At 41.9% G+C, this 141,296-nt stretch overlaps 2 protein-coding genes across 2 annotated transcripts; both read right to left on the bottom strand.

The window, feature by feature from the left end:
* Positions 1-21,159: 21,159 nt before the first annotated feature.
* Positions 21,160-27,581, bottom strand: LOC120051420. Its single transcript, XM_038998277.1, has 10 exons — positions 27,187-27,581; positions 25,687-25,977; positions 23,316-23,585; positions 22,854-22,952; positions 22,741-22,761; positions 22,631-22,651; positions 22,295-22,327; positions 22,174-22,209; positions 21,740-21,793; positions 21,160-21,624 (listed from the first exon to the last, which is right to left on the bottom strand). The coding sequence occupies exons 1-9, from the start codon at positions 27,242-27,244 to the stop codon at positions 21,744-21,746; spliced, it is 879 nt and encodes a 292-aa protein (XP_038854205.1). The 5' UTR covers positions 27,245-27,581; the 3' UTR covers positions 21,160-21,624; positions 21,740-21,743.
* A 14,705-nt stretch (positions 27,582-42,286) lies between these two features.
* On the bottom strand, positions 42,287-133,948 carry LOC120050827. Its single transcript, XM_038997356.1, has 15 exons — positions 133,792-133,948; positions 123,039-123,326; positions 122,203-122,469; positions 121,586-121,852; positions 57,907-58,173; positions 57,290-57,556; positions 56,672-56,938; positions 56,095-56,163; positions 53,723-53,749; positions 53,536-53,592; positions 48,353-48,385; positions 48,069-48,113; positions 43,047-43,130; positions 42,739-42,822; positions 42,287-42,598 (listed from the first exon to the last, which is right to left on the bottom strand). The coding sequence occupies exons 1-14, from the start codon at positions 133,946-133,948 to the stop codon at positions 42,743-42,745; spliced, it is 2,175 nt and encodes a 724-aa protein (XP_038853284.1). The 3' UTR covers positions 42,287-42,598; positions 42,739-42,742.
* Between the last annotated feature and the right edge of the window lie 7,348 nt (positions 133,949-141,296).

Below are 141,296 nucleotides of genomic sequence, written 5' to 3'. Positions count from 1 at the left end.
GAGCAGGATTTGAGCTATCTCCCTGGATCCGACTGTAAGACAGAGAGACAGAATTAATCCACATCCGTCCCACTGCAACACAGCAGGCGTTCCTCCCTAGAGGGACAGAACCAGTCAATGATGGAGCACAGGAACTAAGAAGTAGATGATCGCTGTCCTCCAGACCGTATTAAAAAGGATGTTAAAAACGTCAGGAAGAAAAGAAATAGGCCCAGAAGAAAGAAGGGGAGATGGAAAGGAGAGGAGGATGCCAGCCCAAAAAGCTGGAGGGTCTTACATTTCCTGCAGCTGAGAGGTTTGGAGAAATGATTAAATTAACGCTAGCTTGGTTTTTCCCCCCCGCTGCCGCTAATTACCTGGCCTGCACAGTCCATTTGAATTTCTAATTTCCTATAATGAGAGCGTCACATTTGAAATGGATTGGAAATCGTAACACAGGCAGAATAAACAAGCTTTTAGACTTTGTTCTCCATGGTTACCTCCATGGAGAAAAAACCTCAGCTGTATCTTAAAGATCCTCTAGTAGCGTGTAGCGTTTATCTGGAGAGACACTGGTGGGAGCGATGAATAGGATCTCGGTACGAGTTGTTCATCTTAACTACACAGACGTCATCCCTGCTGGCCCAAACATTTTCCAATGTGCTCGCCAAAGCTCTTGGTTAAGCAGGCCTTTCATCGAAAAAACTGAGCCACAGCACAGCTCTGCTTCCAAAGGTGGAAGGCGAGCTTCTGTTGGTTGTTTCCTGGCTAAACGTAGCTTTAGCCGGCTGGCAATGGCAGCGGAACCATGGCAAAGGGGAGCTGCACCAAAACAATGGAGCTCTTGTGGAGCTCTGATCAGCGGCAGTAGGGAAAACAGGGTTCACTTCTCCCGGACTGGAAGCATTTGTCTTTCTGGGGCTGTTCATTATTGCAGTGCTGGTCTCGTTCTCCCACCAAGAGGCCTTGCATGCGAGCGGGGCTTCTCTCTGTGACTAGCAAGGAGCGGAGAAAAACAACAAGGCAATCTACTGTAGTTGCTCAGCAGATTGTGCACCATTGTGGATCATCACGGACAATGTATTCACCCCGAGTGGCTATTAACAAACATGTCTGATGTATTTCATGTAATTGATATGGTAATAGACATGCAATATGTTATTACAGCCATTATAACTGATTTGACAAGGATTAGACGGTTTTGAAAGTGTGTCTTCTGTTCACATTATCATATTTTGCTTCCTGAGTTTCTTGGAACTATCACTGTGGTTTCCTGGTAGTAACCTTCATTAGATTTTATGAGGGGAGATGAAATTAGATTTCTGGATTTTGCCAGGGGATAACAGGTCTATTGGCAAGGGACCCATCTGAAAGGTAGCAACTGATTTGATAGAAATGGGTTTCAAAGAAAAGGGGTGTATTCTGTGTGAGATACTGCCATTATGTTTGGCAGACTTCTAAAGTCTATGAATACAAAACACACATTTCCAACATTTTGATAAGCAGAACAATTTGGACAAGTTATCAAATGGAATTAGACAGGCCTGCTTACTAGTATTATTAGGAAAAGTTGAGAAATTGTTGTTTAACTATTGTTTTGACCATTTATAAAACGAGGGTGTCAAATGAAATACATTAGCCCTGTCTAGCCACCTAGCTATTCTGGGAAAGTATTTAGTTAGCTAATGTTAGCTAGTAGATAGAGTTTAGTGTTGATGTGTGCAGAGGGTCCCTGGTTCGCGCCCGGGTCGGGGCGAGGGACGGACTAAAGTTAAACTGTTACATACAGCGGACTCACTTCACATAATTCATGTCATGCCGGGGTATTATTTTCTTGACTCATCCATCATGAAGTCAGACACCCTCGAAGTCAGACACTATCATTTAACAGAGCAGAGGTGAATTTTTAAATACAAATTACAACCCCCAAAAATTGTGTGTGCATGAAAGTGTGTAGATATATGTGAATGCACTCCTTAGCACCCCCACCCCTCTCCCCCCGCACAGTTGTGAGCTATACTTTTAATTAAGCTTTTTTTTTTTACACACAACAAACTCATGTCGGGAAAAGAAAAAGTTAACTAACCTACGCCTGTTCTGATAAAAACCTTAGGGCATTTAGCCTCGGGGGATGCCTTGCTTGACCAGACCCTCCTTCCTTGCTCCTGGCCTGCCCTGCCTCTTCCACTAATCCATTTGTTTTTTATGGACAGAAAAGAGCAGAAGCTCTGTGCTGTCCGATCAGGCCCATTGTCTATTGAGAGGCAGCAGGTATCCTCGTGGTTAGAGCGTTGGGCCAGTAACCGATAGATTGCTGGATCGAATCCCCGAGTCAACAAGGTAAAATCTGTCGTTCTGAACAAGGCCGTTAACCCACTGTTCCCCGGTAGGCCGTAATTATGAATATGAATTTGTTCTTAACTGACTTGCCTAGCCAAATAAAGGTTACATTTAAAATAAATAAATAAAAATATATAATTGCGCGTACGCTGATTTGACCGTTCTAGGCTACACTTAACTTTCTCACTCACAGCCGCTGTTGATGGGAGAATGGCGGTAGCACGTCGCACTCGAGAGTAGGCTACTCTAAAATAAAACGCTCTACTTTCGCAACCAACTGCCATTTCCACAAACCCATTACATTTTCGTAGTAATAGCAGTGATACCGTTGTAGTGAGGGTGTTTTCGTTGTATTTACAACTCGCTGTGAGTCACCTGTGTCACCTGAGTCGTCCAAGCTCCCGGCAGGAATCCTCTGAGGCTCGCAGCTGGGTTTACTAAGGACCGAACCTGTGAAGAGAGGGAAAGAGAGATGGATAATCAACAGCTGGACAGGACGCAAGTCATGGAAGCAGCTGACCACATACAGAGAATGGAGAATAAAAACAGAAATTCAAGAAGGCCTAAGTAATAACATCACATGGATAGAATAGAATATAGCCTTTTCTATGGAAAATTGCCTATCATATCACCTCACAAGTAGGCTTTACATAAAGACAAGTAATCCCACATCATAAAAATAATCACACTGTATTGATGTAGGCTAGCGCATGGTATTGCTTAGCCTACTAATTGTTAATTATAGGCTGTATAGTAGGCCTATCTGAGGATAAATATGATACAAGAACCAGAAAAATGCAATCTACAAGGGCCATTAGAAAGCAAAAAGTTCCCTTGACAAAATGTCACCACAATGACAATGTATGATTATATGATAATGGGATAACTTTACTTTAGACGTTTGAAAAGACAGCAATGTGCTTCTAGCTGAAAGCAAATCGGTATGTTATTGATGCTACATTGTTAAAATAAGGATTGCGTGGAGTCAAACAGGTAATTTATTCAGATGTGTTCCTTCCTTGCCCCTGTAAATGGAAAACACACAATACAAATCGACACACACACACCCACAAAAACACGTGAGTGACACACTATTTAGGTGACTGTGTGAGGGAGTAGCGAGATGGGATGGATCACTGTATTCAAATGGAGGCTCAAAATGGCACTGAGCCAGAGGTGCAGACAGCAGGCAGGTAAACCAGCCCCCGGGGGCCACTCACACTACACACTCTACTCACACGTAGACACCACACACACATACACTGGTGCTCATTTCTCATAGATGAAGGAAATGTTGATAGCATAGTGGCTACTGCTCGGGGGGATGGGAGGAGGAACACTCACCTCTTTTGTATGATACAGGAGTTTTCTTATTAGTTATGCTATAATGATGATATATATAGCCCACTGGTGAAATTCACCATGCTGGATTACGCTGTCAGTGAGGCAAATCCACATGTATCAGTCACGGGTTAACGATGTTGCACTCTGCTGATTCAACACAAGACATCATGTTACGTATTCCAGGTGAATGGGTTTTAACCGTGTTGTTGTAGAGGCTTTAAGTAATCAGTGTTTTCTCAAGGGACATATTTTTGTTGATTTAGAGAAGCACCTCTGGAGCCTATGACCTGTGTGCTAGTAGGTGGTTCTTATTAAGAGTGTTCTGAAATCGAAATCACCATCCTCCACCAGCCGAAGTGTTTGTGAAGAGGGCAGCTGAATCTCGAGGAGGAGGGCCAGCTTTTACGCTCTGTTTCTCTGCGCGCGTGCGTCGGCGAATGTGTGTAGCTGTGTGTGTGTGTGTGTGTGTGTGTGTGTGTGTGTGTGTGTGTGTGTGCACGTGCATGTTTCCATTGCCTTAATGATCGGCTATGAAAAGCCAACTGAAAATTATTCATGATTATTATTTGACCATGCTTGTCACTTATGAACATTTTTGAACATCTTGGCATAGTTCTGTTATAATCTCCACCCGGCACAGCCAGAAGAGGACTGGCCACCCCTCATAGCCTGGTTCCTCTCTAGGTTTCTTCCTAGGTTTTGGCCTTTCTAGGGAGTTTTTCCTAGCCACCGTGCTTCTACAACTGCATTACTAGCTGTTTGGGGTTTTAGGCTGGGTTTCTGTACAGCACTTCGAGATATTAGCTGCTGTACGAAGGGCTATATAAAATAAACTTGATTGATAACCCTCCCCGGACAGTAGTGCCCGTCACCAGCCAGGGGTCTTGCAGGCATAAATCTGGTTGGTTTAAGAGACAGAAGTGTCCTCGCTTTATGCTTCCTAGAGCCTAGGAGCAGACGTGGTGTTGAATGCAGTGCTATTTTAGAGAGCGGGTCCCGCAGAGACTTTCCCTTTTGGTCTGTGTTTGGTAATTATCACGTCCACCATCTGTTACCATCAAGCATATGATAAGGTGGAGAGAGAGAGAGAGAGAGAGAGAGTATCTGGGCCAAAGCTGAGAGATTGTGGCAGTGGAACTGTTTTATGTTCTACAGAGAGCGAGTGGGGAGTGTGTGTGTATTTGTGAGGGGGAAGGGGAGAGAGGAGTGTCTGTGAGTGCGTGTGTGTGTGAGCGTGCGCGCGTCTGTGCTTGGGTGTTGTGAACGTGTAGGAGAGAGAGCGAGTAGGGAGAGAAAGAAATATAGTTATTTTTATCTCTGTATGGCCTGCCCAGGGAGCTCACAGAGTCTCACCTTGTCTGGCTGGGTGTATAGATGAGGAGTAACAGGGAAATACAAGGACACATAAAATAACTGATATTCTGTATTGGCGTCTCAGCTCACACACTCATGAGACAATACAAGACAATAAAATAGAATACCATAGATCAATCTCCTCAGGCACCATGAGAAGGGCTTATCAATAGCATCATTACATCCATCCTCCACATACTGTAGAAGCTACTATATAGACCTTTGTTTATACCAGGCCATCTGATGTGTGTGTGTGTGTGTGTGTGTGTTGTGTGCCCAGTGTGGTGATGGGAGGTCTAGTTTTGGACAGGGTCGCTAGTTAACGGCATGCCAGCACGGCAGGAGCTGGGACTGTGTGTGGCCTATACCCAACTAGCAGACTGAATCTGTTTTAAAATGAAATGAGAAGATAAACAAAGAAATGTGCCTCCCATTTCTCATATTATGTTACTTTGTTGCGTCTGGCAGTCATTTACAAATTGAGAATTCATTTCATATTTTGCTATTAAAGTTGTAACATGTTTAATGATATAGTATGCAATCATAATCCATTGGAGGCCATTTTTAGTATTTTGGACCATTGCCAGATAGAAATGCAGCATTTGCATTGATACTAAAAACATTATAATGGGCCATATACACTGTAATACTGCATTATCCATGCTGGCTTTAAGTAAAATGCTACCAAATTGATTTCCTACCAACACACAAGGACCTCCTGTGGATCTGAGAGCCTGTATGCACCGCCCACATAGCAGCAGGGTACAACAGAGCCACAACAGCTCTGATACCCAGTCTCATCCACCCTAGACTCCATGCTCTACTACCATAGAGATGTGTATTAATTTCTATGTGTGCCAGAGTCATGAATAATACATGATTGGTGGAAGAAGGGGTCTGACTAAAGCTCATCACTAAGCTAAGGACCATTGGACTAAACACCTCCCTCTTCAACTGGATCCTGGGCTTCCTGACGGGCCGCCCCCAGGTGGTAATGGTAGGCAACAACACGTCTGCTACGCTGATCCTCAACACTGGGGCCCCTCAGGTGTGCATGCTTAGTCCCCTCCTGTACTCCCTGTTCGCTCACGACTGCGTGGCCAAACATGACTCCAACAGCATCATTAAGTTTGCTGACGACACAACAGTGGTAGGCCGACAACGATGAGACGGCCTATAGAGAGGAGGTCAGAGACCAGGACAACAACCTCTCCCTCAATGTGAGCAAGACAAAGGACCTGATCGTGGACTACAGGAAAAGGCGAGCCGAACAGGCCCCTATTAACATCGACGGGGCTGTAGTGGAGTGGGTTGAGAGTTTCAAGTTCCTTGGTGTCCACATCACCAACAAGCTATCATGGTCCAAACACACCAAGACAGTCGTGAAGAGGGCACGACAACACCCCTCAGGAGACTGAAAAGATTTGGCATGAGTCCCCAGATCCTCAAAAGGTTATACAGCTGCACCATCGAGAGCATCCTGCCCGGTTGCATCACCGCCTGGTATGGTAACTGCTCTGCCTCCGACCACAAGGCACTACAGAGGGTAGTGCATACGGCCCAGTACATCACTGGGGCCAAGCTTCCTGCCATCCAGGACATATATACTAGGCGGTGTCAGAGGAAAGCCCAAAAAATTGTCAAAGACTCCAGTCACCCAAGTCATAGACTGTTTTCTCTGCTACCGCACGGCAAACGGTACCGGAGCACCAAGTCTAGGACCAAAAGGCTCCTTAACAGCTTCTACCCCCAAGCCATAAGACTGCTGAACAATTAACCAAATGGCCACCAGATTATTTACATTGACACCCCCCCTCCCTACATTTGTTTTTTACACTGCTGCACCCCTACCTACATGTACAAATTACCTCAACTAACCCATACCCCTGCACATTGACTCGGTACTGTCACCCCCTGTATATAGCCTCGTTATTGTTATTTGGCGCATGTGAAAAATAAAGTTGGATTTGATTTGAATAAGATGCTCGGTGGCACCCATGACAACAACAGAGAGAGGGAGAGAGAGAGCACAAGATAAATATGGATTTAGAGAACAATAAGTGGGTGACCGATAATGGAAAGAGGAAAATCAAACTAATGGGGAAACACAGAAAGTAAAAAGATTGAGAAAAGAGACAAAAAAGAGAGTAAAAACCAGAGAAACAGCACAGTGCATCAGCACACACAGAGAGGAAAAGCATAATTAACATACAGCAACAAGGAAATACCAATCTGTATGTAGACTGGTATTATGGTGTGTTGCTTTGCTTTCTCCCTCTGATGAAAGCATCCGTTAAAACATTCTCTCTTTCTCCCTCTGTCTCTCTGTCGGCGGCACCACAGTCTTAAATCCTCTTGATGTCCAATGTGGAGGCACAATAAAACATCCTTAGACTCCTCACTAATGGGAATAATACAATAACTCTGGCTGATGTCTGGACTGGAAAAGCAGGGCTGCCAGGGCTCTGGTACTGGTTCTGATTGGATTGTTTTGCGATAATTCTTTGTGAGTGTGTGTTTGTGTCTGTGTCTGTGTGCATGTGCGTGTGGGTGTGCGTGCGTGCGTGCGTGCGTGCGTGCGTGCGTGCGTGCGTGCGTGTGTGCGTGCGTGCGTGCGTGCGTGCGTGCGTGCGTGCGTGTGTGTGTGCAAAGAGAGAAATGGGAAAGGAGACAGAGTGAGAAGAGAGGGTAAATCAACTTATCAAATTTTAAGATCATACATCATCAATATTACATGACTTTGTTCTGAGACATTTTTAGCAGTTTGACAGAGAGATGAAGAGAGAGGGGGAAAGACAGAAAGAGAGATAGACAGAGAACAGCTACATAAAGAATACTCAGGTAATCCAATCTGACAATTTCACTTTGCCAACATTTACACAGTTACCTTGCATTGTACATCTGTTCCCCCATCTCACTATTGTATGGTTATGACATCGTTGTGGCAACGTTAGAGTTTGGTTGCTGCTTGTTTCATGTAATGTGCTAGGATAGCTCCCTGCTGGCTCAGTGGCACCACTGATGGTTCTGACAGATAGCGCTCAACCCAACACCGCTCAGCTCAGTTCAGCAGGTGTTAGGATCCATCATGTGCTGATGATGTGTGCAATACTGAAACAGATTGGTTTTTAATGGCAAATACACTTTTTTTTTTCTCCAAGAATGGCTGAGTGAATATCTCTTTGCACATTCAAATTAGACAATTTAATCTTTTGAATTCATCCACTGCAGGATAGTAACTGTAGGCTATAGTTTTCTTATCTTATTGTCCCCTGAGACGTTTCTCATTTAATAGCCATCTCATCTATCTTTTGACTGACCATCATATTCCTTTTTTGTTCAGCTTGCTGTTCTGTGACAGTCTCCAGGCTTCATTGGCTGAGTTTACACAGCCAGCATAATTCTGATCTTTTTGCCACTAATTGGTATTTTGACCAATCACATCAGATCTTTTCAGAGCGGATCTGATTGGTCAAAAGACCAATTAGTGAAAACAATATCAGAATTGAGCTGCCTGTCTAAACGCAGCCATGAATATCTCCATTGATATATCTTTGTTCTTGTGGGATTGGCAGCAGTACATTGGCTGCAGTACGTTGGCTGCAGTATTTTGGCTGCAGTATATTTGCTGCAGGTTCTGCTGACAGTATTTAAGAATGCAGTATTGCATATCCCTGACATTACCCTTCTTTCCTCACTAAATGAAAATCCTCTCTCTCTCTCTCTCTCTCTCTCTCTCTCTCTCTCTCTCTCTCTCTCTCTCTCTCTCTCTCTCTCTCTCTCTCTCTCTCTCTCTGTCTCTGTCTCTGTCTCTGTCTCTGTCTCTGTCTCTGTCTCTGTCTCTGTCTCTGTCTCTCTCTCTCTCTCTCTCTGTCTCTGTCTATATATATATACCAGTAGCGGTCGGTGATGTTTATGACAAGGGAGGACAATATTATTTGTATGAGCATGGCCTTATTTCTATTACAGCATATTGGATGACTGTCATTCATATTCCATTCACCCAGTTCAATGTAACATTGATAGGTTTAGGCTACTACATGATACTCTAATTGTCCCTATACCCATCATGAGGTTCCTACAACCTAGCCTATGAATGAAAGTTTACAACGTACACTACCGTTCAAAAGTTTGGGGTCACTTAGAAATGTCCTTGTTTTTGAAAGAAAATTCAAAAAATTGTCCCTTAAAATAACATCAAATATATCAGAAATACTGTGTAGACATTGTTAATATTGTAAATTACTATTGTAGCTGGAAACGACTGATTTTTAATGGAATATCTACATAGGCGTAGAGAGGCCCATTATCATCATGTCACGCCCTGGCTATAGAGGTTTTTTATTCTCTATTTTGGTTAGGCCAGGGTGTGACTAGGGTGGGCAGTCTATGTTCTTTTTTCTATGTTGTTGGTTTTCTATGTGTTTGGCCTGGTGTGGTTCCCAATCAGAGGCAGCTGTCTATCGTTGTCTCTGATTGGGAGCCATACTTAGGTAGCCTGTTTTCCATTTTGTGTTGTGGGTGATTCATTTCTGTTTAGTGTGTGTTGCACCTGACGGAGCTGTTTCGGTTGTCACTTTGTTGTTTTTTCTTTTTAGTGTTCAGTTTCTATTAAATATGACAAACACTTACCACGCTGCGTTTTGGTCTTCACCTTCTTCCAATGACAGCCGTTACAGAATCACCCACCAACCAAGGACCAAGCAGCGTGGTATCGAGCAGCAGCGTTGCAAAGAAAAAGCCAGATCTTCAGTACCCTCCCCCCAAAGGTGCGGACTCCGGCCGCAAAACCTGACTCTAAAGGGGAGGGTCCGGGTGGGCCTTCCTTACGGCGGCGGCTCGGGTGCGGGCCCCGGACTGAAGACCTTCGTAGAGGGCACCACTGGACTGAGGGGCGGCTCTGGCAGCTCCGGACAGGCGGGCGGCTCTGGCAGCTCCGGACAGGCGGGAGGCTTGCCGTCCTGCTCTTCTGGAAATGAGACGCCTTGCCCTCCTGCTCTTCTGGAAATGAGACGCCTTGCCGTCCTGCTCTTCTGGAAATGAGACGCCTTGCCCTCCCGCTCTTCTGGAAATGAGCCGCCTTGCCCTCCCGCTCTTCTGGAAATGAGACGCCTTGCCGTCCTGCTCTTCTGGAAATGAGACGCCTTGCCATCCCGCTCTTTTGGAAATGAGATGCCTTGCCCTCCTGCTCTTCTGGAAATGAGACGCCTTGCCCTCCTGCTCTTCTGGAAATGAGACGACTTGCCCTCCTGCTCTTCTGGAAATGAGACGCCTTGCCCTTCTGCTCTTCTGGAAATGAGTACAAACCAGACTCTATTTCTCCGGGGTGGGGGACAAGCCCTCTGTTCGCCTCTATTCTCTGTAAATGGTAAGGAACGCATAATCAGCTCAGTCAATATTCAATTTAGACCCCATCAGTTGGATAAGCATGGTGATGAGGAAGAACATTTCAGTTGATGAAAAGAAGAAAGATGGAGATTAAAGAGGAAACAGACAGAGAGAGAAGAAACGAGGGAATGTAACAAACTGAAAGTGACAGGCAGAATGAGATGGAGTGGATGAGGGATGTAAGAAAAAGAAAAGAAACATCTCACCATTTCCTACTTATTCAATTTTCATACAAGGCATTGATATAGAGCCATAACGTCTGCATTTAACACCCCTATCTCCTGTATTGTATTCCTGAGATGGCACAGGTGTCCTCGCCATGTGGATGAAAGGATCAGATAATGGACGGTGAAGGCTACAGCTGAGCCCTTCCACACCACCGTCTATACCCACCACTGGCTCATTTCAGAAGGAATCACAAGGATGTGTGTTTGACCAAACTGGGGGTTTTCCACTGTGATGATCAGTTTTCACCAATTCATAATGTAAATCACCTGAAATATCTGGTGCTGTTCGATGAGGGTAATCAATAGCTACTTTGTCCGAGAAGATTGGGCTGTGGAGGTTTATTGCCCTGTGTAAAGCACAGTCACACACACAAACATAGACACACACAGCTCACACATGCAAGTATGCAGGCACACACACACACACACACACACACACACACACACACACACACACACACACACACACACACACACACACACACACACACACACACACACACACACACACACACACACACACACACTGAGACCCCTCGCATTAGGAATTATGATGCTGTGTGTTGGGTACTGTACCTGTATTGTTAGGATTCCCACGTATTTCAACAATTACTATCATTAGTGCTAATGGCTGTTTTGGTGGGAGTAGAGAGACAGGGTGGGTGGGGAACCACATCAAATCAAATCAAATCAAATGTATTTATATAGCCCTTCGTACATCAGCTGATCTCTCAAAGTGCTGTATAGAAACCCAGCCTAAAACCCCAAACAGCAAGCAATGCAGATGATGCACCTCCATGTCACGAGGATACCATAAAGTTAATGTGGCTTCTCTATGTAACATATGACTGACACTGAAGCTGGGTATATCTGGCCGTTGTTGTCTTCCAGTTTTAAACAACAATCATGGGTAAGAGGGATAACTCAGATTCTAAAGTCTGGTTTTCAGAGTGAGGTAGACTCAATGGATTACCTTTACTTTTAAAAAAAACGTTGACTGGGAGATGTATGAATTGTAATATCTTTCCTGCTGAAATAAAATATTATTCCAAATAAATGTAAGAAAAGAACGAATGGATTCAGAAAGGTGGGGATGGGGGGGACCCTTACGTTTCCATCCTCCTCAAAAACATATTTACAGTTGCATCTCTTGGAGGAAGATGGCTGAATATCTTTTCTAGATCAGAGTTGTTCTTCATTTCATCATGCACCTTCATTGAACTGTGAGATATCAACAGTATACTTTTTAATTTCACAACCTCACTCACTTGTAGGTTTCCCTCAAGTCTCTCTAAACAGAAGCAAATATTATAGCTTCCATCAATAATGGTCCTGATAGGCCTTTTATCGTCTCCTATTTCCCTAAAAACATGTTATTGTCCAACAAACGGCATATTAAATAGCCAATCAACTGAATCTTGCGGATGGTAATTTTTCCCCCACTTGAACTAACCCCTCGGGTCCCTTCCCTCCATCTACCATCCACTAACTCTCAAATAGACACGCAACTTTCAGACATTAGAGCAGTGCAACCAGGGAAGCAGAGGGGCGTTGTTATACATGGTGTGTTTTGTCGATAGAAGTCTAGCTTGGAGGGCTAGGGGTTCCCCTGAGAGTTGTTGAAGACATCAGGAGACAGAGAAACAGTGCAGCTGCTGCAAGTCTGGTGATGTACGAACTCATCAACGCCAACCACCGCCCCTGTACTCAATTACTAATATAGCTGTAATCAAGTCTTTAACTGCTAACTCTGCTTCCACTCTCAACCCTCCATCCCCATCGCTGTCTCTGGAACATAGTCGTTAGCCGGTCATTAGCCATCCTTAAGGATCCAGCAACACTGGCACTGCAACATGTGGTGAATCTAGCTGCAGCTGATATGCAGTAGTAGCAGTAAAGCCATAAAGTCCATCTGAGTCCAATGCAGAACTGTCCTGTTGCTAACATGCTGAGCTAGCCATAATAAATGCCTTTATTGCAAACCCAGTGGCCCCTCTCCCATTTCCCATCCCATTGCCAACTGAACCAATCATTCACATTTGTTAATGATCCAGCAGACTTGGTACCTGATCCAGTTTGGCCAAGATTCCAGTACCATGTTTTACATTCTCCAGTCTCCACCCACTCAAGGTCTTAGAATTCAGTGCCATATTTTGCCTTCTTCAGTCTCCACCCACTCAGGGTCTAGAATCCGGTGCCATGTTTTCCAGTGAGCTGAGTGGCTCCAGAGCCAGAGAGAGTGTAGCTTAAACACCTGTATGTGTAGCTGAGCTAAGGCTGTTATGGACATTAAAGATTAATAATTAAATACTCAAAGTGTTCAGATACCGCAGACTCTTAGCTGAACACTTATCAGAGAAAGGTGGAGCTGGCCCGAGCTCCATGTAAGAACCATTATATTGCACCCACAGGGAAAGAAGTGATACTTGTTCTTCTTAATTTTATTTGAGTCCTCTGTGTTGTCAATCATACTGTTTCTCGATTTTTGAAGAGAGCTTTAAGTAGAGCGATATCTATTTAGAAAGACTTTCATTATATGATCAGATTCCTCTCTCCAGTGCTGCTGAATTCACCACCACCACACTCACAAACACGCACACACACACACAAATGCACACACACCATACATATCATATTGTAGCAGTTGAGTGCCAACCATGGTACGCTGTTGACGCCACACTATGATTTCTGTCGCCCTGATGCAAGGCTCGCTGTACCCGTTAGTGCAATTAGCTAACATGTCTCTTTGCTGATCTACAACCTGTTGGTAGATGGTGGCAAGTTGCAAAATGGCTGGCGAGGAGAGGGAGGGATAGAGGTAGCCTTTAATATGCAGTGTAAAAAAGGGCAAACTGTTCCAACTCCATCAATGAGTGCTGGCCCTTACAATTGTATATGGACATAACTGAAGGTATCTTAGCTCCTAGCAACCAGCCATTATTATATTTTTTGTCTAGAAAGTAGTTGAGCGAGTTCCACCTTCATATCATTGCCAGGCCTATAGCCATAGACAGGGTTGGGAAGTTGGAACTGGACCAAGGAAAGGGTTAACCATATGTGCCTGGTGAGGGAGGTTGGGTTCTAAATTACCTGACCTTGGCAACACTAACAAGAAAGCTCTGTGGAGTTTGGACCCTCTCCTTCTTCCCTCCCTCTTTTTCTCTCACTCTCTTTCTCTCCTTTGTCTCTCACGGTCTCTCTCTCTCACTCGCTTTCTCTCCTTTTCTCCTTTGTCTCTCACGGTCTCTCTCTCTGTCTCTCTCTTTCTCTCTCTCTCACATTCTTCCTCCTACTCTCCCCTACAGCCTCATACCATTCATATAAATGAGCCATGTAGAACACACTTTCTTATCTTCATTCCCTCCCTCCCTCCCTCCCTCCCTCCCTCCCTCCCTCCCTCCCTCCCTCCCTCCCTCCCCAGCCCCTCTACCTCCCACACTCTCTATCTCCTACAAATGTACATTCTCACTGAGAGTCAAACTTCTATCTCTGTGGCTTACTCTCTAGAACATTCAATCACTTGTTGCTTGTCATAGTGTTCTCTGAGCAACCTGCCCGTTCAATTTAGCTGCACCGATGTGAAACATCTCCTCTCCATCCTCCTCACTGTGTTTCTACAGTCCGGCCGGCCCCTGTGTTGGCATGCCTTTGCAGTTGACCCTGACCTTTGTCACATGGATGTGAACAATGGGAGGGCTCTCTCAGATTCCTGGGGCCTAGTCATGTTGCATAATCCCACAGCCCACGGCCCTCAGCCAGATCAGAACTCTATACCTACAGTACATTCTATGAGAGATGAATACTACTGTAGGAGGTGGCTATAGGTGATATCTAGATACATACAGCACATTCTGTGCGAGATAGTAGTCTATGAGGGTAGGCAACAACACATCCGCCATGCGACCCTTAATACATTGGCCCCTCAGGGTTGCATGCTTAGTCCCCTCCTGTACTCCCTGTTCACCCACGACTGCATGGCCGCGCACGATTTCAACACCATCATTACATTTGCTGACAACACGACGGTGGTTGGCCTGATCACCGAAAACGATGAGAAAGCCTATAGGGTGGAGGTCAGGGACCTGGCAGTGTGGTGCCAGGACAACAACCTCTCGCTCAACGTCAGCAAGACAAAGGAGCTGATCGTGGACTACAGGAAACGGAGGGCCGAGCACACCTCTATCCACATCAACGGAGCTTCAAGTTCCTCGGTGTCCACCTCACTACGGAATTAAGATGGTCCTCTCACACCAAGACAGTCATGAAGAAGGCACAACAATGCCTCTTCCCCCTCAAGAGGCTAAAAGATTTGTCATGGCCCCTCAGATCCTCAAAAACTTCTACACTTTCACCATTGAGAGCATCTTGACTGGCTGCATCATTGCTTGGTATGGCAACTGCTTGGCATCCGACCGTAAGGCGCTAAAGAGGGTAGTGCGTACGGCCCAGTACATCACTGGGGCCGAGCTTCCTGCCATCCAGGACCTCTATACCAGCCGGTGTTAGAAGAAGGCCCTAAAAATTGTCAAAGACTCCAGCCACCCAAGTCACAGACTGTTCTCTCTGTTACCACACGGCAAGCGGTACCGATGCACCAAGTCTGGAACCAACAAAACTCTAAACAGCTTCTATCCCCAAGCCATGAGACTGCTAAATAGTTAGTTAAATAGTTCATCAATAGCTACCTGGAGTATCTGCATTGACCCTTTTTGCACTAACTCTTTTGACTCATCACATATGCTGCTGCTACTGTTTATCATCTATCCTGTTGCCTAGTCACTTTACCTCTACCCATATGTACATATCTACCTCAATTGCCTCGCACCCCTGCACTTCAACTCGGCACTGGTACCCCGTGTATATAGCCAAGTTATTGTTACACATTGTGTATTTATTCCTTGTGTTATTATTTTTCTATTAGCTATATTTTCTTCCTCTCTGCATTGTTGGGAAGGGCCCGTAAGTAAGCATTTCACTGTTAGTGTCCACCTGTTTTACAAAGCATGTGACCAATACAATTTGATTTAACGATTAAGTGATAGCTAGATACATACAGTACATTCTATGAGAGATGAACGCTACTGTAGGAGGTGGCTATAGGTGATAACTAGGGCCACTCCAAATGTGTGGGAAATGGTCTCATCATCTCTAAACTATCTCCCTCTCTCTTCCTTATTTCTCTCACCCCTCTCTTCTCTCTCTTTCTCACACACACACACATAATGAAAGCTTAATTAGTTATTTGGTATGAAAAATGTGCATATCAATGATTAATTTACCGGTATCTGGATTACATTTCCACACCGTCTGGGATAATCATTTCACCACTCATCATAAAGCAAACTCCAATACATCAACAGCTCCAATACCATTCCCCCAAACCATGGGCCCCTATATCACCATGGCAGGTACAGCCCATCGCTCAGTGACCATGGTCAGATGTGAACTCCACGGATAGACAGAATTAAAACACCAGCTTTTAACAGCATACATATCATGTTGAGGAGGTGGGGGGAACCTGACAGTTTTGGAAAGAGAATTCCTTGCATTCATAGATCTAGCTCCACTTAGAAGGGGCAGGTAGAATGCAGAATTCTGTGAGTGGGGTAGAATTCTGAGAATAACATTAAAAAACTCCCTCTACAAAGGGTTATAATAGGAGGTATGTCTCTCCCATGTTGGTTTTAGATTAGCTCACTAGTGGGCTGCGGAATAATCTAAGGATGCTCACGCTGTTACCATGGAGGCACTATGGTAATAAGGAAATGAGAGATGTCATTAAGACAGTTTAATATCTAGATAATATATACATTAAATATATACAAAACAGTTTGAAGAAACTGTTGAGGAAGCAACATTTTGAGTGGATAAGCAAGTTAAAATGCAGTGTCCGGGTTAAACATTTTGAGACAGAGTGGACGTGGCAGTCATTCATGTGGAACTGTGATGTCGACACCAGTGTCGATTTTGTGGTGTCAACAGCTGAAAATGATGAGTTGGTCAATGGCTCATAGCTGTCATACTGATTCCTATAATGAGAAAGGGAAGAGGGATTAGACATCAACTCCCACTGAGTGACACAAATGGATCAGTTGGCTCCCATGTGTACTTCCTGCTTTCTTACAGGACATAATCTTTCCATAATCCTTGTTTATGTCTCTAGAGTCTAGACTGATTCCAGGAAATCCTATGATCATTACAAAACATTACAGTATACAATAATAATGTGTAGATTTAATCTATTCGTGCTTTTTGTATGGGGGTAAACGTGTTTATTTCTGTGATGTGTTTGACATGCTACTCCCAGTCACTGTGCATACTGATGGGTGCAGCCAGCAGTGCAAAAGCTTGGCTTAGTACTGCCTCCTCCTGGTAGAAAAAAGAAATACACTTCTGTCTCTGTTTCTCATCCTTCTCACTCTCTCTCTCTCTCTGCTTCTTGGCATTACTAACGATACAACTGTGCAGTTTGGGCTCTCCCATTCCTGAATATCTCTCTTTATTATTACTGCTCTAGAGAGCCACCAGATGCCATGGTTGTGTGAGTGGGCAGCACTTTGTGCTCTTTGGCAGGGCTTTACACACACACACGCACACGCACACGCACACGCACACACACACACACATACACAGACAACATGTACTCACACACACAGACAGCATGTACTCACACACTTGGCACGCATGGTTCTGTTAGTGGGCAGCACTGTCAGAGCTTCAAGCACACACACACACACACACACACACAGCGCTTGTTTAAGCTCTTTCAGTCTTATCATCAAGTTATCTTTATTGTAGTCTCATCCACCAGCCGGCTCTCTCTCTCTCTCTGTCTCTCTGTCTCTCTGTCTCTCTGTCTCTCTCTCTCTCTCTGTCTCTCGCTCTCTCTGTCACCAGTAATTCCAGCCTGGGGACGAGGTTATCTTTATTGTAACAGGGTCAGTGGAACTACGTACCATAAAAGTAGCCAACCTGCCGATCCCTCTGCCATAGTTATACATTAATAAAGACCATTACTACCAGGTCATAAACAATGTCACAGAGATGAAGGATATTCACTCTGAATCAGTTACCTTAGAACATTAGGTCAATGTGTGAGGCTGTGAAGCATACAGCATGTCATTGGGCTTGATCTTACAGTTTAACATGTGGTACAATAGTAGGCTATACTGTCTGTTGGACCAGAACTCATCTGGTATCTATTAATCTATTAACAAGTCCATATTAAGTATTATTAGGCCTTCAAATTAAGATTTTTCAGTTGAATAACTGAGTCTGAGCTGTCTACAGTCAAGTAAGAGAGAGGGATCTGTTCCATTTAACAATTAATTCTACTCCGAAATGAACATTCCGTTACCGAAATTCTGCCAGTTTGAAAAGATCACTATAAGGACTCTGACACTAGTCCTGCAATAGCACAACGATTGTACAAATTGTGAAGGTTGGTTGTTCATCAACCTAGACAGGAAAGGTTCAGAAAAGCCTTGTTCTTTAGTATAGGATGTCATAAACAAGTGGACTCTGGGACACTGTGTCGTTTAGCTTTGAAGGGTAAATGAGAGGGTTACTATTAAAACTGAATAGGAGGTGTGGTGAAACCGAAGTTTCAGAAGATCAAGACATTTGTAGTTTATTAATCGATAGCCGAGGGCAGGAAACAGAACCTCAAGGTGAGTGTCATTCAAGGGTAGAGGCTTGAACAGGTGGGGCTCCAAACTCACATGCAGGCATTGTGGGTACACACACAAACACGCACACAACTAGACATAATCTAACAGCACAAACTGGCCACAACGGTGTCCATAGTCCTTTTGGCTGTACATCCAGAAGGGGGCATCTGTGAGTAACTGAGAGTGTAGCGAAAAACAAGTCTGTAGTTACTACTGTAGATGGCCATGCTAGAAAGAACTAAAGTTACGATTTTGTTCGAACTAATGTTTAACTACGTACATTTTTGGTACTTGATTTAGAGTTAGGGTTAAGGTTTGGGTAGTGGTTAAGGTTAGGGGTAGCGGTTAAATTGAATCTGTGGTTGGAATGTTCCGTCGTTTCTAGCATGATCAGATAGTAACAACTAAGCCACACCCGTCCTCATTTTATGATGCAATGATCGTGTGAGTTGACTAAGGGGTGCAATAGAGACTTCTTTATTCAACTGTCACAAAGTGCACCACAGATAGAAAGAGCCAGATGTCTCACCGGATGTATAAATCTGAAGCATCACTACGTTTTGTAGACTTGACCCTTCGCCAAAGCTTCAAGTGTTTTTGTTGTTTAGGAATGCAAGGGCGAATTGAAATATTGCCCAAAACACACTTTAGAGAAAAGGAATTCCCTAACGGAAATATGCAAATGCTTGCAAACACGTGCCAATAGGATCTTGCTAGCTCGTGCTTGGCTCTGCCCACCTCCTTCATTGTTCTGTCCAATATGCTAATTCGCTCCCATTAGAAACGACGCCGATGAGATATATTGGGTTAGTTGCCAGTATCTTTGGTATACCACGCAATGCCAGGTACAGTACAGGCCTGTAGGGTGTGGTGTCTATGGTATCAGGCACATTCAAATCATTAAAAAGAAAACCACTGCTTTATTACTACTAAATTCTAAGTGTGACAGTTTTACAATTCTGTTAAAAAGACAGCCTTCACTCTCACAACATGTACAAAACTGAGGCCTTGGTCTCTATAGAAATATATACATACAACATACTTTTACATACATTCAACACAAAATCAACATTGGTTTAAGATGCAGGAAATAAACATGTAAAACGATAGGATATTTACATTCCAATTAGACAGCACTGGGTAAAAATTGACTTTACTATTATTGATTATGAGAGGTAAGGCAGTGATCTTACAATCACATCACACATTTTAAGATTACAATGACAAAGTTTGCTAGTACTACAGTAAACTTGTTCTCACATAGGTTAATAAAGAACAGAGATACACACTGGCAGAGTAGAAGTGTGAGCAGGCTTTAAAGGCACATGGCTTTAGTTTGAGCAATTGCACTTTACCAACTGCATATTTCTATATAAGCACAAACTTTAAATTAAGTATTTTTGCAAACTACTGTATTTCATGTAACAACAGGTATGTTTATATGCATTCAATAATATGATTAGTGTTAATACTCTGATTAATATTATAGTTTGATTAAAATGTTTACATGCTTTGCGAGAAGAACGATTTCCTCTACAATCCAGTGGACAGGTCATAATCAGGCAACCTGAAAATCACCAATCAACATAAACGTTCTATCACATCGATCATATCATTTTTGGGAAGCCTATTTGATTCAGAGTTTGGACATACTATATAAAGTTAGCATGTGAAAACTATGCATACTTTCAGATTTTCCGAACTCACTTCACCTGTGCCAGAAAAGGAGGTTCACGCTGCTCGTGATAGCACATGTGCAGATCAAATACACCACGGGAACTCAGATTACTGTGTTTACATGCCATTAATACACCACTTGAACTGAGATTAAGGTGTTTACATGCCATTAATAAACCACTGGAACTCAGATTACTGTGTTTACATGCCATTAATACACCACTGGAACTCAGATTACAGTGTTTACATGCCATTAATACACCACTGAAACTGAGATTAAGGTGTTTACATGCCATTAATACACCACTGAAACTGAGATTAAGGTGTTTACATGCCATTAATACACCACGAACTGAGATTAAGGTGTTTACATGCCATTAATACACCACTGGAACTGATATTAGGGTGTTTACATGCCATTAATACACCACTGAAACTCAGATTAATATGTTTACATGCCATTAATACACCACTGGAACTGAGATTAAGGTGTTTACATACCATTATAATTAGAAAGATTGCGGCATATGCTTACTTCGCTTTTGACCTTACACCGATTAAGAAAATCAGAGTACGGTGTTGACATGACTAATGCCAAACTCTGAGTATTAACCCTAATTAGCTAATATTGAATAATTAGTGTGCATGTAAACATAGTGTAGTAGTCATTGGTGTCATAGGTTTGTCTATGATCCTGAGAATTTGTAAGGTTTAGCAATTAACTTTGCAAATTTTTTTGTAAAACTTTCCTGCAAAGCATGTACACTTTTTTTTATATATCTTATTTTTATTTATTTTCTTACCCATTTTTCTCCCCAATTTCGTGATATACAATTGATAATTACAGTCTTGTCTCCTCGCTGCAACTCCCGTACGGATTTGGGAGAGGCGAAGGTCGAGAGCCATGCGTCCTCCGAAACACGACCCAACCAACCCGCACTGCTTCTTGACACAATGCCCGCTTAACCCGGAAGCCAGCCACACCAATGTGTCGGAGGAAACACCGTACACCTGGCGACCGTGTCAGCATGCACTGGCCCCGCCCACCACAGGAGTCGCTAGAGAGCGATGGGACAAGGACATCCCTGCCGGCCAAACTCTCCCCTAACCTAGACGACGCTGGGCCAATTGTGCACCGCCCCATGGGTCTCCCGGTCTCGGCCGGCTGCGACAGAGCCTGGACTCAAACCAGGATCTCTAGTGGCACAGCTAGCAACTGCGATGCAGTGCCTTAGACCACTGCGCAACTCGGGAGGCCCTAAGCATGTAAAACTTGTAGTGTACTCAAGGCTTAAAAGGGCTTCTGAAATTAGTAATTTCCACTTTGAAACTTCTGACTTGATTTTCCTGTACAAAAAATATATTAACCCCTACAAAATGTATTATAAATAAAAAATGTATTATAATCCATATAAATAAAAATTCCTTTCTGCAGGACTATTTTCCTGCAGTAACAAACTCAGCTTAGCTCAAATTAAGATCCTACATCTGTAACTCAAATTGACCTCTATTTCTCAGATCGGGATGTAACATTCTTTTAATGGGTAGAATAAATTGGTAGAGCGTTCCCTTTGTCATCCAGTGCTCGTTGTCTAGATGTTTGTTTCTCTTGATCCACAGTGATCCTCTGGCCCACAGATCCACAGCTAAAACACATCAGTAGGAACAAGTTGGTAACACACTGGTAGAGTTGGCCTAAATTGGTTCACAATTTAGAGAATGAGGTGGATGCAGTATATATTATTTTACAGTCAAACTTACCGTCCTACAATACTGAATCATCTTTATGATCATTTTTCCTCGCCAAGGCTTCCTCTGCAAAATAACAAACAAAACAGGATAGTTGGAGCGCTCGAAGTCCCATTGCCAAGCTAGATAGAGCAACCACCATATTGCTAACACCTAAATATAATACTGTTTATGCCATTTATCCAAAGTGACTTACTGTACAGTCATGCATGCATACATTTTTCATTTGGGTGGCCTAGGAGGTTAAAGTTATATTCCTAACTCCTATTTGGTCCCTTCAGATCAAACATAGAAGTGGAAGATGCTGGGCATCATACATTCCTTCCCCTGCCCCACTTCAGCTGCGTTTGTGTTAACAGCAGAGTAGGAGACACCTGAGAGACATCTAATTATACTTCTGGTGCTATTTCTGCATCATGCAGTCTAGAAGTAGCTCTATGACTTGCCTGTGGATGCAGACACTCCATTTGATGTGTCAGTGGCTGAAAGAGAGAAGAGAGAAGAGTTTAGCTTAGCTTTATTATACACAGATCCTGTTTGTTGTGGTCAAGTAAAGGAAACACTTACTAGGTCCCACTTCTCTCTGGTGTTTCCAAAATTCTAGTAATGGAAAACAGAGAAGAGATATTCAATTAGGTCAATAATCTCAACAGTGACTAGTAATACACATGTAACATTGTCATCTCCCTTCCACCGGAGCAAAGGGACATGATCGTGAGGAATCGTGATGGCAGCGAAAACAATGAATGGAATTTAAATGAACATTACTACAAAACAATGAATGGAACTTAAATTAACATTACTACAAAACAATGAATGGAACTTAAATGAACATTACAACAAAACAATGAATGGAACTTAAATGAACATTACTACAAAATAAACGTAATGCATGTTTCCTACCTCCTTTCCATGGCATTGATTCTGAAAGAAAAAAAGGAAAAAGGGATTACTTTCATCAAATCACAACTAGTGCCCAAGATTACAGACAGACAGACAGACAATCATCCTACCTTTCTCATAGATCCAAACTCCTGTAGTGTAGAAAAAGAAGAAAACATTTACTTTGACAATCCACCTCATACTGGTGTAAGTAAAACTTGCAATAAATATAATTTGTCCTTACCTGTTTTAGCTCTATGACCAAGAATGAACGATAGAACTCCAGCAATAGCAAGAACAAAGACAGAAATACCAAATAACCTGGCCTTGGTCAACCAGCCATCTGCAGTGAGGAAGGAATACATTTAATATTAACATTTAATAAAATATGACACAACTTTCCAGTCCAGATGCTTTTGTTCTATCTTTCCAAATTCCTCAGCTACACTGACTATACCAAACATTAGGAACACCTTCTTAATATTGAGTACCTCACCTATCAACAATCCCTGATTCATACATATCATTACAAGTAGTAGTCTTAGGCTATAACAACATACTGAGCAGTGTAACAACAACTATGAGTGTCTTTTCACCTGGGCCAAATGGGTCTTTATCAAAGACTTCACTGGCCTCGCTCACAGGGTCCTTGAATTGACAGGTGTAGCTGATTTTAGTGTTGTCACTCTTACGAGAGGCCTCTCACCTGAGCCAAACACCAGTTCGACTGGCTCGCTGACTTCACCTTCCCCGGCAGAGTTCTTCATCTTGCAGAAGTACTTGTAACTGTTGGTTGATTTGCCAGTGTCGTTCTTAGAGACAATCAGCTGTTTGTCTACAACATCCGATGCTCTCTCTCCCACTTTCCAGCTGTAGGTGACGGGTTCAGCATCAGTGGTGTCGCCCTCACAGGTCAGAGTGCAGGAGGTTTTGTCTGGGTTACAGGAAGAAGTGATTGTGGGTTTGGGGACTGCCTCTGAAAATAGACGAGATCAAGACAGAACAATGTTTTTTGGGGGGGTGCTTGTACTCGCTGTTTTGTGCACGTCAGACACACATGCAAACAGACACATAGCCATGTTTTCGTTACTTGTCAGGACTTTTTGGGGAGTGGAAATTAATTTCCATTCAAAACCCTTTCTTTTCCCCAAACCCTTAACCCTAGCCCGAAACTGAACTAACTACTAACCCTAATCATAACCCTACCCCTAACCTTAAAGATGCACTCCAGGAACTTAAGCACACTCAAATTCAGAACATATAGTACAAACTGTATTCGTAACATACAGTATCATACAAATTACAAAAACATTTATTATAATAATAAACAAATAAAAATTGCAAGATGTAACATATCATACGAATTGGATGACGTAGTACACAATTGGATGATGTAGTATAAAAAAACAGGGAGGACTTTTGGCACGCTTGCACCACATTCAAAACTACTGGCTGAAAGTATACAAAAGTTTGAGAGTGCATCTTTAACCCTAACCTTAACCCCAAACCCTAAACCTAAAATAGCATTTTTACTTTTCAGGACATGCTAAATGACCTGACTTGCCAGATTCTTTCTTGTTTTCCTATCTTGTCAGGACATTCTGGTCAAGATTAGAGGTCGGCCGATTAATTAGGGCCAATTTCAAGTTTTCATAACAATCGGTAACCTGCCCTTTTGGACGCCGATTATATTGCAATCCACGAGGAAACTGCGTGGCAGGCTGACCACCTGTTACGCGAGTGCAGCGTCAAAAGTACCTTGTGGCTGCAAGGAGCCAAGGTAAGTTGCTAGCTAGCATTAAACTTAACTTATAAAAAACAATCAATCTTTACATAATCACTAGTTAACTACGCATAGTTGATGATATTACTAGGTTAACTAGCTTGTCCTGCGTTGCATATAATCAATGCGGTGCCTGTTAATTCATCATCAAATCACAGCCTACTTCAACGTTGCCAAACGGGTGATGATTTAACAAAAGTACATTCGCGAAAAATTTACCTAATCATAAACATCAATGTCTTTCTTAAAATCAATACACAGATGTATATTTTTTAAACCTGCATATTTAGTTAACAGAAATCATGTTAGCAGGCAATATTAACTAGGGAAATTGTGTCACTTCTCTTGCGTTCAGTGCAATGCAACAGTTTGGGCAGCCTGGCTCGTTGCAAACTGTGAACTAATTTGCCAGAATTTTACCTAATTATGACATAACATTGAAGGTTGTGCAATGTAACAGCAATATTTAGACTTAGGGATGCCACCCGTTCGATAATATACGGAAGGGTTACGTATTTCACTGAAAGAATAAACGTTTTGTTTTCGAAAAGATAGTTTCCGGATTTGACCATATTAATGACCAAATGCTCGTATTTCTAAGTTTATTATATTATAATTAAGTCTATGATTTGATATTTGATAGAGCAGTCTGAGCGGTGGTAGGCAGCAGCAGGCTCGTACGCATTCATTCAAACAGCACTTTACTGCGTTTGCCAGCAGCTCTTAGCAATGCTTGAATCACAGCGCTGTTTATGACTTCAAGCCTATCAACTCCTGAGATTAGGCTGGCAATTTTATAGTGCCCATAAGAACATCCAATAGTCAAAGGTATATGAACTACAAATGGTATAGAGAGAAATAGTTGACGTGTCTTAATTCCTATAATAACTACAACCTAAAACTTCTTAACTGGGAATATTGAATAACTGGGAATATTGAACCATCAGGAACTTAAACGTTAGCTTTTTTACATGGCACATATTGCACTTTTACTTTCTTCTCCAACACTGTTTTTGCATTATTTAAACCAAATTTAACATGTTTCATTATTTATTTGAGACGAAATAGATTTTATTTTTGTATTATATTGAGTTAAAATAAAAGTGTTCAATGTTCATTCAGTATTGTTGTAATTGTCATTATTACAAATATATATATATCTTTTTTTAAATCGGCCGATTAATGGGTATCAGCTTTTTTTGGTCCTCCAATAATCGGTATCGGTGTTGAAAAATCATAATCGGTCGACTTCTACTCAAGGTAGGAAAACAAGTCCACATACAGAAACACTTACTGATAACAGACAGTGTATATGTCTTGTCAAGCAGTTTGCTGTTGAACTCCACAGAATAAACTCCACTGTCTGTTTTCTTCAATCCACTGATTCTCAGCTCTCCAGTAGTCTGGTCCAGGGATGTACGATTTTTGAAGGCAGCATAGATGTCCAGAATACCAAAATCCTTGTCCCACTCTGCCACCTTGTTCTTCCCATGCTTCCATAGGATGCTTGTGATGAAGTCAGGCACTGTGGACTTGTCAGGCGTCAACACAAGATCCTCTCCCACTTTTCTGTAGAGCTGTTCACCTGGAAAACCAGACAATATGCCATACTTGTAACAGAATACCAAGGAGATGAACCAAGGAGATGTAGCCAATCCAGGTTAGGAGTCTGATAGCCTATATCTATCTATACATGTATACACAAGGCCTGCAGATTATTGTGGCCTTCTCATCCCATTGCATGAACATATTCCAACCATATTGTTCTGTTTTCTGCCACATATTTATAAATGAGAAAGAAGTTATAACTCATGAATAAACCCCTAGAGTAGATTGACGCACCGGTGCATCGATCTAAGTAACATAATAGAAATTAATCAAAATATGTCTGTTTAAGCTAGAGATATCTGTATGTGTCATACTTGAGTAAAAGTAAAAACACATTAACAGAAGTAAAAACACAAGCAAAAGTGAAAGTCACCCAGTAAAATACTACTTGAGTAAAAGTCTAAAAATAATTGGTTTGAAATATACTTAAGTATTAAAAGTAAATGTAATTGCTAAAATATACTAAAGTATCAAAAGTAAAAGTAAAAATAATTTCAAATTCCTTATATTAAGCAAACCAGACGGCACCATTTTCTTGTTTTTTTAATGCATGGATAGCCAGGGGCACACTCCAACACTCAGCCAGTGATGTTCTCTTGATAAGTGTGTGAATTGCACCATTTTCCCATCCTGCTAAGCATTCAAAATGTAATGAGTACTTTTGGGTGTCAGGGAACATGTACAATATTTTCTTTAGTAGTACTTAAGTAGTACTTTAAAGTATTTTTACTTAAGAACTTTGGTTAGGCCTCTATGTAACCAGCTCACACTAAGTCTATCTGTCCCGCTGGGCACACTGGTTGAATCAACGTTGTTTCGACAGAACCAACGTGGAATAGACGTTGAAATGACGTATGTGTCCAGTGGGTGTAGCCTACAGTAAAATGTGCGGTCGTTTTTCTTATCGATAGGCCTAAAAACGCGTATTTTTTACCACTTTCATGCGATTATGCTGGTGTTATAGGTAGACTACTACACATTATAAAAGCTTCAGTTCACTCCGACGGTCTCCATTTTTGAGGCTTGTGTAGCACATCCGTTGTTTTGGCTGTGGTTTGTTATTCTTGACCTTGTTTCTACGACGCACACAACAGCCTAAATTACTAACAAACTAGAATTTGCGAATGGGCTCCCAACCATATCGACTATCGAAAACCATGGATAATCCATTCGCAACAAAACCTACCTGAAACTGTGCAGAGTATTGCTTCCGCAAGAAAGACAGTCAGAAGTGAGATCGACATTTTCTTTGAAATCTCGTTGACAATTCGTCCGATCTGCTATTGAAGTAGCCTGGGTTACATTACGTGTTTGTCTTTCTGAGAAAGCCCCCTTTTCGTAGCCTATGAGGTGAAAGTCAGCTTCCTACTAGAGAACTTCTTGATAATTAAATTACACTGTCGTGTGGCTAAGCATTTGTTTGCCTAATGGCTACAATTGCCAACTATATGTATTTTAAATAGTTACAATTTAGATGGTTAAAATGTTACCTAGATTACGGGCTACATACATTTCTTAATTGTTACAATGTAGCCCCTAGATAGAATATCCACCTTTCTCTCGAAGAGTCTCTTCCTAGTAGTGTATTACTATTTGGCGCCTCCTACGGGATGGCAATAGCATGGCATTGTATATTTCTGTCACCAATCAGATTAGGAAAAAAATCGACCTTATTACTTTCAGAGGTCATAATAATAAAATACAATATAGAACTCAAGACCTTTATTGAAACAGTCTAAATATCAAACACCTCAAATTCACAAAGGTTTGGCAGATATATTCAAGTGCATTTGCTTTACAGCAATATGATGAGTTGTGAATATTTCTGCCACCCACACAGGAAAACGGTTCCAAATAAATTACATTACTACGTGCTCCTCCACCCATGTTATGTACATGAATAAATGTCCATGTGGGCTGTGTTATGTAGGTAAAACCTCTCGTTCTCTCAAACAGAGAATTAGTGAACATAAAAGTTCAACCAGGAGAAACGACAGGGATTATACATTACATTTTAATGACCAAAAACAGGACATTTCTACCTTTAGATTTTGTGGCATAGAGAAAGTCAAGATATCAGACAGGGGAGGAGATATACAGTAAACAACACTCTGAGCAAAATATGTTTTGGGATTTTCACCCTCCAGACATTATTCCTAAAAGGTCTTAATGATGAAATTCCAATGCATGGCACGTAAATATGAACATGAACTAATGCCACCACTTCAACCTACTCTGGACTTTTTTCTTGCACTGTATGTTCACAAGGATTTATGAAAACTTACTTGATAGGTTGATTTCCTCATTGTGGTTTTACATAAGTGATTAATACATTTTATGTACACACTTTATTAGAATACTTATGAAATGCACATTGTTATATTTGGTATCACGTTTATTTTCCCTCGACTCCAACCTCATTCAATGCTTTGAAAGGATGTGGGTGGAGCAATGTCTACATTAGGGTGCAAATGAAAAACACTCAACAAACAAAATCTAAATCTCTGACGAAGACCTTGAGGCCGATACGTTAAGCTTAATAAAATGCAGCGATACTACCAAGAGCAGTGTGCGGGTTTCTTCTTTTTCTCTCATGTTATTCAGTTGTTACCGTGCACCTGCTACAAAGATAGCTCAGATGTGCCTTTTGAATGGAGATCATAGTAATAGAATCCGATATAGAACTCAACTGCTTTATAGAAAATATATAAATATCAAATTCACAAAGGATTGGCAGTATACGCAGGCTGGAATTCAATCGTTACAGATAGAAGATGTCACACTGAACTTTGAAGTGCATTTGTTTTGCACAGCAGCATGTCTCGGAAGGAAAGAGTTGACACTTGATTTAGGAATCGTCAGTCCTGTGGTGTGATCCGTTTGGTGAACCTGACTGAGACTGATCTCTAAGTCTAGTGTCAACTAGTCCCTTTCCCCAGAGCACTATTCACAGATCTGAAGGGTTCAGATAGAGATATGCATGTTGGTGATGTCTGAACCCAGCCCTATATGTATTGCTTTCACCAATCAAGTATGGAAAAAATACATTCTTAAGACAAAATGCTGAAACAGAATTGGTGTTCAGATGTGTACATGGACATCAAACATTCAGTCATCAACACATCACTACAGTTTGAGGTCTGGAGTTTAAACAGCGATACATACAATGATTGTACAGGTACAGGTTTTTGCATGTGCCAGGACTCCATTTTAGAACAGTCCAGTCCTAAAAGAAAGCAATGTGGCTGGTCTTAATTCATAACATCTTCTGTAACAGAATTACATGAGACATACCAGTAACAGAACTAAAACCTGGGATATACCAGGTTAGTGGTCTTGCCCAACAAATGTTCTCAACAATCTGGTGGCAACTAGTGTTACCCCTTACTATGGTCCGTAATTGGTCCATCACAGATTGATGTTCAGATATATTTGAGAAAAAAGTAAAAAAATTCAGGTGACAAAATTCTATTGTGAAAACAGATATGCTTAGATTTATACCAGATGGTAATTTGAAGGAATTTGACAAAGACAATTTTAATATTTAATATCAATTTTAATACAAAGGTATTAAAACAAATACACATGCACCACTGTTGTTATTAATAAAATATCTTACTGCAGAGCTCTCTCTTAGTAATACAACATTTCAGTACTGCAGAGCTCTCTCTTTGTAATACAACATTTCAGTACTGCAGAGCTCTCTCTTTGTAATAAAACATTTCAGTACTGCAGAGCTCTCTCTTAGTAATACAACATCTCAGTACTGCAGAGCTCTCTCTTAGTAATACAACATCTCAGTACTGCAGAGCTCTCTCTTAGTAATACAACATCTCAGTACTGCAGAGCTCTCTCTTTGTAATACAACATCTCAGTACTGCAGAGCTCTCTCTTAGTAATACAACATCTCAGTACTGCAGAGCTCTCTCTTTGTAATACAACATCTCAGTACTGCAGAGCGCTCTCTTAGTAATACAACATCTCAGTACTGCAGAGCTCTCTCTTTGTAATACAACATCTCAGTACTGCAGAGCTCTCTCTTAGTAATACAACATCTCAGTACTGCAGAGCTCTCTCTTTGTAATACAACATCTCAGTACTGCAGAGCTCTCTCTTAGTAATACAACATCTCAGTACTGCAGAGCTCTCTCTTAGTAATACAACATCTCAGTACAGCAGAGCTCTCTCTTAGTAATACACATCTCAGTACTGCAGAGCTCTCTCTTAGTAATAAACCATCTCAGTACTACAGAGCTCTCTCTTAGTAATACAACATCTCAGTACTGCAGAGCTCTCTCTTAGTAATACAACATCTCAGTACTGCAGAGCTCTCTCTAAGTAATACAACATCTCAGTACCGCAGAGCTCTCTCTTAGTAATACAACATCTCAGTACCGCAGAGCTCTCTCTTAGTAATACAACATCTCAGTACTGCAGAGCTCTCTCTTAGTAATACAACATCTCAGTACTGCAGAGCTCTCTCTTAGTAATACAACATCTCAGTACTGCAGAGCTCTCTCTTAGTAATACAACATCTCAGTACTGCAGGGCTCTCTCTTAGTAATAAGTAATACAACATCTCAGTAGTACAGAGCTCTCTCTTAGTAATACAACATCTCAGTACTGCAGAGCTCTCTCTTAGTAATACAACATCTCAGTACTGCAGAGCTCTCTCTTAGTAATACAACATCTCAGTACTGCAGGGCTCTCTCTTAGTAATAAGTAATACAACATCTCAGTAGTACAGAGCTCTCTCTTAGTAATACAACATCTCAGTACTGCAGAGCTCTCTCTTAGTAATACAACATCTCAGTACTGCAGAGCTCTCTCTTAGTAATACAACATCTCAGTACTGCAGAGCTCTCTCTTAGTAATAAAACATCTCAGTACTGCAGAGCTCTCTCTTAGTAATACAACATCTCAGTACTGCAGAGCTCTCTCTTAGTAATAAAACATCTCAGTACTGCAGAGCTCTCTCTTAGTAATAAAACATCTCAGTACAGCAGAGCTCTCTCTTAGTAATACAACATCTCAGTACTGCAGAGCTCTCTCTTAGTAATACAACATCTCAGTACTACAGAGCTCTCTCTTAGTAATACAACATCTCAGTACTGCAGAGCTCTCTCTTAGTAATACAACATCTCAGTACTGCAGAGCTCTCTCTTAGTAATACAACATCTCAGTACTGCAGAGCTCTCTCTTAATAATAAAACATCTCAGTACTGCAGAGCTCTCTCTTAATAATAAAACATCTCAGTACTGCAGAGCTCTCTCTTAGTAATACAACATCTCAGTACCGCAGAGCTCTCTCTTAGTAATACGACATCTCAGTACTGCAGAGCTCTCTCTTAGTAATAAAACATCTCAGTACTCTCTTTGCAAGGCAGATGAGGATGAGCTCTACCTCTCAAGGCTGGTTCCTCTCAACCAACACTCTCTCCCTACAGTATACTTTGCCTGGGGGGGGGGGGATATTCTGAGAAAAGTAAACAATAACAACCTATACAAATTCCTTGACATAAGTCAAGGGAAGGTTTGAAGAACTTTGAAATTCACATGCTGCGATTTAAAAACGAAAGTGAGTGGGTTGGCATTAAGCGCTCTGGGGAAAATACCTGAAAAGGTATCATACAACCACAAAGTTATTGATACTATCAGACCTCAAGATAAGGCCCAGACAGTTGGAAGTAACAAAAGTTTATTACAAACAGAGTAGGTAAAACGACAAGTCAACGGCAGGCTCAGGGTCAGGGCAGGCGGAGGTTAGTAATCCAGGGCAGTGTCACAAGGTACAGAACGGCAGGCAGGCAGGCAGGCTCAGGCTCAGGCTCAGGGCAGGCAGATGGTCACAAATATCATACCCCCAAGACTTGTTAACTTCTCACCATTACAATAACAGGGGAGGTTAGCAATTTTTGGGGGTATGATATTTGTGCGTCTAACTTTCTCACTCCTCACTGCATTATTCAGGATTAATTCAGGATTCTGTAATCATGGTAGGGTCCGTGTGTCACGTTCCTGACCTGTTTTCTGTTAGTTTTTGTACGTGTTAGTTGGTCAGGACGTGAGTTTGGGTGGGCAGTCTAAGTTTTCTGTTTCTATGTTGGTTAATGGTTACCTAATATGGCTCTCAATTAGAGGCAGGTGTTTTTCATTTCCTCTGATTGAGAGTCATATTAAGGTAGGTGTTTTCACACTGTTTGTTGTGGGTGGTTGTCTCCTGTGTCAGTATGTTACGCCACACGGGACTGTTCTCGGTATGTTTGTTCGTTCGGTTTTTGTGTAGTCAGTTTTCCTGTTATTGCGTTCTTCGTGTTTCATGTAAGTTCGTCGTCCAGGTCTGTCTACATTCGTTTTGTTATTTTGTTAGTTAATTCAAGTATAGTTCGTTTTCTGTCTTCGTTGTTTTGTCGTGTCTTAAATAAATCATGTCATTTCACAACGCTGCGCCTTGGTTCAATCCATGCACCTCCACCGTTACACCGTGTTAATGTAAAAGTGTTTAAAAACATTATTTTCTTATTTAGAATAAAAGTGACTCAATAATACACATAAGTTAATTTGTCCCAATACTTTTGGTCCCCTAAAATGGGGGGACTATGTACAAAAAGTGCTGCAATTTCTAATAGGCTCAACCGATATGAATGAAAATACCCTCAAAGCTGTACTTTAACTTTATAGTCATTGTATAATTTCAAATCCAAAGTGGTGGAGTATAGAGCCAAAACAACAAAAGATGTCTGTACCAATACTTTGTAGCTCACTGTACTTCATCTGATTGCATGTTACTTTGTGAAATATTTGCCTGTTTCCCTTCATTTTACATTTCATGAAAAACATTTCCAACAGTTCAAACATGTTTCTCTCTTCTTGGTCGTTTGTCTCAATGTAACAGATATGGAGTTATGTACTGAGAGCCTTCAAACCCCATGTTTCTGGTCCTCAGTTACCCCACCAGGAAGACCACCAGCTGGAAGGAAGCAACAGAGGAAAGAGATCATGAGACAAAACATTACTAATGACTAGGGTCAGGAGTTTTTCCTGGTTAGGTCACTTGGTCTGGAAAAACTCTTGGTCTTATGTTATAAATGCAACAACAGGTGTTCTTCCTTTCCTTTAAGAATACCAACACCAATCAGACTTGTTCATTGTTTCTTTCATTGCATTAAAATTAAAATACCACATGTTGATCATCAAACATAATAATGTGATAACAACGTGAGCACTTCCTAATGCTTTCTTAATAAATGTAGTGGTTGGTGTCTCTCAGACTCATACTTACCATCCTAAAACACTTGATTCTTTACTGGTGGTCTTTATACTTCAACAGAGTGACTTCTGGCAAGAAAACACACAACAAAAGAGTTGGACATAATCATATTTACACACACACACACACACACACACACACACATCCCTGGTCTCCCTTCACACCCTCACAAGCTACAACAATAAAACAGTACAGGGATTTCCTGGTTATGTCTATTCTGGGCCACTAACTAGCTCTAGTTATATCATTTCAAGTAACACTCTAGATCACGTGACAAACTCATTCCACGGAGGGTCGAGTGTACTTGATTGATTAATTAATGTCACTAATTAGTAAGGAACTTCCCTCACCTAGTTGTCTAGGTCTTAACTGAAAGGAAAAAACAAAAATCCGTAGACACTAAGCCCTTCATGGAATGAGTTTGTTCTAGATGAACCCTCTCTTCTTATAATACAACACAGTATAATGTATTTAGCTTTTAAGAATCAGTATGTTACAGGAATCAACTCATCTGGGACAAATATGTCTTGAGTGTACTGTAACTGCCAGAGCACTCTGTTACCGGGTAAACTATCCGCTTAAGTTTCATAAACACCTCCATTCCCCTGACCCTTTCCAGCTTGGTCTGCGTCCTCTTCCCCTCCATTCCCGTTGAAAGCAAGTATCAGAAGTGTTAGATATGTTCTATGTGTGTTATTTCTATGCTTCCCGTTTTGGTTTTGTACACCAGCTTCAAACAGCTGAATAAACAATATTTTTGGTTATTGGAAATATATTTCACATATTTTACACAATGACTGCTTATTTTGTCACGAAGTGAAATTATGTACACTTTTAGAATTATATCACCCAGGAAATGGATGAATGATTTCTGTATAGTCCATCTTTAAAGAAGTTGCTTCTGTTTGTACAGCCTTAAATTAACTGGATTACTTGCCTTGTTCTGACTGGACTACATCACTGCCTTTAGCTGAGGAGAAGAGAAGAGAGAAAAGTTGAGCTTAGCATTCTGATACACAGACCATATTAGCATTGGTTGTGTTCACTTCTGGATGACAATGAAAAGGATGCTAAGTGGCAGAATTCCAGGTGAATACCACTGTCTTCTTACCCTCAGGCTTTGACTCATCTTTAGGACTATTGGATCTGCTAGGTTTATCTGCTAATGAGAACAGAGGGACAAACTCTTTCTAATTAGATAATTTGAAAGAAATTTCCAATACTTTATAATACACAGAATAATGTATATTAAACAAAAAAAATGATTGTGAGGCATTGCATAACCTTCTGTTTCTACATGACCACGCACAGACATACACACGGGTACATACACACATATATATACACACGCACACATAAACACTTACTGATAACAGTGTACAGTCGTGGCCAAAAGTTTTGAGAATGACACATTAATTTTCACAAAGTATGCTGCCTCAGTTTGTATGATGGCAATTTGCATATACTCCAGAATGTTATGAAGATTGCAATTAATTGCAATTCATCTGATCAAAGTCCCTCTTTGCCATGCAAATGAACTGAATCCCCAAAAAACATTTCCAATGCATTTCAGCCCTGCCACAAAAGGACCAGCTGACATCATGTCAGTGATTCTCTCGTTAACACAGGTGTGAGTGTTGACTATGCCAAGGCTGGTGATCACTTTGTCATGCTGATTGAGTTTGAATAACAGACTGGAAGCTTCAAAAGGAGGGTGGTGCTTGGAACCATTGTTCTTCCTTTGTCAACCATGGTTACCTGCAAGGAAACACGTGCTGTCACCATTTCTTTGCACAAAAAGGGCTTCACAGGCAAGGGAATTGGTGCCAGTAAGATTGCACCTAAATCAACCATTTATTGTATCATCAAGAACTTCAAGGAGAGCGGTTCAATTGTTGTGAAGAAGGCTTCAGTGCGCCCAAGAAAGTCCAGCAAGCGCCAGGATTGTCTCCTAAAGTTGATTCAGCTGCGGGATCAGGGCACCACCAGTACAGAGCTTGCTCAGGAATGGCAGCAGGCAGGTGTGAGTGCATCTGCACGCACAGTGAGGCGAAGACTTTTGGAGGATGGCCTGGTGTCAAGAAGGGCAGCAAAAAAGCCACTTCTCTCCAGGAAAAACATCAGGGACAGACTGATATTCTGCAAAAGGTACAGGGATTGGACTGCTGAGGACTGGGGTAAAGTCATTTTCTCTGATGAATCCCCTTTCCGATTGTTTGGGGCATCCGGAAAAAAGCTTGTCCGGAGAAGACAAGGTGAGCGCTACCACCAGTCCTGTGTCATGCCAACAGTAACGCATCCTGAGACCATGTGTGGGGTTGCTTCTCAGCCAAGGGAGTGGGGTTGCTTCTCAGCCAAGGGAGTGGGCTCACTCACAATTTTGCCTAAGAACACAGCCATGAATAATGAAATGGTACCAACACATCCTCCGAGAGCAACTTCTCCCAACCATCCAGGAACAGTTTGATGACGAACAATGCCTTTTCCAGCATGATAGAGCACCTTGCCATAAGGCAAAAGTGATAACTAAGTAGCTCGGGGAAGAAAACATCTATATTTTGGGTCCATGGCCAGGAAACTCCCCAGACCTTAATCCCATTGAGAACTTGTGGTCAATCCTCAAGAGGCAGGTGGACAAACAAAACCCCACAAATTCTGACAAACTCCAAACATTGATTATGCAAGAATGGGCTGCCATCAGTCAGGATGTGGCCCAGAAGTTAATTGACAGCATGCCAGGGCAGATTGTAGAGGTCTTGAAAAAGAAGGGTCAACACTGCACATATTGACTCTTTGCATCAACTTCATGTAATCGTCAATAAAAGCCTTTGACACTTATGAAATTCTTGTAATTATACTTCAGTATTCCATAGTAACATCTGACAAAAATATCTAAAGACACTGAAGCAGAAAACTTTGTGGAAATTAATATTTGTGTCATTCTCAAAACTTTTGGCCACGACTGTATATGTCTTGTCAAGCTGTTTTCTGTTGAACTTCACAGAATAAACTCCACTGTCTGTTTTCTTCAATCCACGGATTCTCAGCTCTCCAGTAGTCTGGTTCAGGGTTGTACGCTTTTTGAAGGCACCATAGAAGCACCAAAAACGTTGTCCCACTCTGCCACCTTGTCCTTCCCATACTTCCATAGGATGCTTGTGATGGAGTCAGGCACTGTGGACTTGTCCGGCGCCAACACGAGCTCACCTCCCAGGTGGTGAAGGTAGGAAACAACATTTCCACCCGCTGATCCTCAACACTGGGGCCCCACAAGGGTGCGTTCTCAGCCTTCTCCTGTACTCCCTGTTCACCCATGACTGCGTGGCCATGCACACCTCCAACTCAATCATCAAGTTTGCAGACGACACTACAGTGGTAGGCCTGATTCCCAACAACGACGAGACGGCCTACAGTGAGGAGATGAGGGCCCTTGGATTGTGGTGTCAGGAAAATAACCTATCACTCAACATCAACAAAACAAAGGAGATGATCGTGGAATTCAGGAAACAGCAGAGGGAGCACCCCCCCATCCACATCGACGGGACAGTAGTGGAGAAGGTGGAAAGTTTTAAGTTCCTCGGCGTACACATCACAGACAAACTGAAATGGTCCACCCACACAGACAGTGTGGTGAAGAAGGTGCAACAGCGCCTCTTCAACCTCAGGAGGCTGAATAAATTTGGCTTGTCACCCAAAACCCTGACAAACTTTTACAGATGCACAATCGAGAGCGCATGCTGTCAGGCTGTATCACCGCCTTGTACGGCAACTGCACCGCTTCAACCGTAAGGCTCTCCAGAGGGTAGTGCGATCTGCACAACGCATCACCAGGGACAAACTACCTGCCCTCCAGGACACCTACAGCACCCGATGTGACAGGAAGGCCAAAAAGATCATCAAGGACAACAACCACCCGAGCCACTATCATCCAGAAGGCGTGGTCAGTACAGGTGCATCAAAGCTGGGGCAGAGAGACTGAAAAACAGCTTCTATCTCAAGGCCATCAGACTGTTAAACAGCCATCACTAACATAGAGGCTCTGCCAACATACAGACTCAAATCTCTGGCCAATTTAATAAATTGACTTAATAAAAGTATCATTAGTCACTTTAAATAACTTGAATAATGTTTACATATCCTACATTACTCATCTATATACTGTATTCTATACCATCTACTGCATCTTGCCTATGCCGCACGGCCATCGCTCATCCATATATTTACATGTACATATTCTTATTCATCTCTTTACATTTGTGTGTATAAGGTAGTTGTTGTGAATTTGTTAGATTACTTGTTAGATATTACTGTATTGTCGGAACTAGAAGCACAAGCATTTCGATACACTCGCATTAACATCTGCAAACCATGTGTATGTGACCAATAAAATTTTATTTTATTTCATGATAAAGATAATCTGAAAAGCAGACATTTCATACATGTATCAGAGTATCCAGGGTAACACATTATGGTTAGGGTATAAATATGTAGTCCTAACCCTATTGGCATTGAACTGACATTATTATCAACCTTTACTGTTTATGTCTTGAATTCTGCTTGCTGGGTGTATCTGGTCTATGTAGTCTGATCACTTTGACTAGTATGTTCCCCCTCACCACCACCACCAGTGTGGAAATTGATATATACTACACCACAGATGGAAATCTTTGGGTACACCCTGCCTCGGAGGCTGTCCACTATTATATCAATATAGATCCTATTAAACTACTATAATCCCTCAAAGTTCCAGAATGGTGCAAAAATGGCAAACATCTTGGTCAGGGAGAAATCCAAAACCAGTCTAATTGGATTGAATGGCAGTAGAGGCATAGATGATGCACTTCCTGATTTTACTGATGCAGGAAAATAAAAGTAAGGCATGGAATGTATCAGAAATTGTGTAATGAAATTATAGTCAACCTAAAATATTGTGATATAATTATAGATAAAGCGTATAGGAAGAGGATGAACTTTAATGTCCCACGGGGAAAATGGTCTTAGACACACAGTACTGATGTATACAAAATAGACACTGTACATTACACACTCAACATAATACATACATTACACATTAGCCTTATCATACGCTTCTCATACAGCCACAGGGAGGGATGTTGTCTCACCCATATGGGTTTTATACAAATTGTATGTACTGTATACATAGCCATTTAGATTTACTGAATAAAAATAAAAATATAAATGTAACACGTAAAGTGTTGGCCCCATGTTTCATGAGCTGAAATAAAAGATCCCAGAAATGTTCCATATGCAAAAAAGCTTATTTCTCTAAAGATTTCTGCACAAATTTGTTTACATCCCTGTTAGTGAACATTTCTCCTTTGCTAGGATACAGTGCATTTGGAAAGTATTCAGACCTCTTGACTTTTTCAACAGTTTGTTACATTAGTCTTATTCTAAAATGGATTCAATAGTTTTTTCCCCCTCACCAATCTACACACAATACCCCATTGTCTGCGGTGAAACGACCACCCCTCATCACTGTCAAACGCTCCCTAAAACACTTCAGCGAGCAGGCCTTTCTAATCAACCTGGCCCGGGTATCCTGGAAGGATATTGACCTCATTCCGTCAGTAGAGGATGCCTGGTTATTCTTTAAAAGTGCTTTCCTCACCATCTTAAATAAGCATGCCCCATTCAAAAAATGTAGAACCAGGAACAGATATAGCCCTTGGTTCTCTCCAGACCTGACTGCCCTTGACCAGCACAAAAACATCCTATGGCGTTCTGCATTAGCATCGAATAGCCCCCGTGATATGCAACTTTTCAGGGAAGTTAGGAACCAATATACACAGGCAGATAGGAAAGCTAATGCTAGCTTTTTCAAACAGAAATTTGCATCCTGTAGCACAAACTCAAAAAAGTTCTGGGACACTGTAAAGTCCATGGAGAATAAGAGCACCTCCTCCCAGCTGCCCACTGCACTGAGGCTAGGAAACACTGTCACCACCGATAAATCCGCGAAAAGTGAGAACTTCAATAAGCATTATTCTACGTCTGGCCATGCTTTCCACCTGGCTACCCCTATCCCGGTCAACAGCCCTGCACACCCCACAGCAACTTGCCCGAGCCTCCCCCATTTCTCCTTCACCCACATCCAGATAGCTGATGTTCTGAAAGAGCTGCAAAATCTGGACCCCTACAAATCAGCCGGGCTAGACAATCTGGACACTCTCTTTCTAAAATGATCCGCCGAAATGGTTGCAACCCCTATTACTAGCCTGTTCAACCTCTCTTTCGTATCGTCTGAGATCCCCAAAGATTGGAAAGTTGCCACGGTCATCCCCCTCTTCAAAGGGGGAGACACTCTAAACCCAAACTGCTACAGACCTATATCCATCCTACCCTGCCTTTCTAAGGTCTTCGAAAGCCAAGTTAACAAACAGATCACCGACCATTTCGAATCCCACCGTACCTTCTCCGCTATGCAATCTGGTTTCCGAGCTGGTCATGGGTGCACCTCAGCCACGCTCAAGGTCCTAAACGATATCATAACCGCCATCGATAAGAGACAATACTGTGCCGACTCTCTTCTCTGTATACATCAATGATGTCGCTCTTGCTGCTGGTGATTCTCTGATCCACCTCTACGCAGACGACACCATTCTGTATACTTCTGGCCCTTCTTTGGACACTGTGTTAACTAACCTCCAGACGAGCTTCAATGCCATACAACTCTCCTTCTGTGGCCTCCAACTGCTCTTAAATGCGAGTAAAAGTAAATGCATGCTCTTCAACTGATCGCAGCCCAACTACAAATACCTAGGTGTCTGGTTAGACTGTAAACTCTCCTTCCAGACACACATTAAGCATCTCCAATCCAAAATTACATCTAGAATTGGCTTCCTAGTTCGCAAAAAAAGCATCCTTCACTCACGCTGCCAAACATACCCTCGTAAAACTGACTATATAAACCGATCCTTGACTTCGGCGATGTCATTTACAAAATAGCCTCCAACACTCTACTCAGCAAATTGGATGCAGTCTATCACGAACTGCAAAAATCACTGAAGCTGGAGACTCATATCTCCCTCACTAGCTTTAAGCACCAGCGGTCAGAGCAGCTCACAGATCACTGCACCTGTACATAGCCCACCTGTAAATAGCCCATCCAACTACCTCATCTCCATAATGTTATTTATTTTATTTATTTTTGCTTCTTTGCACCCCAGTATCTCTACTTGCACACTCATCTTCTGCACATCTATCACTCCAGTGTTTAATTGCTATATCGTAATTATTTCGCCACTATGGCCTATTTATTGCCTAACCTCCCTTATCCTACCTCATTTGCACACACTGTATACAGTGGGGAGAACAAGTATTTGATACACTGCCGATTTTGCAGGTTTTCCTACTTACAAAGCATGTAGAGGTCTGTAATTTTTATCATAGGTACACTTCAACGGTGAGAGACGGAATCTAAAACAAAAATCCAGAAAATCACATTGTATGATTTTTAAGTAATTAATTTGCATATTATTGCATGATATAAGTATTTGATACATCAGAAAAGCAGAACTTAATATTTGGTACAGAAACCTTTGTTTGCAATTACAGAGATCATACGTTTCCTGTAGTTCTTGACCAGGTTTGCACACACTGCAGCAGGGATTTTGGCCCACTCCTCCATACAGACCTTATCCAGATCCTTCAGGTTTCGGGGATGTCGCTGGGCAATACGGACTTTCAGCTCCCTCCAAAGATTTTCTATTGGGTTCAGGTCTGGAGACTGGCTAGGCCACTCCAGGACCTTGAGATGCTTCTTACGGAGCCACTCCTTAGTTGCCCTGGCTGTGTGTTTCGGGTCGTTGTCATGCTGGAAGACCCAGCCACGACCCATCTTCAATGCTCTTACTGAGGGAAGGAGGTTGTTGGCCAAGATCTCACGAACATGGCCTCATCCATCCTCCCCTCAATACGGTAGTCGTCCTGTCCCCTTTGCAGAAAAGCATCCCCAAAGAATGATGTTTCCACCTCCATGCTTCACAGTTGGGATGGTGTTCTTGGGGTTGTACTCATCCTTCTTCTTCCTCCAAACATGGCGAGTGGAGTTTAGACCAAAAAGCTCTATTTTCGTCTCATCAGACCACATGACCTTCTCCCATTCCTCCTCTGGATGATCCAGATGGTCATTGGCAAACTTCAGACGGGCCTGGACATGCGCTGGCTTGAGCAGGGGGACCTTGCCTGGATTTTAATCCATGACGCCGTAGTGTGTTACTAATGGTTTTCTTTGAGACTGTGGTCCCAGCTCTCTTCAGGTCATTGATCAGGTCCTGCCGTGTAGTTCTGGGCTGATCCCTCACCTTCCTCATGATCATTGATGCCCCACGAGGTGAGATCTTGCATGGAGCCCCAGACCGAGGGTGATTGACCGTCATCTTGAACTTCTTCCATTTTCTAATAATTGAGCCAACAGTTGTTGCCTTCTCACCAAGCTGCTTGCCTATTGTCCTGTAGCCCATCCCAGCCTTGTGCAGGTCTACAATTTTATCCCCGATGTCCTTACACAGCTCTCTGGTCTTGGCCATTGTGGAGAGGTTGGAGTCTGTTTGATTGAGTGTGTGGACAGGTGTCTTTTATACAGGTAACGAGTTCCACCAGGTGCAGTTAATACAGGTAATGAGTGGAGAACAGGAGGGCTTCTTAAAGAAAAACAAACAGGTCTGTGAGAGCCGGAATTCTTACTGGTTGGTAGGTGTTCAAATACTTATGTCATGCAATAAAATGCAAATTAATTACTTAAAAATCATACAATGTGATTTTCTGGATTTTTGTTTTAGATTCCGTCTCTCACAGTTGAAGTGTACCTATGATAAAAAATTACAGACCTCTACATGCTTTGTAAGTAGGAAAACCTGCAAAATCGGCAGTGTATCAAATACTTGTTCTCCCCACTGTATATACTTTTTCTATTGTATTTTTGACTGTATGTTTGTTTATTCCATGTGTAACTCTGTATTGTTGTTTGTGTCGCACTGCTTTGCTTTATCTTGGCCAGGTCACAGTTGTAAATGAGAACTTGTTCTCAACTGGCCTACCTGGTTAAATAAAGGGGAAATATATATATATATATTTTTTTAAATAGTCCAAAAGTCAAAGTCAAAAAGAGATTCAGTTCCTTTAAATCCATGATTCTCAATAATTATTCAATTCAAATCAAATCTTCTTTCCCAAAAAAGGTAAATCCACAAAAAACGCAACCTCAGAGGGACACCCATGTCGTCCAGTGCTGGTAGGCCAGATGAGATGGTGGGTTCTCTTGTCTTCATGATCCTCTGTGTACCTCTGGTCCACAGTTCCCTGGCTAGAGAGATGTCAGTTAGGAATAAATCATTAGGAACAAGAGAGTTGTTAACAGTCTACTAATAGAGTTGACCAGAAGTATTGCACAATAAAGGGAAATGAAGTGAAAACAGTCTACATTGTTATCACACTCCAACTTACCGTCCTACAATGCTGAATTCTCTTCTGCTGCCCCCTTTCCATTGTCGTACTTCACCGTGTCTTCGTTCAGCAGCACGGACCCCTCTGCAAGAAAACACAACAGGAGAACTCAACTAGAGAAATGGAACAGAATTAATGTGATTCAAGAATGCTGTAATAACAATGGCACTGATTCCTTTTCTGTTATCACCGTTCATGACAGTTTAAGATGATGCCAGTCTTTCCCATCTATTTGAGACTGAGGTCTGAACATTTATCCTGACGCATACAGAGGGACTTGAGGTGAACTATCCCTTTCTCATACACACCTCCATTTGCCTCTCCTTTTTCAGCTGCGTTAAGGTCGCCCCCTGGTGCAGCGCTGCCATTCGCTTTAGTCTTATCATCGCCCCCTGAGGAAACGCACAGAGAAGGTAAAACAAGTACGACAGCCTCTCTACTGAACCACCAGTGTTTCCCAGACAGTGTTTTCTTAGACAGGACAAGCCCTCCCACCACATTATGTTTTTTAAACCCAACTTGTTCTAACAATCCTCAACATATTTGATGGTAGAATTCCAGTGTAACGCCACTTTCACCTCAATCTGTAACCAGGTTTCCATCCTACCTTTTTATGCGTACCGTGTAAATTTACACCATCAACATTGTTTACAGCAAACAGAGTAGAAGAGGTTCCTTGAATATACAATGTATTTGCCTTTTAAAAATATATACGGTTGAGAAAAAAATATTCTCGTTTATATCTAGAATTCTGCTTGCTGGGTGTATCTGGTCTATGTAGTCTGATCACTTTGACTAGTATGTTCCCCCCTCACCACCACCACTGGAGCAGAAAGGTATCTAGACAACACTACAGATTAAAGTCTTTGGGTACACCCTGCCTCGGAGGCTGTCCACTATTATATCAATATAGATCCTATTAAACTACTAGAGGGGCTATGTCACAATCCCTCAAAGTTCCAGAATGGGGCAAAAATGGCAAACATCTTATTCAGGGAGAAATCCAAAACCAGTCTAATTGGATTGAATGGCAGTAGAGGCATAGATGATGCACTTCCTGATTTTACTGATGCCGGAAAATAAAAGTAAGGCATGTGATGTATCAGAAATTGTGTAATGAAATTATAGTCAACCTAAAATATTGTGATATAATTATAGATAAAGCGTATAGGAAGAGGATGAACTTTAATGTCCCAAGGGGAAAATGGTCTTAGACACACAGTACTGCTGTATACAAAATAGACACTGTACATTACACACTCAACATAATACATACATTACACATTAGCCTTATCTTACAGCCACAGGGAGGGATGTTGTCTCACCCATATGTGTTTTATACAAATTGTATGTATAAATAGCCTTTAAGATTTACTGAATAAAAATATAAACACAACATGTAAATTGTGGGTCCCATGTTTCATGAGCTGAAGTAAAAGATCCCAGAAATGTTCCATATGCAAAAAGAAAAATGCACAAATTTGTTTACATCCCTGCTAGTAAACATTTCTCCTTTGCCAGGATACAGTTCATTTGGAAAGTATTCAGACCCCTTGGCTTTCTCAGCATTTTGTTACATTAGTCTTATTCTAAAATGGATTCAATAGTTTTCCCCCTCATCAATCTACACACAATACCCCATAATGACAAAGCAAAAACAGGTGTTAATTTTTTTCCAAAATGTACTAATAAATCAAAAATGTTAATATAACATTTACACCTTTTACTCAGTACTTTGTTGAAGCACATTTGGCTGCAATTACAGCCTCGTGTTCTCTTGGGTATGACGCTACAAGCTTGGCACACTTGTATTTCGGGAGTTTCTCCCATTCCTCTCTGCAGATCCTCTCAAGCTCGGTCGGGTTGTATGGGGAGCATCGCTGCACAGCTATTTTCAGGACTCTCCAGAGATGTTCAATCGGGTTCAAGTCCGGGCTCTGACTGGGCCACTCAAGGACATTCAGAGACTTGTCCCGAAGCCACTCCTGCGTTGTCTTGGCTGTGTGCTTAGGGTCGCTGTCCTGTTGGAAGGTGAACGTCCGCCCCATTCTGAGCGCTCTGGAGCAGATTTTCATCAAGGATCTCTCTGTACTTTGCTCCGTTCATCTTTCCCTCAATCCTGACTAGTCTCCCAGTCCCTGCCGCTGAAAAACATCCCCACAGCACGATGCTGCCACCACGCTTCACCGTAGGGATGGTGCCAGGTTTCCTCCAGACATGAAGCTTGGCATTCAGGCCAAAGAGTTCAATCTTGGTTTCATCAGACCAGGGTCCTTCAGGTGCCTTTTGCAAAACTTCAAGCGGGCTGTCATGTGCCTTTTACTGAGGAGTGGCTTCTGTCTGGCCACTCTACCATAAAGGCCTGATTGGTGGAGTGCTGCAGAGATGGTTGTCCTGCTGGAAGGTTCTCCCATCTCCACAGAGGAACTCTGGGAGATTCCGGTTCTTGGTCACCTCCCTGACCAAGGCCCTTCTCCCCCGATTGCCCAGTTTGGCCAGGCGTCCAGCTCTAGGAAGTCTTGCTGGATCCAATTTTTTTCAAATAAGAACGATGGAGGCCACTGTGTTCTTGGGGACCTTCAATGCTGCAGAAATGTTTTGGTACCCTTCCCCAGATCTGTGCCTCGACACAATCCTGTCTCGGGGCTCTACGGGCAATTCCTTTGACCTCATGGCTTGGTTTTGGTTCTAACATGCACTGTAAACTGTGGGACCTTATATATACACAGGTGTGTGCCTTTCCAAATCATGTCCAATAAATGTAATTTTCCACAGGTGGACTCCAATCAAGTTATAGAAACATTTTAAGGATGATCAATGAAAACGGGATGCACCTGACCTCAATTTCGAGTCTCATAACAAAGGTTCTGAATACTTATGTAAATAAAGGTATTTTTGTTTTTTATTTTTTATAAATTTTCCAAAAAATCTATAAACCTGTTCTCGTTTTGTCATTATGGGGTATTGTGTGTAGATTGATGAGAAAAAATGAATTTAAACCATTTTAGAATAAGGCTGTAATGTAAGAATAAGTGGAAAAGGTCAAAGGGTCTGAATACTTTACAAATACACTGTAATCTATCCACCTGAAAGGTGTGGCATATCAAGAAGTTGATTAAACAGCATGATCATTACACAAGTGTACCTTGTGCTGGGGACAATAAAAGGCCACTCTGGCCTCCCGGGTGGCGCAGTGGTCTAGGGCACTGCATCGCAGTGCTAGCTGCGCCACCAGAGTCTCTGGGTTCGCGCCCAGGCTCTGTCGCAGCCGGCCGCGACCGGGAGGTCCGTGGGGCGACGCACAATTGGCCTAGCGTCGTCCGGGTTAGGGAGGGTTTGGCCGGTAGGGATATCCTTGTCTCATCGCGCTCCAGCGACTCCTGTGGCAGGCCGGGCGCAGTGCGCGCTAACCAAGGGGGCCAGGTGCACGGTGTTTCCTCCGACACATTGGTGCGGCTGGCTTCCGGGTTGGAGGCGCGCTGTGTTAAGAAGCAGTGCGGCTTGGTTGGGTTGTGCTTCGGAGGACGCATGGCTTTCGACCTTCGTCTCTCCCGAGCCCGTACGGGAGTTGTAGCGATGAGACAAGATAGTAATTACTAGCGATTGGATACCACGAAAATTGGGGAGAAAAGGGGATAAAATAAATTTAAAAAAATATATATATTTAAAAAAAGGCCACTCTAAAATGTGCAGCTTTGAGGTGCAAATGGCATGCTGACTGCAGGAATGTCCAACTGAGCTGTTGCCAGAGAATTGAATGTTAATTTCTCTGCCATAAGTCGCCTGCAACGTCGTTTTAAAGAATTTGGCAGTATGTCCAACCGGCTTCATTACCGCAGACTGTGTAACCACGCCAGCCCATGACTTCCACATCTGGCTTCTTCACATGCGGGATCGTCTGAGACCAGCCACACAGACCGCTGATTAACCTCACTAGGGTAGGGGGCACTATTTTCACCTCCGGATGAAAAGCGTGCCCAAAGTAAACTGCCTGTTACTCAGGCCCAGAAGCTAGGATATACATATAATAGTATTTGGATAGAAAACACTCTAAAGTTTCCAAAACTGTTAAAATAATGTCTGTGAGTATAACAGAACTGATATGGCAGGCAAAACCTGAGAAAAATCCATCCAGGAAGTGTTTGTAGTTTTATATTGAATGCCTATACAGTATCCCATGACTTAGGACTCAAATTGCACTTCCTATGGCTTCCACTAGATGTCAACAGTCTTTAGAAATTGTTTCAGGCTTCTATTCTGAAAAATGAGGGAGTAAGACCACTGAGTGAGTGGACCCTGGAAAGTCCTCAGATCTGTTTTCTGCGTGCGACTGAGAGTGCGCCTTTCTTGTTTTTCTTTTATATTGACGAAGCTATTGTCCGGTTGAAATATGATTGATTATTATGACTGAAAACAACCTGAGGATTGATTATAAACATCGTTTGACATGTTTCTACGAACTTTACTGACACTATTTGGATTTTTCGTCTGCCTGTTGTGACTGCCTTTGAGCCATTGGATTACTGAACAAAACGCGCCAACAAAACGGAGGTTTTTGGATATAAAGAGGGACTTTATCGAACAAAACAAACATTTATTGTTTAACTGGGAGTCTTGTGAGTGCAACCATATGAAGATCATCAAAGGTAAGTGATTCATTTTATTGCTATTGCTGACTTTCGTGACTAATCTACTTGGCTGGTAACTGTATGTAATGTTTTGTGTGCTGGGCGCTGTCCTCAGATAATCGCATGGTATGCTTTCGCCGTAAAGCCTTTTTGAAATCTGACACAGCGGCTGGATTAACAAGAAGTTAAGCTTTAATTTTATGTATAACATCTATTTTCAAGAATGTTAAATATTTGAATTGAGTATTTTTGAATTTTGCGCTCTGCAATTTCACTGGATGTTGGCCAGGTGGGACGCTACCGTCCCAAGTACCCTAGAAAGGTTAAACTTGATTTCTGTCTGTAATAAAGCCTTTTTGTGTCGAAATATCATTCTGATTGGCTGGGCCTGGCTCCCCAGTAGGTGGGCCTATGCCCTCCCATGCCCACCCATGGCTGCGCCCCTACCCAGTCATGTGAATTGCATAGATAAGGGCCTACTGAATTTTATTCAATTGAATGATTTCCTTATATGAACTGAAACTCAGTAAAATCGTTGAAATTGTTGCATGTTGCATTTATATATTTTTTCAGTATATTTAGCTTTTAAGAATCAGTATGTTACAGGAATCAACTCATCCGTGACAAATATGTCTTGAGTGTATTGTAACCGCCAGAGCACTCTGTTACCGGGTAAACTGTCCACTTAAGTTTCATACACACCTTCTTTCCCCTGCACCTTTTCAGCTTTATCTGCGTTGAATTTCCCTGTTTTGGACACACACAACACACACACACACACACATACACAACACACACACACGTGTGAGTAAAGGTCCCTAATTGAGTTAAAACAGATTTCTGGCAATGGCCATTAGTGGAACCGTAACCTCTGCAGAATCACATAGAAGGTAAACATCATCCACAGCCTCTGTCCTACGGCATCAAATGCTACTTAAAGAAGTTACTTCTGCTTTATACAGTCTTAAATTAACTGGATTACTTGCCTTGTTCTGGCTGGACTACATCACTGCCTTTAGCTGAGGAGGAGAAGACAAGAGAAAAGTTTAGTTTAGCATTCTGATAACAAATAAGTATATGGTCTGTGTGTGTTCACTTCTGGATGACAATGAAAAGGATGCTAAGTGGTAGAATTCCAGTCGAATGACACTGTCTTACCATCAAGTGTCATTGACTTAAACAGCGACTTGATATTTAAAGTAATTAACAGAATTAAAACGGTAATTAATTAAAACGGTAATTAATAAAACGGTAATCAATGTATGTTCTCGTAATATTCTGAGATATGCAGATGAGCATCTATGCTACTTCTGCTTCATGATGTCTTAAATTAGCTGGATGACTTGTCTGTGGTTTGGTTGTTTCCATCCCTGGCTTTAACTGAAACAACCAAACCGGTACAGGTAGGCATAGTGGAGCTCCATGGTGCTGAATGGACAGCTCCTCGGTACAGGTAGGCATAGTGGAGCTCCATGGTGCTGAATGGACAGCTCCTCAGTACAGTTAGGCATAGTGGAGCTCCATGGTGCTGAATGGACAGCTCCTCGGTACAGGTAGGCATAGTGGAGCTCCATGGTGCTGAATGGACAGCTCCTCAGTACAGTTAGGCATAGTTGAGCTCCATGATGCTGAATGGACAGCTCCTCGGGAACAGGTAGGTATACTGTAGTGGAGCTCCGTTGCGTGGTGCTGAATGGACAGCTCCTCTGTCTAGTAGACAGCTATATAATTCTACATATTTAATGATGAGTGTGTGTGACATTTGGTGTGGGGTTCTTTTATGTTTTTAATTTGTACACTTGGTTTGTAAACCATCTATCAACGATGATTTTACAGTGGTGAGGTGTTGGACTGATCTTGTTGATCGTGTACATACCCGCTACAAACGGACTAAATGATGAAAACGCTGCTAGCAGCGGAATCCAATACAGCAAAGAGTTTCTACTACAACGCAACTAAAACGCGATGGATATCCCAATGGCCCATCTAATCCCTGATTTTCTGCGAGAGGATTACAAACCCAAATGCGAATGTGGAAAACTCGGGGAATCAGACACCCCCTCTCTTACCCACCACCTTGCTGATCAATGCCCAGTAACTGAGGGGGAAAGCGGATGAGCTGTCAACGACTGCGCTTTCAACACGAATACCGGGAGGCCTGTTTGTTGGCGTTTACTGAGACTTGGCTGGATGACAGAGTCCCGGACAGGGAAGTGGAGCCGGCCGGCATCACACTGGTCAGAGCAGACCGTGATCTGACCGTCACAGTGAAACATCACGGCGGGTCGTCTGCCTGCTTGTCAAGGACCAGTGGTGTAAATCAATACTGGTAAGAGAGAGACTCCGTACCCCCGACATTGAACTGCTTCTGTGTCACTGTGACCCTACTATCTGCCCTGTGGGTTCCCCCAATTGTTTGTTACCGTTGTGTACATTCAACCAAAAGCTAATATAACAAAAGCATCAGAGATGATTCATAATCTGTCACAGCAACTGGAATCCATCTCCCCCGACGCACCCACATTTATTTCAGGGGATTTTAACAACTGTATTTTGCATAATGTCCTGGTCACATACCATCAGTATATGAAATGTCACACTAGAAAAAAATAAAGACTTGATTTGTGCTCTGGGACAATAAATGCTTTCTCTGCCACCACCAGACCTCCCCTGGGGACATCAGACCACAATAATGTCTACCTCCGTCCAACCTACTGAGGGAGAAACCTACAGTTAAAACTGTCCACATCTGGAACGACAATAGTATCACTCGTCTCCAAGGGTGTTTTGACTGTACTATGTGGGAGGTACGAGGACAGCAGCTCTGATCTTGATGAACTCACAGGTGTTGTTTCAGACTATGAACTTCTGTGTTGAGTCAGTTGTACCTACTAACACCTGTAAATTCTTCCCTAACAATAAGCCTTGGGTATCAAAATATCTAAAATCACTACTTAATGGGAATTAAGTTTATGCGGAGGGTAATAGACAGGCTTTAAGAGATGTACAACATGAGATCAAAAGACAGATACTGGTGGACAAGGAGGCATACAAGCAAAGGGTGGAGAGAACCCTCTCCTCAGATAACTCAAGGGTGGCCTGCCAAGGGATTAAATCCATGGCTAGTGCCCTCCATATAGGCAGGGGAAAAACAATGCTGAGCTTGGGAGACATGAGGGCCAGAACATGGCTAATGAACTGGATGTTTTCTTCTCAAGATTTGAATCTGACGACTTTGTTTTCAGAGGTAAAACAAATAGAAGCATCATTATAAATGTTTGAGAGGGTTGTTGTTAAACAGGCTGATGTTGTGAAGTTGTTCCTGGATGTAACTCACACTAAAGACAAGGCAAAATAACTGGACATGTGTTAAAGCACTGGGCGGAACAATTGGCTGGTGTTTTTACAGGCATTTTCCAATCCTCGCTCGACCAGCAACACATCTAATCCCTCTGTGCTGAACGACTACCTCCATGTTGCCTTGACATCCTTAGTAATGAAATGCTCTGAGAAAATTGTGAAGTCATTCTCCGCACCACCGAGAAGCTCCTCGACCCATTTCAGTTTGCCTATCAGCCCAGCAGAGGAGTTGATGATGCCATTCTCAATCTCCTCAACATAGTCTATAGACATCTAGAGGGTGCCAAATCCCCTGTCAGGGTTTTGTTTGTTGACTTTTCTTCTGTTTTCGACACAATCCAGCCTTACATTCTGTCACAGAGACTCATTAGGGAATTCTCCTTAGATGGGGGGCTGGTTTTGTGGCTGTTGGACTTCCTGAGCCAGAGGTCACAGTGTGTCAAAGTAGGTCCCCACGTGTGGGACATACACACCACCAACAGAGGCTCTCCTCAGGGATGTGTTTTGTCACCCCTCCTGTACATCTTATACAATAATAGTTGTACAAGTTCCCATCCTGACAGACACCTCGATAAGTTCTCTGATGACACTGCCTTGATCAGCCTGTTGCATGATAACGAGGAACAACATGGCCCGGTCCTTTGTAGAGTGGTGTGACGAATTACACTTGGTCCTCAATACCATGGACTTCAGGAAGCATACAACACCTACCTCTGCAACATCTATCACAGGTCAGAACATAGAGATTGTAGAGGAAAACAATATATGGGTGTCCTCTTGGACAATAAGCTTCAGTGGAGTAAATGTACAGAGACCTGATCTACAAAAAGAGTCAACAGAGACTGTACTTTCTCAAAATCTGGGATCTTTTAATGTAGACTTTACTATACTGACTCTGTTTTACAAATCTTTCACTCTGAGTATTTTAACTTTTTGTATTGTTTGTTGGTTTGGCAATGCCACTGTCAGCCAGAGAAATTTGCTGAGAAGGATTATCACCACAACAAGCAAGGTACTTGGCGTCACACAGACAGGCCTGAATGAGATTTTTAAGGTCAGGGCCCTCCGCAAGGCAGCAAATTATTTTAGACCCAAGCCAACCCCTGTAGCCACACTTTGAACTAGCCCCCTCTGGGTGCAGGTATAGGGCACCCCTCGGCAGGAAAAACACAACTAGACAATCATTTGTGCCAGGTGTGATATCCCTCCTAAATAGCTTGGGCTAATGTTCCTATCGACCCAGTAAGGCCAGCAGGCTAGTCTCTTTTTATTGGTATGTAACTTATGAAAGTTGTATTGTCAATTTGTTTTGTATTTAAACGCCACTTTAAACATGTACATGACACTGCGACAACATGTCCCCATGGGGACAGTAATGTCAGTAAAGTAGGTACTGCAGGAATTTGTTCCAACCAGGCACCACACCAGACCAACTGAGCTAATTGATCAGTTCAGTGATTGCCTCAATTCAACACACCTGGTCTTCTAGGTGGTTAAATCAAAAACATGAAGTGCCTGTGGCCCTCCAGGACCAGGGTTGTCTACCCCTGCAGTAGATGAATACTGTAAGCTCTAAAAGACACAAAACCTGCAAAGGTCTTGAGACGTTCCACATCTCTAAACTGGTAACAGTCATATCAAACTAAACAACATGGAAACAGTTCTCAGAAATGAAAGCGTCCTGAATGACAACCATGGAGCAAATCAAACGGAGCAGAAGATTGTGAAATAACTGGCTTTTCAACAGTACAAACTAGCAAGGGATGACAGTGACAATCTTAATCCACAGTGTTATCTCTATTGGTGACATTTTGACATGAAAAATGCACAGATGTAAAGATAAACCAAAACCCAGCAGGTTATTTCAAATACTCATCACAAGTACATCATTTAGGCACCACACCAATCTCATTACAGCAGGGTAGCCTAGTGGTTAGAGCGTTGGGCTAGTAACCGAAAGGTTGCAAGTTCGAATCCCCAAGTTACAAATCTGTCATTCTGCGCCTGAACAAGGCAGTTAACCCACTGTAGGCTGTCATTGAAAATAAGAATTTGTTCTTAACTGACTTGCCTAGTTAAATAAAGGTAAAATAAATTTAAAGCAGATTCCAACTGCATAATACACATTTTATATTTGCCAGCCCACACACTAACTTTAAACTCACATTAGTAATCACCTTCTCATACTGTATGTAGACGTCACTAAAACATGTTCTTCAAATAAATGTCACCAATAATAATATGAGAAACACATTTCTGGCAACATCTCCACATATGTGCATTGTCAAAATGTCCCCATAGAAGTACCATGTAAAAGGTGTGTTAGTGTTACTACCTGTGTTAGTGGGATTGTTATTCTTCTGATTCATGGAGTAATCTCTAGAAGACTTCTCTCCTACAGTGCTGTAAACTGTATCCATGGCAACCCCAGAGAGAACCCCTGAAGCTCCAAGGTTGGTGACCTGAACATCCCCTACAGTGTGATAAACAGTATCCGGGGCAACAGAATTCTAATTGTTTCCCTGCATCCCCTGTAAAGTTACACCATCCATCAACATTGGTTTACAACAAATAGAGTAGAAGAGGTTCCTTGAATTTAGGAGGTATTTGCCCTTTAAAGTTTGCATAAGGTTATGATGAGAAAACATATTCTGGGTTGTGGGATTACATCTGCGAACTCACACACTCTCTGTCATAGCGCATGGAAGTATGTGTATATAGTACAGTACATGAATAATGTTGTTTGTATTACTTTGGGGACCCTGTTAGCAGGTTGAATATGGACCAGTCTAGTTAAGGTAACACTTACCAAACATTCCAACAAAATACTTTCTCAAAAAGTCAATCCAGGTGTTTTGGGGATATCCTGAGATAAAAAAATACAAAAATGTAAGACATTATTAACATTTTCATTCAAATGGTTTTGTTTTCACTGGAATCGGAATGTTCTACCATTTTTGGGAAGAAGAGAAGGAAGAGACAGAGAATTATCCTACCTGTCTTTTTCTTCCACACCAAAAGTCCTGAGGAGTAAAAAAATAAATATTTTATTTTCATCCATGGTTCTGTATCTTATGTATTAGGTTTAACAGAGTGAGAAATAACCCTTCTTAAAGTACAAGTCTGTGTATTAACCATTCTGTCAAATATTGAGTGTGACTTCACCCACATTTACATGTTTAAGCAGCAATAAGAAGACATCATTTCTGAGAGCACCAATAAACAACCTGCATACAGTACCTGCACCAGGCCGACTTCAAATCAATGTGAAAGTAACCAGTGAATTAAACAGATGACGACGAATGCAAACTATGCTCGATAAATTCTACACATGCGTTGAAATAAAAGCCATACATCAAAGGACTTACTAAGGCTTACAATCGACAAGGATGCATGAAGACAAAAAAAACTAAAAGAATTACGAAAATCACTAAATATACACATGCTTTTTTAAAAGGAACCTAAGGCTGCGTCAGTGATTCAGCATCGCCTCAGGACAGCGCCTCAGGACAGGTAGGCATAGTGGAGCTCCGTGGCCTGGTGCTGAATGGACAGCGCCTCTGTCTAGTAGACAGCTATATCAGGATTTAGTTTGTGGGCAGTTAGACATTTTTTGGGCATGGTTAGGTAGCCTACAATGCGTATATGAAAATCATAACTGACACGCAGAACTTTAGAAATGGTAGGAATAACTGTAAATAGGCTCTCCAGATGAAAAAGGTTGCCGACCCCCTAGACTATAGTCACCTTTGTCGAACGGCGCATACAGTGTAGATCTATAATGACTTCCCACCAACGGTCTTTGTAGAAATTGGGAAGAGCACAAGACAATGTTGGTGGGAAGTCATTAGTGTCTTCAACAACACAGGAGGAGAGCACACGAACAGACTAAAAAACATAAGTAGCCTAGCTTTCTAAAACAAACAGGACATGTATTTTGGGGAAGTTGTTTCAGTTGTGTTTAGTTTTATAATAATACATGAAACCAAAATGGCACTCACCTACTGGGCCGAATGAATGAAGATATCAATTAGGCTACAGCTATCACAACCTATATTTTAATAGCTATAAAATAGCTTTTGGTTTCAAATGGTCACCAAAAAGGAGGACTCCACCACCTCCCAATTCCCTGGCTATCAGATTACAACAAGGCTTGCAAGGCTGAGTTAAAATGCTGACATCAAATTCAAAGTAATCGGTGACCAGCCTAAACTGCTGACCGGCAAAACAAACTGTCACTCTCTGTTCTCTGCTTTCTAAAAGTGAAAGAAGAGGCACCATGCTGGCAGCTCCAAGCCATGCCAATGATTTTAGTCTACTTTTTTAGTCTACTTTAAATGATTGTTCTTGAGTGACTGCCAGACCCTGCTATACCCAATGGAAACCCCCAGGGTTAGGAGTGACTGATTACATGTAACCTACCCAACCATGGAAACCCCATATTTATTATGGTAAAGCCACACACAGCCAAAATTAACCATCCTTTTATGGACCTGCAGATAGGCCTTATGCACAGTCACATATTACAGTGGATGGTCGATATGGTATCAAAAATGTAGCATACTGGTGCGACTAGGGGAGAATAACAATGGCATACTCCTTGCATCCTCTCTCCTACTTCTCAAAACACATTGGATGAGAAAGCCAGAGGTCCCCCCCCTCTGACGTTCTCCTCCAATAGGTTTTGAGAAGGAAGCGAGAGGATGCAAGGAGCAAACAATTCCGATTCTACCCATTACTTATTATTAGCAGTTTTCTAACATGATGTTTTATTGACTTGTGTTGTTATGTACTTCAAGTGCGCTTCGATGGTGGGAAGTATTTCCATAAAGTTCAGCTTTCCCAAACTTTAGTCCCGCCCTGTTCACAACCCTCGTCCATGCTACCAACTGTCCCCCACACACTTTGCTTCTCTTCCACTGGAAATGAATGGCTTTCCGTGGTTTCATCACCCATATCGTCTTCAGAGAGGCACTGTGAGCCTTTTCTTTAAAGTCATGTTTGTAGTTTGTTTGTAACAACAGTTGTATAGTATGTTGACTGTGGCTATGTCTTCATATGTTTAGGTTAACACAAAGTAATTACCATCCTTTTTGCTGATTAATTCAGATTAGACTAATCCATACTGTGCACTGTCCAAATTGGTGCCTCCCTGTGACACATTATGAAGACTGTGCCCTACAGCAGGTGGTGCATCTAACCCCTTGTCTTGACTGTAACAGTAGCCTGAACAGTACTGTAAATACAGGTAGAACAGGTATCCCCTTCAGGGGGTATAGCTCACTGATGTTGCTGCTGTTATGTCAATCTGTGATTCAGAACTATGTACATGTACAGTGCTCTGTTACTATAGATGTGCTGTTCTTACCTGTTATGACAGCAAATGCTACAATGAGACAGACAACCAGAGCAACAACAGCACCGATACTGGAAGGCTCTGAAATGAAAACACATTTTGTATTGATACTTTGACAGGAGTTGATCAGGAATTCAACATAGTGCAGCACTCAAAATGTCCTACAACACTAGCAGTGTGTCACGACTTCCGCCGAAGTTGGTCCCTCTCCTTGTTCGGGCGGCGTTCGACGGTCGACGTCACCGGCTTTCTAGTCGCCACCGATCCATGTTTCATTTCCGTTTGGTTTTGTCTTCATTATACACACCTGATTTCTATTCCATTAATTATGTACCTTATTTAACCCTCTGGCTTCCCTCTCTGTTTTGTGCGTTATTGTTTGTCATGTGGGTTCTTGTTGTTCGTGCTTTTGTTGATTGTATACGTTCCTTGTTGGAATCTTACCTTTGATTGAGTAAATCTTGGATTATTACTCAGAACTGTGTCCTGCGCCTGACTCTGCATTTATTGAATTTTACCAACGGCCTCACACAGTGTTACTAACATATCAATACATAAGACTGTAACACACTTATGAGTGTCCACTCACCTGGACCAAACACCTCTCCAACTGGCTCACTGACTTCCTCACTAACAGCATTCTTCAGCTTGCAGATGTACTTGTAGCCATTGTTTGATTTGCCAGTGTCGCTCTTAGAGACATTCCTCTGTTTGTATAAGACCTCCCATGCTCTCTCTCCCACTTTCCAGCTGTAGGTGACTGGTTCAGCATCAGTGGTGTCGCCCTCACAGGTCAGAGTGCAGGAGGTTTTGTCTGGGTTACAGGAAGAAGTGATTGTGGGTTTGGGGACTGCCTCTGTAAATAGAGGAAAGAAACAGGAATCATTTGGGAAAATGCTTGTGAGGCACTACAATACATAACCTGCTGTTTCTACATGACCACACACTAGCAGTGTTACTGACATATCAATACATAAGATTGTAACACACTTATGAGGCGGCAGGGTAGCATAGCGGTTAGAGTGTTGGACTAGGAACTGAAAGGTTGCAAGGTCAAATCCCTGAGCTGACAAGGTAAAAATCTATCGTTCTGCCCCTGAACAAGGCAGTTAACCCACTGTTCCTAGGCTGTCATTGAAAATAAGAATTTGTTCTTAACTGACTTGCCTAGTTAAATAAAGGATGAAATATATGAGTGTCCACTCACCTGGACCAAACACCTCTCCAACTGGCTCACTGACTTCCTCACTAACAGCATTCTTCAGCTTGCAGGTGTACTTGTAACCATTGGCTAATTTGCCACTGTCGCTCTTAGAGACAATCAGCTGTTTGTCTACAACCTCCGATGCTCTCTCTCCCACTTTCCAGCTGTAGGTGACGGGTTCAGCATCAGTGGTGTCACCCTCACAGGTCAGAGTGCAGGAGGTTTTGTCTGGGTTACAGGAAGAAGTGATTGTGGGTTTGGGGACTGCCTCTGTAAATAGAGGAAAGAAACAGGAATCATTTGGGAAAATGTTTGTGAGGCACTGCAATACATAACCTGCTGTTTCTACATGACCACACACTAGCAGTGTTACTGACATATCAATACATAAGATTGTAACACACTTATGAGGCGGCAGGGTAGCATGGCGGTTAGAGTGTTGGACTAGGAACCGAAAGGTTGCAAGGTCGAATCCCTGAGCTGACAAGGTAAAAATCTGTCGTTCTGCCCCTGAACAAGGCAGTTAACCCACTGTTCCTAGGCTGTCATTGAAAATAAGAATTTGTTCTTAACTGACTTGCCTAGTTAAATAAAGGTTAAATATATGAGTGTCCACTCACCTGGACCAAACACCTCTCCAACTGGCTCACTGACTTCCTCACTAACAGCATTCTTCAGCTTGCAGATGTACTTGTACCCATTGTTTGATTTGCCACTGTCGCTCTTAGAAACACTTAGCTGTTTGTCTACAACCTCCCACGCCCCCTCCCCCACTTTCCAGCTGTAGGTGACTGGTTCAGCATCAGTGGTGTTGCCTTCACAGGTCAGAGTGCAGGAGGTTTGGTTGGCGTTACAGGAAGAAGTGATTGTGGGTTTGGGGACTGCCTCTGTAAATAGAGGAAAGAAACAGGAATCATTTGGGAAAATGTTTGTGAGGCACTACAATACATGACCTGCTGTTTCTACATAACCTGCTGTTTCTACATAACCTGCTGTTTCTACATGACCTGCTGTTTCTACATAACCTGCTGTTTCTACATAACCTGCTGTTTCTATATAACCTGCTGTTTCTACATGACCACACACACACACACACACACACACACACACACACACACACACACACACACACACACACACACACACACACATAGAAACACTTACTGATAACAGATCGTTTATATGTCTTGTCAAGCAGTTTGCTGTTAAACTCCACAGAATAAACTCCACTGTCTGTTTTCATCAATCCACTGATTCTCAGCTCTCCAGTAGTCTGGTCCAGGGTTGTACGCTCTTTGAAGGCAGCATAGATGTCCAGACTACCAAAATCCTTGTCCCACTCTGCCACCTTGTTCTTCCCATGCTTCCATAGGATGCTTGTGATGAAGTCAGGCACTGTGGATTTCTCCGGTGTCAACACCAGCTCACCTCCCACTTTATGATAAAGATCCTCTGGAGAAGCAGACATTTCATACATGTATCAGAGTATCAATGTATCCAGGGTAATACATTAAGGTTAGGGTATAAATATGTAGTTCTAACCCTATTGGCATTGAACTGACATTATTATCAACCTTTACTGTTTATATCTAGAATTCTGCTTGCTGGGTGTATCTGGTCTATGTAGTCTGGCCACGTTGACTAGTATGTCCCCCTCACCACCACCACTGGGGTGGAAATGTATCTAGACTACACTACAGACTAAAGTCTTTGTCTACACCCTGTTCACTATCATATCACTAGCTAGGTTTCCATCCAATCTGCGACATATTTTCATGATATTATTCTAAAATCTGCATAAAACAATAATCACATTTTCCCACCAGAGATATGTTTCCATCAGACTGACTTTTTGCTGATAAAAGTCTTTGAGTGATGAGGTAGTGTACATAGCCCTCCATACCTCTCTGATTCAGAGGGGTTGGGTTAAATGCGGAAGACACATTTCAGTTGAATACATTCAGTTGTACAACTGACAAGGTATCCCCCTTTCCTTTCACTTTACATTAAAATAACTGTTGCAGATCAATTCCCATGTACCAAATGAAAAATACAAATTTAAATGGGTTCCATCGCATTTTCAACTATACTGATGGTTTGTCACAAATTGCTACGTTATATAGACTGTTGTGTTATATCGACTATTGTGTGTTATATAGACTGTTGTGCGGTATAAAGACTGTTGCGGTATAAAGACTGTTGCGGTATAAAGACTGCTGTCTGTTGTGTTATATAGACTGCTGTGTTATATAGACTGTTGTGTTATATAGACTGTTGTGTTATATAGACTGTTGTGTTATATAGACTGCTCTGTTATATAGACTGCTGTGGGTTATATTTTTTATATTATTTCACCTTTATTTAACCAGGTAGGCCAGTTGAAAACAAGTTCTCATTTACAACTGCGACCTGGCCAAGATAAAGCAAAGCAGTGCGAAAAAAATCTACAACACAGAGTTACACATGGAATAAACAAACGTACAGTCAATAACACAATAGAAAAATCTGTATACAGTGTGTGCAAATAAAGCATGGAGGTAAGGCAATAAATAGGCCAATAGTGGCGAAGTAATTACAATTTATCAATTTACACTGGAGTGATAGATGTGCAGATGAGGATGTGCAAGTAGAAATACTGGTGTGCAAAAGAGCAGAAAAATAAAAACAAATATGGGGATGAGATAGGTAGTTTGTTGGATGGGCTATTTACAGATGGGCTGTGTACAGCTGCAGCGATCGGTAAGCTGCTCTGACAGCTGACGCTTAAAGTTAGTGAGGGAGATATAAGTCTCCAACTTCATTGATTTTTGCAATTCGTTCCAGTCATAGGCAGCAGAGAACTGGAAGGAAAGGCGGCCAAAGTAGGTGTTGGCTTTGGGGATGACCAGTGAAATATACAGTGGGGAGAACAAGTATTTGATAGACTGCCGATTTTGCAGGTTTTCCTACTTACAAAGCATGTAGATGTCTGTAATTTTTATCATAGGTACACTTCAACTGTGAGAGACGGAATCTAAAACAAAAATCCAGAAAAATCACATTGTATGATTTTTAAGTAATTCATTTGCATTTTATTGCATGACATAATTATTTGATACTGCAGTGTGAAAAGCAGAACTTAATATTTGGTACAGAAACCTTTGTTTGCAATTACAGAGATCATACGTTTCCTGTAGTTCTTAACCAGGTTTGCACACACTGCAGCAGGGATGTTGGCCCACTCCTCCATACAGACCTTCTCCAGATCCTTCAGGTTTCGGGGATGTCGCTGGGCAATACGGACTTTCAGCTCCCTCCAAAGATTTTCTATTGGGTTCCGGTCTGGAGACTGGCTAGGCCACTCCAGGACCTTGAGATGCCTCTTACGGAGCCACTCCTTAGTTGCCCTGGCTGTGTGTTTCGGGTCGTTGTCATGCTGGAAGACCCAGCCACGACCCATCTTCAATGCTCTTACTGAGGGAAGGAGGTTGTTGGCCAAGATCTCGCGATACATGGCCCCATCCATCCTCCCCTCAATACGGTGCAGTCGTCCTGTCCCCTTTGCAGAAAAGCATCCCCAAAGAATGATGTTTCCACCTCCATGCTTCACGGTTGGGATGGTGTTCTTGGGGTTGTACTCATCCTTCTTCTTCCTCCAAACACAGCGAGTGGAGTTTAGACCAAAAACTCAATTTCTCTCTCATCAGACCACATGACCTTCTCCCATTCCTCCTCTGGATCATCCAGATGGTCATTGGCAAACTTCAGACGGGCCTGGACATGCGTTGGCTTGAGCAGGGGGACCTTGCGTGCACTGCAGGATTTTAATCCATGACGGCGTAGTGTGTTACTAATGGTTTTCTTTGAGACTGTGGTCCCAGCTCTCTTCAGGTCATTGACCAGGTCCTGCCGTGTAGTTCTGGGCTGATCCCTCACCTTCCTCATGATCATTGATGCCCCACGAGGTGAGATCTTGCATGGAGCCCCAGACCGAGGGTGATTGACCGTCATCTTGAACTTCTTCCATTTTCTAATAATTGCGCCAACAGTTGTTGCCTTCTCAACAAGCTGCTTGCCTATTGTCCTGTAGCCCATCCCAGCCTTGTGCAGGTCTACAATTTTATCCCTGATGTCCTTACACAGCTCTCTGGTCTTGGCCATTGTGGAGAGGTTGGAGTCTGTTTGATTGAGTGTGTGGACAGGTGTCTTTTATACAGGTAACGGGGTTCAAACAGGTGCAGTTAATACAGGTAATGAGTGGAGAACAGGAGGGCTTCTTAAAGAAAAACGAACAGGTCTGTGAGAGACGGAATTCTTACTGGTTGGTAGGTGATCAAATACTTATGTCATGCAATAAAATGCAAATTAATTACTTAAAAATCATACAATGTGATTTTCTGGATTTTTGTTTTAGATTCCATCTCTCACAGTTGAAGTGTACCTATGATAAAAAATTACAGACATCTACATGCTTTGTAAGTAAGAAAACCTGCAAAATCGGCAGTGTATCAAATACTTGTTCTCCCCACTGTACGTGCTGAAGCACGTGCTACGGGTGGGTGCTGCTATGGTGAGCAGTGAGCTGAGATAAGGCAGAGCTTTACCTAGCAAAGACCTATAGATGACCTGGAGCCAGTGGGTTTGGCAACGAATATGTAGCGAGGACCAGCCAACGAGAGCATAGAGGTCGCAGTGGTGGGTAATATATGGGGCTTTGGTGACAAAACGGATTGCACTGTGATAGACTGCATCCAATTTGCTGAGTAGAGTGTTGGAGGCTATTTTGTAAATTACATCGCCAAAGTCAAGGATAAGTAGGATAGTCAGTTTTACGAGGGTATGTTTGGCAGCATGAGTGAAGGAGGCTTTGTTGCGAAATAGGAAGCAAATTCTAGATTTAACTTTGGATTGGAGATGCTTAATGTGAGTCTGGAAGGAGAGTTTACAGTCTTTTTATTTATTTATTTTACCTTTATTTAACTAGGCAAGTCGGTTAAGAACAAATTCTTATTTTTCAATGATGGCCTAGGAACAGTGGGTTAACTGCCTTGTTCAGGTGCAGAACGACAGCCAGACACCTAGGTATTTATAGTTGTCCACATATTCTAAGTTAGAACCGTCCAAAGTAGTGATGCTAGTCGGGCGGGCAGGTGCGGGCAGCGATCGGTTGAAGAGCATGCATTTCATTTTACTTGCATTTAAGAGCAGTTGGAGGCCACGGAAGGAGTGTTGTATGGATTTGAAGCTCGTTTGGAGGTTTGTTAACCGTGTCCAAAGAAGGGCCAGATGTATACAGAATGGTGTCGTCTGCGTAGAGGTGGATCAAAGAATCACCCGCAGCAAGAGCAACATCATTGATATATTCAGAGAAAAGAGTTGCTGCGGGGGGTGCAGAGCTGTTGACCAAGGTTGGGGTAGCCAGGTGGAAAGCATGGCCAGCCGTAGAGAAATGCTTATTAAAATTCTCGATTATCGTGGATTTATCAGTGGTGACGGTGTTTCCTAGTTTCAGTGCAGTGGGCAGCTGGGAGGAGGTACTCTTATTCTCCATGGACTTTACAGTGTCCCAGAACCTTGTGGAATTAGTGCTGCAGGATGCAAATTTCTGTTATAGACTGCTGTGCTTTATAGACTGCTATGTTATATAGACTGCTGTGCATTATATAGACTGCTGCGTTACATAGACTGCTGCGTTACATAGACTGTTGTGCGTTATATAGACTGTTGTGCGTTATATAGACTGCTGCATTATATAGACCGCTGAATTATATAGGCTGTTATCTGTTGTGTTATATAGAGTAGACTGCTGCGTTATATAGACTGTTGCGTTATATAGACTGTTGCGTTATATAGACTGTATTATAGACTGTTGTGTTACATAGTAAATGTTCCCAAGTTGGTCTTGACACATGTGCTCTAGCAAACAGCTACAGTGGGGCTAAACTATCTACATTATGACATTATTATGGATAAGAGCGATTATTATTTTTATTAGTCAAACGGCAGCAAAGCATTGATCGTCATGTCACCAGAATAAGAATGTCAATATTTATTGGAAAGGAGAATCAAACTCATAACCTTGCACTTTCACCACCCTGTGAAGTTCATCATCATTTATTTCATCTGTAGCCTAATAAACTGCATACAGTACCTTCCAGAGTCATAGTGGGAGGAACACACAACATATTATCACGTGACTCCAAGTTTACTTCCATATGATGGTTATTTTATCAATATTTGTGCATAAAGGAGGGAAGGTGTTATGGGGACCTGCCCTCCCTACCATACCTCCTTGCCTTCTCCTCTAAATAAAATATTGATCATTTATTTGACCGAGACGCACGCCGACAGAAAGAATCATCAATCTCAGACAAAGCGTCAGAGCGAGCGAAACAGCGCACCTCTGTTTCTGTATGTGTAGATCATGTATCTGATGCTGTCTGGACAAAAGGAGTAAGGCATGTCATACTTTTTCTGGACAGACAGTATCAGATACATGGGCTACATATAGTAAGACAAAGGGGCGCTGTTTCGCTCGCTAGTTTCAGCAGAGAGGAAGAGGCTGAGCAAGAGGGTTCACTCTCACCAAAATCTGTCCTGAATAAGCCCGCAGTCTCCCGACAATTCTTGCACATTCATTGTTATATTGTGTGAATTGTTTGCCCTTTTGACTTTTGATCTTGATCAATACCCCATTTAAAGGGAAAGGAAAGAGGGGCACTTAGTCAGTTGTACAACTGAATTTATTCTACTGAAATGTATCTTCTGCATTTAACCCAACCCAGATTGACAAAACTCATAATGGTTATGAAATAAACCAAAACTTGTTTCTCAAAAGTGTAGCAGGTTCTGAATTCTGCAAACAACGTTTCCACTCTGAGAATAGTATATGACTCTAATTAATACGTCCATTAACAGTCATTAATGTAACCAAATGACGAGGGATTAACTAGGCCTAGGACTACAGATGACATATGTAATGGGGAAGTGATTAAAAAAATATACAATCAAAGGGCAAACAAGTCACACAATGAAACAATGAATGGGCAAGAATTGGTAGGAGACAGCTGAGTGCATTCTGGAGAGAGACACCATATCTTCGCCACACACCCCTTCTCTTCTTGTTGCAACATAAACATTATACTTAAGACACATTACCTTCACACATATTTTAGATGCTTTTCACTGACAGCCACAACTCAATCAGATCACATTTTTTGTTACATTTAACCGTTATTTAACTAGGCAAGTCAGTTAAGAACCAATTCTTATTTACAAAGACGGCCTACTGGGCAACAGTGGGTTATCTTCTTATGGCTGCAAGGCAAAGTGTTGAGTAGCCAGTGAAATCGTGCCCATTTCAAACGGCCTCCTACTCAAATCTTGCTCGTACAATATGGATATTATTATTATTTTTGGATAGAAAACACTTTCTAGTTTCTAAAACAGTTGGAATTATTTCTCTGAGTGAAACAGAAGTCCTTCTGCAGCACTTTTCCTGACCAGGAAGTGAAATGTCAGAAATCAATGCTCTTTTCAACTTGATGCCTATACATGGTCTTGACACTTAGGAGTCTACTTACACTCTATACGCCTTCCTATTGGTGTAAAGAGGATGTGAGAGAAGAAATTTTTGTGCTCCTCTTGGTCTGTGGTGGAAAAAAACCTATTTCTTTGACGTGACCGTCCACTTCCGGTACTCTGAAGGAAGTGGGATTGACTTCTGTTTTGCTGCCGTAACGAACGGCTAACATCTCCGGCTCGAATTTTTTTTGATACATGTGACCATATCATCGTAATGTATGTTTTTTCAATATAGTTTAATCAGATTATTGAAACTTTTTTCGGGAGTTTTGTCGTGTTCCGTCCTCTGACTGTGTTTACGTTGGAGAAATTTGTGCCACTCGGCTAGTGCCAATGCTAATTGAAGAGGGAAATTTGCCATTCTGAATCCAAACAACGACTCATCTGGACAGAGGACACCTTCTTCAACATTCTGATGAAAGATCAGCAAAAGTAAGACCCATTTTATGATGTTATTTCATATATCTGTCGTGCATGTGAACTGGCCGTGGGCGCCCAATTATTTCTGTCTATTGTAGCTACGCTAATATAGCGATACATTTTGTTTTCGCTGTAAAACATTTAATAAATCGGAAATATTGTTTGGAATCACAAGATGCCTGTCTTTCAATTGCTGCAGACTATGTATTTTTCAGAAATGTTTTATGATGAGTAATTAGCTATTTGACGTTGGTGTCTGTAAATATTATGGCTGCTTTCGGTGCAATTTCGGATTGTAGCTGAAATGTAAACTATGGTTTATACATGAAATATGCAAATTTTTCGAACAAAACATATGCTATACAATAAATATGTTATCAGACTGTCATCTGATGAATTTGTTTCTTGGTTAGTGGCTATTTATATCTTTATTTGGTCGAATTTGTGATAGCACCTGATGGAGTAAGAAACTGATGGAGTTAGAAAAGTTGTGTCTTTTGCTAACGTGGTTAGCTAATAGATTTACATATTTTGTCTTCCCTGTAAAACATTTTAAAAATCGGACATGTTGGCTTGATTCACAAGATGTGCACCTTTCATCTGGTGTCTTGGACTTGTTAATGTGTGAAAGTTAAATATTTAAAAAAAATATCTTTTGAATTTCGCGCCCTGCACTTTGAGCTGGATGTTGTCATAAGTGTACCGGTGTCGGGCTGCCCCCGTAAAAGGTTAACTGCCTTTTTCAAGGGCGGAACAACAGATTTTTTTTCTTGTCAGCTCGGGGATTCAATCCAGCAACCTTTCGGTTATTGGCCCAACGCTCTAACCACTGCCACGCCAGACAAATTGCCACGCCCGCTGCCCAAATTGTGGGATTCCAAAATAGGCATACACTAATTCACTTGTGATTTTAAAACAATCTACAGCTATTTTTTTAAAGAAGCTAATGATCCTCTGTGGCTAAGTCATGCTCTCTGGTGAAGAATTTTAATGATCCTCTGTGGCTAAGTCATGCTCTCTGGTGAAGTATTTTAAGGATCCTCTGTGGCTAAGTCATGCTCTCTGGTGAAGTATTTTAATGATCCTCTGTGGCTAAGTCATGCTCTCTGGTGAAGTATTTTAAGGATCCTCTGTGGCTAAGTCATGCTCTCTGGTGAAGTATTTTAAGGATCCTCTGTGGCTACGTCATGCTCTCTGGTGAAGTATTTTAAGGATCCTCTGTGGCTACGTCATGCTCTCTGGTGAAGTATTTTAAGGATCCTCTGTGGCTAAGTCCTGCTCTCTGGTTAAGTATTTTGAATGTTCTTATTTAGACAGGAGTAATTATATAACTGTGGCAAAACAATCTGTTCAGTCGTGTGATCAGGTGCCACAAAGAGGGACTTTGGAAAATGCATAACCCACAAGACATGCCACCAGAGGTCTCTTCACAATCCCCTAGTCCAGAACAGACTATGGGAGGCGCACAGTACTACATAGAGCCATGACCACATGGTACTCTATTCCACATCAGGTAACTGGTACAAGTAGTAGAATCAGATTTTAAAAAACAGATAAAAATACACCTTATGGAACAGCAGGTACAGTGAAGAGACACACACACAGGTACAGACACACACATACACACACAAATGTTAGCACACACACTCTACACAGATGTACATTGTAATATTGTTGTATGGTGGTATTATACATTTTGTATTGTAGATGTCTAGTGGTGTAATAATGTTATATGATGTACTGTTTTATCTTTGTTTTTTGTGTAATGTAAGTGCCTTAATGTGTTAAGTGCCTTAATGTGTTTGGACCCCAGGAAGAGCTGCTGCTGCCTAGTAAATACTTTAGGGGAAGCCAGCCTCCTATATCTATCTAGCCTATGGATCTGATGCTGTCTGGACAGAAATAGTATAACATGCCATACTCTTTTGGTCCAGACAGAATCAAATACATTGTTTACACCTACAGAGACAGAGGGGCGCTGTTTCGCTCGCTCGGATTCTTTATCTGAGATTGATAGGTCTTTTTGTTGGCGTGCGTCTCAGTCAAATAAATGATCAATATTTCAATATTTTATTTGGATGGGCCCCCCTAAGGCTCGCTCATAACGCCGGGCCTGCCATGATCACGCAGACCCTTCTGTAGGTTTTAGCCTTGGTTTGGCCAGGATTCAACATCTGATAACTTCCTGAAGTTGGCTCTGTGTGTAGCTAAACGGAAAATGAAGGGTGCGGTCCGTAACGTAACCCACATAGACGTCGTTTAAAACCATTCTTCAATATGAAGTGCGTGTTTAGGCTATGTCCATCACTCCATAATGTCGTTTATGATTTCAGATTGCCATGTTTCTTATTTTCTTTGATATGAATCCCACTCGGCGGCTGCAGCGCAGTGTTCATAAGGCGCGTGATCTAACATATTGTAACGACCCTGTACAATATTGTTCATTGTTCACCCACTGTTCTTGATAATCAAATATTATGATGTGATGTTGTTGACTAGGCTATACAACTAGCACACAATAGCAAACAAGTAGCCTAACAAATATCGCCAGTCGCCAGTCGCCAGTCGATTCAACTTACCTCCGGAGACCACCGTTCGCACCAGATAAAGCCAGAAGCACAATCTGATAAGCGTTAGTTTAGACATCTTTGTTAGTTCGTTCGTTTATTTATATAATAAATAAAAGTAAGTTCAAATGAGATATGCTAAAACACTGTGACGTTCATAACCTAGCCTACCGAGGCTGTGAAAGTAAAATGTGGATTTTAGTTCCTCCCTCTTCCTTCCTCTGAAGTCATGACCACTTGGTTGAAAATAACGTTCCATTTGACTTGTAAATCATGTTTAATAGCTGAAATACAATCACACTGTATACCAACACATTGCATTATGTTGATATGCTATAATAACTTTAATAAAAAATAAAAAAATCTAACCACGTCTGGAATATTCCTTTATAATTTATAATTGATAGGATCACTGTGCTATAATGTAACAAAAGTTGTCAATACTGTAATATTCAAAGTTAACTTAATAACTATAGTTCATTTAATTTTCCTCCTGTCCACTGAGTCTGAGGGCTTTTGATTCACCAGCCTATAACCATTGACCTATAGGTCTACTGTATGAGACATACACACAAACATTCACACAGACATATTTTCCTCAAAATATAATACATGTTTCCCATCTTGTTGTATGGATCAACATCTCATTATAATTCACATTATTCAAAGTTTATAAACATGATAGTAGCCTAGGCTAAACATGACAGCACATACAGGATAATAACATGATACATAATAACTCCAAATATATAGATAAAGAGAGATGAGTTTACTGAAGAGAAACAAACCTTCCCTGTACAGAATCTAAATATTTATCAAACAAACCATATATTCAATAAATGCATTTTAACTGGTTTCTTCTAGTACAGACTCTGTAGCTGTACTGGTCTCTGTTGGTACAGAGGATTTACCTATACATCCCTATGAAGTAGACAGAGTATCTGAGCTACTCTCTATTGCTGTACATGCTGTATCTGAGCTGGTGTCTACTGGTCCAGAGGGTGCACCTGAACTGTAGTTTACTGGAGTAGATCGTGTACCTACATGCTGTGGCTCTGAGACCAGCTGACAATCCTCGACTGCTTCTATCAGGAGTGTCTGTACTGTCTGACACTGAGTTAGTGGGTCTCCTCAGACCTGATAGGTCAGGTGTTCCTCCCTCTCTGTCTACCTGACCACTGCTCCTCTAGATTTCCATTGTTTTCACTTGTTTTCCTTGTTCTACACCCATCTGATAGCCATGATAGTGTCTTATAGATCAGGGTTTTCCAAATGTTTTCACTCGGGCCCCCCTTGGGTCTTGATGTATGAGAATTCAGGATGGAGGTGTTTGTTTGGGAGGAGTTAGGTTCTTTCACCTCTATCTCTGACGCTCCATATTTGTTCTTTCTCTGAGGGGTTGGTGGAGACCTCTGACGGTCAGTCTGGCTGTTGAGTGTGGCTCTGCTGGATTCCTCCTCTTCCTTCCCTTCATCCTGTGTTTTCTCTTCCTTCCCCTCTCCATCTCTTCTAGCCTCTTCATCTCGTCTTCCCTCGTTCTCTTCATCTCCCCCTGTCTCTGCATCATAAACTCAGACCATTGCCTTATGTGACTCCTGGTCAGATCCATTCCCATAATTCTCTGTCCCCCACAGTGTATCCTGATTGTGGTTCAGGCTGTATCCATCTCTGGGCTTTAGAGGGGGTCAGATGAGCCCGTGACATAGCCTCCTCCCCTCCCTTACTCTCTTCCCTCTCTCTTTCCCCCTCTCCGTTTCCAGATACCTTAGTCAGTGTCCTCACTTGAGATCTATGCTGGAAGGCATTGGAATTCCAGCCCTGATTCTGGTCATTTCGTTTGAGCGTGTTATTACTCACAACATCACCTGTGTTATTAGTAGATCCTGCCTCATCTAGTAATGGCTGCTTCTCTCCCTCACTCTCTCTGGTTTTCACAGCCTTGCTGGTGTGGGTAATCTGGTTATACTGAACAAAAAGGGGTAAAGGGGAAAGGGGGATACCTAGTCAGTTGTACAACTGAATACATTCAACTGAAATGTGTCTTCCGCATTTAATCGACATCAACGTGTTCGGTGCCTGGGGGACAGTGGGTAAACTGCCTTGCTCAGGGGCAGGACGTCATAAGGCCCAAGGAGGTGTGGTATATGGTTAGTATACCATGACTAAGGGCTGTTCTTATGCACAACGCAACGCAAACCCCAAGGTGACTTATTTCTATTATAAACTGGTTACCAACGTAATTAGAGCAGTAAAAATGAATGTTTTTTCATACACGTGGTATACGGTCTGATATACCATGGCTTTCAGCCAATCAGCATCCTGTTCTTTGTCCTGCTCTGGATATCATTCAACCTATCATACCTAGAGAACCAGGTATGTTGGAGCATATGAAAGTCTATTTCAGAAAAACACTTTCACTTTCTTACTTTCTAAATCTGAATATTTTGTTTACCTGGAATCATTCTTTGATCTTGAGATAGCTAGAGATACAACTGTTGATATGAAAAATACATTTCCATCAAACTCCGAGGAGACTCAAATACAGAAACAGTTGGGGATGGTCAGTTGGACAAAAACATATGTTGTTGATGTCACCCATATCTGCTTATACTATCTATCTTGTTTAGCTGTGGCCTTTCAGTCGTTGCTGTTGTAGGTCTGTGTGATCTCACTGACTGGTTTCTGGCCTTACAGGTGTAGCTGTCTGTCTGACTCTAGGGCTTTGATGTTGTAGTGCTGTCCAGTCTGCTCCTGGCTCCACATCTCCCCCTGGTGTTTAGACCAAGACCAGCAGTACACCACCAGCGGACCCTTAGCACTGCAGTGAACAGTTACCATAGTACCATTCAATTTACAGGTGACGTCAGGTTGTGATTCTGTGTCTGTGGATGGAAATGGATGAGTATGTCACATAGCAGAGGACACGTGGTGGTGCGCACACACACACACACACACACACTCTCTCGCTCTTTCTTTACAATCTGTTTGTGTTCTCTGTTTCTCTCTCTCTTTTAATCTCTATTAGGCTGTGTTTAAAAACAGGTTTAGTTGGAGTTACAGAAATAAGTCATTGTGGTTTAGGGACTGCCTCTGTAAATCCAGGAGATAGACAAAGCTGTGAAAAATTCTTGTGAAGCAAGCAAAGGAACCAACATGCACACACACGCATACCGTACACACATACACACACGCTTACTGATAAGATAGTGTATATGTCTTGTCAAGCAGTATGCTGTTGAACTGTTTTCGTCAAGCCACTGATTCTCAGCTCTCCAGTAGCCTGATCCATGGTTGTGCGGCTTTCGAAGGCACCATAGGTGTACAGCCCAAAATCCTTGTCCTACTCTGCCGTCTTGTTCAAGCCATGCTTCCATAGGATGCATGTGATGGGGTCAGGTATAGTGGACTTGTCCGGAGTCAACACAAGAAACTCTCCCACTTTTCTGTAGAAGCTGTTCATCTGGAAAACCAGACATCATATATGTGAAAGTGAACTAGTTAACACTCTAAATGGGCCTACATAGCCCTATTGACAATAAACGTGATACAGTTGAAGTTGGAAGTTTGCATACACTTAGGTTGGAGTCATTAAAACTCGTTTTTCAACCACTCCACAAATGTCTTGTTAACAAACTATAGTTTTGGCAAGTCGGTTAGGTCATCTACTTTGTGCATGACACAAGTAATTTTTCCAACAATTGTTTACAGATTATTTCACTGTATCACAATTCCAGTGGGTCAGAAGATTACATACACCGAGTTGACTGTGCCTTTAAACAGCTTGGACAATTCCAGAAAATTATGTCATGGCTTTAGAAGCTTCTGATAGGCTAATTGACATCATTTGAGTCAATTGGAGGTGTACCTGTGGATGTATTTCAAGGCCTACCTTCAAACTCAGTGCCTCTTTGCTTGACATCATGAGAAAATCAAAAGAAATCAGCCAAGACCTCAGAAAAAATTATAGACCTCCACAACTGGTTCATCCTTGGGAGCAATTTCCAAAGGCCCGAAGGTACCATGCTCATCTGTACAAACAATAGTACGCAAGTATAAACACCATGGGACCACACAGCCATCATACCGCTCAGGAAGGAGACACCTTCTGTCTCCTAGAGATGAACGTACTTTGGTGCGAAAAGTGCAAATCAATCCCAGAACAGCAGCAAAGGACCTTGTGAAGATGCTGGAGGAAACAGGTACAAAAGTATGTATATCCACAGTAAAACGAGTCCTATATCGACATAACCTGAAAGGCCGCTCAGCAAGGCAAAAGCCACTGCTCCGAAACCACCATAAAAAAGCCAGACTACGGCTGGACATGGGGACAAAGATCGTACTTTTTGGAGAAATGTCCTCTGGTCTGATGAAACAAAAATAGAACTGTTTGGACATAATGACAATTGTTATGTTTGGAGGAAAAAGGGAGAGGCTTGCAAGCCAAAGAACACCATCCGAACCGTGAAGCACGGGGGTGGCAGCATCATGTTGTGGGGGTGCTTTGCTGGAGGAGGGACTGGTGCACTTCACAAAATAGATGTCATCTTGAGGGAGGAAAATTATGTGGATATATTGACGCAACATCTCAAGACATCAGTCAGGAAGTTAAAGCTTGGTCGCAAATGGGTCTTCCAAATTGACAATGACCCTAAACATACTTCAGAAAGTTGTGGCAAAATGGCTTAAGGACAACAAAATCAAGGTATTGGAGTGGCCATCACAAAGCCCATTCCTCAATCCTATAGAACATTTGTGGGCAGAACTGAAAAAGCGTGTGCGAGCAAGGAGGCCTAAAAACCTGACTTATTGTGGGAAGCTTGTGAAAGGCTACCCAAAATGTTTGACCCAAAGTTAAACAATTTAAAGGCAATGCTACCAAATTGTCACGACTTCAACCGAGGCAGGCTCTCCTTCTCGTTCGGGTGGCGCTCGGCGGTCGTCGTCACCGGCCTACTAGCTGCCACTGACTCTTTTTCCTCCCCCTCCTTATGTGTTTATTTGTATCACCTGTGTTCAGTTAATTGTTAATTAGTGTGGCTTTATTAGTCAGCCAGCCCGTACGCTTCTTTGTGCGGGATTGTTTCATTGTGGCTTTTGGATTTCGGGAGTGGATATTATTATTGTGGACTGGGTTCGTTTATTCGTGTCGTTGGACCGTTGTATGTGACACCCAGTATGTCCGTGTTGGACATTGTGTTTTCAAGTTGAGTATTAAAGGACTCAACATATTTAAGCTCTGCTGTTCCTGCGTCTGACTTCGCACCTCCCGACACTCAGATCGTTACACAAATACTATTTGAGTATATGTAAACTTCTGACCCACTGGGAATGTGATGAAAGAAATAAAAGCTGAAATAAATCATTCTCTGTACTATTATTCTGACATTTCACATTCTCGAAATAAAGTGGTGATCCTGACTGACCTAAGACAGGGAGTTTTTACTAAGATTAAATGTCAGGAATTGTGGAAAAACTGAGTTTAAATGTAAACTTCTGACTTCAACTGTACATATTAACCACAATAACATTTGTCAGTTTACATGTATGTGGGAATTATGTTGTGTGGTTCATGTATAGCCCTTAAAATAAACTGATGCCAAAATAAAGGGGATAAGTGAGGGTTACCATGCACAATTTCAGCTGTTAAAATCTCTCTCCTTGCCAATAGAATATGTCTATAATATGTCATCATTGGGAGTCAGAAGTGGAAACCCCAAGGGTTGGGGAGTAACTGATTACAACCAACCCAACCCTGGAAACCCCCTATTTATTATGCTAAAGCCACATGGCTTATTATTTGCAAACATGGCTTATTATTTACTATCAGTTTCATAACATTGTGTTTTATTGACTTGTGATATCCTTGTTTGTATTCAGCACACATAACAGACCAGTAACTTGTAATAAAAACGAGTGCATCTTTAAAAGAAGAGTTTCGCGCCACCCAGACAACAGCCTGTGCAACAGAATAACCTACTTGATGAAACTGCGCAGCGTATCGTTTCCGTGAAAAAGGCCTTTTCTTAGAAGTAATTTTGCTGGTTTGTTTGCAGCTACAGACAACAAAACAGTCGTGTAGTATGTTGACTCACTGTGGCTATGTCTTTAGCTTGCCTACCTAGCAGACATGACATGATGTAAAAGTGAAAGTAAAACTAAACTTGCCTGTTGAGCCACTCGATTGCAAACAATATGTTGGATTTAAAATCAAATAAAATGTTATTGGTCACATACACGTGTTTAGCAGATGTTATTGCGGGTGTAGCGAAATGCTTGTGTTTCTAGCTCCAACAGTGCAGTAACATCTAACAAGTAATATCTAACAATTTCACAACATATACTAATATACACAAATCTAAGAAAAGGAACGTAATTAGAATATATAAATAAATGGATGAGCAATGTCAGAGCGGCATAGACTAAGATACAGTAGAATAGTATAGAATACAGTATATACATAAGAGATGAGTAATGCAAGATATGTAAACATTGTTAAAGTGACTAGTGTAACATTTCTTCAAGTGGACAGTGGTTACAAGTCTATGAATATAGGCAGCATCCTCTATGTGCTAGCGATGGCTATTTAGCAGTCTGATGGCCTTGAGATAGAAGCTGTTTTTGATGCACCTGTACTGACCTCGTCTTCTGGATGATAGAGGGGTGAATAGGCAGTGGCTCGGGTGGTTGAGGTCCTTGATGAAATTTTTGGCTGTCCTGTGACATCAGGTGCTGTAGGTGTCCTGGAGGGCAGGTAGTTTTCCCCCGGTGATACGTTGGGCAGACCGCACCACCCTCTGGAGAGCCCTGCTGTGGCGGGCGGTGCAGTTGCCGTACCGAGTGGTGATAAGCCTGACAGGAAACTCTCAATTGTGCATCTTGTGTAAAAGTTTGTGAGGGTTTTAGGTGCCAAGCCAAATTTCTTCAGCCTCCTGAGGTTGAAGAGGTGCTGTTGCACCTTCTTCACCACACTGTCTTTGTGGGTGGACTATTTCAGTTTGTCAGTGATGTGTACGCTGAGGAACTTGAAGCTTTCCACCTTCTCCACGGTGGTCCTGTCGATGTGGATAGGGGGGTGCTCCCTCTGATGTTTCCTGAAGTCCACGATCATGTCCTTTGTTTTGTTGACGCTGAGTGAGATTTTATTTTCCTGGCACCACACTCCCAGAGCCCTCACCTCCTCTCTGCAGGCAGTCTCGTCATTGTTGGTAATCAAGCCCACTACTGTTGTGTCATCTGCAAACTTGATGATTGAGTTGGAGGCGTGCATGGCCACGCAGTCATGGGTGAACAGGGAGTACAGAGGGGCGGAGCACGCACCCTTGTGGGGCCCCATGTTGAGGATCAGCCAAGTGGAGGGGTTGTTTCCTACCTTCTCCCCCTGGGGGCAGCCCGTCAGGAAGTTCAGGACCCAGTTGCACAGGGCGGGGTTCAGAACCAGGGCCTCAAGCTTAATGATGAGCTTGGTAGGGTACTATGGAATGCTGAGATATAGTTAATGAACAGCATTCTTACATAGTTATTCCTTTTGTCCAGATGGGATAGGGCAGTGTGCAGTGTGATGGCGATTGCATCGTCTGTGGATCTATTGTGGCGATAAGCAAATTGAAGTGGGTCTAAGGTGACAGGTAAAGTGGAGGTGTTATGATCCTTGACTAGTCTCTCAAAGCACTTCATGATTCCAGAAGTAAGTGCTACGGGGCGATAGTCATTTAGTTCAGTTAACTTCACTTTCTTGGGTACAGGAACAATGGTGGCCATCCTGAAGCATGTAGGGACAGCAGAATGGGAGACGGAGAGATTGAATATGTCCGTAAACACACCAGCCAGCTGGTCTGCGCATGCTCTGAGGACGCGGCTAGGGATGCCGTCTGGGCCCGCCGCCTTGCAAGGGTTAACACGCTTAAATGTCTTACGTCGGTCACGGAGAAGGAGAGCCCACAGTCCTTGGTAGCAGGCTGCGTTGGTGGCACTGTGTTACCTTCAAAGAGAGCGAAGAAGGTGTTTAGCTTATCCGGTAGCAAGACGTTGGTGTCCACAACGTGGCTGGTTTTCTTTTTGTAGTCCACGATTGTCTGTAGACACTGCCACATACATCTCGTGTCTGAGCCATTGAATTGCTACTCCACTTTGTCTCTATACTGATGCTTTGCCTGTTTGATTGCCTTTCCAGAGGGAATAGTTACATTGTTTGTATTCTGCCATATTCCCAGTCACCTTGTTATGGTTAAATGCGGTTGTTCGCGCTTTCAGTTTTGTGTGAATGCTGCCATCGATCCACGGTTTTTGGTTAGGGTATGTTTTAATAGTCACAGTGGGTACAACATCTCCTATACACTTCCTGATAAACTCAGTCACTGTATCAGTGTATAGGTCTATATTATTCTTTGAAGCTACCCGGAGCATATCCCAGTCTGCGTGTGGATTCCAATTGGTCAGACCAGCGTTGAATAGTTCTTAGCATGGGTACTTCCTGTTTGATATCTGCCTATAGGAAGGGAGGAGCAAAATAGAGTCGTGGTCAGATTTGCCGAAAGGAGGGTGGGGGAGGGTCTTGAAGGCCTCCCGGAAGCTGGAGTAACAGTGGTTGAGTGTCTTAGCAGCGCGAGTACTACAGACAATGTGTTGGTAGAATTGCATAATCCTTTTCCTCAAATTTGCTTTGTTAAAATCCACAGCTATAATAAATGCAGCCTCAGGATATGTGTTTTTCCAGTTTGCATAAAGTCCAGTGAAGTTCTTTGAGGGCCGTCGTGGTATTGGCTTGAGGGGGATATACACGGCCATGACTATAACCAAAGAAAATTATCTTGGGAGAGAATGTGGTCGGCGTTTGATGGTGAGGTATTGTAGGTCAGGTGAACAAAAGGTCTTGAGTTTCTGTGTGTTATCACAATTACACCATGAGTCGTTGATCATGAATCATACACCCCTTCCCTTCTTCTTCCCGGAGAGATATTTATTCCTGTCTGCGTGATGTACTGAGAACCCGTCTGGCTGGATCGACTTAGACAGTATATCCCAAGAGAGCCATGTTTCAGTGAAACAGAGTATGTTACAATCCCTGATGTCTCTCTGGAAAGATCCTCTCGCTCTGAGCTCGTCAACTTTATTATCCAAAGACTAAACATTAGCCAGTAATATACTCGGAAGGGGTGGGTGGTGTGTGCGCCTCCTAGGTCGGACTAGAACACCATTCCGAGTACCTCTCCTTCGCCAGCGTTGTTTTGGGTCGGCTTCTGGAATCAGTTCAATTGCCCTGGGGGGTACGAACAAAGGATCCGCTTCGGGAAAGTCGTATTCCTGGTATGATGCTGGTAGTGCTGGTGAGTTACCACCGCTCTGATATCCAGTAGTTCTTCCCGGCTGTATGTAATAACACAAAAACAATTCTGGACTAACAATTTAAGAAATAATACATAAAAAAACAAAATACTGCAAAGTTCCCTAAGAGCTGGAAGCGAAGCAGCCCTCTTTGTCGACGCCATCTTTAGCCTATGACAAAGGCAAAATAACCTAGCTAGCAACTTCAAATCAATAAAATATCCATCAAAGGCTAAACATATGTTTGACAAAGTAATTACTATTAATTTTACTCAACTCAGATGAGTCTATACCGTACTGTGCAGTTGTGTGGCACTTCCCTGTGCCATATGGTAGGTGGTGCATCTAACCTCCTGCCTGTAGCAGTAGTTGTTTATTTCATCACAAAAATTGCCGGCTACAGTGTTTTACATAGAATATTACATTTTTCAAGATAAAATATTTATTACATACATTAATACATCACACACACACAATACAGTATACACAGCACATACATATTACAATTAATATAAAACGGGGATGTACAACTGCACAAAATTATATTTGCATGCAGGTTAAAAGCACGGTGTTGTGGTACAACATTATGTCAATATAATCATACAAACGATAGATTTTTTCCAAAAGATTGACACAAATTGTCATGGAAAAATAATATATTACATTTTGATTGCCAAAGTTGATTGTTAACTATGTGGGAGTATGAAAAGCACACAGAGCAACAACAACAGAAACCGAAAACCTTAATTTCCCCTCTACTGTATAGCCAGATTGCTAGCAAGAATGACAAGAAACTACCATGTGGGGAATCATAAGTTGCTCGTTTTATCTTGTTCTTCATACCATGTCTTGTTTTAGAGGTGTTTTGTCTCATGTCATGTCTACGCTAATATGGCTAAAATTCGCTAGCTAACCAAGAACTGTAAAGATGTGAGAGAAAACAAGTGCTCATTGTGAAAATGTATTTATGTTTTCTATGATCATTGGAGACTAAATAAAGCTTACATGTTGTCAGCAATCTAAGCCAATCCAATCTGTTTTCCTCATACTTGTGGATGTGTCGATTTGTTGCTAAACAACCAACCCCGCTATAGTGCTAAAACATTATCCCCGCATATTTGCTCTACTTGAACTCCCCTGACAATGCATTGTTGTTCTTCTGACAATTTTTTACAATTATATTTCAACATTTGAGGTAGGCTACATGATCACACCGGTAGGCTACATGATCACACCGGTAATAGATCAGTTGTTGTATTACTTGAGGCACAGCTGAGTGAGCATACATTTAAATAATTAGCTTTTATTTTTATTTTACTGGGCTGATTTCACTGGTCACCCCCAAAGCCAACACTTCCTTTGGCCGCCTTTCCTTCCAGTTCTCTGCTGCCAATGACTGGAACGAATTGCAAAAATCACTGAAGCTGGAGACTTATCTCCCCCTCTAACTTTAAGCATCAGCTGTCAGAGCAGCTTACCGATCACTGTACCTGTACACAGCCAATCTATAAATAGCACACCCAACTACCTCATCCCCATATTATTTTTCCTCTTGCTCTTTTGCACCCCAGTATCTCTACTTCACATCATCTGCACATCTATCACTCCAGTGTTAATGCTAAATTGTAATTATTTCACCTCTGTGGCCTATTTATTGCCTTACCTCCCTACTCTTCTACATTTGCACACAGTGTACATAGATTTTTCTATTGTGTGATTGACTGTACGTTTGTTTATGTGTAACTCTGTGTTGTTTTTGTCGCACTGCTTTGTCTTGGCCAAGTCGCAGTTGTAAATGAGAACTTGTTCTCAGCCTACCTGGTTAAATAAAGGTGAAATAAAAAAATACATAAAAAATGGAGCCTGATCAGTCTCAGCGGAGGGAGAGAGAAGCAGCCTGATCAGAGTCCGCCTTTCAAAGTCCCTCCACTCTCTCTTTCCTCCGCTGTTTGGATGTTAAATGACGAGAGTCATTGATGCGAATAACCACTCTTGTTCAGCACATTGCAATACATCCGGGGTATATTAAGCACACTGGTGTTGCAATAATGAACATTTACCAACAGACGGCATCAACATGACATTTTACACCCATAACATCAGTTGACACTGACCAAAATGGACACCATCTTCCAGTTGATGGCGGAAATCGAGTCGCACCATAATATTTCTGCACAAATTCATGTTGTTACTCCTATATGACCAGAGAAAGTGAAATATTCCTTGATATTAAAATGACCCATTTCATGCCTTAACTGTTGAATAGAAAGTGTTGACAGTGCTGAGTAATTCCCCCCCCCCCCCAGGAAGACAGAGTTTGTACCTTCATATATATGAAATGGTTAAAAATGGGAACACGTCGGGAACACATTTCGCCTACAGCGCCAGAGGAATAAAAAAAAAATATAGAACTCATTCCATAATTTTGAATTTTTATTTGTAATGCGCCAATTGACTTATCATAGATTTCATCATTTGAACTTGTATTTCATGATTTGAAACTGAATTGAATATTCATTTAGTTTTAAAATTATATTTCAATATTCAGTTTCAGTATGGTAGATATTGAATTTATTGTTTCTGCATCAAGTTTAGAAACTATTATTTCAAGTTGATCAAAGTTTCATATATTAAACTTCTCGGATGCGTTCAAATTCAGTTATCTAAATTCAGATCAAAAACCAGAGACATCCCGGTACTTTGCCAGCCAGGAAAGGTAGAGGATAACTGATAAAAGAATAAAACGCTCTCTGTGGTAAACAGAAGCTTCTGGTGGTTTATGAAGCCAATGTTGAAGGTCCATGTTCCAAAGAGTCTAAGCTTTCAGGTATGGGGTCATAGTAGCTTATAGTCAAAACCATTCAAACACTAGAGACAAATTCAGAGGAAGAAAATTCATTCAACATTCCACATTGGCTTCAGAAACTGCCAGAAGCTTCTGTTTAAAACGGAGTGATTCTCTGTGCTCCTCTACCTTTCCTGACTGGCAAAATACCACCAAATCCTTCTTTATTAATTTTGCATTCCGTTTTAAAATTCAATTAAAATGGTGCAGGCAGTCAATGGCTGTGGTCCAAAACTGTTCACCTGTTTCTATGTCAAGCAAGGACAATGTTCCATTTGTTCTTTTTGTGTAATTTTATGGTGCGTGTGGGGCAAAGCAACATAAAATATTTTAGATCTCCAACTTTCGCCCAAAAAGTGACATTGATAGAGATTGCTATGTGCTGCAAATTGTTTGGGGGGGGTGGGGGTGTTAATGCTAAACATGGCCTTTAAACACTTGTCATACTGAATGCAGGCCAATGTAATCAAGCAACGTGCCGTGGCATTGACCAATCAATGGTGTGTTAGATAATACCCACATATGTTCGCTTGACACCCCTAATTATCAAATTGGAGGAATAAATACAGAAAAAAAGAATAACATCAATGAGTGGGATTAATTATTTAAATTTTCTATGTATGCATTAATTCACCCAATTATACATGCATTTATTCATGGTTGATCTATTTGTGGGCATTTAAAAAAAAAAAAATCTAATTACAGGTTTGGTCCTCCATATGGATAATCCACAAGAAACAAAATGTACCTTTTAATGGCGCAGAGTATTACATTGATAATTTGTCAAACTCTGTTTAGCGCTGCTATTGCAGTAGCCTAGTCTATATTACATGGTTATATTTTTGCGAAAGCTCCCTTTTCGTAGCCTATGAGGTGAAATTCAGCTTGCTACTAGATAACTTCTTGATAATGAAACTGGACTGTTGTGTGGCTAAGAATTTGTTGGCTAAAATGTACATTATTTCAATGCAGCCTAGATTACAGGCTACACACATTTCTTAATTGTTACAATGTAGCCCCTAGATTCTCCACCCTTCTCCCAAAGTCCCTGACTAGTCGTGTATAACTCTTTGGCGCCTCCTTGTGGCAATGGCACGGCCTTGTATATTGCTTTCATCAATCAGGTTTGAAAAAAATAAAAAATAAATCGACCTCATCACTAAGGTCATAATAATAAAATCCAATATAGAACTCAAGTCCTTTATTGAAAAAATATAAATATCAAACACCTCAAAATACAAAGGATTGTCAGCATATGCAGGCTGGAATTCAATCATTGCAGATAAAATATATTTAACACTGCGCTTTCAAGTGCATTTGTTTTTCACAGCAGCATGTCTCACAAGGAAGGAGTTGACACTTGATTTAGGATTCGTCAGTCCTGTGGTGTGATCCGTTAAGCGAATCTGGCTGAGAAGTAGCCTAGTGGTTAGAGCGTTGGGCCAGTAACTGAAAGGTTGCTAGATCAAATCCCAGAGTTTACAAGGGGAAAATCTGTTCTGCACCTGAACAAGGCAGTTAACCCATTGTTCCTAGGCCATCATTGTAAATAAGAATTCGTTCTGAACTGACTTGCCGTGTTAAACAGGTTCAGTTTTAAAAAAATAAATAAAAAAGTCATCCAGTACATGCAACGAGACTGATCTCTAAGTCTAGTGTCAACTAGTCCCTTTCCCCAGAGCACTATTCACAGATCTGAAGGGTTCAGATAGGGATATGCATGTTGGTGATGTCTGAACCCAGCCCTATATGTATTGCTTTCACCAATCAAGTATGGAAAAAATACATTCTTAAGACAAAGTGCTGAAACAGAATTGGTGTTCAGATGTGTACATGGACATCAAACATTCAGTCATCAACACATCACTACAGTTTGAGGTCTGGAGTTTAAACAGCGATACATACAATGATTGTACAGGTACAGGTTTTTGCATGTGCCAGGACTCCATTTTAGAACAGTCTTGGTCCAGTCCCACAATAGATTAATGTGAGCTGGTTTTAATTCATAACATCTTCTGTAACAGAACTACCTGAGACATACCAGTAACAGAACTAAAACCTGGGATATACCAGGTTAGTGGTCTTGCCCAACAAATGTTCTCAACAATCTGGTGGCAACTAGTGTACAACGCTGTTACCCCTTACTTTAGTCCGTCACAGACTGATATAAAGATTTATTTGAGATTTGTTTTGTTGAAATCCGGGTGACAATTATATTGTGAAAACTGTTATGCTCAGATTTGAGGGTATTTTGAAAGAATTTGATAAAGACAAACAGTGTTTGTCAAATTTTAAATTAAGGTATTAAAAGAAATACTCATGCACCATTGTTGTTAGTAATACATCTCAGTACTGCAGAGCTCTCTCTTAGTAATACAACATCTCAGTACTGCAGAGCTCTCTCTTAGTAATAAAACATCTCAGTACTGCAGAGCTCTCTCTTAGTAAAAAAACATTTCAGTACAGCAGAGCTCTCTCTTAGTAATAAAACATCTCAGTACTGCAGAGCTCTCTCTTAGTAATACAACATCTCAGTACTGCAGAGTTCTCTCTTAGTAATAAAACATCTCAGTACTGCAGAGCTCTCTCTTAATAATAAAACATCTCAGTACTGCAGAGCTCTCTCTTAATAATAAAACATCTCAGTACTGCAGAGCTCTCTCTTAGTAATACATCTCAGTACTGCAGAGCTCTCTCTTAGTAATAAAACATCTCAGTACGGCAGAGCTCTCTCTTTGTAATAAAACATCTCAGTACTGCAGAGCTCTCTCTTTGTAATAAAACATCTCAGTACTGCAGAGCTCTCTCTTTGTAATAAAACATCTCAGTACTGCAGAGCTCTCTCTTAGTAATACAACATTTCAGTACTGCAGAGCTCTCTCTTTGTAATAAAACATCTCAGTACTGCAGAGCTCTCTCTTAGTAATAAAACATCTCAGTACTGCAGAGCTCTCTCTTAGTAATAAAACATCTCAGTACTGCAGAGCTCTCTCTTTGTAATACAACATCTCAGTACTGCAGAGCTCTCTCTTAGTAATACAACATATCAGTACTGCAGAGCTCTCTCTTAGTAATACAACATCTCAGTACTGCAGAGCTCTCTCTTAGTAATACAACATCTCAGTACTGCAGAGCTCTCTCTTAGCAATACAACATCTCAGTACTGCAGAGCTCTCTCATAGTAATAAAACATCTCAGTACAGCAGAGCTCTTAGTAATACAACATCTCAGTACTGCAGAGCTCTCTCTTAGTAATACAACATCTCAGTACTGCAGAGCTCTCTCTTTGTAATACAACATCTCAGTACTGCAGAGCTCTCTCTTAGTAATAAAACATCTCAGTACTGCAGAGCTCTCTCTTAGTAAAAAAACATTTCAGTACAGCAGAGCTCTCTCTTAGTAATAAAACATCTCAGTACTGCAGAGCTCTCTCTTAGTAATACAACATCTCAGTACTGCAGAGTTCTCTCTTAGTAATAAAACATCTCAGTACTGCAGAGCTCTCTCTTAATAATAAAACATCTCAGTACTGCAGAGCTCTCTCTTAGTAATACAACATCTCAGTACTGCAGAGCTCTCTCTTAGTAATACATCTCAGTACTGCAGAGCTCTCTCTTAATAATAAAACATCTCAGTACTGCAGAGCTCTCTCTTAATAATAAAACATCTCAGTACTGCAGAGCTCTCTCTTAGTAATACATCTCAGTACTGCAGAGCTCTCTCTTAGTAATAAAACATCTCAGTACGGCAGAGCTCTCTCTTTGTAATAAAACATCTCAGTACTGCAGAGCTCTCTCTTTGTAATAAAACATCTCAGTACTGCAGAGCTCTCTCTTTGTAATAAAACATCTCAGTACTGCAGAGCTCTCTCTTAGTAATACAACATTTCAGTACTGCAGAGCTCTCTCTTTGTAATAAAACATCTCAGTACTGCAGAGCTCTCTCTTAGTAATAAAACATCTCAGTACTGCAGAGCTCTCTCTTAGTAATAAAACATCTCAGTACTGCAGAGCTCTCTCTTTGTAATACAACATCTCAGTACTGCAGAGCTCTCTCTTAGTAATACAACATATCAGTACTGCAGAGCTCTCTCTTAGTAATACAACATCTCAGTACTGCAGAGCTCTCTCTTAGTAATACAACATCTCAGTACTGCAGAGCTCTCTCTTAGCAATACAACATCTCAGTACTGCAGAGCTCTCTCATAGTAATAAAACATCTCAGTACAGCAGAGCTCTTAGTAATACAACATCTCAGTACTGCAGAGCTCTCTCTTAGTAATACAACATCTCAGTACTGCAGAGCTCTCTCTTTGTAATACAACATCTCAGTACTGCAGAGCTCTCTCTTAGTAATAAACCATCTCAGTTAGAGCAGAGCTTTCTCTTAGTAATAAAACATTTCAGTACTGCAGAGCTCTCTCTTTGTAATAAAACATTTCAGTACTGCAGAGCTCTCTCTTTGTAATAAAACATCTCAGTACTGCAGAGCTCTCTCTTAGTAATAAAACATTTCAGTACTGCAGAGCTCTCTCTTAGTAATACAACATCTCAGTACTGCAGAGCTCTCTCTTAGTAATAAAACATCTCAGTACTGCAGAGCTCTCTCTTAGTAATACAATATCTCAGTACTGCAGAGCTCTCTCTTAGTAATACAACATCTCAGTACTGCAGAGCTCTCGCATAGTAATAAAACATCTCAGTACTGCAGAGCTCTCTCTTAGTAATACAACATCTCAGTACTGCAGAGCTCTCTCTTAGTACTACAACATCTCAGTACTGCAGAGCTCTCTCTTTGTAATACAACATCTCAGTACTGCAGAGCTCTCTCTTAGTAATAAAACATCTCAGTACTGCAGAGCTTTTTCTTAGCAATACAACACCTCAGTACTGCAGAGCTCTCTCATAGTAATACAACATCTCAGTACTGCAGAGCTCTCTCTTAGTAATAAAACATCTCAGTACTGCAGATCTCTCTCTTAGTAATACAACATCTCAGTACTGCAGAGCTCTCTCTTAGTAATAAAACATCTCAGTACTGCAGAGCTCTCTCTTAGTAATACAACATCTCAGTACAGCAGAGCTCTCTCTTAGTAATACAACATCTCAGTACAGCAGAGCTCTCTTAGTAGTAAAACATCTCAGTACATCAGAGCTCTCTCTTAGTAATACAACATCTCAGTACAGCAGAGCTCTCTCTTAGTAATACATCTCAGTACTGCAGAGCTCTCTCTTAGTAATAAAACATCTCAGTACTGCAGAGCTCTCTCTTAGTAATACAACATCTCAGTACTGCAGAGCTCTCTCTTAGTAATACAACATCTCAGTACTGCAGAGCTCTCTCTTAGTAATACAACATCTCAGTACTGCAGAGCTCTCTCTTAGCAATACAACATCTCAGTACAGCAGAGCTCGCTCTTAGTAATAAAACATCTCAGTACTGCAGAGCTCTTAGTAATACAACATCTCAGTACTGCAGAGCTCTCTCTTAGTAATACAACATCTCAGTACTGCAGAGCTCTCTCTTAGTACTACAACATCTCAGTACTGCAGAGCTCTCTCTTTGTAATACAACATCTCAGTACTGCAGAGCTCTCTCTTAGTAATACAACATCTCAGTACTGCAGAGCTCTCTCTTAGTAATACAACATCTCAGTACTGCAGAGCTCTCTCTTAGTAATACAACATCTCAGTACTGCAGAGCTCTCTCTTAGCAATACAACATCTCAGTACTGCAGAGCTCTCTCATAGTAATAAAACATCTCAGTACAGCAGAGCTCTTAGTAATACAACATCTCAGTACTGCAGAGCTCTCTCTTAGTAATACATCTCAGTACTGCAGAGCTCTCTCTTAGTAATAAAACATCTCAGTACGGCAGAGCTCTCTCTTTGTAATAAAACATCTCAGTACTGCAGAGCTCTCTCTTTGTAATAAAACATCTCAGTACTGCAGAGCTCTCTCTTTGTAATAAAACATCTCAGTACTGCAGAGCTCTCTCTTAGTAATACAACATCTCAGTACTGCAGAGCTCTCTCTTTGTAATAAAACATCTCAGTACTGCAGAGCTCTCTCTTAGTAATAAAACATCTCAGTACTGCAGAGCTCTCTCTTAGTAATAAAACATCTCAGTACTGCAGAGCTCTCTCTTTGTAATACAACATCTCAGTACTGCAGAGCTCTCTCTTAGTAATACAACATATCAGTACTGCAGAGCTCTCTCTTAGTAATACAACATCTCAGTACTGCAGAGCTCTCTCTTAGTAATACAACATCTCAGTACTGCAGAGCTCTCTCTTAGCAATACAACATCTTAGTACTGCAGAGCTCTCTCATAGTAATAAAACATCTCAGTACAGCAGAGCTCTTAGTAATACAACATCTCAGTACTGCAGAGCTCTCTCTTAGTAATACAACATCTCAGTACTGCAGAGCTCTCTCTTTGTAATACAACATCTCAGTACTGCAGAGCTCTCTCTTAGTAATAAACCATCTCAGTTAGAGCAGAGCTTTCTCTTAGTAATAAAACATTTCAGTACTGCAGAGCTCTCTCTTTGTAATAAAACATTTCAGTACTGCAGAGCTCTCTCTTTGTAATAAAACATCTCAGTACTGCAGAGCTCTCTCTTAGTAATAAAACATTTCAGTACTGCAGAGCTCTCTCTTAGTAATACAACATCTCAGTACTGCAGAGCTCTCTCTTAGTAATAAAACATCTCAGTACTGCAGAGCTCTCTCTTAGTAATACAATATCTCAGTACTGCAGAGCTCTCTCTTAGTAATACAACATCTCAGTACTGCAGAGCTCTCGCATAGTAATAAAACATCTCAGTACTGCAGAGCTCTCTCTTAGTAATACAACATCTCAGTACTGCAGAGCTCTCTCTTAGTACTACAACATCTCAGTACTGCAGAGCTCTCTCTTTGTAATACAACATCTCAGTACTGCAGAGCTCTCTCTTAGTAATAAAACATCTCAGTACTGCAGAGCTTTTTCTTAGCAATACAACACCTCAGTACTGCAGAGCTCTCTCATAGTAATACAACATCTCAGTACTGCAGAGCTCTCGCTTAGTAATAAAACATCTCAGTACTGCAGATCTCTCTCTTAGTAATACAACATCTCAGTACTGCAGAGCTCTCTCTTAGTAATAAAACATCTCAGTACTGCAGAGCTCTCTCTTAGTAATACAACATCTCAGTACAGCAGAGCTCTCTCTTAGTAATACAACATCTCAGTACAGCAGAGCTCTCTTAGTAGTAAAACATCTCAGTACATCAGAGCTCTCTCTTAGTAATACAACATCTCAGTACAGCAGAGCTCTCTCTTAGTAATACATCTCAGTACTGCAGAGCTCTCTCTTAGTAATAAAACATCTCAGTACTGCAGAGCTCTCTCTTAGTAATACAACATCTCAGTACTGCAGAGCTCTCTCTTAGTAATACAACATCTCAGTACTGCAGAGCTCTCTCTTAGTAATACAACATCTCAGTACTGCAGAGCTCTCTCTTAGCAATACAACATCTCAGTACAGCAGAGCTCGCTCTTAGTAATAAAACATCTCAGTACTGCAGAGCTCTTAGTAATACAACATCTCAGTACTGCAGAGCTCTCTCTTAGTAATACAACATCTCAGTACTGCAGAGCTCTCTCTTAGTACTACAACATCTCAGTACTGCAGAGCTCTCTCTTTGTAATACAACATCTCAGTACTGCAGAGCTCTCTCTTAGTAATACAACATCTCAGTACTGCAGAGCTCTCTCTTAGTAATACAACATCTCAGTACTGCAGAGCTCTCTCTTAGTAATACAACATCTCAGTACTGCAGAGCTCTCTCTTAGCAATACAACATCTCAGTACTGCAGAGCTCTCTCATAGTAATAAAACATCTCAGTACAGCAGAGCTCTTAGTAATACAACATCTCAGTACTGCAGAGCTCTCTCTTAGTAATACAACAGCTCAGTACTGCAGAGCTCTCTCTTTGTAATACAACATCTCAGTACTGCAGAGCTCTCTCTTAGTAATAAAACATCTCAGTTAGAGCAGAGCTCCCACATAGTAATACAACATTTCAGTACTGCAGAGCTCTCTCTTTGTAATAAAACATCTCAGTACTGCAGAGCTCTCTCTTAGTAATACAATATCTCAGTACTGCAGAGCTCTCTCTTAGTAATACAACATCTCAGTACTGCAGAGCTCTCTCATAGTAATACAACATCTCAGTACGGCAGAGCTCTCTCTTAGTAATAAAACATCTCAGTACTGCAGAGCTCTCTCTTAGTAATACAACATCTCAGTACTGCAAAGCTCTCTCTTAGTAATAAAACATCTCAGTACTGCAGAGCTCTCTCTTAGTAATAAAACATCTCAGTACAGCAGAGCTCTCTCTTAGTAATACAACATCTCAGTACCGCAGAGCTCTCTCTTAGTAATACAACATCTCAGTACTGCAGAGCTCTCTCTTAATAATAAAACATCTCAGTACTGCAGAGCTCTCTCTTAGTAATAAAACATCTCAGTACTGCAGAGCTTTTTCTTAGCAATACAACACCTCAGTACTGCAGAGCTCTCTCATAGTAATACAACATCTCAGTACTGCAGAGCTCTCTCTTAGTAATAAAACATCTCAGTACTGCAGATCTCTCTCTTAGTAATACAACATCTCAGTACTGCAGAGCTCTATCTTAGTAATAAAACATCTCAGTACTGCAGAGCTCTCTCTTAGTAATAAAACATCTCAGTACTGCAGAGCTCTCTCTTAGTAATAAAACATCTCAGTACTGCAGAGCTCTCTCTTAGTAATACAACATCTCAGTACTGCAGAGCTCTCTCTTAATAATAAAACATCTCAGTACTGCAGAGCTCTCTCTTAATAATAAAACATCTCAGTACTGCAGAGCTCTCTCTTAGTAATACAACATCTCAGTACTGCAGAGCTCTCTCTTAGTAATACAACATCTCAGTACTGCAGAGCTCTCTCTTAGTAATAAAACATCTCAGTACTGCAGAGCTCTCTCTTAGTAATACAACATCTCAGTACAGCAGAGCTCTCTCTTAGTAATACAACATCTCAGTACAGCAGAGCTCTCTTAGTAGTAAAACATCTCAGTACATCAGAGCTCTCTCTTAGTAATACAACATCTCAGTACCGCAGAGCTCTCTCTTAGTAATACAACATCTCAGTACTGCAGAGCTCTCTCTTAATAATAAAACATCTCAGTACTGCAGAGCTCTCTCTTAATAATAAAACATCTCAGTACTGCAGAGCTCTCTCTTAGTAATACAACATCTCAGTACTGCAGAGCTCTCTCTTAGTAATACAACATCTCAGTACTGCAGAGCTCTCTCTTAGTAATAAAACATCTCAGTACTGCAGAGCTCTCTCTTAGTAATACAACATCTCAGTACAGCAGAGCTCTCTCTTAGTAATACAACATCTCAGTACAGCAGAGCTCTCTTAGTAGTAAAACATCTCAGTACATCAGAGCTCTCTCTTAGTAATACAACATCTCAGTACCGCAGAGCTCTCTCTTAGTAATACAACATCTCAGTACTGCAGAGCTCTCTCTTAATAATAAAACATCTCAGTACTGCAGAGCTCTCTCTTAGTAATAAAACATCTCAGTACTACAGAGCTCTCTCTTAGTAATACAACATCTCAGTACTGCAGAGCTCTCTCTTAGTAATACAACATCTCAGTACTGCAGAGCTCTCTCTTAGTAATACAACATTTCAGTACTGCAGAGCTCTCTCTTAGTAATACAACATCTCAGTACTGCAGAGCTCTCTCTTAGTAATACAACATCTCAGTACTGCAGAACTCTCTCTTAGTAATAAAACATCTCAGTACTGCAGAGCTCTCTCTTATTAATACAACATCTCAGTACTGCAGAGCTCTCTCTTAGTAATAAAACATCTCAGTACTGCAGAGCTCTCTCTTAGTAATACAACATCTCAGTACAGCAGAGCTCTCTCTTAGTAATACAACATCTCAGTACAGCAGAGCTCTCTTAGTAGTAAAACATCTCAGTACATCAGAGCTCTCTCTTAGTAATACAACATCTCAGTACAGCAGAGCTCTCTCTTAGTAATACATCTCAGTACTGCAGAGCTCTCTCTTAGTAATAAAACATCTCAGTACTGCAGAGCTCTCTCTTAGTAATACAACATTTCAGTACTGCAGAGCTCTCTCTTAGTAATAAAAAATCTCAGTACAGCAGAGCTCTCTCTTAGTAATAAAACATCTCAGTACAGCAGAGCTCTCTCTTAGTAATACAACATCTCAGTACTGCAGAGCTCTCTCTTAGTACTACAACATCTCAGTACTGCAGAGCTCTCTCTTTGTAATACAACATCTCAGTACTGCAGAGCTCTCTCTTAGTAATACAACATCTCAGTACTGCAGAGCTCTCTCTTAGTAATACAACATCTCAGTACTGCAGAGCTCTCTCTTAGTAATACAACATCTCAGTACAGCAGAGCTCTCTTAGTAGTAAAACATCTCAGTACATCAGAGCTTTCTCTTAGTAATACAACATCTCAGTACAGCAGAGCTCTCTCTTAGTAATACATCTCAGTACTGCAGAGCTCTCTCTTAGTAATAAAACATCTCAGTACTGCAGAGCTCTCTCTTAGTAATACAACATCTCAGTACTGCAGAGCTCTCTCTTAGTACTACAACATCTCAGTACTGCAGAGCTCTCTCTTTGTAATACAACATCTCAGTACTGCAGAGCTCTCTCTTAGTAATACAACATCTCAGTACTGCAGAGCTCTCTCTTAGTAATACAACATCTCAGTACTGCAGAGCTCTCTCTTAGTAATACAACATCTCAGTACTGCAGAGCTCTCTCTTAGCAATACAACATCTCAGTACTGCAGAGCTCTCTCATAGTAATAAAACATCTCAGTACAGCAGAGCTCTTAGTAATACAACATCTCAGTACTGCAGAGCTCTCTCTTAGTAATACAACAGCTCAGTACTGCAGAGCTCTCTCTTTGTAATACAACATCTCAGTACTGCAGAGCTCTCTCTTAGTAATAAAACATCTCAGTTAGAGCAGAGCTCTCTCTTAGTAATACAACATCTCAGTACTGCAGAGCTCTCTCTTAGTAATACAACATCTCAGTACTGCAGAGCTCTCTCTTAGTAATACAACAGCTCAGTACTGCAGAGCTCTCTCTTTGTAATACAACATCTCAGTACCGCAGAGCTCTCTCTTAGTAATACAACATCTCAGTACTACAGAGCTCTCTCTTAGTAATACAACATCTCAGTACTACAGAGCTCTCTCTTAGTAATACAACATCTCAGTACTACAGAGCTCTCTCTTAGTAATACAACATCTCAGTACTGCAGAGCTCTCTCTTAGTAATAAAACATCTCAGTACTACAGAGCTCTCTCTTAGTAATACAACATCTCAGTACTGCAGAGCTCTCTCTTAGTAATACAACATCTCAGTACTGCAGAGCTCTCTCTTAGTAATACAACATTTCAGTACTGCAGAGCTCTCTCTTAGTAATACAACATCTCAGTACTGCAGAGCTCTCTCTTAGTAATACAACATCTCAGTACTGCAGAACTCTCTCTTAGTAATAAAACATCTCAGTACTGCAGAGCTCTCTCTTAGTAATACAACATCTCAGTACTGCAGAGCTCTCTCTTAGTAATACAATATCTCAGTACTGCAGAGCTCTCTCTTAGTAATACAACATCTCAGTACTGCAGAGCTCTCGCATAGTAATAAAACATCTCAGTACTGCAGAGCTCTCTCTTAGTAATACAACATCTCAGTACTGCAGAGCTCTCTCTTAGTAATAAAACATCTCAGTACTGCAGAGCTTTTTCTTAGCAATACAACACCTCAGTACAGCAGAGCTCTCTCTTAGTAATACAACATCTCAGTACAGCAGAGCTCTCTTAGTAGTAAAACATCTCAGTACATCAGAGCTCTCTCTTAGTAATACAACATCTCAGTACCGCAGAGCTCTCTCTTAGTAATACAACATCTCAGTACTGCAGAGCTCTCTCTTAATAATAAAACATCTCAGTACTGCAGAGCTCTCTCTTAGTAATACAACATCTCAGTACTGCAGAGCTCTCTCTTAGTAATACAACATCTCAGTACTGCAGAGCTCTCTCTTAGTAATACAACATTTCAGTACTGCAGAGCTCTCTCTTAGTAATACAACATCTCAGTACTGCAGAGCTCTCTCTTAGTAATACAACATCTCAGTACTGCAGAACTCTCTCTTAGTAATAAAACATCTCAGTACTGCAGAGCTCTCTCTTAGTAATACAACATCTCAGTACTGCAGAGCTCTCTCTTAGTAATACAATATCTCAGTACTGCAGAGCTCTCTCTTAGTAATACAACATCTCAGTACTGCAGAGCTCTCGCATAGTAATAAAACATCTCAGTACTGCAGAGCTCTCTCTTAGTAATAAAACATCTCAGTACTACAGAGCTCTCTCTTAGTAATAAAACATCTCAGTACTGCAGAGCTTTTTCTTAGCAATACAACACCTCAGTACTGCAGAGCTCTCTCATAGTAATACAACATCTCAGTACTGCAGAGCTCTCTCTTAGTAATAAAACATCTCAGTACTGCAGATCTCTCTCTTAGTAATACAACATCTCAGTACTGCAGAGCTCTCTCTTAGTAATACATCTCAGTACTGCAGAGCTCTCTCTTAGTAATAAAACATCTCAGTACTGCAGAGCTCTCTCTTAGTAATACAACATCTCAGTACAGCAGAGCTCTCTCTTAGTAATACAACATCTCAGTACAGCAGAGCTCTCTTAGTAGTAAAACATCTCAGTACATCAGAGCTCTCTCTTAGTAATACAACATCTCAGTACAGCAGAGCTCTCTCTTAGTAATACATCTCAGTACTGCAGAGCTCTCTCTTAGTAATAAAACATCTCAGTACTGCAGAGCTCTCTCTTAGTAATACAACATCTCAGTACTGCAGAGCTCTCTCTTAGTAATAAAAAATCTCAGTACAGCAGAGCTCTCTCTTAGTAATAAAACATCTCAGTACAGCAGAGCTCTCTCTTAGTAATACAACATCTCAGTACTGCAGAGCTCTCTCTTAGTACTACAACATCTCAGTACTGCAGAGCTCTCTCTTTGTAATACAACATCTCAGTACTGCAGAGCTCTCTCTTAGTAATACAACATCTCAGTACTGCAGAGCTCTCTCTTAGTAATACAACATCTCAGTACTGCAGAGCTCTCTCTTAGTAATACAACATCTCAGTACTGCAGAGCTCTCTCTTAGCAATACAACATCTCAGTACTGCAGAGCTCTCTCATAGTAATAAAACATCTCAGTACAGCAGAGCTCTCTCTTAGTAATACAACATCTCAGTACTGCAGAGCTCTCTCTTAGTAATACAACAGCTCAGTACTGCAGAGCTCTCTCTTTGTAATACAACATCTCAGTACTGCAGAGCTCTCTCTTAGTAATAAAACATCTCAGTACTGCAGAGCTCTCTCTTAGTAATACAACATCTCAGTACTGCAAAGCTCTCTCTTAGTAATAAAACATCTCAGTACTGCAGAGCTCTCTCTTAGTAATAAAACATCTCAGTACAGCAGAGCTCTCTCTTAATAATAAAACATCTCAGTACAGCAGAGCTCTCTCTTAGTAATAATACATCTCAGTACTGCAGAGCTCTCTCTTAGTAATAAAACATCTCAGTACTGCAGAGCTCTCTCTTAGTAATACAACATCTCAGTACCGCAGAGCTCTCTCTTAGTAATACAACATCTCAGTACTGCAGAGCTCTCTCTTAATAATAAAACATCTCAGTACTGCAGAGCTCTCTCTTAGTAATAAAACATCTCAGTACTACAGAGCTCTCTCTTAGTAATAAAACATCTCAGTACTGCAGAGCTTTTTCTTAGCAATACAACATCTCAGTACTGCAGAGCTCTCTCTTAGTAATACAACATCTCAGTACAGCAGAGCTCTCTTAGCAGTAAAACATCTCAGTACATCAGAGCTCTCTCTTAGTAATACAACATCTCAGTACAGCAGAGCTCTCTCTTAGTAATACATCTCAGTACTGCAGAGCTCTCTCTTAGTAATAAAACATCTCAGTACTGCAGAGGTCTCTCTTAGTAATACAACATCTCAGTACTGCAGAGCTCTCTCTTAGTAATAAAACATCTCAGTACAGCAGACCTCTCTCTTAGTAATAAAACATCTCAGTACAGCACTGCTCTCTCTTAGTAATACAACATCTCAGTACTGCAGAGCTCTCTCTTAGTAATACAACATCTCAGTACTGCAGAGCTCTCTCTTAGTAATACAACATCTCAGTACTGCAGAGCTCTCTCTTAGTAATACAACATTTCAGTACTGCAGAGCTCTCTCTTAGTAATACAACATCTCAGTACTGCAGAGCTCTCTCTTAGTAATACAACATCTCAGTACTGCAGAACTCTCTCTTAGTAATAAAACATCTCAGTACAGCAGAGCTCTCTTTAGTAATACAACATCTCAGTACTGCAGAGCTCTCTCTTAGTAATAAAACATCTCAGTACAGCAGAGCTCTCTCTTAGTAATAAAACATCTCAGTACTGCAGAGCTCTCTCTTAGTAATACAACATCTCAGTACTGCAGAGCTCTCTCTTAGTAATAAAACATCTCAGTACTGCAGAGCTCTCTCTTAGTAATACAACATCTCAGTACTGCAGAGCTCTCTCTTAGTAATACAACATCTCAGTACAGCAGAGCTCTCTTAGTAATAAAACATCTCAGTACAGCAGAGCTCTCTCTTAGTAATACAACATCTCAGTACTGCAGAGCTCTCTCTTAGTAATAAAACATCTCAGTACTCTCTTTGCAAGGCAGATGAGGATGAGCTCTACCTCTCAAGGCTGGTTCCTCTCAACCAACACTCTCTCCCTACAGTATACTTTGCCTGGGGGGAAGGGGGGGGGGGGGGGGGGGGTATTCTGAGAAAAGTAAACAATAACAACCTGTATAAAATTCCTTGACTTGAAGAACTATGAAATTCACATGCTGTGATTTAAAAACGAAAGTGAGTGGGTTGTCATTAAGCGCTCTGGGGAAAATACCTGAAAAGGTATCATACAACCACAAAGTTATTGATACTATCGGACCTCAAGATAAGGCCCAGACAGTTCGAAGTAACAAAAGTTTATTACAAACAGAGTAGGTAAAACGACAAGTCAACGGCAGGCTCAGGGTCAGGGCAGGCAGAGGTTAGTAATCCAGGGCAGTGTCACAAGGTACAGAACGGCAGGCAGGCAGGCTCAGGCTCAGGGTCAGGGCAGGCAGATGGTCAAAACTGGGAAAACTAGAAAACAGGGACTAGAGAGAAACAGGAGTACGGGGGAAAACGCTGGTAGGCCAGACGAGACAAGATAAACTGGCAACAGACAAACAGCAAACACAGGTATAAATGCATAGGAGATAATGGGAAAATGGGCGACATCTAGGGGGAGGGGGGGGGGGCAGACTGTCAGCTTTAATTTGAGGGTATTCTCATCCGTATCTGTCACGTTCCTGACCTTATTTTCCTTTGTTTAACTTTGTTTAGTTGGTCAGGACGTGAGCTGGGTGGGTAGTCTATGTTATGTGTTTCTATGTGGGGTTAAATGTGTTGCCTGATATGGTTCTCAATTAGAGGCAGGTGTTTGACGTTTCCTCTGATTGAGAACCATATTAAGGTAGGCTGTTCTCACTGTTTGTTTGTGGGTGATTGTTCCTGTGTCTGTTGCACCACACGGGACTGTTTCGTTCGTTCGTTCGTTCGTTCGTTTGGCTAGTCTTTCCTGTTCGTGCGTTCTTCGTGTCTATATGTAAGTGCTCAAGTTCAGGTCTGTCTACGTCGTTTGTTGTTTTGTAGTTTGTGTAAGAGTTTTCGTGTTTCGTCTTTCTTTAATAAATATCCATTATGTCTGCATACAACGCTGCGTTTTGGTCCGACCCTTACTCCTCCTCCTCATCCGAGGAGGAGGCATTAGACAGCCGTTACAGTATCGGGTGAGCCGTTTAGAAATTACAGGACTTTTTCTACATAAGCCCCCCATTTTATGGACCCGAAGTATTGGGACAAATTCACCATATTTGGTCCCATATTTCTAGCACACAATCATTACATCAAGCTTGTGACTAACAACTTGTTGGATCCATTTGCTGTTGGTTTTGCAGATTATTTTGTGTCCAATAGAAATGAATGGTAAATAATATATTCTGTCACTTTTATTGTAAATTAGAATAGAATATGTTTCTAAACACCTCTACATTAATATTGATGCTCCCATGATTATGGATAATCCTGAATGAATCGTAAATAATGAGTGAGAAAGTTAGACTCACAAATATCATACCCCCAAGACTTGTTAACTTCTCACCATTACAATAACAGGGGAGGTTAGCAATTTTTGGGGGTATGATATTTGTGCGTCTAACTTTCTCACTCCTCACTGCATTATTCAGGATTAATTCAGGATTCTGTAATCATGGTAGTGTCCGTGTTAATGTAAAAGTGTTTAAAAACATTATTTTCTTATTTAGAATAAAAGTGACTCAATAATACACATAAGTTCATTTGTCCCAATACCTTTGGTCCCTTAAAATGGGGGGACTATGTACAAAAAGTGCTGCAATTTCTAATAGGCTCAACCGATATGAATGAAAATACCCTCAAAGCTGTACTTTAACTTTATAGTCATTGTATAATTTCAAATCCAAAGTTCTGGAGTACAGAGCCAAAACAACAAAAGATGTCTGTACCAATACTTTGTAGCTCACTGTACTTCATCTGATTGCATGTTACTTTGTGAAATATTTGCCTGTTGTTTCCCTTCATTTTACATTTCATGAAAAACATTTCCAACAGTTCAAACATGTTTCTCTCTTCTTGGTCGTTTGTCTCAATGTAACAGATACGGAGTTATGTAGTGAGAGCCTTCAAACCCCATGTTTCTGGTCCTCAGTTACCAACCAGGAAGACCACCAGCTGGAAGGAAGCAACAGAGGAAAGAGCTCATGAGACAAAACATTACTAATGACTAGGGACAGGAGTTTTTCCTGGTCAGGTCACTTGGTCTGGAAAAACTCTTGGTCTTATGTTATAAATGCAACAACAGGTGTTCTTCCTTTCCTTTAAGAATACCAGCACCAATCAGGCTTCATTGTTTCTTTCATTGGATCCAAATTAAAATACCACATGTTGATCATCCCAAACATAATAACAATGTGAGCACTTCCTAATGCTTTCTTAATAAATGTAGTGGTTGGTGTCTCTCAGACTCATAATTACCATCCTAAAACACTGGATTCTTTACTGGTGGTCTTTCTACTCCATCAGGGTGGCTTCTGGCAAGAAACCACTCAACAGAAGAGGTGGACATAATCACACACACACACACACACACACACACACACACACACACACACACACACACACACACACACACACACACACACACACACACACACACACACACACACACACACACACACACACACACACACACACATATCCCTGGTCTCCCTTCACACCCTCACAAGCTACAACAATAAAACAGTACAGGGATTTCCTGGTTATGTCTATTCTGGGCCACTAACTAGCTCTAGTTATATCATTTCAAGTAACACTCTAGATCACGTGACAAACTCATTCCACGCAGGGTCGAGTGTACTTGTACTTGATTGATTAATTAATGTCACTAATTAGTAAGGAACTTCCCTCACCTAGTTGTCTAGGTCTTAACTGAAAGGAAAAAACAAAAATCCGTAGACACTAAGCCCTTCATGGAATGAGTTTGTTCTAGATGAACCCTCTCTTCTTATAATACAACACAGTATAATGTATTTAGCTTTTAAGAATCAGTATGTTACAGGAATCAACTCATCTGGGACAAATATGTCTTGAGTGTACTGTAACTGCCAGAGCACTCTGTTACCGGGTAAACTATCCGCTTAAGTTTCATAAACACCTCCATTCCCCTGACCCTTTCCAGCTTGGTCTGCGTCCTCTTCCCCTCCATTCCCGTTGAAAGCAAGTATCAGAAGTGTTAGATATGTTCTATGTGTGTTATTTCTATGCTTCCCGTTTTGGTTTTGTACACCAGCTTCAAACAGCTGAATAAACAATATTTTTGGTTATTGAAAATATATTTTACACAATGACTGCTTATTTTGTCACGAAGTGAAATTATGTACACTTTTAGAATTATATCACCCAGGAAATGGAGGAATGATTTCTGTATAGTCCATCTTTAAAGAAGTTGCTTCTGTTTGTACAGCCTTAAATTAACTGGATAACTTGCCTTGTTCTGACTGGACTACATCACTGCCTTTAGCTGAGGAGAAGAGAAGAGAGAAAAGTTGACCTTAGCATTCTGATACACAGACCATATTAGTATTGGTTGTGTTCACTTCTGGATGACAATGAAAAGGATGCTAAGTGGCAGAATTCCAGGTGAATACCACTGTCTTCTTACCCTCAGGCTTTGACTCATCTTTAGGACTGTTGGATCTGCTAGGTTTATCTGCTAATGAGAACAAAAGGACAAACTCTTTCTAATTAGATCATTTGAAAGAAATCTCCAATACTTTATAATACACAGAATAATGTATACTAAACAAAAACAATGCTTGTGAGGCATTGCATAACCTTCTGTTTCTACATGACCACGCACAGACATACACACGGGTACATACCCACAGATATATACACACGCACACATAAACACTTACTGATAACAGTGTACAGTCGTGGCCAAAAGTTTTGAGAATGACACAAATATTCATTTTCACAAAGTATGCTGCCTCAGTTTGTATGATGGCAATTTGCATATACTCCAGAATGTTATGAAGATTGCAATTAATTGCAATTCATCTGATCAAAGTCCCTCTTTGCCATGCAAATTAACTGAATCCCCAAAAAACATTTCCAATGCATTTCAGCCCTGCCACAAAAGGACCAGCTGACATCATGTCAGTGATTCTCTCGTTAACACAGGTGTGAGTGTTGACTATGACAAGGCTGGTGATCACTTTGTCATGCTGATTGAGTTTGAATAACAGACTGGAAGCTTCAAAAGGAGGGTGGTGCTTGGAACCATTGTTATTTGTCAACCATGGTTACCTGCAAGGAAACACGTGCTGTCATCATTTCTTTGCACAAAAAGGGCTTCACAGGCAAGGGAATTGGTGCCAGTAAGATTGCACCTAAATCAACCATTTATCGGATCATCAAGAACTTCAAGGAGAGCGGTTCAATTGTTGTGAAGAAGGCTTCAGGGCGCCCAAGAAAGTCCAGCAAGCGCCAGGATCGTCTCCTAAAGTTGTTTCAGCTGCGGGATCAGGGCACCACCAGTACAGAGCTTGCTCAGGAATGGCAGCAGGCAGGTGTGAGTGCATATGCACGCACATTGAGGCGAAGACTTTTGGAGGATGGCCTGGTGTCAAGAAGGGCAGCAAAAAAGCCACTTCTCTCCAGGAAAAACATCAGGGACAGACTGAAAGTCTGCTAAAGGTACAGGGATTGGACTGCTGAGGACTGGGGTAAAGTCATTTTCTCTGATGAATCCCCTTTCCGATTGTTTGGGGCATCCGGAAAAAAGCTTGTCCTGAAAAGACAAGGTGAGCGCTACCATCAGTCCTGTGTCATGCCAACAGTAACGCATCCTGAGACCATGTGTGGGGTTGCTTCTCAGCCAAGGGAGTGGGCTCACTCACAATTTTGCCTAAGAACACAGCCATGAATAAAGAAATGGTACCAACACATCCTCCGAGAGCAACTTCTCCCAACCATCCAGGAACAGTTTGGTGACGAACAATGCCTTTTCCAGCATGATAGAGCACCTTGCCATAAGGCAAAAGTGATAACTAAGTAGCTCGGGGAAGAAAACATCTATATTTTGGGTCCATGGCCAGGAAACTCCCCAGACCTTAATCCCATTGAGAACTTGTGGTCAATCCTCAAGAGGCAGGTGGACAAACAAAACCCCACAAATTCTGACAAACTCCAAGCATTGATTATGCAAGAATGGGCTGCCATCAGTCAGGATGTGGCCCAGAAGTTAATTGACAGCATGCCAGGGTGGATTGCAGAGGTCTTGAAAAAGAAGGGTCAACCCTGCAAAGATTGACTCTTTGCATCAACTTCATGTAATCGTCAATAAAAGCCTTTGACACTTATGAAATTCTTGTAATTATACTTCAGTATTCCATAGTAACATCTGACAAAAATATCTAAAGACACTGAAGCAGCAAACTTTGTGGAAATTAATATTTGTGTCATTCTCAAAACTTTTGGCCACGACTGTATATGTCTTGTCAAGCTGTTTTCTGTTGAACTTCACAGAATAAACTCCACTGTCTGTGTGCTGACAAACTGCCTGGGAGCTCCTCAGTGGTGAAACTCCTCCTCCTTCAATCAGTGGTGAACCAGGTGGAACAAATCTTCCAGGCAATCTGGGCGTGCCAGCACCTGGCTCTGCTGTTGTCTTTAGACCGCAGTGAAAGGAGCATTTATAACACCACAAGACTAAGGAAACTTCATCTTTGTGATCAAGGTGACTGTGCAAGTCCAAGCCCTCCACAAAACTGTGAAAGACAGCCGGTAAGCGCCATATTGGCCATGTTTGGCTAGACTGACTTAAGCAGTGCACTGCTAATGATACTCTGGAAAACACAGACTCTTAACTTTGATAGGACTTTTGCAGTGGTATTTATAACTTCAAATGTTGTTTGTGGGGTATAAAGGAAAAGTAAGAAGAGCCAAATTCATTGTTGACAAAGAACTTGTTTGAAATGGTTAAAAGTAATTTAAACTTTGTAGAAATCTTAGTAAACCAAGTTCTTAATTCAGTAACAAATGTATAGTCTAAAAAATCTTTGGCTAAAAAATGTAAGATTTGTCTGCTTAACTACTGATTAGAAAATGCAAATTTAGATAAAAAATATACTGATTCTGCTCATTTGAAAAAATGGTGGGTTTCTATTTTGGGAAACATTTGCTTAAAAATGGAAACCTTGTATTTTAGAATGGCAGAAATGTGTTTAACTGAGGTGAATGTGGGTAATTTTGTGTATTTAATTAGGCTGTCAACTCAAATAATAACTTGTATTTGTCATCTCTTTTTTGAGGTTTTTCACCTGTTTACTGCCAACCAAAGAATGGTAAATAAAAGACAAACAACTGATACTATGGCTGTTTGAGTGAAATCCAGTTAAAATCTTCATGTGGAGGGACTGTCCTTTTCAAGTGGGGAATTGCACAAGAAGGAGGTCAAAACTTGACAGTCTGTTTTCTTCAATCCACTGATTCTCAGCTCTCCAGTAGTCTGGTTCAGGGTTGTATGCTCTTTGAAGGCAGCATAGATGTCCAGAATACCACCAAAACCCTTGTCCCAGTCTGCCACCTTGTTCTTCCCATGCTTCCATAGGATGCTTGTGATGGAGTCAGGCACTGTGGACTTGTCAGGCGCCAACACGAGCTCACCTCCCAGGTGGTGAAGGTAGGAAACAACATCTCCACCCCACTGATCCTCAACACTAGGGCCCCACAAGGGTGCGTTCTCAGCCTTCTCCTGTACTCCCTGTTCACCCATGACTGCGTGGCCATGCACGCCTCCAACTCAATCATCAAGTTTGCAGACGACACTACAGTGGTAGACCTGATTCCCAACAACGACGAGACGGCCTACAGGGAGGAGATGGGGGCCCTTGGAGTGTGGTGTCAGGAAAATAACCTATCACTCAACATCAACAAAACAAAGGAGATGATTGTGGAATTCAGGAAACAGCAGAGGGAGCACCCCCACCCATCCACATTGACGGGACAGTAGTGGAGAAGGTGGAAAGTTTTAAGTTCCTCGGCGTACACATCACAGACAAACTGAAATGGTCCACCCACACAGACAGAGTGGCGAAGAAGGTGCAACAGCGTCTCTTCAACCTCAGGAGGTTGAAGAAATTTGGCTTGTCACCTAAAACACTCACAAACTTTTACAGATGCACAATCGAGAGCATCCTGTCGGGCTGTATCACCGCCTTGTACGGCAACTGCACCGCTTCAACCGTAAGGCTCTCCAGAGGGTAGTGCGATCTGCACAACGCATCACCAGGGGCAAACTACCTGTCCTCCAGGACACCTACAGCACCCGATGTCACAGGAAGGCCAAAAAGATCATCAAGGACAACAACCACCCGAGCCACTGCCTGTTCACCCTGCTATCATCCAGAAGGCGTGGTCAGTACAGGTGCATCAAAGCTGGGACAGAGAGACTGAAAAACAGCTTCTATCTCAAGGCCATCAATCAGACTGTTAAACAGCCATCACTAACATAGAGGCTGCTGCCAACATACAGACTCAAATCTCTGGCCAATTTAATGAATTGATTTAATAAAAGTATCATTAGTCACTTTAAATAACGTCACTTGAATAATGTTTACATATCCTACATTACTCATCTATATACTGTATTCTATACCATCTACTGCATCTTGCCTATGCCGCACGGCCATCGCTCATCCATATATTTACATGTACATATTCTTATTCATCCCTTTACATTTGTGTGTATAAGGTAGTTGTTGTGAATTTGTTAGATTACTTGTTAGATATTACTGTATTGTCGGAACTAGAAGCACAAGCATTTCGCTACACTCGCATTAACATCTGCAAACCATGTGTATGTGACCAATAAATTTTTATTTGATTTCATGATAAAGATCATCTGAAAAGCAGACATTTCATACATGTATCAGAGTATCCAGGGTAACACATTATGGTTAGGGTATAAATATGTAGTCCTAACCCTATTGGCATTGAAAGAGACATTATTATCAAGCTTTACTGTTTATATCTAGAATTCTGCTTGCTGGGTGTATCTGGTCTATGTAGTCTGACCACTTTGACAAGTATGCCCCCCTCACCACCACCACCAGTGTGGAAATTGATATATACTACACCACAGATGGAAATCTTTGGGTACACCCTGCCTCAGAGGCTGTCCACTGTTATATCAATATAGATCCTATTAAACCACTAGAGGGGCTATGTCATAATCCCTCAAAGTTCCAGAATGGGGCAAAAATGGCAAACATCTTGGTCAGGGAGAAATCCAAAACCATTCTAATTGGATTGAATGGCAGTAGAGGCATAGATGATGCACTTCCTGATTTTACTGATGCCGGAAAATAAAAGTAAGGCATGTGATGTATCAGAAATTGTGTAATGAAATTATAGTCAACCTAAAATATTGTGATATAATTATAGATAAAGCGTATAGGAAGAGGATGAACTTTAATGTCCCATAGGGAAAATGGTCTTAGACACACAGTACTGCTGTTTACAAAATAGACACTGTACATTACACACTCATCATAAAACATACATTACACATTAGCCTTATCATACACTTCTCATACAGCCACAGGGAGGGATGTTGTCTCACACCCATATGGGTTTTATACAAATTGTATGTACTGTATACATAGCCATTTAGATTTACGGAATAAAAATACAAATATAAACGTAACATGTAAAGTGTTGGCCCCATGTTTCATCAGCTGAAATTAAAGATCCCAGAAATGTTCCATATGCAAAAAAGCTACACACAATAGCCCATTGTCTGCGGTCAAACGACTACCCCTCATCCCTGTCAAACGCTCCCTAAAACACTTCAGTGAGCAGGCCTTTCTAATCAACCTGGCCCGGGTATCCTGGAAGGATATTGACCTCATTCCGTCAGTAGAGGATGCCTGGTTATTCTTTAAAAGTGCTTTCATCATCATCTTAAATAAGCATGCCCCATTCAAAAAATGTAGAACCAGGAACAGATATAGCCCGTGGTTCACTCCAGACCTGACTGCCCTTGACCAGCACAAAAACATCCTATGGCGTTCTGCATTAGCATCGAATAGCCCCCGTGATATGCAACTTTTCAGGGAAGTTAGGAACCAATATACACAGGCAGTTAGGAAAGCTAAGGCTAGCTTTTTCAAGCAGAAATTTGCATCCTGTAGCACAAACTCAAAAAAGTTCTGGGACACTGTAAAGTCCATGGAGAATAAGAGCACCTCCTCCCAGCTGCCCACTGCTCTGAGGCTAGGAAACACTGTCACCACCGATAAATCCGCGATAAGGGAGAACTTCAATAAGCATTTTTCTACGGCTGGCCATGCTTTCCGCGTGGCTACCCCTATCCCGGTCAACAGCCCTGCACGCCCCACAGCAACTTGCCCAAGCCTCCCCCATTTCTCCTTCACCCACATCCAGATAGCTGATGTTCTGAAAGAGCTGCAAAATCTGGACCCCTACAAATCAGCCGGGCTAGACAATCTGGACACTCTTTAAAATGATCCGCAGAAATGGTTGCAACCCCTATTACTAGCCTGTTCAACCTCTCTTTCGTATCGTCTGATATCCCCAAAGATTGGAAAGCTGCCACGGTCATCCCCCTCTTCAAACGGGGAGATACTCTAGACCCAAACTGCTACAGACCTATATCCATCCTACCCTGCCTTTCTAAGGTCTTCGAAAGCCAAGTTAACAGATCACCGACCATTTCGAATCCCACCGTACCTTCTCGGCTATGCAATCTGGTTTCCGAGCTGGTCATGGGTGCACCTCAGCCACACTCAAGGTCCTAAACGATATCATAACCGCCATCGATAAGAGACAATACTGTGGCGACTCTCTTCTCTGTATACATCAATGATGTCGCTCTTGCTGCTGGTGATTCTCTGATCCACCTCTACGCAGACGACACCATTCTGTATACTTCTGGCCCTTCTTTGGACACTGTGTTAACTAACCTCCAGACGAGCTTCAATGCCATTCAACTCTCCTTCTGTGGCCTCCAACTGCTCTTAAATGCGAGTAAAACTAAATGCATGCTCTTCAACCGATCGCTGCCCACACCTGCCCGCCCGTCCAGCATCACTACTCTGGACGATTCTGACTTAGAATATGTGGACAACTACAAATACCTAGGTGTCTGGTTAGACTGTAAACTCTCCTTCCAGACTCACATTAAGCATCCCCAATCCAAAATTAAATCTAGAATTGGCTTCCTAGTTTGCAAAAAAAGCATCCTTCACTCATGCTGCCAAACATACCCTCGTAAAACTGACTATATAAACCGATCCTTGACTTCGGCGATGTCATTTACAAAATAGCATCCAACACTCTACTCAGCAAATTGGATGCAGTCTATCACAAACTGCAAAAATCACTGAAGCCTTATATCTCCCTCACTAGCTTTAAGCACCAGCGGTCAGAACATCTCACAGATCACTGCACCTGTACATAGCCCATCTGTAAATAGCCCATCCAACTACCTCATCTCCATAATGTTATTTATTTTTGCTTCTTTGCACCCCAGTATCTCTACTTGCACACTCATCTTCTGCACATCTATCACTCCAGTGTTTAATTGCTATATTGTAATTATTTCACCACTATGGCCTATTTATTGCCTAACCTCCCTTATCCTACCTCATTTGCACACACTGTATACAGTGGGGAGAACAAGTATTTGATACACTGCCGATTTTGCAGGTTTTTCTACTTACAAAGCATGTAGAGGTCTGTAATTTTTCTCATAGGTACACTTCAACTGTGAGAGACGGAATCTAAAACAAAAATCTAAAACAAAAAGTAATTAATTTGCATTTTATTGCATGACATAAGTATTTGATACATCAGAAAAGTAGAACTTAATATTTGGTACAGAAACCTTTGTTTGCAAATACAGAGATCATACGTTTCCTGTAGTTCTTGACCAGGTTTGCACACACTGCAGTAGGGATTTTGGCCCACTCCTCCATACAGACCTTCTCCAGATCCTTCAGGTTTCGGGGCTGTCGCTGGGCAATACGGACTTTCAGCTCCCTCCAAAGATTTTCTATTGGGTTCAGGTCTGGAGACTGGCTAGGCCACTCCAGGACCTTGAGATGCTTCTTACGGAGCCACTCCTTAGTTGCCCTGGCTGTGTGTTTCGGGTCGTTGTCATGCTGGAAGACCCAGCCACGACCCATCTTCAATGCTCTTACTGAGGGAAGGAGGTTGTTGGCCAAGATCTCGCGATACATGCCCCCATCCATCCTCCCCTCAATACGGTGCAGTCGTCCTGTCCCCTTTGCAGAAAAACATCCCCAAAGAATGATGTTTCCACCTCCATGCTTCACGGTTGGGATGGTGTTCTTGGGGTTGTACTCATCCTTATTCTTCCTCCATACACGGCGAGTGGAGTTTAGACCAAAAAGCTCTATTTTTGTCTCATCAGACCACATGACCTTCTCCCATTCCTCCTCTGGATCATCCAGATGGTCATTGGCAAACTTCAGATGGGCCTGGACATGCGCTGGCTTGAGCAGGGGGACCTTGCATGCGCTGCAGGATTTTAATCCATGACGGCGTAGTGTGTTACTCATGGTTTTCTTTGAGACTGTGGTCCCAGCTCTCTTCAGGTCATTGACCAGGTCCTGCCGTGTAGTTCTGGGCTGATCCCTCACCTTCCTCATGATCATTGATGCCCCACGAGGTGAGATCTTGCATGGAGCCCTAGACCGAGGGTGATTGACCGTCATCTTGAACTTCTTCCATTTTCTAATAATCGCGCCAACAGTTGTTGCCTTCTCACCAAGCTGCTTGCCTATTGTCCTGTAGCCCATCCCAGCCTTGTGCATGTCTACAATTTTATCCTTGATGTCCTTACACAGCTCGCTGGTCTTGGCCATTGTGGAGAGGTTGGAGTCTGTTTGACTGAGTGTGTGGACAGGTTTCTTTTATACAGGTAACGAGCTCAAACAGGTGCAGTTAATACAGGTAATGAGTGGAGAACAGGAGGGCTTCTTAAAGAAAAACTAACAAGTCTGTGAGAGCCGGAATTCTTACTGGTTGGTAGGCGATCAAATACTTAAGTCATGCAATAAAATGCAAATTAATTACTTAAAAATCATACAATGTGATTTTCTGGATTTTTGTTTTAGATTCCGTCTCTCACAGTTGAAGTGTACCTATGATAAAAATTACAGACCTCTACATGCTTTGTAAGTAGGAAACCCTGCAAAATCGTCAGCGTATCAAATACTTGTTCTCCCCACTGTATATACTTTTTCTATTGTATTTTTGACTGTATGTTTGTTTATTCCATGTGTAACTCTGTGTTGTTGTTTGTGTCGCACTGCTTTGCTTTATCTTGGCCAGGTCACAGTTGTAAATGAGAACTTGTTCTCATCTAGCCTACCTGGTTAAATAAAGGTGAAATATATATATATATATATATTTTTTTTAAGTCCAAAAGTCAAAGTCAAAAAGAGATTCAGTTCCTTTAAATCCATGATTCTCAATAATTATTCAATTCAGATCTTTCCCAAAAAAGGTAAATCCACAAAAAACGCAACCTCAGAGGGGCACCCATGTCGTCCAGTGCTGGTAGCCCAGATGAGACGGTGGGTTCTCTTGTCTTCATGATCCTCTGTGTACCTCTGGTCCACAGTTCCCTGGCTAGAGAGATGTCAGTTAGGAATAAATCATTAGGAACAAGAGAGTTGTTAACAGTCTACTAATAGAGTTGACCAGAAGTATTGCACAATAAAGGGAAATGAAGTGAAAACAGTCTACATTGTTATCACACTCCAACTTACCGTCCTACAATGCTGAATTCTCTTCTGCTGCCCCCTTTCCATTGTCGTACTTCACCGTGTCTTCGTTCAGCAGCACGGACCCCTCTGCAAGAAAACACAACAGGAGAACTCAACTAGAGAAATGGAACAGAATTAATGTGATTCAAGAATGCTGTAATAACAATGGCACTGATTCCTTTTCTGTTATCACCGTTCATGACAGTTTAAGATGATGCCAGTCTTTCCCATCTATTTGAGACTGAGGTCTGAACATTTATCCTGACGCATACAGAGGGACTTGAGGTGAACTCTCTCTTTCTCATACACACCTCCATTTGTCTCTCCTTTTTCAGCTGCGTTAAGGTCGCCCCCTGGTGCAGCGCTGCCATTCGCTTTAGTCTTATCATCGCCCCCTGAGGAAACGCACAGAGAAGGTAAAACAAGTACGACAGCCTCTCTACTGAACCACCAGTGTTTCCCAGACAGTGTTTTCTTAGACAGGACAAGCCCTCCCACCACATTATGTTTTTTAAACCCAACTTGTTCTAACAATCCTCAACATATTTGATGGTAGAATTCCAGTGTAACGCCACTTTCACCTCAATCTGTAACCAGGTTTCCATCCTACCTTTTTATGCGTACCGTGTAAATTTACACCATCAACATTGTTTACAGCAAACAGAGTAGAAGAGGTTCCTTGAATATACAATGTATTTGCCTTTTAAAAATATATACGGTTGAGAAAAAAATATTCTCGTTTATATCTAGAATTCTGCTTGCTGGGTGTATCTGGTCTATGTAGTCTGATCACTTTGACTAGTATGTTCCCCCCTCACCACCACCACTGGAGCAGAAAGGTATCTAGACAACACTACAGATTAAAGTCTTTGGGTACACCCTGCCTCGGAGGCTGTCCACTATTATATCAATATAGATCCTATTAAACTACTAGAGGGGCTATGTCACAATCCCTCAAAGTTCCAGAATGGGGCAAAAATGGCAAACATCTTATTCAGGGAGAAATCCAAAACCAGTCTAATTGGATTGAATGGCAGTAGAGGCATAGATGATGCACTTCCTGATTTTACTGATGCCGGAAAATAAAAGTAAGGCATGTGATGTATCAGAAATTGTGTAATGAAATTATAGTCAACCTAAAATATTGTGATATAATTATAGATAAAGCGTATAGGAAGAGGATGAACTTTAATGTCCCAAGGGGAAAATGGTCTTAGACACACAGTACTGCTGTATACAAAATAGACACTGTACATTACACACTCAACATAATACATACATTACACATTAGCCTTATCTTACAGCCACAGGGAGGGATGTTGTCTCACCCATATGTGTTTTATACAAATTGTATGTATAAATAGCCTTTAAGATTTACTGAATAAAAATATAAACACAACATGTAAATTGTGGGTCCCATGTTTCATGAGCTGAAGTAAAAGATCCCAGAAATGTTCCATATGCAAAAAGAAAAATGCACAAATTTGTTTACATCCCTGCTAGTAAACATTTCTCCTTTGCCAGGATACAGTTCATTTGGAAAGTATTCAGACCCCTTGGCTTTCTCAGCATTTTGTTACATTAGTCTTATTCTAAAATGGATTCAATAGTTTTCCCCCTCATCAATCTACACACAATACCCCATAATGACAAAGCAAAAACAGGTGTTAATTTTTTTCCAAAATGTACTAATAAATCAAAAATGTTAATATAACATTTACACCTTTTACTCAGTACTTTGTTGAAGCACATTTGGCTGCAATTACAGCCTCGTGTTCTCTTGGGTATGACGCTACAAGCTTGGCACACTTGTATTTGGGGAGTTTCTCCCATTCCTCTCTGCAGATCCTCTCAAGCTCGGTCGGGTTGTATGGGGAGCATCGCTGCACAGCTATTTTCAGGACTCTCCAGAGATGTTCAATCGGGTTCAAGTCCGGGCTCTGACTGGGCCACTCAAGGACATTCAGAGACTTGTCCCGAAGCCACTCCTGCGTTGTCTTGGCTGTGTGCTTAGGGTCGCTGTCCTGTTGGAAGGTGAACGTCCGCCCCATTCTGAGCGCTCTGGAGCAGATTTTCATCAAGGATCTCTCTGTACTTTGCTCCGTTCATCTTTCCCTCAATCCTGACTAGTCTCCCAGTCCCTGCCGCTGAAAAACATCCCCACAGCACGATGCTGCCACCACGCTTCACCGTAGGGATGGTGCCAGGTTTCCTCCAGACATGAAGCTTGGCATTCAGGCCAAAGAGTTCAATCTTGGTTTCATCAGACCAGGGTCCTTCAGGTGCCTTTTGCAAAACTTCAAGCGGGCTGTCATGTGCCTTTTACTGAGGAGTGGCTTCTGTCTGGCCACTCTACCATAAAGGCCTGATTGGTGGAGTGCTGCAGAGATGGTTGTCCTGCTGGAAGGTTCTCCCATCTCCACAGAGGAACTCTGGGAGATTCCGGTTCTTGGTCACCTCCCTGACCAAGGCCCTTCTCCCCCGATTGCCCAGTTTGGCCAGGCGTCCAGCTCTAGGAAGTCTTGCTGGATCCAATTTTTTTCAAATAAGAACGATGGAGGCCACTGTGTTCTTGGGGACCTTCAATGCTGCAGAAATGTTTTGGTACCCTTCCCCAGATCTGTGCCTCGACACAATCCTGTCTCGGGGCTCTACGGGCAATTCCTTTGACCTCATGGCTTGGTTTTGGTTCTAACATGCACTGTAAACTGTGGGACCTTATATATACACAGGTGTGTGCCTTTCCAAATCATGTCCAATAAATGTAATTTTCCACAGGTGGACTCCAATCAAGTTATAGAAACATTTTAAGGATGATCAATGAAAACGGGATGCACCTGACCTCAATTTCGAGTCTCATAACAAAGGTTCTGAATACTTATGTAAATAAAGGTATTTTTGTTTTTTATTTTTTATAAATTTTCCAAAAAATCTATAAACCTGTTCTCGTTTTGTCATTATGGGGTATTGTGTGTAGATTGATGAGAAAAAATGAATTTAAACCATTTTAGAATAAGGCTGTAATGTAAGAATAAGTGGAAAAGGTCAAAGGGTCTGAATACTTTACAAATACACTGTAATCTATCCACCTGAAAGGTGTGGCATATCAAGAAGTTGATTAAACAGCATGATCATTACACAAGTGTACCTTGTGCTGGGGACAATAAAAGGCCACTCTGGCCTCCCGGGTGGCGCAGTGGTCTAGGGCACTGCATCGCAGTGCTAGCTGCGCCACCAGAGTCTCTGGGTTCGCGCCCAGGCTCTGTCGCAGCCGGCCGCGACCGGGAGGTCCGTGGGGCGACGCACAATTGGCCTAGCGTCGTCCGGGTTAGGGAGGGTTTGGCCGGTAGGGATATCCTTGTCTCATCGCGCTCCAGCGACTCCTGTGGCAGGCCGGGCGCAGTGCGCGCTAACCAAGGGGGCCAGGTGCACGGTGTTTCCTCCGACACATTGGTGCGGCTGGCTTCCGGGTTGGAGGCGCGCTGTGTTAAGAAGCAGTGCGGCTTGGTTGGGTTGTGCTTCGGAGGACGCATGGCTTTCGACCTTCGTCTCTCCCGAGCCCGTACGGGAGTTGTAGCGATGAGACAAGATAGTAATTACTAGCGATTGGATACCACGAAAATTGGGGAGAAAAGGGGATAAAATAAATTTAAAAAAATATATATATTAAAAAAAAGGCCACTCTAAAATGTGCAGCTTTGAGGTGCAAATGGCATGCTGACTGCAGGAATGTCCAACTGAGCTGTTGCCAGAGAATTGAATGTTAATTTCTCTGCCATAAGTCGCCTGCAACGTCGTTTTAAAGAATTTGGCAGTATGTCCAACCGGCTTCATTACCGCAGACTGTGTAACCACGCCAGCCCATGACTTCCACATCTGGCTTCTTCACATGCGGGATCGTCTGAGACCAGCCACACAGACCGCTGATTAACCTCACTAGGGTAGGGGGCACTATTTTCACCTCCGGATGAAAAGCGTGCCCAAAGTAAACTGCCTGTTACTCAGGCCCAGAAGCTAGGATATACATATAATAGTATTTGGATAGAAAACACTCTAAAGTTTCCAAAACTGTTAAAATAATGTCTGTGAGTATAACAGAACTGATATGGCAGGCAAAACCTGAGAAAAATCCATCCAGGAAGTGTTTGTAGTTTTATATTGAATGCCTATACAGTATCCCATGACTTAGGACTCAAATTGCACTTCCTATGGCTTCCACTAGATGTCAACAGTCTTTAGAAATTGTTTCAGGCTTCTATTCTGAAAAATGAGGGAGTAAGACCACTGAGTGAGTGGACCCTGGAAAGTCCTCAGATCTGTTTTCTGCGTGCGACTGAGAGTGCGCCTTTCTTGTTTTTCTTTTATATTGACGAAGCTATTGTCCGGTTGAAATATGATTGATTATTATGACTGAAAACAACCTGAGGATTGATTATAAACATCGTTTGACATGTTTCTACGAACTTTACTGACACTATTTGGATTTTTCGTCTGCCTGTTGTGACTGCCTTTGAGCCATTGGATTACTGAACAAAACGCGCCAACAAAACGGAGGTTTTTGGATATAAAGAGGGACTTTATCGAACAAAACAAACATTTATTGTTTAACTGGGAGTCTTGTGAGTGCAACCATATGAAGATCATCAAAGGTAAGTGATTCATTTTATTGCTATTGCTGACTTTCGTGACTAATCTACTTGGCTGGTAACTGTATGTAATGTTTTGTGTGCTGGGCGCTGTCCTCAGATAATCGCATGGTATGCTTTCGCCGTAAAGCCTTTTTGAAATCTGACACAGCGGCTGGATTAACAAGAAGTTAAGCTTTAATTTTATGTATAACATCTATTTTCAAGAATGTTAAATATTTGAATTGAGTATTTTTGAATTTTGCGCTCTGCAATTTCACTGGATGTTGGCCAGGTGGGACGCTACCGTCCCAAGTACCCTAGAAAGGTTAAACTTGATTTCTGTCTGTAATAAAGCCTTTTTGTGTCGAAATATCATTCTGATTGGCTGGGCCTGGCTCCCCAGTAGGTGGGCCTATGCCCTCCCATGCCCACCCATGGCTGCGCCCCTACCCAGTCATGTGAATTGCATAGATAAGGGCCTACTGAATTTTATTCAATTGAATGATTTCCTTATATGAACTGAAACTCAGTAAAATCGTTGAAATTGTTGCATGTTGCATTTATATATTTTTTCAGTATATTTAGCTTTTAAGAATCAGTATGTTACAGGAATCAACTCATCCGTGACAAATATGTCTTGAGTGTATTGTAACCGCCAGAGCACTCTGTTACCGGGTAAACTGTCCACTTAAGTTTCATACACACCTTCTTTCCCCTGCACCTTTTCAGCTTTATCTGCGTTGAATTTCCCTGTTTTGGACACACACAACACACACACACACACACATACACAACACACACACACGTGTGAGTAAAGGTCCCTAATTGAGTTAAAACAGATTTCTGGCAATGGCCATTAGTGGAACCGTAACCTCTGCAGAATCACATAGAAGGTAAACATCATCCACAGCCTCTGTCCTACGGCATCAAATGCTACTTAAAGAAGTTACTTCTGCTTTATACAGTCTTAAATTAACTGGATTACTTGCCTTGTTCTGGCTGGACTACATCACTGCCTTTAGCTGAGGAGGAGAAGACAAGAGAAAAGTTTAGTTTAGCATTCTGATAACAAATAAGTATATGGTCTGTGTGTGTTCACTTCTGGATGACAATGAAAAGGATGCTAAGTGGTAGAATTCCAGTCGAATGACACTGTCTTACCATCAAGTGTCATTGACTTAAACAGCGACTTGATATTTAAAGTAATTAACAGAATTAAAACGGTAATTAATTAAAACGGTAATTAATAAAACGGTAATCAATGTATGTTCTCGTAATATTCTGAGATATGCAGATGAGCATCTATGCTACTTCTGCTTCATGATGTCTTAAATTAGCTGGATGACTTGTCTGTGGTTTGGTTGTTTCCATCCCTGGCTTTAACTGAAACAACCAAACCGGTACAGGTAGGCATAGTGGAGCTCCATGGTGCTGAATGGACAGCTCCTCGGTACAGGTAGGCATAGTGGAGCTCCATGGTGCTGAATGGACAGCTCCTCAGTACAGTTAGGCATAGTGGAGCTCCATGGTGCTGAATGGACAGCTCCTCGGTACAGGTAGGCATAGTGGAGCTCCATGGTGCTGAATGGACAGCTCCTCAGTACAGTTAGGCATAGTTGAGCTCCATGATGCTGAATGGACAGCTCCTCGGGAACAGGTAGGTATACTGTAGTGGAGCTCCGTTGCGTGGTGCTGAATGGACAGCTCCTCTGTCTAGTAGACAGCTATATAATTCTACATATTTAATGATGAGTGTGTGTGACATTTGGTGTGGGGTTCTTTTATGTTTTTAATTTGTACACTTGGTTTGTAAACCATCTATCAACGATGGTTTTACAGTGGTGAGGTGTTGGACTGATCTTGTTGATCGTGTACATACCCGCTACAAACGGACTAAATGATGAAAACGCTGCTAGCAGCGGAATCCAATACAGCAAAGAGTTTCTACTACAACGCAACTAAAACACGATGGATATCCCAATGGCCCATCTAATCCCTGATTTTCTGCGAGAGGATTACAAACCCAAATGCGAATGTGGAAAACTCGGGGAATCAGACACCCCCTCTCTTACCCACCACCTTGCTGATCAATGCCCAGTAACTGAGGGGGAAAGCGGATGAGCTGTCAACGACTGCGCTTTCAACACGAATACCGGGAGGCCTGTTTGTTGGCGTTTACTGAGACTTGGCTGGATGACAGAGTCCCGGACAGGGAAGTGGAGCCGGCCGGCATCACACTGGTCAGAGCAGACCGTGATCTGACCGTCACAGTGAAACATCACGGCGGGTCGTCTGCCTGCTTGTCAAGGACCAGTGGTGTAAATCAATACTGGTAAGAGAGAGACTCCGTACCCCCGACATTGAACTGCTTCTGTGTCACTGTGACCCTACTATCTGCCCTGTGGGTTCCCCCAATTGTTTGTTACCGTTGTGTACATTCAACCAAAAGCTAATATAACAAAAGCATCAGAGATGATTCATAATCTGTCACAGCAACTGGAATCCATCTCCCCCGACGCACCCACATTTATTTCAGGGGATTTTAACAACTGTATTTTGCATAATGTCCTGGTCACATACCATCAGTATATGAAATGTCACACTAGAAAAAAATAAAGACTTGATTTGTGCTCTGGGACAATAAATGCTTTCTCTGCCACCACCAGACCTCCCCTGGGGACATCAGACCACAATAATGTCTACCTCCGTCCAACCTACTGAGGGAGAAACCTACAGTTAAAACTGTCCACATCTGGAACGACAATAGTATCACTCGTCTCCAAGGGTGTTTTGACTGTACTATGTGGGAGGTACGAGGACAGCAGCTCTGATCTTGATGAACTCACAGGTGTTGTTTCAGACTATGAACTTCTGTGTTGAGTCAGTTGTACCTACTAACACCTGTAAATTCTTCCCTAACAATAAGCCTTGGGTATCAAAATATCTAAAATCACTACTTAATGGGAATTAAGTTTATGCGGAGGGTAATAGACAGGCTTTAAGAGATGTACAACATGAGATCAAAAGACAGATACTGGTGGACAAGGAGGCATACAAGCAAAGGGTGGAGAGAACCCTCTCCTCAGATAACTCAAGGGTGGCCTGCCAAGGGATTAAATCCATGGCTAGTGCCCTCCATATAGGCAGGGGAAAAACAATGCTGAGCTTGGGAGACATGAGGGCCAGAACATGGCTAATGAACTGGATGTTTTCTTCTCAAGATTTGAATCTGACGACTTTGTTTTCAGAGGTAAAACAAATAGAAGCATCATTATAAATGTTTGAGAGGGTTGTTGTTAAACAGGCTGATGTTGTGAAGTTGTTCCTGGATGTAACTCACACTAAAGACAAGGCAAAATAACTGGACATGTGTTAAAGCACTGGGCGGAACAATTGGCTGGTGTTTTTACAGGCATTTTCCAATCCTCGCTCGACCAGCAACACATCTAATCCCTCTGTGCTGAACGACTACCTCCATGTTGCCTTGACATCCTTAGTAATGAAATGCTCTGAGAAAATTGTGAAGTCATTCTCCGCACCACCGAGAAGCTCCTCGACCCATTTCAGTTTGCCTATCAGCCCAGCAGAGGAGTTGATGATGCCATTCTCAATCTCCTCAACATAGTCTATAGACATCTAGAGGGTGCCAAATCCCCTGTCAGGGTTTTGTTTGTTGACTTTTCTTCTGTTTTCGACACAATCCAGCCTTACATTCTGTCACAGAGACTCATTAGGGAATTCTCCTTAGATGGGGGGCTGGTTTTGTGGCTGTTGGACTTCCTGAGCCAGAGGTCACAGTGTGTCAAAGTAGGTCCCCACGTGTGGGACATACACACCACCAACAGAGGCTCTCCTCAGGGATGTGTTTTGTCACCCCTCCTGTACATCTTATACAATAATAGTTGTACAAGTTCCCATCCTGACAGACACCTCGATAAGTTCTCTGATGACACTGCCTTGATCAGCCTGTTGCATGATAACGAGGAACAACATGGCCCGGTCCTTTGTAGAGTGGTGTGACGAATTACACTTGGTCCTCAATACCATGGACTTCAGGAAGCATACAACACCTACCTCTGCAACATCTATCACAGGTCAGAACATAGAGATTGTAGAGGAAAACAATATATGGGTGTCCTCTTGGACAATAAGCTTCAGTGGAGTAAATGTACAGAGACCTGATCTACAAAAAGAGTCAACAGAGACTGTACTTTCTCAAAATCTGGGATCTTTTAATGTAGACTTTACTATACTGACTCTGTTTTACAAATCTTTCACTCTGAGTATTTTAACTTTTTGTATTGTTTGTTGGTTTGGCAATGCCACTGTCAGCCAGAGAAATTTGCTGAGAAGGATTATCACCACAACAAGCAAGGTACTTGGCGTCACACAGACAGGCCTGAATGAGATTTTTAAGGTCAGGGCCCTCCGCAAGGCAGCAAATTATTTTAGACCCAAGCCAACCCCTGTAGCCACACTTTGAACTAGCCCCCTCTGGGTGCAGGTATAGGGCACCCCTCGGCAGGAAAAACACAACTAGACAATAATTTGTGCCAGGTGTGATATCCCTCCTAAATAGCTTGGGCTAATGTTCCTATCGACCCAGTAAGGCCAGCAGGCTAGTCTCTTTTTATTGGTATGTAACTTATGAAAGTTGTATTGTCAATTTGTTTTGTATTTAAACGCCACTTTAAACATGTACATGACACTGCGACAACATGTCCCCATGGGGACAGTAATGTCAGTAAAGTAGGTACTGCAGGAATTTGTTCCAACCAGGCACCACACCAGACCAACTGAGCTAATTGATCAGTTCAGTGATTGCCTCAATTCAACACACCTGGTCTTCTAGGTGGTTAAATCAAAAACATGAAGTGCCTGTGGCCCTCCAGGACCAGGGTTGTCTACCCCTGCAGTAGATGAATACTGTAAGCTCTAAAAGACACAAAACCTGCAAAGGTCTTGAGACGTTCCACATCTCTAAACTGGTAACAGTCATATCAAACTAAACAACATGGAAACAGTTCTCAGAAATGAAAGCGTCCTGAATGACAACCATGGAGCAAATCAAACGGAGCAGAAGATTGTGAAATAACTGGCTTTTCAACAGTACAAACTAGCAAGGGATGACAGTGACAATCTTAATCCACAGTGTTACCTCTATTGGTGACATTTTGACATGAAAAATGCACAGATGTAAAGATAAACCAAAACCCAGCAGGTTATTTCAAATACTCATCACAAGTACATCATTTAGGCACCACACCAATCTCATTACAGCAGGGTAGCCTAGTGGTTAGAGCGTTGGGCTAGTAACCGAAAGGTTGCAAGTTCGAATCCCCAAGTTACAAATCTGTCATTCTGCGCCTGAACAAGGCAGTTAACCCACTGTAGGCTGTCATTGAAAATAAGAATTTGTTCTTAACTGACTTGCCTAGTTAAATAAAGGTAAAATAAATTTAAAGCAGATTCCAACTGCATAATACACATTTTATATTTGCCAGCCCACACACTAACTTTAAACTCACATTAGTAATCACCTTCTCATACTGTATGTAGACGTCACTAAAACATGTTCTTCAAATAAATGTCACCAATAATAATATGAGAAACACATTTCTGGCAACATCTCCACATATGTGCATTGTCAAAATGTCCCCATAGAAGTACCATGTAAAAGGTGTGTTAGTGTTACTACCTGTGTTAGTGGGATTGTTATTCTTCTGATTCATGGAGTAATCTCTAGAAGACTTCTCTCCTACAGTGCTGTAAACTGTATCCATGGCAACCCCAGAGAGAACCCCTGAAGCTCCAAGGTTGGTGACCTGAACATCCCCTACAGTGTGATAAACAGTATCCGGGGCAACAGAATTCTAATTGTTTCCCTGCATCCCCTGTAAAGTTACACCATCCATCAACATTGGTTTACAACAAATAGAGTAGAAGAGGTTCCTTGAATTTAGGAGGTATTTGCCCTTTAAAGTTTGCATAAGGTTATGATGAGAAAACATATTCTGGGTTGTGGGATTACATCTGCGAACTCACACACTCTCTGTCATAGCGCATGGAAGTATGTGTATATAGTACAGTACATGAATAATGTTGTTTGTATTACTTTGGGGACCCTGTTAGCAGGTTGAATATGGACCAGTCTAGTTAAGGTAACACTTACCAAACATTCCAACAAAATACTTTCTCAAAAAGTCAATCCAGGTGTTTTGGGGATATCCTGAGATAAAAAAATACAAAAATGTAAGACATTATTAACATTTTCATTCAAATGGTTTTGTTTTCACTGGAATCGGAATGTTCTACCATTTTTGGGAAGAAGAGAAGGAAGAGACAGAGAATTATCCTACCTGTCTTTTTCTTCCACACCAAAAGTCCTGAGGAGTAAAAAAATAAATATTTTATTTTCATCCATGGTTCTGTATCTTATGTATTAGGTTTAACAGAGTGAGAAATAACCCTTCTTAAAGTACAAGTCTGTGTATTAACCATTCTGTCAAATATTGAGTGTGACTTCACCCACATTTACATGTTTAAGCAGCAATAAGAAGACATCATTTCTGAGAGCACCAATAAACAACCTGCATACAGTACCTGCACCAGGCCGACTTCAAATCAATGTGAAAGTAACCAGTGAATTAAACAGATGACGACGAATGCAAACTATGCTCGATAAATTCTACACATGCGTTGAAATAAAAGCCATACATCAAAGGACTTACTAAGGCTTACAATCGACAAGGATGCATGAAGACAAAAAAAACTAAAAGAATTACGAAAATCACTAAATATACACATGCTTTTTTAAAAGGAACCTAAGGCTGCGTCAGTGATTCAGCATCGCCTCAGGACAGCGCCTCAGGACAGGTAGGCATAGTGGAGCTCCGTGGCCTGGTGCTGAATGGACAGCGCCTCTGTCTAGTAGACAGCTATATCAGGATTTAGTTTGTGGGCAGTTAGACATTTTTTGGGCATGGTTAGGTAGCCTACAATGCGTATATGAAAATCATAACTGACACGCAGAACTTTAGAAATGGTAGGAATAACTGTAAATAGGCTCTCCAGATGAAAAAGGTTGCCGACCCCCTAGACTATAGTCACCTTTGTCGAACGGCGCATACAGTGTAGATCTATAATGACTTCCCACCAACGGTCTTTGTAGAAATTGGGAAGAGCACAAGACAATGTTGGTGGGAAGTCATTAGTGTCTTCAACAACACAGGAGGAGAGCACACGAACAGACTAAAAAACATAAGTAGCCTAGCTTTCTAAAACAAACAGGACATGTATTTTGGGGAAGTTGTTTCAGTTGTGTTTAGTTTTATAATAATACATGAAACCAAAATGGCACTCACCTACTGGGCCGAATGAATGAAGATATCAATTAGGCTACAGCTATCACAACCTATATTTTAATAGCTATAAAATAGCTTTTGGTTTCAAATGGTCACCAAAAAGGAGGACTCCACCACCTCCCAATTCCCTGGCTATCAGATTACAACAAGGCTTGCAAGGCTGAGTTAAAATGCTGACATCAAATTCAAAGTAATCGGTGACCAGCCTAAACTGCTGACCGGCAAAACAAACTGTCACTCTCTGTTCTCTGCTTTCTAAAAGTGAAAGAAGAGGCACCATGCTGGCAGCTCCAAGCCATGCCAATGATTTTAGTCTACTTTTTTAGTCTACTTTAAATGATTGTTCTTGAGTGACTGCCAGACCCTGCTATACCCAATGGAAACCCCCAGGGTTAGGAGTGACTGATTACATGTAACCTACCCAACCATGGAAACCCCATATTTATTATGGTAAAGCCACACACAGCCAAAATTAACCATCCTTTTATGGACCTGCAGATAGGCCTTATGCACAGTCACATATTACAGTGGATGGTCGATATGGTATCAAAAATGTAGCATACTGGTGCGACTAGGGGAGAATAACAATGGCATACTCCTTGCATCCTCTCTCCTACTTCTCAAAACACATTGGATGAGAAAGCCAGAGGTCCCCCCCCTCTGACGTTCTCCTCCAATAGGTTTTGAGAAGGAAGCGAGAGGATGCAAGGAGCAAACAATTCCGATTCTACCCATTACTTATTATTAGCAGTTTTCTAACATGATGTTTTATTGACTTGTGTTGTTATGTACTTCAAGTGCGCTTCGATGGTGGGAAGTATTTCCATAAAGTTCAGCTTTCCCAAACTTTAGTCCCGCCCTGTTCACAACCCTCGTCCATGCTACCAACTGTCCCCCACACACTTTGCTTCTCTTCCACTGGAAATGAATGGCTTTCCGTGGTTTCATCACCCATATCGTCTTCAGAGAGGCACTGTGAGCCTTTTCTTTAAAGTCATGTTTGTAGTTTGTTTGTAACAACAGTTGTATAGTATGTTGACTGTGGCTATGTCTTCATATGTTTAGGTTAACACAAAGTAATTACCATCCTTTTTGCTGATTAATTCAGATTAGACTAATCCATACTGTGCACTGTCCAAATTGGTGCCTCCCTGTGACACATTATGAAGACTGTGCCCTACAGCAGGTGGTGCATCTAACCCCTTGTCTTGACTGTAACAGTAGCCTGAACAGTACTGTAAATACAGGTAGAACAGGTATCCCCTTCAGGGGGTATAGCTCACTGATGTTGCTGCTGTTATGTCAATCTGTGATTCAGAACTATGTACAGTGCTCTGTTACTATAGATGTGCTGTTCTTACCTGTTATGACAGCAAATGCTACAATGAGACAGACAACCAGAGCAACAACAGCACCGATACTGGAAGGCTCTGAAATGAAAACACATTTTGTATTGATACTTTGACAGGAGTTGATCAGGAATTCAACATAGTGCAGCACTCAAAATGTCCTACAACACTAGCAGTGTGTCACGACTTCCGCCGAAGTTGGTCCCTCTCCTTGTTCGGGCGGCGTTCGACGGTCGACGTCACCGGCTTTCTAGTCGCCACCGATCCATGTTTCATTTCCGTTTGGTTTTGTCTTCATTATACACACCTGATTTCTATTCCATTAATTATGTACCTTATTTAACCCTCTGGCTTCCCTCTCTGTTTTGTGCGTTATTGTTTGTCATGTGGGTTCTTGTTGTTCGTGCTTTTGTTGATTGTATACGTTCCTTGTTGGAATCTTACCTTTGATTGAGTAAATCTTGGATTATTACTCAGAACTGTGTCCTGCGCCTGACTCTGCATTTATTGAATTTTACCAACGGCCTCACACAGTGTTACTAACATATCAATACATAAGACTGTAACACACTTATGAGTGTCCACTCACCTGGACCAAACACCTCTCCAACTGGCTCACTGACTTCCTCACTAACAGCATTCTTCAGCTTGCAGATGTACTTGTAGCCATTGTTTGATTTGCCAGTGTCGCTCTTAGAGACATTCCTCTGTTTGTATAAGACCTCCCATGCTCTCTCTCCCACTTTCCAGCTGTAGGTGACTGGTTCAGCATCAGTGGTGTCACCCTCACAGGTCAGAGTGCAGGAGGTTTTGTCTGGGTTACAGGAAGAAGTGATTGTGGGTTTGGGGACTGCCTCTGTAAATAGAGGAAAGAAACAGGAATCATTTGGGAAAATGTTTGTGAGGCACTGCAATACATAACCTGCTGTTTCTACATGACCACACACTAGCAGTGTTACTGACATATCAATACATAAGATTGTAACACACTTATGAGGCGGCAGGGTAGCATGGCGGTTAGAGTGTTGGACTAGGAACTGAAAGGTTGCAAGGTCGAATCCCTGAGCTGACAAGGTAAAAATCTGTCGTTCTGCCCCTGAACAAGGCAGTTAACCCACTGTTCCTAGGCTGTCATTGAAAATAAGAATTTGTTCTTAACTGACTTGCCTAGTTAAATAAAGGTTAAATATATGAGTGTCCACTCACCTGGACCAAACACCTCTCCAACTGGCTCACTGACTTCCTCACTAACAGCATTCTTCAGCTTGCAGATGTACTTGTACCCATTGTTTGATTTGCCACTGTCGCTCTTAGAAACACTTAGCTGTTTGTCTACAACCTCCCACGCCCCCTCCCCCACTTTCCAGCTGTAGGTGACTGGTTCAGCATCAGTGGTGTTGCCTTCACAGGTCAGAGTGCAGGAGGTTTGGTTGGCGTTACAGGAAGAAGTGATTGTGGGTTTGGGGACTGCCTCTGTAAATAGAGGAAAGAAACAGGAATCATTTGGGAAAATGTTTGTGAGGCACTACAATACATAACCTGCTGTTTCTACATAACCTGCTGTTTCTACATAACCTGCTGTTTCTACATAACCTGCTGTTTCTACATAACCTGCTGTTTCTACATGACCTGCTGTTTCTACATAACCTGCTGTTTCTACATAACCTGCTGTTTCTACATGACCTGCTGTTTCTACATAACCTGCTGTTTCTACATAACCTGCTGTTTCTACATAACCTGCTGTTTCTACATAACCTGCTGTTTCTACATGACCTGCTGTTTCTACATAACCTGCTGTTTCTACATAACCTGCTGTTTCTATATAACCTGCTGTTTCTACATAACCTGCTGTTTCTACATAACCTGCTGTTTCTACATGACCTGCTGTTTCTACATAACCTGCTGTTTCTACATAACCTGCTGTTTCTACATAACCTGCTGTTTCTACATGACCACACACACACACACACACACACACACACACACACACACACACACACACACACACACACACACACACACACACACATAGAAACACTTACTGATAACAGATCGTTTATATGTCTTGTCAAGCAGTTTGCTGTTAAACTCCACAGAATAAACTCCACTGTCTGTTTTCATCAATCCACTGATTCTCAGCTCTCCAGTAGTCTGGTCCAGGGTTGTACGCTCTTTGAAGGCAGCATAGATGTCCAGACTACCAAAATCCTTGTCCCACTCTGCCACCTTGTTCTTCCCATGCTTCCATAGGATGCTTGTGATGAAGTCAGGCACTGTGGATTTCTCCGGTGTCAACACCAGCTCACCTCCCACTTTATGATAAAGATCCTCTGGAGAAGCAGACATTTCATACATGTATCAGAGTATCAATGTATCCAGGGTAATACATTAAGGTTAGGGTATAAATATGTAGTTCTAACCCTATTGGCATTGAACTGACATTATTATCAACCTTTACTGTTTATATCTAGAATTCTGCTTGCTGGGTGTATCTGGTCTATGTAGTCTGGCCACGTTGACTAGTATGTCCCCCTCACCACCACCACTGGGGTGGAAATGTATCTAGACTACACTACAGACTAAAGTCTTTGTCTACACCCTGTTCACTATCATATCACTAGCTAGGTTTCCATCCAATCTGCGACATATTTTCATGATATTATTCTAAAATCTGCATAAAACAATAATCACATTTTCCCACCAGAGATATGTTTCCATCAGACTGACTTTTTGCTGATAAAAGTCTTTGAGTGATGAGGTAGTGTACATAGCCCTCCATACCTCTCTGATTCAGAGGGGTTGGGTTAAATACGGAAGACACATTTCAGTTGAATACATTCAGTTGTACAACTGACTAGGTATCCCCCTTTCCTTTCACTTTACATTAAAATAACTGTTGCAGATCAATTCCCATGTACCAAATGAAAAATACAAATTTAAATGGGTTCCATCGCATTTTCAACTATACTGATGGTTTGTCACAAATTGCTACGTTATATAGACTGTTGTGTTATATCGACTATTGTGTGTTATATAGACTGTTGTGCGGTATAAAGACTGTTGCGGTATAAAGACTGTTGCGGTATAAAGACTGCTGTCTGTTGTGTTATATAGACTGCTGTGTTATATAGACTGTTGTGTTATATAGACTGTTGTGTTATATAGACTGTTGTGTTATATAGACTGCTCTGTTATATAGACTGCTGTGGGTTATATTTTTTATATTATTTCACCTTTATTTAACCAGGTAGGCCAGTTGAAAACAAGTTCTCATTTACAACTGCGACCTGGCCAAGATAAAGCAAAGCAGTGCGAAAAAAATCTACAACACAGAGTTACACATGGAATAAACAAACGTACAGTCAATAACACAATAGAAAAATCTGTATACAGTGTGTGCAAATAAAGCATGGAGGTAAGGCAATAAATAGGCCAATAGTGGCGAAGTAATTACAATTTATCAATTTACACTGGAGTGATAGATGTGCAGATGAGGATGTGCAAGTAGAAATACTGGTGTGCAAAAGAGCAGAAAAATAAAAACAAATATGGGGATGAGATAGGTAGTTTGTTGGATGGGCTATTTACAGATGGGCTGTGTACAGCTGCAGCGATCGGTAAGCTGCTCTGACAGCTGACGCTTAAAGTTAGTGAGGGAGATATAAGTCTCCAACTTCATTGATTTTTGCAATTCGTTCCAGTCATAGGCAGCAGAGAACTGGAAGGAAAGGCGGCCAAAGTAGGTGTTGGCTTTGGGGATGACCAGTGAAATATACAGTGGGGAGAACAAGTATTTGATAGACTGCCGATTTTGCAGGTTTTCCTACTTACAAAGCATGTAGATGTCTGTAATTTTTATCATAGGTACACTTCAACTGTGAGAGACGGAATCTAAAACAAAAATCCAGAAAAATCACATTGTATGATTTTTAAGTAATTAATTTGCATTTTATTGCATGACATAATTATTTGATACTGCAGTGTGAAAAGCAGAACTTAATATTTGGTACAGAAACCTTTGTTTGCAATTACAGAGATCATACGTTTCCTGTAGTTCTTAACCAGGTTTGCACACACTGCAGCAGGGATGTTGGCCCACTCCTCCATACAGACCTTCTCCAGATCCTTCAGGTTTCGGGGATGTCGCTGGGCAATACGGACTTTCAGCTCCCTCCAAAGATTTTCTATTGGGTTCCGGTCTGGAGACTGGCTAGGCCACTCCAGGACCTTGAGATGCCTCTTACGGAGCCACTCCTTAGTTGCCCTGGCTGTGTGTTTCGGGTCGTTGTCATGCTGGAAGACCCAGCCACGACCCATCTTCAATGCTCTTACTGAGGGAAGGAGGTTGTTGGCCAAGATCTCGCGATACATGGCCCCATCCATCCTCCCCTCAATACGGTGCAGTCGTCCTGTCCCCTTTGCAGAAAAGCATCCCCAAAGAATGATGTTTCCACCTCCATGCTTCACGGTTGGGATGGTGTTCTTGGGGTTGTACTCATCCTTCTTCTTCCTCCAAACACAGCGAGTGGAGTTTAGACCAAAAACTCAATTTCTCTCTCATCAGACCACATGACCTTCTCCCATTCCTCCTCTGGATCATCCAGATGGTCATTGGCAAACTTCAGACGGGCCTGGACATGCGTTGGCTTGAGCAGGGGGACCTTGCGTGCACTGCAGGATTTTAATCCATGACGGCGTAGTGTGTTACTAATGGTTTTCTTTGAGACTGTGGTCCCAGCTCTCTTCAGGTCATTGACCAGGTCCTGCCGTGTAGTTCTGGGCTGATCCCTCACCTTCCTCATGATCATTGATGCCCCACGAGGTGAGATCTTGCATGGAGCCCCAGACCGAGGGTGATTGACCGTCATCTTGAACTTCTTCCATTTTCTAATAATTGCGCCAACAGTTGTTGCCTTCTCAACAAGCTGCTTGCCTATTGTCCTGTAGCCCATCCCAGCCTTGTGCAGGTCTACAATTTTATCCCTGATGTCCTTACACAGCTCTCTGGTCTTGGCCATTGTGGAGAGGTTGGAGTCTGTTTGATTGAGTGTGTGGACAGGTGTCTTTTATACAGGTAACGGGGTTCAAACAGGTGCAGTTAATACAGGTAATGAGTGGAGAACAGGAGGGCTTCTTAAAGAAAAACGAACAGGTCTGTGAGAGACGGAATTCTTACTGGTTGGTAGGTGATCAAATACTTATGTCATGCAATAAAATGCTAATTAATTACTTAAAAATCATACAATGTGATTTTCTGGATTTTTGTTTTAGATTCCATCTCTCACAGTTGAAGTGTACCTATGATAAAAAATTACAGACATCTACATGCTTTGTAAGTAAGAAAACCTGCAAAATCGGCAGTGTATCAAATACTTGTTCTCCCCACTGTACGTGCTGAAGCACGTGCTACGGGTGGGTGCTGCTATGGTGAGCAGTGAGCTGAGATAAGGCAGAGCTTTACCTAGCAAAGACCTATAGATGACCTGGAGCCAGTGGGTTTGGCAACGAATATGTAGCGAGGACCAGCCAACGAGAGCATAGAGGTCGCAGTGGTGGGTAATATATGGGGCTTTGGTGACAAAACGGATTGCACTGTGATAGACTGCATCCAATTTGCTGAGTAGAGTGTTGGAGGCTATTTTGTAAATTACATCGCCAAAGTCAAGGATAAGTAGGATAGTCAGTTTTACGAGGGTATGTTTGGCAGCATGAGTGAAGGAGGCTTTGTTGCGAAATAGGAAGCAAATTCTAGATTTAACTTTGGATTGGAGATGCTTAATGTGAGTCTGGAAGGAGAGTTTACAGTCTTTTTATTTATTTATTTTACCTTTATTTAACTAGGCAAGTCGGTTAAGAACAAATTCTTATTTTTCAATGATGGCCTAGGAACAGTGGGTTAACTGCCTTGTTCAGGTGCAGAACGACAGCCAGACACCTAGGTATTTATAGTTGTCCACATATTCTAAGTTAGAACCGTCCAAAGTAGTGATGCTAGTCGGGCGGGCAGGTGCGGGCAGCGATCGGTTGAAGAGCATGCATTTCATTTTACTTGCATTTAAGAGCAGTTGGAGGCCACGGAAGGAGTGTTGTATGGATTTGAAGCTCGTTTGGAGGTTTGTTAACAGTGTCCAAAGAAGGGCCAGATGTATACAGAATGGTGTCGTCTGCGTAGAGGTGGATCAAAGAATCACCCGCAGCAAGAGCAACATCATTGATATATTCAGAGAAAAGAGTTGCTGCGAGGGGTGCAGAGCTGTTGACCAGGGTTGGGGTAGCCAGGTGGAAAGCATGGCCAGCCGTAGAGAAATGCTTATTAAAATTCTCGATTATCGTGGATTTATCAGTGGTGACGGTGTTTCCTAGTTTCAGTGCAGTGGGCAGCTGGGAGGAGGTACTCTTATTCTCCATGGACTTTACAGTGTCCCAGAACCTTGTGGAATTAGTGCTGCAGGATGCAAATTTCTGTTATAGACTGCTGTGCTTTATAGACTGCTATGTTATATAGACTGCTGTGCATTATATAGACTGCTGCGTTACATAGACTGCTGCGTTACATAGACTGTTGTGCGTTATATAGACTGTTGTGCGTTATATAGACTGCTGCATTATATAGACCGCTGAATTATATAGGCTGTTATCTGTTGTGTTATATAGAGTAGACTGCTGCGTTATATAGACTGTTGCGTTATATAGACTGTTGCGTTATATAGACTGTATTATAGACTGTTGTGTTACATAGTAAATGTTCCCAAGTTGGTCTTGACACATGTGCTCTAGCAAACAGCTACAGTGGGGCTAAACTATCTACATTATGACATTATTATGGATAAGAGCGATTATTATTTTTATTAGTCAAACGGCAGCAAAGCATTGATCGTCATGTCACCAGAATAAGAATGTCAATATTTATTGGAAAGGAGAATCAAACTCATAACCTTGCACTTTCACCACCCTGTGAAGTTCATCATCATTTATTTCATCTGTAGCCTAATAAACTGCATACAATACCTTCCAGAGTCATAGTGGGAGGAACACACAACATATTATCACGTGACTCCAAGTTTACTTCCATATGATGGTTATTTTATCAATATTTGTGCATAAAGGAGGGAAGGTGTTATGGGGACCTGCCCTCCCTACCATACCTCCTTGCCTTCTCCTCTAAATAAAATATTGATCATTTATTTGACCGAGACGCACGCCGACAGAAAGAATCATCAATCTCAGACAAAGCGTCAGAGCGAGCGAAACAGCGCACCTCTGTTTCTGTATGTGTAGATCATGTATCTGATGCTGTCTGGACAAAAGGAGTAAGGCATGTCATACTTTTTCTGGACAGACAGTATCAGATACATGGGCTACATATAGTAAGACAAAGGGGCGCTGTTTCGCTCGCTAGTTTCAGCAGAGAGGAAGAGGCTGAGCAAGAGGGTTCACTCTCACCAAAATCTGTCCTGAATAAGCCCGCAGTCTCCCGACAATTCTTGCACATTCATTGTTATATTGTGTGAATTGTTTGCCCTTTTGACTTTTGATCTTGATCAATACCCCATTTAAAGGGAAAGGAAAGAGGGGCACTTAGTCAGTTGTACAACTGAATTTATTCTACTGAAATGTATCTTCTGCATTTAACCCAACCCAGATTGACAAAACTCATAATGGTTATGAAATAAACCAAAACTTGTTTCTCAAAAGTGTAGCAGGTTCTGAATTCTGCAAACAACGTTTCCACTCTGAGAATAGTATATGACTCTAATTAATACGTCCATTAACAGTCATTAATGTAACCAAATGACGAGGGATTAACTAGGCCTAGGACTACAGATGACATATGTAATGGGGAAGTGATTAAAAAAATATACAATCAAAGGGCAAACAAGTCACACAATGAAACAATGAATGGGCAAGAATTGGTAGGAGACAGCTGAGTGCATTCTGGAGAGAGACACCATATCTTCGCCACACACCCCTTCTCTTCTTGTTGCAACATAAACATTATACTTAAGACACATTACCTTCACACATATTTTAGATGCTTTTCACTGACAGCCACAACTCAATCAGATCACATTTTTTGTTACATTTAACCGTTATTTAACTAGGCAAGTCAGTTAAGAACCAATTCTTATTTACAAAGACGGCCTACTGGGCAACAGTGGGTTATCTTCTTATGGCTGCAAGGCAAACTGTTGAGTAGCCAGTGAAATCGTGCCCATTTCAAACGGCCTCCTACTCAAATCTTGCTCGTACAATATGGATATTATTATTATTTTTGGATATAAAACACTTTCTAGTTTCTAAAACAGTTGGAATTATTTCTCTGAGTGAAACAGAAGTCCTTCTGCAGCACTTTTCCTGACCAGGAAGTGAAATGTCAGAAATCAATGCTCTTTTCAACTTGATGCCTATACATGGTCTTGACACTTAGGAGTCTACTTACACTCTATACGCCTTCCTATTGGTGTAAAGAGGATGTGAGAGAAGAAATTTTTGTGCTCCTCTTGGTCTGTGGTGGAAAAAAACCTATTTCTTTGACGTGACCGTCCACTTCCGGTACTCTGAAGGAAGTGGGATTGACTTCTGTTTTGCTGCCGTAACGAACGGCTAACATCTCCGGCTCGAATTTTTTTTGATACATGTGACCATATCATCGTAATGTATGTTTTTTCAATATAGTTTAATCAGATTATTGAAACTTTTTTCGGGAGTTTTGTCGTGTTCCGTCCTCTGACTGTGTTTACGTTGGAGAAATTTGTGCCACTCGGCTAGTGCCAATGCTAATTGAAGAGGGAAATTTGCCATTCTGAATCCAAACAACGACTCATCTGGACAGAGGACACCTTCTTCAACATTCTGATGAAAGATCAGCAAAAGTAAGACCCATTTTATGATGTTATTTCATATATCTGTCGTGCATGTGAACTGGCCGTGGGCGCCCAATTATTTCTGTCTATTGTAGCTACGCTAATATAGCGATACATTTTGTTTTCGCTGTAAAACATTTAATAAATCGGAAATATTGTTTGGAATCACAAGATGCCTGTCTTTCAATTGCTGCAGACTATGTATTTTTCAGAAATGTTTTATGATGAGTAATTAGCTATTTGACGTTGGTGTCTGTAAATATTATGGCTGCTTTCGGTGCAATTTCGGATTGTAGCTGAAATGTAAACTATGGTTTATACATGAAATATGCAAATTTTTCGAACAAAACATATGCTATACAATAAATATGTTATCAGACTGTCATCTGATGAATTTGTTTCTTGGTTAGTGGCTATTTATATCTTTATTTGGTCGAATTTGTGATAGCACCTGATGGAGTAAGAAACTGATGGAGTTAGAAAAGTTGTGTCTTTTGCTAACGTGGTTAGCTAATAGATTTACATATTTTGTCTTCCCTGTAAAACATTTTAAAAATCGGACATGTTGGCTTGATTCACAAGATGTGCACCTTTCATCTGGTGTCTTGGACTTGTTAATGTGTGAAAGTTAAATATTTAAAAAAAATATCTTTTGAATTTCGCGCCCTGCACTTTGAGCTGGATGTTGTCATAAGTGTACCGGTGTCGGGCTGCCCCCGTAAAAGGTTAACTGCCTTTTTCAAGGGCGGAACAACAGATTTTTTTTCTTGTCAGCTCGGGGATTCAATCCAGCAACCTTTCGGTTATTGGCCCAACGCTCTAACCACTGCCACGCCAGACAAATTGCCACGCCCGCTGCCCAAATTGTGGGATTCCAAAATAGGCATACACTAATTCACTTGTGATTTTAAAACAATCTACAGCTATTTTTTTAAAGAAGCTAATGATCCTCTGTGGCTAAGTCATGCTCTCTGGTGAAGAATTTTAATGATCCTCTGTGGCTAAGTCATGCTCTCTGGTGAAGTATTTTAAGGATCCTCTGTGGCTAAGTCATGCTCTCTGGTGAAGTATTTTAATGATCCTCTGTGGCTAAGTCATGCTCTCTGGTGAAGTATTTTAAGGATCCTCTGTGGCTAAGTCATGCTCTCTGGTGAAGTATTTTAAGGATCCTCTGTGGCTAAGTCCTGCTCTCTGGTTAAGTATTTTGAATGTTCTTATTTAGACAGGAGTAATTATATAACTGTGGCAAAACAATCTGTTCAGTCGTGTGATCAGGTGCCACAAAGAGGGACTTTGGAAAATGCATAACCCACAAGACATGCCACCAGAGGTCTCTTCACAATCCCCTAGTCCAGAACAGACTATGGGAGGCGCACAGTACTACATAGAGCCATGACCACATGGTACTCTATTCCACATCAGGTAACTGGTACAAGTAGTAGAATCAGATTTTAAAAAACAGATAAAAATACACCTTATGGAACAGCAGGTACAGTGAAGAGACACACACACAGGTACAGACACACACATACACACACAAATGTTAGCACACACACTCTACACAGATGTACATTGTAATATTGTTGTATGGTGGTATTATACATTTTGTATTGTAGATGTCTAGTGGTGTAATAATGTTATATGATGTACTGTTTTATCTTTGTTTTTTGTATAATGTAAGTGCCTTAATGTGTTAAGTGCCTTAATGTGTTTGGACCCCAGGAAGAGCTGCTGCTGCCTAGTAAATACTTTAGGGGAAGCCAGCCTCCTATATCTATCTAGCCTATGGATCTGATGCTGTCTGGACAGAAATAGTATAACATGCCATACTCTTTTGGTCCAGACAGAATCAAATACATTGTTTACACCTACAGAGACAGAGGGGCGCTGTTTCGCTCGCTCGGATTCTTTATCTGAGATTGATAGGTCTTTTTGTTGGCGTGCGTCTCAGTCAAATAAATGATCAATATTTCAATATTTTATTTGGATGGGCCCCCCTAAGGCTCGCTCATAACGCCGGGCCTGCCATGATCACGCAGACCCTTCTGTAGGTTTTAGCCTTGGTTTGGCCAGGATTCAATATCTGATAACTTCCTGAAGTTGGCTCTGTGTGTAGCTAAACGGAAAATGAAGGGTGCGGTCCGTAACGTAACCCACATAGACGTCGTTTAAAACCATTCTTCAATATGAAGTGCGTGTTTAGGCTATGTCCATCACTCCATAATGTCGTTTATGATTTCAGATTGCCATGTTTCTTATTTTCTTTGATATGAATCCCACTCGGCGGCTGCAGCGCAGTGTTCATAAGGCGCGTGATCTAACATATTGTAACGACCCTGTACAATATTGTTCATTGTTCACCCACTGTTCTTGATAATCAAATATTATGATGTGATGTTGTAGACTAGGCTATACAACTAGCACACAATAGCAAACAAGTAGCCTAACAAATATCGCCAGTCGATTCAACTTACCTTCGGAGACCACCGTTCGCACCAGATAAAGCCAGAAACACAATCTGATAAGCGTTAGTTTAGACATCTTTGTTAGTTCGTTCGTTTATTTATATAATAAATAAAAGTAAGTTCAAATGAGATATGCTAAAACACTGTGAGGTTCATAAGCTAGCCTACCGAGGCTGTGAAAGTGAAAGTAAAATGTGGATTTTAGTTCCTCCCTCTCCCTTCCTCTGAAGTCATGACCACTTGGTTGAAAATAACGTTCCATTTTACTTGTAAATCATGTTTAATAGCTGAAATACAATCACACTGTATACCAACACATTGCATTATGTTGATATGCTATAATAACTTTAATAAAAAATAAAAAAATCTAACCACGTCTGGAATATTCCTTTCCCATACCTGGTCTTTAGCTGTGTGTATAATTGGCTACAATGTACAGAATTATATCATTTATAATTGATAGGATCACTGTGCTATAATGTAACAAAAGTTGTCAATACTGTAATATTCAAAGTTAACTTAATAACTATAGTTCATTTAATTTTCCTCCTGTCCACTGAGTCTGAGGGCTTTTGATTCACCAGCCTATAACCATTGACCTATAGGTCTACTGTATGAGACATACACACAAACATTCACACAGACATATTTTCCTCAAAATATAATACATGTTTCCCATCTTGTTGTATGGATCAACATCTCATTATAATTCACATTATTCAAAGTTTATAAAAATGATAGTAGCCTAGGCTAAACATGACAGCACATACAGGATAATAACATGATACATAATAACTCCAAATATATAGATAAAGAGAGATGAGTTTACTGAAGAGAAACAAACCTTCCCTGTACAGAATCTAAATATTTATCAAACAAACCATATATTCAATAAATGCATTTTAACTGGTTTCTTCTAGTACAGACTCTGTAGCTGTACTGGTCTCTGTTGGTACAGAGGATTTACCTATACTTCCCTATGAAGTAGACAGAGTATCTGAGCTACTCTCTATTGCTGTACATGCTGTATCTGAGCTGGTGTCTACTGGTCCAGAGGGTGCACCTGAACTGTAGTTTACTGGAGTAGATCGGGTACCTACATGCTGTGGCTCTGAGACCAGCTGACAATCCTGGACTGCTTCTATCAGGAGTGTCTGTCCTGTCTGACACTGAGTTAGTGGGTCTCCTCAGACCTGATAGGTCAGGTGTTCCTCCCTCTCTGTCTACCTGACCACTGCTCCTCTAGGTTTCCATTGTTTTCACTTGTTTTCCTTGTTCTACACCCATCTGATAGCCATGATAGTGTCTTATAGATCAGGGTTTTCCAAATGTTTTCACTCGGGCCCCCCTTGGGTCTTGATGTATGGGAATCCAGGATGGAGGTGTTTGTTTGGGAGGAGTTAGGTTCTTTCACCTCTATCTCTGCCGCTCCATATTTGTTCTTTCTCTGAGGGGTTGGTGGAGACCTCTGACCGTCAGTCTGGCTGTTGAGTGTGGCTCTGCTGGATTCCTCCTCTTCCTTCCCTTCATCCTGTGTTTTCTCTTCCTTCCCCTCTCCATCTCTTCTAGCCTCTTCATCTCATCTTCCCTCGTTCTCTTCATCTCCCCCTGTCTCTGCATCATAATCTCAGACCATTGCCTTATGTGACTCCTGGTCAGATCCATTCCCATAATCCTCTGTCCCCCACAGTGTATCCTGATTGTGGTTCAGGCTGTATCCATCTCTGGGCTTTGGAGGGGGTCAGATGAGCCCGTGACATAGCCTCCTCCCCTCCCTTACTCTCTTCCCTCTCTCTTTCCCCCTCTCCGTTTCCAGATACCTTAGTCAGTGTCCTCACTTGAGATCTATGCTGGAAGGCATTGGAATTCCAACCCTGATTCTGGTCATTTCGTTTGAGCGTGCTATTACTCACAACATCACCTGTGTTATTAGTAGATCCTGCCTCATCTAGTAATGGCTGCTTCTCTCCCTCACTCTCTCTCTGGTTATCACGGCCTTGCTGGTGTGGGTAATCTGGTTATACTGAACAAAAAGGGGTAAAGGGGAAAGGGGGATACCTAGTCAGCTGTACAACTGAATACATTCAACTGAAATGTGTCTTCCGCATTTAAATCGACATCCACGTGTTCGGTGCCTGGGGAACAGTGGGTAAACTGCCTTGCTCAGGGGCAGGACGTCATAAGGCCCAAGGAGGTGTGGTATATGGTTAGTATACCATGACTAAGGGCTGTTCTTATGCACAACGCAACGCAAACCCCGAGGTGACTTATTTCTATTATAAACTGGTTACCAACGTAATTAGAGCAGTAAAAATATACCATGGCTTTCAGCCAATCAGCATCCTGTTCTTTGTCCTGCTCTGGATATCATTCAACCTATCATACCTAGAGAACCAGGTATGTTAGAGCATATGAAAGTCTATTTCAGAAAAACACTTTCACTTTCTTACTTTCTAAATCTGAATATTTTGTTTACCTGGAATCATTCTTTGATCTTGAGATAGCTAGAGATACAATTGTTGATATGAAAAATACATTTCCATCAAACTCCGAGGAGACTCAAATACAGAAACAGTTGGGGATGGTCAGTTGGACAAAAACATATGTTGTTGATGTCACCCATATCTGCTTATACTATCTATCTTGTTTAGCTGTGGCCTTTCAGTCGTTGCTGTTGTAGGTCTGTGTGATCTCACTGACTGGTTTCTGGCCTTACAGATGTAGCTGTCTGTCTGACTCTAGGGCTTTGATGTTGTAGTGCTGTCCAGTCTGCTCCTGGCTCCACATCTCCCCCTGGTGTTTAGACCAAGACCAGCAGTACACCACCAGCGGACCCTTAGCACTGCAGTGAACAGTTACCATAGTACCGTTCAATTTACAGGTGACGTCAGGTTGTGATTCTGTGTCTGTGGATGGAAATGGATGAGTATGTCACATAGCAGAGGACACGTAGTGGTGCGCACACACACACACACTCTCTCGCTCTTTCTTTACAATCTGTTTGTGTTCTCAATCAATCAATCAAGTTTATTTTATATAGCCCTTCGTACATCAGCTAATGTCTCAAAGTGCTGTACAGAGACCCAGCCTAAAACCCCAAACAGCTAGAATGCAGGTGTAGAAGCACGGTGGCCAGGAAAAACTCCCTAGAAAGGCCAAAACCTAGGAAGAAACCTAGAGAGGAACCAGGCTATGAGGGGTGGCCAGTCCTCTTCTGGCTGTGCCGGGTGGAGATTATAACAGAACTATGCCAAGATGTTCAAAAATGTTCATAAGTGACAAGCATGGTCAAATAATAATCATGAATAATATTCAGTTGGCTTTTCATAGCCGATCATTAAGAGTTGAAAAACAACAGGTCTGGGACAGGTGGCGGTTCCATAACCGCAGGCAGAACAGCAGCAAGGCCAGGCGGACTGGGGACAGCAAGGAGCCACCACGCCCGGCAGTCCCGACGTATGGTCCCAGGGCTCAGGTCCTCCGAGAGAAAGAAAGAGAGAAGGAGAAAATGAGAGAGCCAAGATTTTCAAAATGTTCATAAATGACAAGCATGGTCAAATAATAATCAGGAATAAATCTGTTGGCTTTTCATAGCCGATCATTAAGAGTTGAAAACAGCAGGTCTGGGACAGGTAGGGGTTCCGTAACCGCAGGCAGAACCGTTGAAACTGGAATAGCAGCAAGGCCAGGCGGACTGGGGGCAGCAGGGAGTCGTCATGCCCGGTAGTCCTGACGTATGGTCCTAGGGCTCAGGTTCTCAGAGAGAGAAAGAAAGAGAGAACGAGAGAATTAGAGAAAGCATACTTAAATTCACACAGGACACTGGATAAGACAGGAGAAGTACTCCAGGTATAACCAACTGACCCTATCCCCCCGACACAAACTACTGCAGCATAAATACTGGAGGCTGAGACAGGAGCGGTCAGGAGACACTGTGGCCCCATCCGAAGATACCCCCGGACAGGGCCAAATAGGAAGGATATAACCCCACCCACTTTGCCAAAGCACAGCCCCCGCACCACTGGAGGGATATCTTCAACCACCAACTTATAATCCTGAGACAAGGCCGAGTATAGCCAACAAAGATCTCCACCACAGCACAAACCAAGGGGGGGCGCCAACCCAGACAGGAAGATCACGTCAGTAACTCAACCCACTCAAGTGACGCACCCCTCCCAGGGACGGCATGAAAGAGCACCAGTAAGCCAGTGACTCAGCCCCTGTAACAGGGTTAGAGGCAGAGAATCCCAGTGGAGAGAGGGGAACCGGCCAGGCAGAGACAGCAAGGGCGGTTCGTTGCTCCAGAGCCTTTCCGTTCACCTTCACACTCCTGGGCCAGACTACACTCAATCATATGACCTACTGAAGAGATAAGTCTTCAGTAAAGACTTAAAGGTTGAGACCGAGTCTGCGTCTCTCACATGGGTAGGCAGACTGTTCCATAAAAATGGAGATCTATAGGAGAAAGCCCTGCCTCCCGCTGTTTGCTTAGAAATTCTAGGGACAATTAGGAGGCCTGCGTCTTGTGACCGTAGCGTATGTATTGGTATTTACGGCAGGACAAACTCGGAAAGATAGGTAGGAGCAAGCCCATGTAACGCTTTATAGGTTAACAGTAAAACCTTGAAATCAGCCCTTGCCTTAACAGGAAGCCAGTGTAGGGAAGCTAGCACTGGAGTAATATGATCAAATTTCTTGGTTCTAGTCAGGATTCTAGCAGCCGTATTTAGCACTAACTGAAGTTTATTTAGTGCTTTATCCGGGTAGCCGGAAAGTAGAGCATTGCAGTAGTCTAACCTAGAAGTAACAAATGCATGGATTAATTTTTCTGCATCATTTTTGGACAGAAAATTTCTGATTTTTGCAATGTTACGTAGATGGAAAAAAGCTGTCCTTGAAACAGTCTTGATATGTTCGTCAAAAGAGAGATCAGGGTCAAGAGTAACGCCGAGGTCCTTCACAGTTTTATTTGAGACGACTTTACAACCATCAAGATGAATTGTCAGATTTAACAGAAGATCTCTTTGTTTCTTGGGACCTAGAACAAGCATCTCTGTTTTGTCCGAGTTTAAAAGTAGAAAGTTTTCAGCCATCCACTTCCTTATGTCTGAAACACAGGCTTCTAGCGAGGGCAATTTTGGGGCTTCACCATGTTTCATTGAAATGTACAGCTGTGTGTCATCCGCATAGCAGTGAAAGTTAACATTATGTTTTCGAATAACATCCCCAAGAGGTAAAATATATAGTGAAAACAATAGTGGTCCTAAAACGGAACCTTGAGGAACACCGAAATGCACAGTTGATTTGTCAGAGGACAAACCATTCACAGAGACAAACTGATATCTTTCCGACAGGTAAGATCTAAACCAGGCCAGAACTGGTCCGTGTAGACCAATTTGGGTTTCCAGTCTCTCCAAAAGAATGTGGTGGTCGATGGTGTCAAAGGCAGCACTAAGGTCTAGTAGCACGAGGACAGATGCAGAGCCTCGGTCTGACGCCACCAAAAGGTCATTTACCACCTTCACAAGTGCAGTCTCAGTGCTATGATGGGGTCTAAAACCAGACTGAAGCATTTCGTATACATTGTTTGTCTTCAGAAAGGCAGTGAGTTGCTGCGCAACAGCTTTTTCTAAAATGTTTGAGAGGAATGGAAGATTCGATATAGGCCAATAGCTTTTTATATTTTCCGGGTCAAGGTTTGGCTTTTTCAAGAGAGGCTTTATCACTGCCACTTTTAGTGAGTTTGGTACACATCCGGTGGATAGAGAGCTGTTTATTATGTTCAACATAGGAGGGCCAAGCACAGGAAGCAGCTCTTTCAGCAGTTTAGTAGGAATAGGATCCAGTATGCAGCTTGAAGGTTTAGAGGCCATGATTATTTTCATCATTGTGTCAAGAGATATAGTACTAAAACACTTAAGTGTCTCTCCCGATCCCAGGCCTTGGCAGAGCTGTGCAGATCCAGGACAGCTAAGCCCTGTAGGAATACGCAGATTCAAAGAGGAGTCCGTAATTTGCTTTCTAATGGTCATGATCTTTTCCTCAAAGAAGTTCATGAATTTATTACTGCTGAAGTGAAAGCCATCCTCTCTTGGGGAATGCTGCTTTTTAGTTAGCTTTGCAACAGTATCAAAAATAAATTTTGGATTGTTCTTATTTTCCTCGATTAAGTTGGAAAAGTAGGATGATCGAGCAGCAGTGAGGGCTCTTCGGTACTGCACGGTACTGTCTTTCCAAGCTAGTCGGAAGACTTCCAGTTTGGTGTGGCGCCATTTCCGTTCCAATTTCCTGGAAGCTTGCTTCAAAGCTCGGGTATTTTCTGTATACCAGGGAGCTAGTTTCTTATGACAAATGTTTTTCGTTTTTAGGGGTGCAACTGCATCTAGGGTATTGCGCAAGGTTAAATTGAGTTCCTCAGTTAAGTGGTTAACTGATTTTTGTCCTCCGACGTCCTTGGGTAGGCAGAAGGAGTCTGGAAGGGCATCAAGGAATTTTTGTGTTGTCTGAGAATTTATAGCACGACTTTTGATACTCCTTGGTTGGGGTCTGAGCAGATTATTTGTTGCGATTGCAAACGTAATAAAATGGTGGTCCGATAGTCCAGGATTATGTGGGAAAACATTAAGATCTACAACATTTATTCCATGGGACAAAACTAGGTCCAGAGTATGACTGTGGCAGTGAGTAGGTCCAGAGACATGTTGGACAAAACCCACTGAGTCGATGATGGCTCCGAAAGACTTTTGGAGTGGGTCTGTGGACTTCTCCATATGAATATTAAAATCACCAAAAATTAGAATATGATCTGCTATGACTACAAGGTCTGATAGGAATTCAGGGAACTCAGAGAGGAACGCTGTATATGGCCCAGGAGGCCTGTAAACAGTAGCTATAAAAAGTGATTGAGTAGGCTGCATAGATTTCATGACTAGAAGCTCAAAAGACGAAAACGTCATTTTTTTTTTTGTAAATTGAAATTTGCTATCATAAATGTTAGCAACACCTCCGCCTTTGCGGGATGCACGGGGGATATGGTCACTAGTGTAACCAGGAGGTGAGGCCTCATTTAACACAGTAAATTCATCAGGCTTAAGCCATGTTTCAGTCAGGCCAATCACATCAAGATTATGATCAGTGATTAGTTCATTGACTATGACTGCCTTTGAAGTGAGGGATCTAACATTAAGTAACCCTATTTTGAGATGTGAGGTATCATGATCTCTTTCAATAATGGCAGGAATGGAGGAGGTCTTTATCCTAATAAGATTGCTAAGGCGAACACCGCCATGTTTAGTTTTGCCCAACCTAGGTCGAGGCACAGACACAGTCTCAATGGGTATGGGTATGGCTGAGCTGACTACACTGACTGTGCTATTGGCAGACTCCACTAAGCTGGCAGGTTGGCTAACAGCCTGCTGCCTGGCCTGCACCCTATTTTATTGTGGGGCTAAAGGAGTTAGAGCCCTATCTATGTTGGTAGATAAGATGAGAGCACCCCTCCAGCTAGGATGGAGTCCGTCACTCCTCAGCAGGTCAGGCTTGGTCCTGTTTGTGGGTGAGTCCCAGAAAGAGGGCCAATTATCTACAAATTCTATCTTTTGGGAGGGGCAGAAAACAGTTTTCAACCAGCGATTGAGTGCTGAGACTCTGCTGTAGAGCTCATCACTCCCCCTAACTGGGAGAGGGCCAGAGACAATTACTCGATGCCGACATCTTTCTAGCTGATTTACACGCTGAAGCTATGTTGCACTTGGTGACCTCTGACTGTTTCATCCTAACATCGTTGGTGCCGACGTGGATAACAATATCTCTATACTCTCTACACTCGCCAGATTTAGCTTTAGCCAGCACCATCTTTAGATTAGCCTTAACGTCGGTAGCCCTGCCCCCTGGTAAACAGTGTATGATCGCTGGGTGATTCGTTTTAAGTCTAATACTGCGGGTAATGGAGTCGCCAATGACTAGGGTTTTCAATTTGTCAGAGCTAATGGTGGGAGCCTTCGGCGTCTCAGACCCCGTAGCGGGAGGAGTAGAGACAAGAGAAGACTCAGCCTCAGACTCCGACTCGCTACATAATGGGGAAAACCGGTTGAAAGTTTCTGTCGGCTGAATGAGCGACACCAGTTGAGCATTCCTACAGCATTTCCCTCCAGAAGCCATGAGAAAGTTGTCCGGCTGCGGGGACTGTGCGGGGGGGTTTATACTAACGTTACTATCTGTACTTACTGGTGGCACAGACGCTGTTTCTTCCTTTCCTACACTGAAATTACCCTTGCCTAACGATTGCGTCTGAAGCTGGGCTTGCAGCACAGCTATTCTCGCCGTAAGGCGATCGTTCTCCTGTATATTATGAGTACAGCGACTGCAATTAGAAGACATCATGTTAATGTTACTACTTAGCTTCGGCTGTTGAAGGTGCTGACGAACCATGTCCAGATAAAGCGTCCGGAGTGAAAAGGTTGAATGAGGGGAAAAAAAGTTGCGATGGAAAAACTGAAAATATAAACGGTACTTAAAAACAAAAACAAAAACAAAACGTAAAGTTGGCAGCTAGCAAAGTAAAGTTGGCAGCAAAACGCACAGCAGACACGTCTGCAAATTCAACAAATTCAGCTTATTAACCTATACGGTCCAAATAATGATGATCCAAGCTCCTTTGACAATATATATAAGAATTTATCAACTCTACTAGAAACACTAGACTGTTCTCTGTCTTTCTTTCACTTTTAACCTCTATTAGGCTGTGTTTAAAAACAGGTTTAGTTGGAGTTACAGAAATAAGTCATTGTGGTTTAGGGACTGCCTCTGTAAATCCAGGAGATAGACAAAGCTGTGAAAAATTCTTGTGAAGCAAGCAAAGGAACCAACATGCACACACACGCATACCGTACGCACATACACACACGCTTACTGATAAGATAGTGTATATGTCTTGTCAAGCAGTATGCTGTTGAACTGTTTTCGTCAAGCC

The sequence above is a fragment of the Salvelinus namaycush genome, chromosome 7, assembly GCF_016432855.1.
Source record: "Salvelinus namaycush isolate Seneca chromosome 7, SaNama_1.0, whole genome shotgun sequence".
Lineage (NCBI taxonomy): Eukaryota > Metazoa > Chordata > Actinopteri > Salmoniformes > Salmonidae > Salvelinus > Salvelinus namaycush.
The sequence above is the reverse complement of the archived record's forward strand: the minus strand, read 5'-3'. Positions and strand labels throughout refer to the sequence as shown.

What these genes read in the sequence shown, in the direction of transcription:
- LOC120050827 (XM_038997356.1), bottom strand. Translation starts at nt 133,948, where the DNA reads ATGATGCAGAGACAGGGGGAGATGAAGAGAACGAGGGAAGATGAGATG. An exon ending in TGGAGAGGTGTTTGGTCCAG is followed by an intron (nt 56,939 to 57,289) that starts GTGAGTGGACAC and finishes CTCTATTTACAG; the next exon opens with AGGCAGTCCCCAAACCCACA. An exon ending in TGTAGTCCAGCCAGAACAAG is followed by an intron (nt 48,114 to 48,352) that starts GCAAGTAATCCA and finishes TGTCCAAAACAG; the next exon opens with GGAAATTCAACGCAGATAAA.
- LOC120051420 (XM_038998277.1), bottom strand. Translation starts at nt 27,244, where the DNA reads ATGTCGATCTCACTTCTGACTGTCTTTCTTGCGGAAGCAATACTCTGC. An exon ending in ATATACACTGTCTGTTATCA is followed by an intron (nt 23,586 to 25,686) that starts GTAAGTGTTTCT and finishes GTCTATTTTCAG; the next exon opens with AGGCAGTCCCCAAACCCACA. An exon ending in AGTTTGGATCTATGAGAAAG is followed by an intron (nt 22,652 to 22,740) that starts GTAGGATGATTG and finishes TTTTTCTTTCAG; the next exon opens with AATCAATGCCATGGAAAGGA.